Below are 144,179 nucleotides of genomic sequence, written 5' to 3'. Positions count from 1 at the left end.
GTTGAGTCAGCTATAATTAAAGAAAGAAAGGTTTGGTTAAAATCACAAGATATTCTTGAAATACTGGTTTGCTCTTAAGGAAACCGCACAAGTGTTTTGAAGCTAGATCTACTGAGCTGAAAAGGAGGGACCTGCATCTTCCTTCAGGAGGAATGCTGCTCCCAGATGTCTCCTTCCCTACTCGTAACATTGAGCGTAAAGGAAGTTTCGGCAGTACCAGAACTAAAGTTTTTTGGGAGACTCTTATTCAAGATTCTCGACCTGTTCTCTCTCTCACTATTGGTGGTCGTACTTTTGAGGGCTTAGTGGAGACGGGGGCTGATGTTTCTATCATTTGTCTTGCTCAGTGGCCCCCTGACTGGCCCAAAGTTGCAGTTCCTACTGTGTTGTCTGGATTGGGACAGGCTCAATGCGTGTTCCGCAGTAAAGATGTTTATGATTGTTTAGGACCTGAAGGCCAACAAGCTTCTTTGCAGTTTTATATTACTGATATTGCTGTGAATTTATGGGGTCAAGATCTGTTAGATCAGTTTGGGGCATTTGTGACTATCCCTCACTTATCACCTAATGTTAAAAATATGATGCTAAAGATGGGTTACAACCCCGTCCAACATCCTGATGCACAGGATTCTTTAAACTAATTGCCACTGCTCAAGAAATTCCTCGAGCCCTCCCCCTGCGGTGGAATACAGATAAGCCTGTATGGGTTGAGCAGTGGCCTCTTGGCGTTGAAGTCTTTAGTACCTGAGCAGCTTGCTGCCGGTCATATTGAGCCCTCCACCTCTTCTTGGAATTCTCCTGTTTTTGTTATCAAAAAGAAATCTAGAAAATGGCAATTTCTCACAGATCTCCACGAAATTAACAAATGTATCCAACCTATGGTTCATTTACAGCCTGGTTTGCCTTTGCCCTCTATGATTCCCACCGGCTGATCTTTGATAGTCATTGATCTTAAAGATTGTTTTTTTTTTTGTTTTGTTTTTTTTTTTACCATTCCTTTGCAGTCTTCAGATTGTGAGTGTTTTACTTTTACCATCCCAGAATATAATAATGGCGGCCCCACTGAGCGTTATCAGTGGAGGGTGCTTCCTCAGGGGATGTTAAACAGTCCTACACCGTGTCGGGAATTTGTTGATCATGCTGTTAATCCCGTTCGTGCGCGGCATCCACAAATAGTACTCTATCATTATATAGATGATATTCTTGCAGCACCTTCTCGAGAGGTGCGAGATGCAGCCTTTGTAGATCTTAAGGAGAGTCTCAAACTTTATAATTTAATAATTGCTCCTGAGAAGGTTCAAGATACTCCACCTTTCAACTACTTAGGGTATTGTCTCCCAGAATTACAAATAAGACCACAAAAGTTGCAAATTCGGAGAGATAATTTAAAAACGCTAAATGCCTTTCAAAAACTGTTAGGAAATATTAATTGGCTTCGGCCCTCACTTGGTATATCCACTTATGCTTTACAACATTTGTTTGCTATTTTAGAAGGCGATTCTGCTCTCAACAGCCCTCATTGTCTCAACCCTCAGGCTGAAGCTGAGTTGCAGTTTGTGGTGCAACTCTTGAGCTCTGGTTTCCTTACATTTCTTAAACCATCTCTTCCCATAACTCTTTTTCTTTTCCATACGTTTCACTCCCCTTCAGGTTGTTTGGGGCAGTCGCATGGAATTCTTGAGTGGATATTTCTCCCTAACCAACAAAACAAAAGACTTTTGATTTATGTAGCTAAACTAGCATAATTAATTACTCAAGGCCGTCGGCGCTGTCGCCAACTCTCAGGAATGGACCCCTGCCAAATTGTTACTAATTTAAGTTCTAAAGATATTCAAACTAACTTTGAGTTTTCCACTGCTTGGCAGGTGGTGGGACTTTTGATTATCATTACCCCCCACATAAGTTATATTCCTTTCTGCAAACTCAGTTCTTCCTGTTTCTCCGATTGTTTCTAGCCCGCTACAAGGAACCACCTTTTTTACTGATGCTTCGAGTTCTCATAAGGCTGGTTATTGGAGCACAATAGGCCAAAAGGTTGTTATCTCACCTTTTTCATCAGTGCAACAGAGTGAGCTTTATGCTATCTGCCTTGTTCTACAAGATTTTTCTACTAAACCCATTAACATTGTTAGTGACTCACAGTATGCTGTTTGTTACTTCTCATCTTCCTACTGCCCCATTGCCTCTTAATCCCTAAACTACATTACAACGTTTGTTTACCCATTTACAGGCACTCCTTTGTATGTGTTATCATCCTGTTTTTCTTGTCCACATTCAATCACATTCCGGACTCCCTGGGCCATTGTCCAAGGGCAACGACAACATTGACTCTTTACTGGTAGCCTCTATTCAACAATCCTTACGGGAACATGACCTCCATCACACTAAGGCAAAACATCGTTTTTCTCTTACACGTTTTTCTCTTATGCGTAAACAAGCTCCTGCTATTGTACATTCTTGTGCTTCTTGTGCGCCCTTAACCCTTCCTTCTTTACCGCCAGGTTGTAATCCACGAGGCTTAAAAAATAATCATATTTGGCAGATGGATGTTACTTATGTTACATTTTTTGGCCGTCTTGGTTATGTTCACCATACTATTGATACTCACTCTCACTTTCAGTGGGCTACTGCTCAAAGCTCTGAAAAAGCTGATGCTGTTATTACTCATCTATATTCTTGTTTTGCAGTGATGGGCCTTCTGGCTATACTTAAAATGGACAATGCCCCCGTCTACACTTCTAATAAACTTGCTTCCTTCCTTCAGCTATATTCCATATGCCATGTTACTGGAATTCCCTTTAACAGTCAGGGTCAAGCCATCATTGAACAGGCCAATCTCACCCTAAAGCTTAAATTACAAAAACAAAAAGGGGGAGTCCCTGAGTCTCCTCATCGTCATCTATTAAGAGCACTGTTTACTCTTAATTTTTTAAATCATTGGCAGTCTTTGAATTCCTCTGCAGTAGAATGTCATTTCACGACCTCGTCCTCTCCCCGCCTAACGTTTGTGATCGTGTGTATGTGTCCACACCCAAGGGAGAATGGAAGGAGGGAGAGGTTCTACAATGGGGTCGGGACTATGCCTATGTCTCCACAGGACAGGGCTGTGAGTGAGTCCGCACTCGTCGTCTTAAGTGGCGGTATGGCAAAGAGGATCAGGCCCAAGGACTTCCTCAAGGAATTCAAGAATCTGACTGTTCATCCCCCGTTCTGTAATTGGGCCCGTTCTGTAATTGGGCCGCAACACACACCAGGGAAAAGCACAGATCACAAAGTGTCTGTTTTTGACTGAGCTCTCCATAGAAGAGGCTGAGAACTTTGCAGTTAAAGGAAAAAGAGGGTGCACAGGAAAAAGGGAGGGGTGAAAGAGGTGAGCAGTGAGGAAGCTGATGGTATTCTAGTGAGGTTCTATTTGGTGCTCATTAAATCTACATAAAGTCAGATGAACATTCAAACATAGAGGTAGAAGAAATAGGCAATGTGATATTCTCAGGATGGGTAGAAGATCGATCATACGTCTTCCCTGCTTTGCATCTGTAGAGAAAATCTTGTAATTGGCATTTAAGAGTTTTTTTAGGCTACAGTCCTAGGGTTATAATTGACATACACTTATTTTATAGGGGCTGTATAACTCGAAAGTTTTCTTTTTTCTTTTCTTTTCTTTTTTTTTTTTTTTTTTTTTTTAGGGATGAAGGAAATAAAAAATATTTTACCCCAAAATATATTTCTTTGATATATTTTGAAATGGCTGAGGGAAAACAGGAATAATGCTGTAAGGCTAGGGAGAGAAATTTCCATCTGTAGAGAATCTCTGTTAAATTCAGGCAGGCTGTGCTTACTTGATGGCGAGTCCATGTGGTGCTTGTTTTTGCATTCTTGGGATATTTCACTTAGTAGAATGTGCTCCAGCTCTATCCAGGATAATACAAGAGGTGCTAGATCACCATTGTTTTGTGTGGCTGAGGAGTAGAACTCCATGGTATACATACACATTTTATTAATCCACTCATGCATTGATGGGCACTTGGGTTGTTTCCACATCTTTGCAATTGTGAATTGTGCTGCTATAAACATTCTAGTGCAGATGTCTTTTTTATAAATGTCTTGTGTTCCTTTGGGTAGATGCCAAGTATCGGGATTGCTGGATCACATGGTAGTTCTACTTGTAGCTCTTTGAGGTCATAAAACTACTACTTCTGTAATATTTTTAATATTTGCTGGATTTGACTGTGAGCTTCTATTTTTTGTTTTGAGCTTCTGGATTCTGAGGTCTGGATAGATGGCCATGGTGAGGCCTAGAGACATGTTCTCAATGCCTACACTAGCAGGCTACAATGCACAATCTAGCCCAAAATGGCCCCTTCTTCCCTGCCTCAGCTTTGCCTCCTGGCTATTCTGGGAAAAATTGAATCCTCCAGACATCCTGTTTTCTGTCTTGAACTCTATACTTGTTATATCAGTTGAGGACACAGATAGGCCCAGTCCTTCATAGCCATCTTTAATGCCACATGGCTCTGTGGGACTAGGGAGGACAGGAAAAGAGATTAGGGCTAACATTCATAGTTTCAAAATTCTGTTCAGTAATTTAAAATCTTAAAGGCATGTTATTCTAAGTTAAAAAAGATGGTCATAAAATGCCTGAGTCATTTATTAATATAAGATAAAATACTAAAATATTAATTGTTAAACATAAGTTTAAGTTTCTATACCTTGACATCTTATTTTTATATGATATAAAGAACTAAATATATTTGGTGTGCTAATAAAATTTGGGGACTGATGAGAGTTCAAAGTTACTTTAACTTCCGAAATTTTTCTAAGAGATGACAGACATTACGATTAATTTATATAATTAAAACTAGTAGATAAAAAATAATTATATATAAGAAATAAGATACATTTTTATAAAAAAGTTATAAGATATAAAAATATAGTTTTTGTTTAAAAAATTTTGTCTAATTTATAGGTTTTAAAAATTTTTAAATTAAATTAATATATGACAATTAAAACTAAATGGAGATAAAAATTTTAAAAAGGTTACAAAAAGTTTATAAAAATCTTAACTTATGGTTAAATTTATTACAGTTGGATAGATTTATCTATAAAAGTTCATTAAAATTAATATCATTAATACACTAGTACAAAAGTAAAATTCATTTTTTTCTTTTAAACAAGATGTTCATACAGTATTACTAAAAATAACAAAAGATTTTTATTCATCTTTTAAATAAACTATAAAAAAAAGAGGGTAGAGAAGAGAGGAAGAAAAACAGATTCAGTTTGGCTCCTTATTCACCTGAATATCAGTTTATCTGTATCAGGTTTTATGATTATTTAGGAAACTGAATCTCCTCTCTACCAAACAATAAGATTTTTACTTTTTAAAATCTTTAATTATCAGTTTGGCTAAGTGAATAATACAATTTTATAGTCACCTGTAATCCTGTTTTGAGAGAACAAATGTTTTTTTTTAATGACAGACAATTCATGATTTCCTGCTTAAGTTTTCACTAAAATTTAAAATTACTAATAAGAATTCTGGTCAATACATGTGATTCTATAAAGTGTACCAAAAAATGTTTTAATTAGATAATTATAAAAGGAGTGTAAAACGTGTTGCTTTTAAAATATATATGTAATTTGTCTAATTCAGAGGTTATTTAATGGTTGATGCAAAATATGGATTTTAAAAAATAAAAACAAAATAGAAAGCAGTAAAGTTAGAGAAAGATGTAAAAAGGCAGTTGATATAGAAATATTAATATATTTTTGCTTCAAAAAAGGTTAAACAGAAAGGAGAATAACATTGTATGAAAAATGATCTTGTATGAAAACTTTTCTGTCCTAAAATAACTGGTTGTTTAAGAAAAGGGAAATTTGGGACAAAAACAGAAAGCTTAAATATGTTAGAGATGATAGTCTGTGCAAATCGGGATAAGGTTCATAATAGAAAATTTATGAAGATATTTTGTATGTGATCAAGTTGGCTATACTTAAAAATATTTGATTAAAGAAAACAAAATTTTCTTAAAATATAAATTTGCTCTTAATAAAATTACATGACATTAATTTTAATTCTATAACCTATTTCCTTTTTAATTAAAAAAATAACACTACAGGTTTGTCTTTACCTTTTCAGTAACTGTCCTAAAAGAAACAAAGATTTTATGCTTTATAAGGATAATCCCTGTGTTGTTGTTTTTTTTTAGGTTTCTGACTAACTGGAAAAACTAAACTGTAAAAAGGTTACCGTTGCTCTTACGCGTCGCTGTTCCTGCCGCGTGACAAGGGTGATGGTCTCTGGGTCTCTGCCCTCACCCGGGGCTGATCCAACCGGCGACATGAATTCCTGTGATGAGCTTCCAACGCCCCGGCCAGGGGCACCTTGCCTGCACATGGATCGCGGAGAATTCAGCAGTGGCGACCCCAACAGCAGAGTCCCCCAAGGTCCGGGAAACTCGCAGACCGCAGCCTTGAGCCAGGGAGGCGTCATGCCCAGAGGCCCTGCACCCTCCAGTGACGGGGAGCCACCTGTCCATGCCTCAATACCGGAAAGGCAGCAGCAACCACGGGGAACACAGGGCTGTCCTCGGTGTGCCATGTTGCAGAAGCAGATAGACGACCTTAAAGAGCAGCTAGCGGCCATGCAGTCCATCTTGGCTGAAAAGTTACAGAAACTTTCAAGTTGAACTCAGCAACTTCCTCTAAGACCAGCTGATACCTTCGGAGCCCAGGAGCTGCGGCCAAGCTGGCTCCTTCCGTTTCTTCTTCAGCCAGAGCTTCCTTTCGTCCCCTGCTTTTGCCCTCACCTAACCACAGTTTACAGCAAATTATCAAATTAAAGTAGCTCTCATATTCTCAAAAAAATAAAAAAAATAAATAAATGAAAATGTTAAGGTTTACATTCATATAACTTCGTGTGTCACCTTTAGAGTCTTTTGATGACTACTCTTGGTTAAATGAAAGACCATCATTTTATAGTGACTTGTGATTCTATCTGAACAAATATTTTAAGCCTTGATATTTGATAAACTTTTCCAAAATGCAAATTCCAAATCCGGTCTTTTTGACCTCAAACTAGTTTTTTAAATTATCAGGGGCTACTGAAAGTCTAAGACAGACATAGTAGGCTTATTTGATATGTTAAAACCATATAGGAGCCGTTGTCAAATATAAAATGGTGTTTAACTTTCTTTGGATTATATTTATATAAACAAGTTATTAATATATGTTCCAATATTGAAAAATATTGATACGTTTTGGTGCATGTTATCAGTAATAGTTATGGTTATTGTGTAAGATCATTATATGCCACAAAAATAACCAACTTTCTTTGTCAATGTCTCTTTAACTGTGGTTATTCTATATGACTTTAGTCATCTATAGACAATTACTATTTTTACTTTGACTCTTCCCAAAAAGTGGTTTTTAGCTGGCTACTGTCCAAAGTTTGCTTCTTCAAGAGAAGTCATGGAAAGAACTGACAAGTTCTCCTAAATACAGGTTTCTGATAACTTTGGCGGTTATATATAGTTAGACTAAAACAAAACAAACTTCCAGGACTTTTATTAAAAAGCTGATGAGTCCATGAATATTGCTAACTCAACCTCAAACAGAACAGAAATTAATTACGTAGGACTGAACTAAATTTTTATGACTCTTTGTTTGAAACATTGCTAATTTTTTTTGTTTTGTTTTCCAGAAGTCAAGAAAGACTTTTTTCTTCTTTTAAACTATTTCTAACTTACAAGAAATTATATATTTATAAGCAAAATTTGAAACATTTATTTTTCTGTCTACATTTCTCCAGAATTTGAAAACTATTTGCAAGTATTCTTAATTTATGACAATATTTTTATTTATATAAGTTCAATAAAAAATTGTTTTTTTCTATAGTAGGACACAATGAAAGGCACTGGTTATTCTGCCAAGGCTTTGACTGGAAGGGCTTATTTTCAGAGGTGCCCAGACTGTGTTAAGGAATTAAGGTTGACTTTATGAGGCTGAGAAAAAGCCTTTTGGAAAAACTGGCCAGATACTTCACCAATAACAGTTCTTGATCTTTGGTGAGTAAAAAAATATAATTTTCTGACAAGTCTAACCTTTCAAGTCTAACCTGAAATTGCTTGTAAAAAATTTCCAATACAGCCAATTTTTTAAAAAAGATCCTATATCTTAATGAGCCATACAATATTAAAATCAATGTCTATCTCTGCTCTCCTCAGCTCAGGGTGGATTATAGTACACATAGTAAGTGTGAAAAAAAAGCAGAGAATAATAACAAGAGTGGTATTTGAAGTATTACATATAAGGATATTTTATTTTCATTAATATCAGAAATCATTACTGAGGAGTAGAATATTATAGAGGATATCACCAGGCTCCACTAATGACTTGCGTAAGACTTTGAATTATTTACAAACTCTTCCTTTATTCAGAGGGTGATTAATTATAAATGTTGTTAATAAGGGGAAAACATTCAGGAGAAGTTTTTCAGGTATTATTCAGGTATTATTCATCTTGCCCAATATTGTCATTCAGTTTGTGACATTCATAGTTCATGGATTCAGCAAGAAACATCACTCAAGATGTTACCTGTTGATAGTATATCAGAACTGTGAATCCCTTAGCTTTAATTCCATCATTATTGTGGAGTCTGGAAAAAGACAGTCTTAACCAGGAGAACATTTGCATAGTCACAGTTGCTTTTACTCATTATACTCAAGTATATCTCTACCAAGTCTAAAATTTTCTCTAACACAAGAAATTCTACGATTAAAGATTTCTCATCTGAATCTACTCTAGTGATGGAAGGGCATAATAAAGATAACTGCCAGGAATAGTCTCAAGGTATAGAAGTCTAGAATTAAACCAGATCAATGATTTATATCTTCCACTATTCTCTACCTAAGCTCAATCATCTCCATCCATCTGGTTTTCAATTGTGAAACTAGATGGAGTTTAACTTCACACCTCTCTCTGACACAGAACTATTATCCAATCCTTCATGATGTTAATCCATTTTACATGAGAAATATCCTTCAAATTGGATCACTTATCTTTATGTGCAATGTTTCCACTATATCAGTCAGGATAATATACACTGAGTAACAATGATTGTAAAATATAAGTAGCTTAAAAAGGTTAACTCTCTCCTGTGCTATGTGATAATTTCAGGTTGTCATCAGCCTTACTTTACATTGTCTTAATTCAAGGACACAGGCTGATGGAGTAACATCTACCTGGAACATCACTGGTCTCCCTGTGATGGGAAAACGAATGCTCTGGCCCTTGTAGCTTCTGCTATTAAGTGACACTTTTGCACATAATTCAGTGGTTAAAATGTATCACGGGATTAAGCTTGCTTATGGAAAGAAATGTAATCCTCCAAAATTAACAGCAAATATTGGTCAACAATAATGCATTCAATCATAATACCTTAAGACATCAGTATTTTTCTCTAAAATATTTCTCTGAACTTCTAAAAGATCTACTACTATTCATTCTTGTGGTACTTTCCCCTGCATAATCAGTTCTTAAAATTGCAGAACACTTTCTAATATGCAAATCTGAGCATCTCATCCCCTTCCAAAAATTACTTACATTGTTCTGAAAGATCTGGAAACTAGCAAATTCTCTCTCTCTCTCTCTGTCTGTCTGTCACTGTTTTATCCATTGATTTTTTTTTCCATTCTAATCACATTGGCCTTTTTTCCTCACTCTCTTATATTTATCTTTATCCTTCTATTAGTGTGATTTTTCATATTAATGGATTGCTCTATATTCTCTTCATGTGGTTCATTCTTTCCCATCCTTCACATATCAGAACAATCATTCCTTTCTCAAGAAATCAATCTCTAACTCCTATGTAATATTTTTTCCTTGCAGGGGGAGTCTCCTAATTTAGTGCACCTCTTCATCTTTGAACAGGCCATGTTTCAATTGTACATTTTACTAAAGTCTATCCTTTCATTAACATAAGACTGAAAGACTTAAAAGGCTAAAATATATAAAATGGACTATGCTTATTTGATCAGCTATAGTTTCAAAGATGAATAGGAAAAAAACTGTTCACACTGAAATTGTTTTATCTTTCCTTGAAGCCATCAGAACTTAAATCATATATTTTTCATAATTTTATCTTCTATCATCTTTGGCATTTCCTTTGAGAATTATTTAGCAGAGGAAAAAATACCTTAAAATTTCCAATTAATAAACCTTTTTGACAAGTTCCTATATGTTATTTTATGTAATCATCAAACCAACTCAATAACATAAGTGTTATTTCTATTTAACTGATGATGCAATTGAAGCCAAGTATTACACAACCAGCACTATTGAGTTTATGGTTTATACACAGATTTGTCTCACCCTAATGTTGCCATTCCCTTGACAAATCAAAGAAATTAAGAATCTTTCTTACTCCTTTGTGGCATTAGAGATTATTTAGTACACCTTCATGAGATATTTACTCTCTTATTTCCTGAGGCAATTCAGTGTTCTGCTTTTTATTTCCTACCAACTACATACTATTTCTATTTTAGTATTTTGTTTCATTTCATAGATCCAAAAAATTTTATTCTTTCAAAATTCTGCATTCATTAATTCATATTTCACAACTTTATACACTATATTTTATTGGGTACGGATATTTTATCAAGAAAACCATAAGCTCCTTTTGACCAGAATTGTGGGTTTATTGTGTTTTACATATAGCATGACCTCAAATATATATTAAATAAATGAATATGTAAATTAAATTGTTTGGAAGTTTAGCAATACATATTTAATTCAGGAAAATATTGAAAATAAGCACTTTTTAGTAAGCAAAACTTCCAGTCGTCAAGAATAGTATTTAGCAAAATTCCTTTCAAATTAGTAGTTTCAAGTAATTTTCTACTGATAATATATTTTCTTCATGCTGCTATTGACTTACTACCTATTATAGAAAGTAATAAATATTCTTTCTTGATAAAAGCCAATTTTATTATTATGGTTATTATTCATGTATTATTGTTACTTGTATTTTATTGTATAAGAATTTTCTTTCTTTTCAGTCTCACATACAACATACAACCCAGCAATGCCCCAACAAGTTTAAATTTATCCAGTATTTCTCACCTTTACTCATTCCTCTAAGTTCAAATAATCACAATAAATTTTGCATGTTATTAGGATGAATTTCCCACTATAATTTTATGAAAAATAAGTAATTAAATAACTTCATATTTAAGATTAAATATATTCTAATATAAGACCTATACAATATAAAGGGTCAATAAAACTTTCAGTCTTATTATAAGACTAAAGAATGATAACTGGTGTTCAGTTATAAACCAAAGGCATGAGAAGACCATGAAAGAATGTGTTTTTTTTTTTTTTTAAAATAAGCAAATCCTGAAATGCTGAACGTTTATCCTTATACTAAATAACACACGATAGGAAAAGAGACTTTGTTTGGGTCTGTGTCTTCTACTTGACAAGAATGGAGTCACTAGACGTGCCTGAAATCCATTTTCTTTAACTATGAAATACAATAAAGATGAGTACAATATAATAAAATATAACGATGTTAAATTCAAAAGATTGGGTGAATATAAAATAATACTAACTTGCTATTACTACTATTATCACCCGTGAAAACAAACATTTTAGATCATTTATTAATTATTCTCCTTTACTGCTTCATTTGCTGTATACACACCCTATTAGGCATTTTTGCTTTTTATAAGGGCTAGAGAATCTGAATCCTGTAAAGATCAAGTAAGTTGCCCTTGAACACATGATTCTACTTTTTTAGTAAGATTTGAGTGCAAGCAGTTTGAAACCTTTGTTCTTAACAATATGTAATGTATGTGAATAATCTTCATTGGTAGTCTGCTAGAATCTTTCTCACTTATTCCAGATAAAATGAAGCTGTATCATATTTATAAATATATAAATACAAAACAGAGTCAGTAAGCACTTGTGTAGCTACTGAAGCCTGGTGAGGTTCAGCCGCAATAATACAAAACAATTTGGAGTACCACTCTCATGGCACTCTGGCAACAAAGATCTCCAAGTGAATGGGAAATTACAAGGGTTGGATTTATTCCATTTACTAAATGAAAACTGCAGTCTTGTCTTCTTCTTAGTATAGAAAGATCCAATAAAAATACTTCAATCTACAACTGCCAAGCGCTGCTTTTTGGACAATTACAGTACAGACTTTTCCTTTCCTAACTGTACATTTGTGGGTTTTATGTACCGACCAATCAAGACTATTTACTTCACTTAGAACTTCTCTTGCCAAAAAGGTAATTTTATGTATAAATGGCTCCAATCTGGGAAACTATCCAAAAGAAGCTATTCAGGTGAATAACGGAGTGATTTACATGCCAGGTGCAAAACATAAACTTAGAAATAGTTTGAAAATGCTAACTAAAGATATGGAGTAGAATTGGGTTAACTAGACAGGTATATTACTTTCCTCTGGTATTTTGAACATCCTAGAAATGTTCTACTTTTTTATTTTTTATTATTATTTTTATATTTGCAAGAAAGCATCTTCCTTTGAGGTTTGTTTATGCATTGGTTTTTAGGGAAATATAAATTAGTGTAATGGCTCATGGCCACCCAAAATCTAATGGTTAAAAATACTACTGGAGTGGAAAAGAAATCTTTTCTGCTTGGCTAAAAAGAGAATCACTCCAAGGGGATATCTAAAGATATAATGCACTTTTCTCTACTTTCATCTTCTCAACCCTTCACATAAATATGGTATCATTTATCTTTTACCTTTAAATGTTACATTAAATAAAGCAACCATGTAAATGATCTACAAATAAAAAGTGGAAAAAACCCATGGATTGCACAAGAAATTCAATATGTATTTATCTACAAGCTCACATATCATTTTAGAAGTTAAAGGAAAATTCATAAAACTCGTAAATAAAGGATTGAATCACATGTGAGTGGTAGAAATTTTACGTATCTCTTTCCTTTGTCTTGGGTAGTTTGTTTTAAGTTTTCGGTACGTAATTGGCTAATGGCCGTAGATGAGATTCAAGGGAAACACACAAATGGTAAGAAAGCTGATAGAGCATCCAATAGCTGGTATTTATTTTAGTGCCAGACCCACCAGATACTGAAAATGGAAACTTAAAAGCTCCGAATCTTAATTTCCTTCTTAGAAACTAATTCCTGCTTTGACTACACTTCAAATTTTTTATAACGGTCAAATTATATGATAGTTATGGAATTTTTCTATTATAAAACGGATTTGTAAATGAGTTTTATAGGAAAGAAAGAAAAAAACACTTTAAAATTACTTAGTGAACAAATGTAATGATTTATAAATCATTACCAGCAAGGATCTTAGATACTCCAAACACTGCAACTTTTAAGATTGGTGTGCAAGTGATTTAACAACAATGGTTCTAACATGTTAAACAAAATGTGATGTAATCTTTCCTAAATATGAGAACTAAAAATATATTAAATATATGTATGTTGTCATTGTATGTGTACACTGCTAAATTACAGGTATTTTAAACAAACACTAAGTATAAATATTTTGTATATCTGCATACTTCAGGAAAAAGATCACTTCACTATTTCTCTAATAAGTAGATGAATATTGACCAGAATCAGGTCTTCCTAGTATATCACCTAGATTGCTGGTTTTATACTTAGCCATGCTTAAATTTACATTTTGTTTGTAGCACATTTTAAAGTTTGTGATCTTGGAAAAGGCTATAACTGCTTGAGTCTCCTTTTCTTTATTTATAATAGTCTCTATAAAAGGACTTAAGAGATAGACATAGGAGAAAAGAGAATGGAGAGAGGGAAAAGGAGGGTTTTTCAGAAATAAATAAGGTAGCTAGAAATTAAACCCATATAAATCCTTAAGCCGTGGTTTATAAAAACTTATTTATTTGATATCTCTTTGCCCTAGTTTATGAACAGAATCAAGGAAACATTCTATGATGGAAACTACCATGTAAATTAATTTTTGTCCTCTTCTATAAAGCTTAATTCTTAAGCTAATATTATTACATATCTATTTATATTCATATTGTTAAAGATTTTGTGCACGTCACAAATAAACAGTTATTGTCAAATTCCCCTTCAGGCATGTGTTAACAGTTATAAATCTCATCATCTGTTAGAGAATGTTTTTCCCCAAAATAGCAATTTTTGATATTTAACATTATATTTTTTACTAGTTTCTAAAATGATAGTCAAACATTAAAGTGAACGCATTGATTTTGATGTCTCTATTTTTCATCAGATCTCACCTCTTTATCCGTATTTATTTCTCCTCTTTTTCTTCTGTAAATTGTCTTTTCATATTCTTTGCATATGCATATATGCATATCTATAGCATTATCCTATTATCTTTTAGGATTCATTTGTTGGCTGTGGATATTGTTTTATTTTTAATATGTATAGCAAATACTATTTTAAATTTGACATGTAGCTTTTTTTTTTAATAGAAACTATTCTCTAATGGGAGTTTGTAATCTGACAATTTTTACTTGGTTTCATATCAATAAAAACTTCCCCAAGACTATATTCTTCTTTTTCTTTTCTTTTTTTTTTTTTTTTTTTTTTTGAGACAGAGTCTCACTCTGTTGCCCAGGCTAGAGTGAGTGCCGTGGCGTCAGCCTAGCTCACAGCAACCTCAAACTCCTGGGCTCAAGCGATCCTACTGCCTCAGCCTCCCGAGTAGCTGGGACTACAGGCATGCGCCACCATGCCCGGCTAATTTTTTCTATATATATTTTTAGCTGTCCATATAATTTCTTTCTATTTTTAGTAGAGGTGGGGTCTCGCTCTTGCTCAGGCTGGTCTCAAACTCCTGAGCTCAAACGATCCGCCCACCTCGGCCTCCCAGAGTGCTAGGATTACAGGCGTGAGCCACCGCGCCCGGCCCTTCTTTTTCATGTTGCTGTTTTCTTTTCAAGTTTTTAATCTCTAAGTAAGTTACTGTTTCATATAAAGTAAAATTAACTAAACTTATTTAAATCGTTTAGGCAATTCATTAAATATAAAGGACTATATATTACCACCTCTCCACCAGTAATCAAAATGCTAAACTTTTCATATATTAAACTTACATATCTCCTAAAATTTATATTTATTTATTTGATTTTCATGTCTTATTTTATAGTATTTTATTAACTGTTCTGAGTTATTTCCCTGTGACACTATATTATCAACTTGTTAAATTGTAATGACATTTTCACTGAAATTGATAGAGGCCAGTTCCTTGCCAAACGGGATGCTTAAATATGGGAATTTGCTTCACCAGAACCAGAATTAAAGAGAGTTTGGTAGTATAATATGGTGGATGCCATAATCTTTTGTATCCTAATAACAAATGTGATATCCTTCAATGATGCTCTATTTTATTAGTCAGCAGCAAGTTCAAACAGAAGAAAATATCACATTTAGAAGTCAGACATAGTTCTTCTCATCTGTAGTAATAATTAGCATGGGCAGAAGAAAGAATTAAAATGTTGATATTGTATATCTTGATTAAGATTTGGTGTCAAAGGTGAGTTCATTTTGGAAAAATTCATGGAGCCGTACATTTAACATAGTTCAAATTCATTTTTTTAAATTAAAGAAAGTGTACCCAAGTTTGCAGTGCTTACCTTCTTATAGTGATAAATGCTAGTGCTCCCTTTTAGTTTTTAAATTTTTTCCCCTTTTGATAATCTTTGGAATTTTGGAAATTTTCAACTACAATGATAAATTGCTATTAAACTGAAACTAAAAGTCTACATTGTAAAAAAGTAAACTAGGACAGTAGAAACAAAGGAGAGGGAGGAAGAAGAAAGTAATTTACGTTGTTAAAGGGACATTCACTTCTATGACCATATCTTGATAAATGGATATTTCCACATATGAAATAAAGCTGAATGTATCCCAAAAAATAGTGTTAAACATACACATATGCAGTCTCTTTTAAAGCTAGCATTTCTTCCTTTCTCTTTGACCTAAACAATGTATAACCTACTATTATTTATTACATTGTCAACAGCAAAATATGCATTTTTTTCATTGAGTTACTAGTTAATTGGTGAATTCAATCTATACATAACTAAAATATTAGATATGTCATGTAAAATTCTATGATTTGAAGGTTGTTTTGTTTGGTTGGGTGGTTGAATAAAAATAAAAACATTTTAAAGCAATATGAGTAAGATGGGCTGGGGATGAATGTGGCTAGTTATACACATAAATGAACAGAACATATAAAAGCTTTATAACATTTTCCCTCAAGCCAAAAATTAAAAATATAATACAATATCAAATAATTTTAATATTATTTCCTGACTCTAGTAGATTTCAGAGAAGGAAAATTTTCAAAGAACAACTCTGGAAGACAAAAACAGGCATAAAGGGCCATAATTCAGCCTAAGCCTCTGCCTTAAATAAAATACTTTTAGGCAATTAAAAGACTTTAATTCTCATGTTATTCATCTAAATGTTTTGTTACAGTCTTTGCAAACATTGAATGTACATGAGAAAAATTAATAAAAACGTTTCATGCCAATTACAAGACATATGAATTGTGTTCCATAACTCTGACTATACTTTTTCTAGATACCAATGTCCCCCATCTGCCCTTTAGCTGTTACTGTGTGGAACATTTATTTTTGTTTCCATAAACCCTTTAAATAAAAAGCCATTTAACCCAGTCATCTGAATCATAACATATGCATTTTCAGGGTTATCAAAATATCTTACTCTTCTTTTAAAGGCTTTTAACTATGCAATTTCAGTTTTGGGCTTTCTTCCAAACAGGACTAAAATAGAATTGCAGTTGCACAATAAACAAGAGTTGCTAATTGCCAATTTTGTAGAATTTCTTACAAAAAGAGTAATAGCACTTCAAAATGTGTTTTGGTGGAACTTTTTTCCTTCTCTATTCATCTTGTTTCTGATAACTCAGGACTATTTCTTTTCACTTGTGCATTTGAATTTTGCCTATGTTTTGAAAGAGAAGTTTCTTTTGTTTAATTTTCTCTTCGCTAACTACATTTTCTGCCTTTCTATTCTAGAGTTAGAACTGTAGCAATTTTCAAACTTTGTAATTTCTCTTCTCAACATTATGCTTACATGTTCATCTTCAAGTAGAAATTGAGTAAAATTCTTAAAAGTTATAATTAAATAAATGACACTAACACTGCAGACAATATAGTTTATGCTTCCAGTTGTTTACCAGTATGTTGATGTTGTCTTCTGATTTATTCACATTAACTCCTCTGGGCTCCAGTGTACTTAGTTTTGAGATACGGAGTTAGCTTTAAGAATGACTGTTAGTGATTAAAATAAATATATACATGCTCTCCCATTATTAACTAGGTTTTTATATTAGAGATATGTTTCCCCCATGGTCCATAAAAGAGTTAGGAGAAATAAGAATACACTTAAAGTTAATTATATATTAAGAGCATGGAGATAAATGATTATAAGATCACTTGAAGATAACTTTGATATCTACTTCTATTTTTTCTTAAGAATATTATGAAATAAGTTTATCCTGTATATGTGTTAGGTGTTTAATATAAAAATAAACCAAATGAATTTCTACACTATCTGTCCCAGAATACCGAAGTATTTATAGGTTGTTGAATTACCAAGCTCTCAGTTAACTCAGAAAGTTTTTGCATGTTGTTCTTTGCTTGGAACCACTTCCTTTCAATCCCTGATCTTTCTCTCACTTATATTTCACATCTAAGTTTATAAGTCACTTTTAAAACCCCCGATTCTTTAAACTAAGTGAAATTCCTATGCTATATATTTCCATAAATCCCTTTACTATCTTATTAGCAAGTAGAATATATCACAGCTAAAATAATGCTTTAATTTCAGGCTCTGCACAATGGACTACAGTCTTCTTTAGGCAGAATATTTATCCACATTTCCAGAAGCTAGAAACTTTGCTGTTATATCTACTATCTATCTTTCATTTAGGATCTATTATTAATATGTAGATAGATAAATAACAGATAAGTATAAATATAGATAAATTTAATGAATGATGGGCTAGTATTTCCTGTGAGCTGTTGAATGTTAAAAGGGTTCTGGATTGCAAAACTAAAGGGAGAAGGATTAAAATCAGGAGTTTTTAACTCACATCAGAGTATAAATATCTAAAAGAACTTTAAGAGGAAAAAACAAAATTCTAAGGTAACTCAGGTCAAAAGTGGTTTGAGACATGTTTGGACAAACCAAGTTTGGATCAAAAGATGGATCTCCATATACAGGCCAGAAAAATGCCCCAGTGCTAGTGCTACAGAAGCCAAAGTCAGCTTCATCAGCTCCAAAACCGTGACTTTAGCTAGCTTAGTAAGCATTACCTGACTAGAACTTATTTCTGTGCCAAGCCATTGAGACAAAGCCAGATATTGGTTTATAATTTTAGTTGAGAAGAGTACATGTTGGAGGTTGGTATTGTGGGGGCTGCCAATACCTTTTGTTGCCTTTAAGCAAAGTCTATGGCATAGCTCCTGGTTATGATAAACTGAGCCAATATTTATCCCAACTCCAGGGGCTATTTTCCTGGTATATACATGCCATTGTGCTAATACAAAACCATGAAGTGAAGCAACAAAATGCAGGTGGACATAAATATAAATAATTGTTATAAAGTATAAAGAGCTAGGATTTTTAAACAGAATAGTGAGAAATTGTTTGGAAGCTATGATTGGAAGACAGGAAGCATTTGCTGCTCTTTAACATAGCCCTTAACACAGGTGACATGTGAGAGAATATAAACAGCTTCCAACCGGGAAACCTTCCAAGATCTTGTCTTCAGGAACCTGTCAGATGTCAGTTAGGGGAGTAGTATGGGGACTGTTCACAGGACAGTTGAGGATATATGGAGGGACATTGCTAATGGCAGCTCCTCAGTTAGAGACACTGCATGACACATGGTATTGGAGTGTGGGGAAAAGTAGAGAATTAAGATGGATTAGTGACTGTTTACAATAGAATCTAAATGGATAAACGACGTGGGGTATTGGAAATTCTAGTGCTATCTGTGGTGAATAGATTCCTTTTCACAGTAGCCTATTCCCTAGATGTTTTAGAGGAATTCTTTTGAAACTAGAGAAATAACTCCAGGTTTATGCAAAAAGTATTCAAGGACAACCTGGATGTGGATAATCTTAATAACCTCACCTTTGTGTATCTATTCTTCTCTTAAAATCAAAATGCATGAGATTGTTCTTTTAGCAAGGTACAGTTTTCAATTTTACACTTTTCCTTGCAAAATTGCCATATTTCTGTTTTAAAAAAGAAAAGCAGGCCACTGACCAATCCTTAATTTTATCATTATCCTGTGTTCTAGGGTTAAAATAAACATACAGCAACAACAAAATTAGAACTAACCAAAGGACACTTCAAAGAGGTTCAAGCGGTTCTTTCCCCAGTGCATGTTTTTGTTGGTTATAATTATGTGGTTTTGGGACACAAAAATTAATTCAAGATGGATTAAAGACTTAAATGTAAGACTTGAAATCATAAAAATTCTAAAAAATAACATAGGAAAAACTCTTCAACACATTCACATAGGCAAAGAATTTATGACTAAGACCCCAAAAGCAAAGATAGCAGCAATAAAATAAATAAATGGGACTTAATTAAACTACAAGTTTCTGTACAGCGTAAATAATAAATAGCCAACAGAGCACATGGACAACCTACAAAATGGGAGAAAATGTTCATAAAATCTACACAACTGACAAAAGACTAATATCCAAAATCTATAAAAACTCATACAAATCAGCAAGAAAAAAAAGTGAGCAAAAGACATGAACAGATTCTTTTCAAAAGAAGATAGACAAATGGCTAAGAAACATATAAAAAAAAGTTTAGCATCACTAATCACCAGGGAAATGCACATTAAACCACATGAGATACCACTTTACCCCTGTCAAAATGGCCATTACTAAAGAGTTCAAAAAAAACAATAGATATTGGTACATATGCGGTGAAAAGGGACAGCTCATGCACAGTTAGTGGGAATGTAAACTAGTACAATTACTATGGAAAACAGTACGGAGATTCCACAAAGAACTAAAAGTACACCTACCATTCAATCCAACAATCCTTTTACCAGGCATCTACCCAAAGAAAAGAAGTCATTTGATAAAAAAGACACTTGTACCCAAATGTTTATCACAGCACAATTTACAATTGCAAGGATATAGAATCAACTAAAGTGCCCATCAACTGATGAATGGATGAAGAAAACGTGGTGTATATATGTGTGTGTGATATATATATACACACACTACAGAGTACTACTCATAAAATGAATGAAATAATGTATTTTGCAGCAACTTGGATGGAACTGGGTGACATTATCCTAAGTGAAGTATCTCAGGAATGGAAATGCAAATACCACGTGTTCTCATTTATAAGTGGGAGCTAAAGGAGGGATACATATGGTCATAAAGTGGTGTAATGGACATTGAGAACTGAGAAGGAGTGATGGTGGGCGTAGAATGAGAGATAAAAATCTACCTATTGAGTACAATGTACATTTATTCTGCTGATGGGTACACTGAAAGCCTTGACTTCAGCATTATACAACCCATGCATGTAACAACAACCAAAAAAAAACCTTGTACCCCCTATTTTTTTTTGAAATAGAAAAAGAACACTTTGAGATTAATATATCGTGTTTAGATAGTAAGTAATTCTTCAAACTCAATAACACTTTGTCTTATGTCTTCAGGGTGCTATAACAAAATACACTAAACTAGGTTGTTGCGGCCCGATTACAGAATGGGAGATGAACACATAAACATACATACAGACACACAAAAAAACACGCAGACACAGGAAGACGGTAAAGACTGCCGTACCCAAAGCACCAGTCGCTTTATTTTTATACTCCTTTTGTCCAGCAGCTACTTCCTGGTACGTGACTATCTTTAGAGCCCTGAGGGGACATGTTCCATTTCTTATGGAAATTGCTCAAGGGAAGGCAAACGTTTGCATCTTAACCTTTGGACCTCATGAGACACACCTTGGCTATTTGCCCTAGGAAACAGTTTGTCTATTTCAATAGGCCATTGACCTCTAGCTCTAGAAAGCATTCAGCAGTCAATGGGCCGTGTCTGGACCCATTGACTTCTGGCCTCAAGGAGCTTTCTGGATCCATTGACCTTTGGACCCAAGAAGCACGTCCAGCTTCGCTGACTCTGAGCTCAAGCCAATTCTTGCCCAGGGACGATCCCTACACTAGGTAGCTTTTAAACAGCAGAAATTTATTTCTCACTTTTCTGGAACCTGTTAGTCCAAGATCAGGGTGCCAGCATAGTCAGGTTTTGGGGAGGTCCCTCTTCCAGTTGGAAACTATTGACTTCCCCCTGTGTCCTCACATAGTGGAAGAATGAAACAAGCTCCCTTGGGCTTCTTTTATGAGGGCACTAATCCCATTTATGAGGGCTCTACCCTCAGGAGCTAATTAGCTCCTGAAGACCCCCACCTCCTAATACTATCACTTTGGGGGTTAGAATTTTAACATATGAAATTTGGAAGGACACAAACATTCAGACTATAGCAGAAGTCCACTTTTAAGTCAGGTAGTTTTCAATTCTTTGTTTTCCACAAATTTAAAGAAAGCATCAAATCCACTGTCAGTTAATGGATAATTAAAAATAGTTGTAGATAAAAGAAACTTGTGTGATTGTCTTTTTTGCTTACAACTCACAGATTGTTCAAGGGATTGAATGATATTCTTCATGTTCTTATTTATATGAACAAAATTACTAAGATTTATAGAAAAAGAAAAGAGTAAAAAGGGAATAGATGGTAAATATTGTCTCATTTAGCAACACATGAAATTTATTTTCATTATATGTGTATTAATTTTCAACAATACAGTCAACTTTTAGCTCATTAAGGGACAGATTTTAAAAGCTTTTTATGTTTAATAGCTATTTTCCAATTTTGAAGTTTATTCATATTGTTTCAATAAATCATATAATGAAAGAAATCTAGAAGAAAGTTTTTAGTAGTTTGAATTGTATGTCACTGGAACCAAAAAAAATCAACTTGTTCAGAGAAGCATGATTATTTAGAGAATTTAAAGTATTTAGAAGATCCTTGTGGTATATAATTTTAAGAGAAAAACATTAAAAATAGATTTTGGTGGCTGGATGCAGTGGCTCACACCTGTAATCCTGGCATTTAGGGAGGCTAAGGTGGGAGGGTAGCTTGAGGCCAGGAGTTCCTGGCTAGTCTAGGAAACAGGGAGATACCATCTGTACAAAAAAAAAAAAAAAAAAATAGCTAGGCATGGTGGCACACACTTGTAGTCACAGCTACTTGGGAGGCTGAGGCAGGAGGATTGTTTGAACTCAGGCATTGGAGGTTGCAGTGAGCTATGATTAAGCCACTGGACTCCAGCCCAGGCAACAGAGTGAGACTTTGTCTCAATTAAAAGAAAAAAAAAAGGATCTGGGTAAACAAGAAGTCAGTTAAATAGTCTTACCATTAAAAACAATTTGATCACACATAAATTTCAATTTTCATTAAAAATATTTGAAGGCATACACAAAGGTAGAAATAATAATATAATGAACCTACATAGGCCCATACGTCATTTTAAACAATTGTCAATGTTCTATAACTCCACTTCTCCTTCCTGTTCATAGCCTATTGAAAATAACAGATATCATATTCTTTCACACGTGAATACTGCCATATGTGTCTCTAATGTGCACTTTTTTATATGAACACAATAAATTATCAGCAAAGATAGCAATAATTCTCTGATGGCATTAAATACCCAGCTTTCCAAAATGCCTTGAAATTGTTTTAAAAATTTTTTGAGTTGTTTGAATCAGGACCCAAACAAAACTCATAAAACTTATATCTTATATTTGGTTGTTATACCTCAAGTTTCATTTAATCTATACCATTTATTTATTCTTTTTTTATTTGGTAGAATTCTTCATATGCTGCCTATGGTTGAATGCATTTTCCTTTGCTTTTATAAAGGATATACTCAACTGTATAATTGCCTACTATATTTGAATATCCAAAAATTATCTCAAAGTTAGTATGGCTAATAAAGAACTCATGCTGTATTGGGACCCCAATTCTATTCCTACCATTACATTTTCTCCCTCTTTTAATGATGCAATCCACTCCTCTGCTCATAGGAAAAAAAAAAACTGTAAAATTATCATGGGTGCTCACTTTTCTTTATCTTCACTATTCTAAATCTAGAAGATATACTATTTGTACCTTCAGAATGTATCCCAAATCTATCCTCTTCTCCACCTCTCTGATGCTAAAACTCAAATTTTATGAACATCTATTTATAGCCTGCATTTGTTTACACTAACCTCCTTTTATCATTATTTTTCTTATAAAATATATTCTCTACAATATATAGCATTATCATAGAAATTCACATCTTCTGATAGGTTGTTTTCTTTGTTTGTTTGTTTGTGACAGGGTCTCACTCTGTTGCCCCAGTTAGAGTGCAGTGGTGTGATCATAGCCCATTGCAACCTCCAGTGCCTGGGCTCAAGCAATCCTCCTGCCTCACCTCCTCCTCAGTAGCTTGGACTATAGGCAGGTTCTGATGCATCCAGACAGATTCTTATTTTGCTTAGAGTTAATGTCATCTAAAATTATTTCCCCAATGATAACCAATATTAAAACTGCTATCCACCTCACTTTTTGACATTTTCTATCACATCCATTTCATCTTCCCACCTTGATTGTAAAAGTAGATTATGGATATAATCACTTACATGAATGTCATTCCCAAAACATAGCATAATGCACATGAGAGCCAAAGCCTTCACACTTTTGTTAAAAATTGTATTTTAAGTTGCTTTAAGAGTACTTAGCACAAAATAAGAATTTAGTAAGTGGTAGTTGAATGATGAATTTAGTAATAACTTCTGCATTTTATTAATTATATTCTTAACAGTTTTATTGAGACATAAGTCACATAACATAACATTTACCTTTTTAAATTGTACAACTTAGTGTTTCTTTGTATATTCAGAGTAACTATCACCACTATCTAATTTTAGAACATTTCATCACAACAAAAAGAACTCTCACAGAGATTATCATTGCCTCCTATTATCCTCTACTCCAAGTGGAAACCACTAATTTACTTTCTTTCTCTATGATTTTGCCCATTTCATTCACATCCAGTAGCACAATATGTAACCCTTCATGACTGACTTTTTTCCCTTTACATAATTTCAAGGTTCATCCACGTAATAGCATGTATCCATATTTTATATTTAATTGGCAAACAATATTCTATTTTATGAATATACATTATATTTATCCATTCATCAGTTGATGGACTACTTCCAATTTTGTGCCATCATGAATAATGCTGCTATGAACATTGTGTATGAAATTTGTGTAGATATGTTTTCAGTTCTCTTGGGTATATAATTAGGAGTAGAATTGCTTAATCATATGGTAACTCTAAAATTTTAGGAATTGCTGAATTGTTTTTGAAAGTAGCTGTGCCATTTTACATTCTCAGCAGCAATGTAAGAAAGTTTCAATTTCTCTATACCCTTGCCAACTCTAGTTTGTCTCTGTCTCTTTGATTATGGTCATTGTAATGGTTGCAAAATAATATCTTATTGTGATTTTGATTTGTATTTTACTAATAAGTAATGATATTGAGGATCTTTTTATGTTCTTCTTGGTCATTTGTATTTCTTCTTCAGAAAAATGACAATTCAAATTATTTTCCCATTTTTAATTGAGCTATATGTGTATGTATTTTAATTTCTGAGTTATAAAAGTTTTTATATATTTTGGACATCAGACTGTTATCAGATAAATTATTTACAAATATTTTTCTCATTCTGATCTTGCCTTTTTATTTTCAAGTAATATTGTCTGAAATACAAAACTTAAAAAATTTTTTTTTTCTTAAGTCCAATGTGCATATTTTTTTTTCTTTCGACCTTTGTGCTTTGGGTTTCATATCTAAGAAACCATGGCTTTATTCAAGGTTAAAAAATTTACTCTTATGTTTCTTCTTAAAGTTTTTTAGCTTCAGCCTACATTTATGCCTATGATTTATTTTGAGTTAATTTTGTATGAAAAAGAGATCCAATTTAAGTCTTTTGCATTTGGATACCCAATTGTTTAAGCACAATTTTTTGAAAAGACTATGATTTCTCCATTGAATTGTTTTAGTATCATTAAAAATTAAGATAAATATAAGAGTTTATTTCTGGACTTCCAATTATATTCTGTTGATCTGCGTGTCTGTCTTTACAACAGTGCCACACTGTCTTGGTTGCTTTACTTTGTATTATAGTAGCTTTTAAAGTTGGAAACTGTTAGTCTTTTGATTTTGTTTTTTGTTATAAAGATTGTTTTGAATATTCTGAGTCTGGTGCAATATCATGTGAATTTTAGAATTGGTATGTCTATTTTTCAATATAAAGCCATCTGGCTTTTGGTAGGGATATTGTCCAGTCTGTAGGCCAATCCCTAAAGCATTGCCATGTTAACAATTTAAGTCTTTCAATTCACAAACATAGAATGTGTTTCCAATTATTTAGATATTTTTAATATAAATATCTTTCAACAATGTTTTGTTCTTTCAGTGTGTAAGTCTTGAACTTCGGTAAATTTACTCCTAATTATTTTATTCTTTTTGGTAGTATTGTAAATGGAAATTCCTTCTTAATTACATTTCCAGATGTTTATCGCTAGTGTATAGAAATACATTTGATTTTTGTATGCTGAGTTATATTCTGCAAATTCTGAAATAATTTAGTAATTATTATAGTTATTATTATTAAGATTTTCTTTATGAAAGATTATATAATATGAATAGAGATACTTTTACTTCTTCCATTCCAATCTGTATGTTTATTTATTTTTCTTGCCTAATTGTCCTGCCTAGAATATCCAATACAATGTTGAGTAAAGAAGGTGAGAGATGACATACCTGGTGTCTTCTCATTCTAAGGGGGAAACTATTCAATCTTTTGCCATAAGTTGTTAGCTGTGGGTTTTTAGTAGATGGCCTATCACATGTTGAGGAAATTCCTTTCTTTTTTTTTTTTTTTTTTGGTTGAGTGTTTTGATGATTAAAGATGGTGCATTTTGTGAATTGATATTTCTGTACCAATAAAACGATCACATTGTTTTATCCTTTATTCTATTAATATGATGTTTTACATTGACTTTTTAAAATTAAGCCAAACTTGCATTGCTGATATAAATCTCACTTGATTATGGTGTATGATCCTTTTAAAAATAATTTGTTAGATTCAATTTGCTACAATTTTTTCTAATAAATTTTCATCTAAATTTATAAGAGATGATCTGTAGTAGGCTTATAGTGTTTTTCAAATCTTGGACTTCTGTATAATGCACACTGATATGGAAAATTTACTAGAGTGGATTAACAGCAGATTTTATTTGTCAGAAAAAATAATAAGCAAACTCAAAGGTAGTTTATACGAGAACATCTAGTCTGAGAATCAGAAATAAAAAAGAATGAAGAAAAATAAACAGAGACTCAGAGACACATGGGATATCATCAAACATAGCAAGGGGGGATGGTTTATGCAATGGGAGTCCCAGAAGGAAATGGAAAAAAGATGCATAAAGAATATTTGAAGAAATAATGACGAAAACCTACCCAGATTTTTGAAAACATACCCAGATTTTTGAAAACATTAAGGTACACATGCAAGCAGGAGCTTCTTGAAAAGTCCCACATTTGATCTTCCTCTTCCAGTGAATGGGCCTTCCAGAGACCTGGGACCAGGTTGCTGAATTCGACAGTTACTGTGGTTGTGATTCTTTTGGTTTTAAAGATGACTACAGAGCTGGGGAAAGATTATAATAGGGCAAGTTAAAATACCACACAACTTGCTGTTCTCACCAAAATTTAGCCATTTTTCTTGAGTAAATTCTCCTTGGATTATTGCAAAGAATCAGAAAGAATCTCAGGACTTTTAAAAATGTTGACTTTGACTTTTTTTTTTTTTTGGCACGTGTTATCACTTTTGTGAAAAAGCAGGTTTTCACAAATTATTACCCTGTCCTTCCAGAATTGTTTCCCCTTATAGTGATTACATTTTGTTCTCTGTTTTTAAAGGCAAGAATATAATTTATTAGCAATATGTCACCTACACTAGCATAAGACATTTAAGAAGTTCTGTAGTTGTTACAGAATTATTAGAAATTTAACTAGCATATTAACCTTAAGTAAAAAAAAAAATTTCTCAAGAATGAAATCATATTGTAACACATTTGTGCGCCTCCATACACAGAGAGACATACACATACTCTAATACATGAATTTATCTTTTAAAGATGAAGTTACTCCATGTAATTGTTCCCTACTATAAAGTCAAATTATGTTTAATCAAATAAGGCTTCCCAGACAGTGATATGTGTTTTATTTCCAGAAATTAAAATGACGAGTTTCTAACTGAAATAGTTCAACTTAGCTATAATGTATTTTGTGTATTTTGTTCAACTCTGGAAAATTTTTTTCATTTTTCTTTCTCTAGTTTTCTGCTTATGTTTTCAGAATACTCAACAGTTAATTCTACTCATATTTTTGGAAAAATTTATCTTCAATAGATTTCTTATAAGTGGGGCTGAAAACTAATTCCATGACTTACACAAATTGCATATCAATGTATTAAGAAATATTTTTGAAATTTATATCAATGTTACAAATTTTATAAACTGTACTATAGCCTATTTGGAAAAAAAAATGTAATTTTTAATTCAACAAATTGCTGCTGTAGGTTAAACACTATTCTAGGCATTGAAGTTACGGTGAGAAAAAACGGCCCGGTAATCACTGAGTGTTATTCTCTGGGAAAATAAATATATGTAAGATTATGTCAAACAATGATAAATTCCACAACTGCCCCCAAAATGTTAGGGTGTTAGGTAGACAGTGAGGGACCTTCAGCCCTGCTGGGGACAAAGGTGGGTGCCCTGAGCAATTACCACACCTGGGGGAGAGGAGAATGCCCTATGAATCTGCCAATCGGAACTTAGCATGCCAACTGCAAGAAAATGCAGAGGATTCCCCAGTCCACAGGCACAATAAGGTCTGGAAGGTGGCCTAGAACAACCTAAGGCTAATTATCATGTCATTAGCTTACATCTGCATTGTGGTGCACACCACCCCACCACCACCCAGTGGGATTTCAGAGAGGCTCATGGGATCACATGCTAGCAAGAATCAGGTTATATAACTCCCAACTGTCCATCAAAGTGGTTCCATGATGATGTTTGAACCATGAGGAGGGCCCAGTGTAGGCAATATAAAACAGGACCCCAGACCAAAATCAGGCCCTCTTGTTATGAGAGGGGGCCCATTCACTTTCTGTGGTGAAGGTATCTTACTTTACTCAATGAACTTCACCTCCGCTTGCCTTACTTTGATGTGTCTGGCTATTCTTTGGCCAAGAGCACACTAAGACCCGAGGACAGACAGCTACAACCCGACAAGCGCATAGAAAATGAAGGGGATTCTATCATAGAAAGAGTGGATTTTATTGTGTAGAGGGCACATTTGAGTAGACATCAGAATTTTTCTGAACCTTGGTAGAGAGGGCTGTGCTGGGAAGGGGTTTTTGCTGGGTGTGTAGGGAGGAGACACATGCAGACCCCACACAAGGACCTTGCCATGACATCCAGTCCTGACAGCACTGCCTTCACCTGGGTTTCAAAGCAAGCCAATACTCCAACAGAAGGGTTCAGTAAAATGGAATGTTTTAATTAAAATGCAGCTATTTCAGTTTCTTTTTCTCCCTCAGTTTCCATCACCTGTGTCTTTCATTCCCTGATCCTAGGTGATAAATATAACATAGATGCAGTTTGGCTGGTAGATATGAGTGAAATGTTTTATTTTGATTATGTCTTAGATTTTTAAAATTAAAGATACAGACAAACTATCAATGAGGAGTGAAGAAATACAGAAGATTTGACCAAGGGAAAAAGTCTGAATATGGTTTGAATATCATTTTCAGTGTGTAAGATGGTGATTAGTCCAGGTTCTCCAGAAAAATAAAACCAATAGGATATGTGTGTGTGTGTGTACACACAAACATAGAGGTGGGGAAAGATTTACTATGAAGAATTGGCTCAGGTGATTATGGAGGCTGACAAGGCCCAGTATTCTGCAGTGTAAGTCAACACGCTGAACACCCAAAAGAGTGGATGCTGATGGCACAGCTCCTGTCAGAGACCAAGCAGGCTCAAGACTCTGGAAAAGTCAATGTTTCAGTTCAAGTCTGGAGGCAGGAATAAAGCGAGTGTCCCAGTTTGAAGGCTACTAAGCAGGAAAATTTCTTTGTTATTGGGGGAGGGTGTGCCTTTTTGTTCTCCAGTGGGTTGGACGAGGTGCTCCCACATTAGGGGAAAAAATCTGCTTTACTAGCTCTCTCAATTTAAATGTTAATCTCACACAACAAAAGTCTTTGCAGAAACATTCAGAATAGTGCTATTCACCTTGGTAAACTAGTCAAGATGACATAGAAGGTAATCACCACAGATGGCAAATTTTTACCAAAATTTTAAGTTTTCTAGGCATGACAGTCCTATTTAATGTCTGCAGTCACAAATTTAAAGTAAAGTGAGATTATTATGCAGCACAATTCTGTTTCCATCCAGCCAATAAGCCAGAGATTGTGACTCAAACAGGCTTGGGGTTTTCCTACATAAAGTAATGCCAGGATTGGCAAAGTTTTTTTCTGCAAAAAGCTACATAGTAAATATTTTATGTTTTTGAGCCATACTGTCTCTGTAGCAACTGCTCAATCTGCCATTGTAGCATGAAAGAACACAGACAATAACTAAGCAGATGAGTGTGGCTGTGTTCCAATAAAATTGTATTTATGAAGACTTGTGAGCCAATTTGGTCCCATAGGTGTAGCTACCCCGAATTCTGATGAAATGGTTGAAGAGAAAGGCAGGTGTTACGGTTGTCGGGTGGATGCATAAAGAGTTACACATGCCTTGAAAAATGCTGGAAACAGCATTAATTTGAATCTCATACATGAATGAATTGTATTTTTGACAATTTGAATGTATTTTAACCTAAAATCAGTTTATGTTCAGTAATATTAAAGTTAAAGAGCATTTCCAATAGGTAAAAGACCAATATAAACTTTTTCTGTTAAGAGAGAATATATTCCTCCCTCACACTGATGATTGATATTCCTTCTACTAGGTTTCCATGTGTATCTGGAAGGGTTCTCCAGAGAAAAAGAACCAGTAGGATATGTATACATATATGTATATACATACATACATTCATACATGTAGTATCAGCTATGCGGTTTCTATCTTCAGAAACAAAATATCCACTTTTCTATCCAACATTAAAACCGAATGTCTACTGTATATGAAATTTAATTCTAATACATGCCTAAACTATATACATCTACACTGTATTCAACTGTTAACAAGAAGGTGAAAGTATTTGTATATACAGAGACCATTACAATAATTGCTTTAAATAATTTTTGCTAAGGATGAAAATGCATTTCTTCCTTACTAAGAATCCAGAATGATTTTCTGAAATATAATAAACATTGACTTTGGGTTTTTTTATTTAAAATTATGAGTTTGCATACGTTTGATAATAAGAATTCAAATCCTAGATCCTTGATTACTCTCTCTAATTTCTAGACAATTTGACAACTTCAAGAACATTAAGATAAATGTTAATGTAGGAACAAAGAGTGAAATAATCAAGACAACTAATTTAAAATAGCAGGAGGTTGGAAAAATATTTGCTGAATCCAACCACATTTAATCATTCGGAAAGACAAGCTGACAATTTCAAGTTATACGGAAGTCTGAGACATAAAATAAGATTTATTTTTGAATTCCAGACAATACTATTTATCACATAAGTAAGATATATGGAGGACGAGGGGCAGAGAGGAGAAGAGGCAGAGTAGGAGGGAGAAGAGGAGGAGAAGGAGATAAAAAGGAGAAAGGAAAAGAAGAAGAGAGTGAAAAGAGAAAAAGGCAGACGGGCAACGTGAAGGAGAAGAAACTAAAACAGCATAGCCAAAGAAGGTACAGCAGAAGTAATGAAAGGAGAAAGAGCAGAGGAGAGTCAGGATAAAGAGAAAAATAAAGAAAAAGGAAAAAGAGCTGGAACAGTGTGAATAACACCTGATGGGTTTTCAGACTTCATCTGTTATCTTACATGTAAATTAGAACAAGGAATAAAAGTCATTAGCATTATATTTTCATAATCATATCAAAAATACTGATAATTCTTATAATAGATATAAATCATATATTTCTTTTACAAAATAAGAAATAGGAGCTTTGTGGAAAAAGCAACATAATTTTTAAAAAATATTATCAATAAAATTCTTTATTCATCTCTTTTAAAAATTACATTATGTAGATTGTCAAATACAGAAAAGCAATGACTTCCAAACAATTGCATCCATATCTGAATGTATATTTATCTAACTATAATATATATATATATGTAGATATCAGGTGGTATATGTGTATTTGCCTCTTACATATACATTCATACAAAAATTATTTGAAATAAAGTGTTTTCTTTAGTACAAAATTAATTTCTTTCAAAAATTTGAGGGATCTAAAAAAAATCTCTTTCTTTTTTTGTTTTTATTTTTAAGTGATATCTGAATTTTATAAGTGAGGAAAGTAAAAAAAGTAACAATTGGTCTTTCTCTTGATAGGATTACCACAGTTCAATGTTCATGTTTTAGTTGTTATTTGAGGAGAGTTTAATAAGTCAGCTCCATAGAGTAGTTGTAATGTGATAAGGAAATCACAAAGGAAAATGCAGCCCTATTGGGCTAGACACAACAGGACAATTCTACCAACCTCAGGATTGAAGGATGAAGGAGCTAGAAAGGAAATAGCTACTGACTGGGAGATAATATTCACAAAAGACATATCTAATAAAGGACTATTACCTGAAATATACAAAGAATCCTTAAACATCAATCATAAGACAAATGACCAATTTTAAAAATGGGCCAAAGACTTCACTAAAGAAAATATACAGATGGCAAATAAGAATATGAAAATAAATGCTCCACAACATGTCATAGGGAAAATGAAAATTAAGACAACAATGAGATACCACTACACACCTATTAGAATAGACAAAATCTGGAACACTGACAAAACCAAATGCTGAGGAGGATGTTGAACAACAGGAGCTCTCACTCATTGCTGACGAGAATGTAAAATGGTATAGCCACTTTGGTCTTACTATGTGACCCACCAATTATGCTTTTTTGTATTCACTCAAAGAAACTGAAAATTTGTGTCTACACAAAAACCTGCACAAAGGTATTTATAGCAGCTTTATTCATAATTTCCAAAACTTAAAAACAACCAAGATGCCCTTCAGTAGGTGAATGTGTAAATAAACTATGATACATCTAGACAGTGGAATATTATTCAGGACTAAACAGAAACGAGCTATCAAGCCATGAGAAGACATGGCATACACTAAATGCATACCTCTAAGTGAGAGAAGCCAATCTTATTCTGTGTGATTCCAATTATACAACATTTTTGAAAAGACAAAACTAGGAGACTATAAAAAGATCAGTGGTTGCTAAGGTTTGGGAGGGTAATGGAAGAGATGAATAGGCAGAGCACAGGTGGTTTTTCAGGAAGTGAAAATACTTTTTATGACATAATGATGAAGACATAGCATTATACATTTGTCCAAATCTATAGAATGTACAATACCTAGAGTGAACCCTAATGTAAATTACAGACTTTGGGTAATTATTATTTGTCAATGTAGCTCCATCAACTGTAACAAATGTACGTCTCTGGTGGAGAATGTTGATAAGGGCACAAATGGCACAAATGTACCACTCTGGTGGGAGATGTAACAAATGTAATACTCTGATAATCCATCTGTAGGTGCAGGTGAAACCTCTATACCTTCCTGTCAATTTTCCTGTGAATTTATAATTGACCTGAAAAAATAAAAGTTGTTTGTTTGTTTGTTTTTAAATCATGGAGAAATCTAATTAAAAAAGATTCTGACTCAGTGAGTCTGGAGAAATGATGAAGACTTTCCTTTTCACAAGCACAAGGAGAGAAACATTATGAATCTTGACTAAACAAGGGTCTTATTGCAAAATGTCACATTGTACCACACTAAATTCCAAAGAAACATTTTTATATCTTCTATAGACCATTAATATTGCTTCCTTTTGATCAGCTTCTAATTTTGAAAAAGTAAAAATGATTCTTATGCAAATATAAAATAAATAGCATCAAAGATTTTATTTAACTCATTAGTTAATGAGGGGGAAACAAGGTGTTATCACCAATTTAAGTGGTTATTGAGAAATTGTACAAATACACCTCAAACACAGACAGAGATATATAAATACAAACAGAAAGAGACATTTTACAAAGAGTGTTAAGATACAATTATTTGGTTAAATACAAAAATGGATATGTTTTACTTCTTTACAAGAGAATAAACCTTAAAGGTTATCTGTTCCTCCAGACAGAAATTATTTGCATCTCAACCAGATAGAGATTTACAAGTTCGGTTTGCCCCTACAGAGCTCTAAAATAGGTAGAAAGTAGGAAATCAAGCCCGATAATGCACTGAAGGAGCACCTAGTAATTTTTTTTGTCTATTTCCAAGTTTCAGACAATATTTGTGACACTTTTCACATATGGTTGATTTAATAGGGACCATACATTAAAATAACTATTTATTTTATTTTATAATAATCCAGTAATTAGATTTATGTATTTTTTCATTCATTTTCTAATACATGGTTTAAAATAAAATGATACTCAATATATGAAAAGAATGATTAAGTCCAACATTAATATTTTAAAATTTTTATATCAATGAATCTGCACAAGAATCATTATGTAATAATTATTCTTTTAAATAAGATATTTAAAATTAGTTTTGTTTACATTTCACACATTGTCTTAGGATCTTAAGATATACTAGGAGTTCTTCAAATAGATTAGAAAAATATTGATAATACACATAATAAATATATAAATAATATAGTATGTGAGGTGATTGGTGGTTATAGGATGAAAAAAATTAAAATGGTTAGGAAGCTAAAAAATGGGGAAGGAATTGTACTTCTAAATGGTTTTGTCAGGGGGACATTTGGACAGACAGAAGTAAGCAGCATCTAGACATTGCAGGTGAGAAACAAGACAGAGAGAACACCCAGTCCACAAAACCTAAGGCAGGAGTGCCATAGGCTTGCTGTCCAGACCAAATTACTAATCAAACCTGTCCATTAAAAGATCAAGGAAGACTCAAAAATAGAATATCTGATAAATAGCTGAACAGTATTATTTTTATTTGATATTTCTTATAGTATATTATCCAATATGTCTCATATGGCTTATTGTAAACAAGAGCGTGTGATTCTGAAATGCTTAATATACAAGTTGAACATTTTTGAGTGCTTTCTATAGAATTAACATAATTTAAATGTATCCTCTTATTAGTACTAAGCATTTATTAGACTATTTTCCCTTAAAAATATTTTTCTCATTCTTTCAAATTACCTTGATTATATTCCCAAATACAAATAAAAATGAAGAACATTTGAACACATACTTAGCCCTCAAATTTATTAATTAAATAAATGTGCTTCTTTTTATTTCCTTGTTTTTTTATAAGTTTCAAAAGTTGTCTACTATAAAACATTTCTAAGTTTTAGTTTGTCATTGTAGTAATGCATACAAAACCAGGATAAAACAAATGGTATTACTGTACAGCATAAACTAGTTTGACTTCTCTTTGTAAAATTGCAATATTTAATGTCAAAAACACTTTTTGCCTCAAATTCAATCTAGTAAGTCACTTAAAAATATGCAGTTTGGAACAAATTCACATGGTTAAATATTTACTTATTTTAGAAAATGGACATTTACTATTATTATCCCCAAGTTAAGAATAGCAAGATGATATCTTGAGTTTTTCTGGGCTCTTAGTCATTAAAATCATATGTAGTTTTATACTTAAATTATTTTAATAATTTGGTCTTTGGAAATTAAAATCACAAAGAACTTTAAAATATATATTTAAAAGTTATTTGACTTATCCAAGATAAGTGCCTTCTTGAAAAGAAACGAGCTTTATTTTTGAAATACGAAGACTAGAAAAGTCACCTTCAAAGGATATTAATCATGGCATTGATAAATATGTAACAGATGTATTCCCGATACTTGGTTGCTATTTAGCATGAGAATATTTGCTCTCTCTGCATTGGGTCCCTCACATCTAAGTAGGCCCAGGTGCACTACACATGTTCAGTAACTATTGTGAAAATAATAAAGTTTGGGTTAATGTCTAGATGTCTAACAGAGATAATTAAACACGTTTGGTATATTTTCTCTTGACACATCTGGTTAATGCTCATAAGAGCAGTGTTATTAGTAAATATACTTTTAAAAATAAGCCCATTTATTCCATGGAAAGATTAAATTATTTAAAGTGAAATGATCTTTTTTGCTTACAAGTCTGTTGTAACTATATTCTTTCAGTATACTTTCAAACATCTTTACAAAAACATTTTAAAAATAAGATGTGTATGCTTCTTTGTTAAATTTAAGAGTAAAGATTTTTTTTCCTCCTAAACTGGAATACAAGTAAGGGTCATTGATTAGCATGAAATAATGGAGAGTAATAAGTCAAATTTATTTTATATATTGAATTAAAGATGAATATACATTAATACCAGCATTAATTCCACAGATACTTATTAAAATTTAAATATACCAAGTTATTTAAAAATTCTAAATCTCTTTGCATAATGAGAAATATTTATTTTTCTCAAGGAATATAATGGTGACAGAATTAAATCAATAATTATATGTGTAGAATATAAGGGGACACAAATTAAAGGTGGAACCATTTTTACATTGAAGTTAGAAATGGCTTTTGAATAAACATTAGTCGTTAGTTATTTTGTGTACTAAGGTATCCACTCAAATACATAATTTGTTTTTCACATATGGTGCACCTGCATTGTTTCTCGGAAATATATTTTAAACAATGAATTCACAGGTGCAGGCTGAAACAAAAATGTTTCTAGTAACAGTACACAATAGAAAGTGTAATTATTCAGTGTTTAGGTAAACTAATCAATAAAGGCAAGAAAATATTCCATCACTTTTCATCAAAACATTGGGTTCTAGATATAGAAGACTGAAGGGGAAGAAACTGGGATTAATTATAGGTAAAGGGAACCTGAAAGTTCTGATAATATATATTTTTCTCCAGAGAAAAATAAGCAGAAAACAATGTCAACAAAATTGAGCAAACAAAATGATGGAAAAAATAATTCATCACAGAGATACAGACATTTGGAAATGAATTATTACAATAAGTGACACATTGTAAGGAAATCATTAGGTTTTCATCCATAATGGTTAGAATCATGGATTCTATTTAGATGTCCTAGGTTCAATCAGCTCTACAATTCTGCACCGTGCTCTTAGACAAGTTACTATATCTCCTGGTGCCATGTATGAAATAAACCGTGTCCTGATACTTTACAGGTTTCATGTGCAGATTAGATGCAGACTTGCTCAGCATAGTGTCTGCTAAGGGGAAATTTCTAAATAAATGTTCGCCATTATTTTTTATTATGAACAGATTAGAAATGTATCTATAAAACAGAAGGTAAAAATTCAAAGAAGACATATGGCTAAGCTGCTTTTAAAAAGATGAAAGGTAAAGAAATATGAGTGATTTTTTTTTTAAAAAAAGGTTTAAAATAAACTGTAAATAAAAAGGCAGGATTTAAATAGTTTTTAGCATATTAAAAAGTAGAACTGACACTAGGGATAATTGTATTCGTGATGTTTTCCCAATCCAGAAGAAAGGATGGAGATAAAAACAATGAGAAATGTAAGCACTGTGGCTGGTAATGGAGAGGGGAAATTTAGAGTGCCGAATGTGTCTGGGCTATATCTCACAGTGTTTATCTGTGTGATTCCAGTATGTTTTTCTCCCCTTTAGCACGCTAATAAGGGCTATTTTTCCCTTTTCAAACAAACACCAAGCTAGAAAGTGGTTCATGAATCTGCAAGCTCAAGTCCCAGCCTACAGCACAAGTTTTGTTGTACCATAGATGAAATATGCTTCCCGTAGTGTGACTATTTTCTTTTTCTTCTTTAAATAGCTTTATTGAGGTATAGTTGATACACAAAAACTTCACATATTTAATGCGTACAGTTGGAGTTTGGGCATATGCAAACACCCATAATACCAAAGGAAGCTTTGGGAGGTGTCCATTATCATTAGAGTGACTTCTTTTGTTTCCACTATTTTTTCCCTCTACTCATTTGAAAGATGAACTCTTAGAAGAGTTACTGAAAGTCTCTGTATTTCACTTACCTACACTGGAAAAATAGGTTGGGAGTTACTGTGCCCACCTGCAGGTTGTTACAGAATTTAAATTGGTATAATGCATATGCATTTCCACCTATGGAAAACAGTCATTGTCATCATTTTTTTCTTCATTCATAGTTGAATTTGTTTTAAATCTATCATGAATTTATACTTTTAACTAGCAAATGAAAAAATTAGATTTTCTTATATTTGTAATAAGAATGATAGATTTAATATAATGAAAAATGCATATATATTTGTATGCAATAGACTAAACAGGCTTTTAATTCCCAATTCTTTTACCTAATGCATTACCTAGAATTATGGTTTACTGATTGACAATTTTCCACACAGGAAATATATCAATATTGATATCTGTATCTATGTATATGTTTATATCTATCTATATTTTTATATCTAGGAATTTTATATGTATGTATAGATCTATATATCTCCTAAATATAATAGACTGTAATAGCGTGAGATGTAATGGACCTATATTAGTTTAGTGTGTAAACTTATAAGTGAATTTTTTTGAATAGGAAATGATATTGGCACATAGTTTATGTTAACCAAAGGGAGTGGATATAATAGTAATGGCTATTGGATTCACTTCAGTTTCCAAATATATCTTGGCAGTAATTTTTATACTTAGAAAACTACAATGCCTCAATGGGTCACTGAGGTCTTAACAGGCTGCAACAGAAATATGTTAAATAGTACCCTAGAGGCCTAGTGATTAACACCCAACTATAGTCAGTAAAAGTTAGTTCACTTGAAATTCTACCTCTCTCAATTCTCCTAGCCTACTCAAACCCATACATGCTGAATAGTGATAATTCATGTTCATAATGATAACTCTGAGGAACTGTAAGACTCCACTGTGCTTTCTGACTCTTTGAAGAAATAATAATATGTTTGGCAGAGGTTAGCACTGAACTAATTTTAATATGCTCCAAGACTTTTCAAATGGCTAATCCTCATATTCTCCAGGAAATATAATAATTAACCAAGATTTTTCATATTCCTTATAGCATTTTAGGTAATTAAATTTACTGTATGGAGAATTAATTTAAACTGTGGATAGCAGAACCCAATGATCTTTTATTTGAAATAAAAAAAAAATCTCCTTGGGCAGTTTACTTAACTTCTGCTCTGATTTTTCTTTTCATTTATAAAGATGTAATATTGATTTGCAGGTTGCTGGGTTAAGGTGTCTGTCATGCAACAGGAACATGTAAATGAGTTGCTATTATACTTGCCATTCTACAGTATCAGTTCATTTTCTAACACTTACTGTTAAAGAAGACGAAAGCAGTGTGGTCTAGAGGAACAAGTGTCAGATTATTTTTTAGCTAGTCTGTATTCAGATCTTGTTTTCATATTTATTAATCGGGCTCCTGAACCTCAGGGAATTTTTTTCTTCATATCTACAGTAAGGTTACAAAAGTTCTGTGACCTATAAATATGACATATTTTTATATGTTAGGAGTTGGTAATTTATAACTATTTAATATTTATGTGATTTTTGGTATAGCTTAAAACATTTGCCATAAACTAGTCAGAAGCAATTGAACAATTTTTTGAATGTGTATAATAAAGGTACATTATAAAGTTTAAGTTCCATACATTATGCAAATATTAATATCCTCAAAAGTGAATTCAGAAGTTTATAGAACTAAAATGATGAAGTAAGCATATAAAGAAAGAAAGGATCCTCATTTCTTTTGTACAGTCAATTTCATATCTATAATGAAAATCAGAAAGCATTATTTTTGTTGTGGAGGAAAAAAACGTGGTTTATTATCTTTGAAATGCCATTTCTACTCATTATATTTTAAACAATGTAATCATTTTATGAAAAGTTGCTTATATGCTCAACAATTAATATATACACAGTTTTGATGAAGATAGTCATAAACTAGTCTGCAATTACTATTGTTTGATTTTAAGAAAACAAAATGATCTTATTTTGTGATGAGTGTCAAGAAAGCACAAAATTATAGTTTGTTTAGTTGAATATACAATATGCAAAACGTTTCTGTTTTGAATATTGTTGACTTGTGAAAAAATAATAAATTTTCCCGATGCAGATGTTCCTACAATTGGACAATTCTCAGTGAAAGGTAGTGAAGATTAAATCAAAGTGTATGTTAAAAATAATCAAATTGTTTTCTTTATCTTCAGATATACCTTCTTAGTCTTTAAAGGAACTATAATTGTATATAGAATACATATGGCTATTTATAATTATTCTATTAAAATTTAGTGAAGGGAAAGGAGAGTAAAAACTGAATATTAGATACTTGTCTTCTGGTAACAGGTGAAGATATCAGTAAAATTCAAGCAATCATCATTCTACATATTTACTGTCAAAGTATCTTGTGTCCTTTAGCTACATTCTAGGGTCAATAAATGACATGTTTCACAATTCTTTGTACAATGATTTATCCACCTTAAAACTAATGAGTCAGAATCCAAATTTAAATATGGGAAAAATGAGAAGAAAAAGATTTTGAACTCTAACCTCAAAACAAACCTTTCAGTACAAATTGCACAAAGGTTACACAATGGAAGAATATTATGTGGGTTTGTCATTGTATCAACTCTAGACAGGAAAAACAATTTAGCAACAGAATAATGAAATATTTTTGTTTCAAAGATGACTAATTGCTGCAAATCAAGTAACTGCAGTCAGTTTGGTAGTGTGAATTGAAATAGATGGGCTTAATATTGCTTGTTAAAGCCAAAAATCAAGTGTTTTAAGCCATTGCATGCTATTTTGGGACAAAATATTACTGTTACAGTATGTGATAGGTTAAAGATGGAAAAAATCATGATAGTTCTAAAAAAGCATGCTATTGAATTAAAGATGGTAATGAAAAAGACTAAAGACTGACACACAGCAGAGAGTAACATCCATTATGTAATGAGGAATTGAAAGGCAGTAGGTAAGTGTGCCTATCTTAATCAGTTCGGGTTGTTATAACAAATTACCATAGACTGTGTGGCTTAAATGACAAACGTTAATTTATTATAGTTCTGTTGGCCTGAAAGGCCAAGATCAAGGTGGCAGCAGTTTCATTGTCTTTGGAGGTCCTGTTCCTGGTTTGAGGAAGGCCATCATCATTTTGTACCCTTATATGGTAGAAAGCCAAGATAGAGAGCAAACTCTTCTGTCTCTTCTTATGAGGACAGGAATCCCATTTATGAGAGTTCCACTCTCACGAGTTAATTACCTCCCAAAGGCCCTACCTTCTAATGCCATCATGATGAGTATTAGGGTTTCAACATATGAATTTTGGGAGGACACAAACATTCAGTTTATAACATCTGTCTAAAAAAGTACACAAGCTTTTCATTCATTTTATTTTCTCTCTGAGTTTCTCTGTTTCATCTTCTTCATTTCCTTTTCTGATGTGAGAGACTTCAGAAAGAAAAGGAATACACGTATAGAGTCTGCCCTGGCTGAACATCTGGATCACATGGGAAGAGCTGTTGGTGCTTGCTTTGCTTTGTTTTTGGTAGTGGATTACCTCATCACCAGAAAATAAAACCCTAAAGCATTCATTCCCCAAACTGGATGAATTTAGAATAACCTACGAAATAGTAAAAAAGAACATATGGGGAAGAATATATTGCTGAATATTTATTGGATGTTAATAAACTGAGGAAACAACTTCGGGGGAATTGCAGCTGCAGACCATGTTCAGTCAAGGCAGCTTCTCCAGGGAAGCCAAAGTCATCAATAAAATAAATTCTACAATAGCAGGCTATAGAATTTTCCCTCGTGATATTAATGTTAGAAAAATGCCAATAAAAACTTTTGCAATTAGGATAATGATATATTATCGTAGAGATCAGAGTGGAAGACTGGAAACTGAGAATTGCAAGGAAATTAATTGTAGCATGGATAGTTGCTCTTATAAACAGTATATGACCTGTGCAGCAATTAAAGTGAAGCCTCTTTTTAAATATAGAACTCACATTCAATTTAGCAGTAGAATGCTAGTAATATACAAATTTAAGTGGAAATGAAAATGTAAAACTTTCAATATGCAAGAAATAACTAAAGGAGACCTGAAGAAAAATTTTAGGAAAAATCCAGAGTGAAGATGTTCCATTACTTAACATTTCTAATATTTATAAAATATTCTGAATTATTGAAGGGCATTAAATGTTATTCTTTCTGGAAGATGATAAGTACTTTTTTGGTGCACATTTACCAAGTATTTGGAAAACAAATATTCCCATTAATAACTGGCAGGGAATATCTCCAAATTAAGTTTCAATTTTTCCATATGGATTTTAGGAAGTGAAAAAAATCATGGCAAAGTAGAGCCCCCTAAACCTCTGTATTTTAAATTTATTTCAATAGATTTGAAAGGGTACAAATTGAATTCTGTTACATACATATATCATATAGTGATGAAGTCAGAGCTTCTAGGGTACCCATCACCCAGATAATATACATTGTATCTAACAAGTAAATTTTTCATCCTTCACCCCTTTAGAAGATCCAATGTCTGTTATACCACATTGTTTGTCCTTGCATAGCCATAGCTTAGCTCCTGTTTATAAGTGAGAATATGTGGTATTTGCTTTTCCATTCCTGAGATACTTCACTTAGAATACTGTCCTCCAGTTCCATCCATGTTGCTGCAGAAGACATGATTTCATTCTTTCTTATGACTGAGTAGTACTTCACAATATGCATATGCCAAATTTTCTTTATCCGCTCATTGGTTGATGGGCACTTTGGTTGATTCCATATCTTTGCTACTGTGAATTGTGCTGCAGTAAACATATGATAGCAGGTATCTTTTTGATATATTGATTAATTTATTATTTATTAATTTAATTTATTAATTTTTATAAATTAATTTCTTTCCCTTTGCATAGATACCCAGTAGTGGGATTGTGTATAAGCATTCCCTTTTCACCTCATCCAAGCCAATATCTATTGCTTTTTGACTTACTAATCATGACTATTCTGACAGGGTAAGTTAGTATCTCATTGAGATCCCAACTTAATTTGCATTTCCCTGATGACTAGTGATGTTAACCATTTTTTCGTACATTTCTTTGTGAATTTGTATATCTTCTCTTTAAAAATTACCGCTCATGTTCTTTGCTCATTTTTTTAATGGAGTTTTTTAATTGCTGAGTTGTAAGAAGAATTCCTTGTAGATTTTGGATATTAGTCCTTTGTCAGATACATAGACAGTGAATATTGTATCTCATTCTGCAGATTATTTACCCTTTCGATTATTGCTTTTGTTGTGCAGAAGCTTTTTAGTTTAATTAAGTCCAATTTTTCTGTTTTTGTTTTTGTTGCATTTGTTTTGGGGGTCTTATTCATAAATTATTTGCTGAGGCCAATATCCAGAAGAATTTTTTCTACATTTTCTTCTAGAATTTTTATGGTTTCAGGTGTTACATTTAAGTCTTTAATCCATCTTGAGTTAATTTTTGTATTTGGTGAGAGATAAGGATCCAGTTTCATTCTTTTTATACAGCTATCTAATTCTCTCAGTATCATTTATTGAATAGTATATCCTTTCACCAGTGTATGTTTTTGTCTGCTTTGTCAAAGATCAAGTGGCGGTAGGTATATGGTTTTATTTCTGAGTTTTTTTAATTCTGTTCCATTGATCTGTTTGTCTACTTTTATGCCAGTACCATGCTATTTTGGTTACTCTAGCCATGTACTATAATTGGAGGTCAGGTAATGTGGTGCCTCCAGATTTGTTCTTTTTGCTTAGGACTGCTTTGACTATTCAGGCTCTTTTTTGGTTCTATATGAATTTTAGGATTGTTTTCTCTAATTCTCTGATAAATGACACAGTATTTTGATATGAATTATATTGAATCTATAGATTCAATATGGTCATATTAATAATGGGATTCCACCAATCAATGAGCATGGGAAGTTTTTCCATTTTTTTGTGTCATCTATGATTTCTTTCATCAGTGATTTCTAGCTTTCCTTGTAGATCTTTCACCTCCTTGTTTGAATATATTCCTAGCTATTCTATTTATTTTATTTTTGCAGCTATAGTAAATGGAATTGAGTTTTTGTTTTGGTTCTCAGCTTGGTCATTATTGCTGTATAGAAATGCTATTGATTTTTGTACATTAAGTTTATAACCTCACATTTTGCCAAATTCATTTATCAAATCTAGAAGTCGTTTGGAGGACTCTTAAAGGTTTTCTGAGTATAAGATCATATCATCAACAAACAGATAATTTGACTTCCTCTTTTCCAATTTGGATGCTGTTTATTTCTTTCGCTTGCCTGATAGTTCTTGCTAGGACTACCAGTTTTACGTTGAATATGAATAATAAAATTGAGGATCTTTGCCTTGTTCCAGTTCTAGGGATGCTAGATTTTATGGAATGCTTTTTCAGCATCTATTGAGATGATCATATGGTTTTGTTTTTAATTCTGATTATGTGCTGAATCATATTATTGACTTGTATATGTGGAACCATCCTTGCATTCCTGGGATTAACCCCACTTGATACTGATGAATTATTCTTTTGATGTGCTGTTAGATTTGGTTTGCTGGTATTTTGTTGAGGATTTTGCATCTATCTGTCATTACAGATATTGGCCTGTAGTTTGTAGTTTTCTTTCTTTTTTTTTTTTCTTTCTTTTTGCATCCTTTCCTGGCTTTTATATCAGAGTGATACTGCCTTCATAGAATGAGCTAGGAAAGAGTCTCTCCTCAATCTTTGGGAACAGATTCAATAAGATTGGCATTGCTTCGTCTTTGTACATCTGATAAAATTCAGCTGGAATCTGTCTGGTGCTGAGCTTTTTTGGTTGTGGTGGTTGGGAGATAATTTATTACGGATTCAATCCCACTGCTCACTATTGGTTGTTCAGGGTTTTTATTTCTTCCTGGTTCAGACATGGGAAGTTGTATTTTTCCAGGAATTTATCCATTTTCTCTAGATTTTCTAGTTTGTGGATATAGTGATGTTCATAGTATTCTTAAATGATCTTTTGTGTTTCTGTGGTATCAGTGGTAAGATTTCCTTTTTTATTTCAGATTGAGTTTATTTAAATTCTCTCCATCTTTTTCTTAATCACTCTAGCTAGTGGTCTGTCAATTTTGTTTATTTTTTCAAAGGACCAAATTTTTGTTTCATTGATCCTTTATATTGTTTTCTTGGTTTAAATTTCATTTAGTTCTGCTCTGATCTTTTTAAATTCTTTTCTTCTGCTAGTTTTGGGTTTGGTTTGCTCTTATGTTTCTAGTTCCTTAAAGCGTATATTAGACTGTTAGTTTTTTATCTTACTTACTTGAAAGATATTGAATTAGGCATATAGTGCTGTAGACTTCCTTTTTAGTACTTCTTTTACTGTATCACAGAGGTTTTGGTAAGATGTGTCAATAGTATCATTTAATTTGAAAAAAAAAAAATCTCTATGTGTATTTCTTTGTTGTTCCAAAGATCATTGAGGTTGTCTAATTTCCATATGCTTTTATAATTTGAGGGTTCCTCTTTCTGTTGATTTGTAGTTTTATTCCATTGTTTTCTGAGAAGTTACTTGATATAATTTCTATTATTTTTAATTTCTTTATACTTTTTTTGTGATCTAACATATGGTTTATCTTGGAAAAGGTTCCATGTGCTCATGAGAAGAATGTATATTCTGCAGTTTGTGGGTAGGATGTTCTGTAAATATCTGGTATTTCTATTTGCTCCAGAGTCCAATTTGAGTCCATAGTCTCTGTTGAATTTTGGTCTTGATGATCTGTATAGTGCTGTGGAAGTCCCCTACTCCTATTGTCTTCTTGTCTATCTCTTTTCTTAAGTCAAGTAGTACTTGTTTTATGAACGTGGGAGCTCTGGTGTTAGGTGCATTGGCATGTAGAATTGTTATGTCTTCTTTATCATTATGTAGTGATGTTTTTGTCTTTTTTTATTGTTCTTGATTTAAAGGCTGTTTTATCTCATATCCGCTTGCTTTTGGTTTTCATTTGCTTGGAGCACTTTTTCCACTGCTTTACCTTGAATCTATAAAAATCTTTAAGAGTTAAGTGAGTCTCTTGAAGGCAGCAGATATTTAGTTTTTTTTTTTAATCCCTTCTGCCAATCTATATTTTTTAAGTGGTGCATTTAAACCAATTACATTCAAAGTTAATATTAATATGTGAGATACTATTCCAGTCATCATGTCGATTGTTACTTACTTGCTTTGCATGCTCAATCACATTAGTGTTTTATAAGCCCTGTGAGTTTTATACTTCTGAGTGTTTTTATACTGTCATACATAGATCTTTTGTTTTGATGTTTAGCACTCCTTTGAGCATTTCTTATAGGGCTGGTCTAGTGATGATGAATTTCTTACCATTCGCTTGTCTGGGAAAGATTTTATTTCTTTTTTATTTAAGCACTTAGTTTTGCAGGATACAAAATCTTGACTGACAATTATTCTGTTTAAGAAGACTAGAAATAGGACCCCAATCTCTTCTGGTTTATAAAGTTTCTGCTCAAAATTCTGCTCTTAGTCTGATGGGATTTCCTGTTTTAGTTATTTGATGCTTTTTTTCTCACTGCTCTTAGGATTTGTTCCTTCATGCTGACTTTAGATATTCTGATGACCATGTGCCTCAGTGATGTCCTTTTTGCAATGAATCTCCCAGGAGTTCATTAAACTTCTTGTATCTGGGCATCTAAGTCCCTGGTAAGGCCAGAGAAGTTTTCTTCAATTATTCCCTCAAATAGGTTTTTGAATTTTTTTGCTTTTTCTTCTTCTCCTTCCAGAATACTTTTGATTCTTAGGTTTATACATTTTACATAGTCCTACATTTCGTGGAGACTTTCTTCATTTCTTTTAATTCTTTTTTTCTTTATTTTTGTCTGACTGAGTTAGAGTCTTAAAACTCTGAAATTCTTTCCTCTGCTTTGTCTAGTATATTGTTCAAACTTTCCATTATATTTTGTAATTCTCTGAATGAGTCTTTCATTTACAGAAGTTCTGTTATTTTTTTAAAAATTTATCTCTTTAGTGATTTTTTTATTCATGTCCTGAATAATTTTTCTATTTTCTTCTTTTGTTGATTTTCAACTGTCTCAGATGTCATTGAGTTCATTTCTAGTCCATATTTTGAATTCTTTATCTGTATTTCAAAATTTTATTCTTTGATTGGGATCCATTGTTGGAGAGCTAGCATGAATCTTTGTGAGTGTGAAAACAGCCTGTTTTTCCACACTGCTGGAGTTCTTATGCTAATACCTTCTCATCCGGAGGAATTATAACTTCTTATTTTTGAATTTACTTTCATTTGGATAAAACTTTGTTTTTGTTTGTTATTTTATTTTATTTTCTCCCCCTTGAGGGTGTGAGCATATTGTATGTTGTGTTTGGTAAGGGTCTGTATGAGTTCCTTGGTTGTGTAGAGCCTTTGTGCAGTGGCTTTCCCAAATGCTGATTGCAGTAGAGACGTACTGGGTATATGAATAGGCTCACTATCTTTTTTCAGTACTCGAATTACAGAGGTCTGAGGACACATCTCATTCTCCAGGCCTTCCAACACTTGCCCTTCTGACAACAGGTGTTAAGTTGGGTTGTGCATATTAACTTCCAGGGCCAGTAGGTGACACTTAGGCTTAATAGTCAGCTGTAACAGAAGCTGGTGGGTAGATGTTTGAACTTTTTTTTACTGTGAGGGGTTCTCTGTTGTCTCAAGCAAGGGACGATTCTTCCCTATCACACCCCTGTCCTAAGGCTGGTGACTCTCAGTTGAGTTAAACCCTGTCATCTATCTCCAGGCCACAGTGTCACAGATATCCACAGAAAATGCCTTTTGAACAGCTCTCTGCCCAAATACCTTTAGAGAAGAACCACTTCTCTCAGCTCTGAACAGATAGATTTGCAGCTCACCTGTTCTCCCTTGTGGATAACACTACTGCTCTGTGTAGAGAGGGAGAGGTGCACTGCCTCTTGGCTCATGCAGGCGAGTACCCACTGTGGTGTTGCTGTCATTTGGGTCAGCTAGACCTCAACCCCCTGGGAGTGTATTCAGGTGCCAGAGTGCTGGACTAGGTTAGATAATGCCTAGTCCCCAGGTCCCTGGATGGTGTGCTCGAGTCTTAGGGGAACCAGACTGAGACCGTGCTGGCAAACTTGGCCTCAGGCCTCCCTGGGTTCTGGTACTGGCTCCCATGCGGAGAGGCAGGGTGATCTCCTGGTCTGACAGATGCTCAGGCAGGAGAAGGGTAGGTGCACTGCAAGGCTGCTACCAGGCAGAGTGCCTGCTCCTTTCTGAAGGATAAGCAGAAGCAGGCAGCTGTGGGGCATGCAGGCCACTCATATCTCCCTCCCTCAGGAGTGGCGGTGGTCTCGGTCCTTCCGGGGCACGGAAGTGCCAAGTTCCCTAGCTCCTTCCTTGGTCCTGCAGCAGCAATGGTGGTGGAAGCAGCTCATTTGCCTCCCAGAAAGTCTATGGGCTGCAGCTGGAATGGAGGAGGAGCTGTTGTGCCACAGACTTGCCTCCAGGGAGGGAAGCTTCCCTTCAGGAGAGGCAGGTAGCTGAGGGCTCAGACTGCTCGTTCTCCCCTCCCTCAGTGGCAGCAGTAGTTTTTGTCCTTGAGGCACACCCAAGCACCTGGATTCCCTCCCTGGCCGGGTAGTAGCAGAGGTGGTGGAGATAGTTTAAACCTCAGCAGGCTGGGCTCTCAGAATGTTTGCCAGCTGCTGTTGAAATGCTCAGGTGGGAAAGGGACAGTTGTGCCACAGACTTGCTTCCAGGGTGGGCAGGCTGTCCCTAGACTGCAGGCAGGGAGCTGGAGACAAGGACTGCTCACCTCACCTTTCCTTGGCTATGGCAGCAGTTTCTGTCTTTGGGGTACATCAATGTGCCCGTTCCTCCTTCCCACTCCCTCGGTGGCCCTGTGGCTGTGGCAGCAGCAGTGTAGGTGGAGGCCCTGGAGCACGACGGAGATGTCTGGTGGTTGCGCTCTCTGAATAGCTCAGGGTTCAAGACCCTGTGTGGCTTCACTAGAGTTTAGGCAATACTTTTGCGTTCCTGTATGGGTAGCTCCTTGCCTCAGTCTTGGGTCCCACAGGAGCCTAGTGATTCTTCTGTAGCTGCAATTTTAAAAGTATCTGGTGAGAGAATGTAAACCTGGGAATTTTTTCGCTTGCTTTCCCCATGTCAGTGAGCTTCTCCCATCTTCCTGCCAATCATGGCCAAGCGGGGTGTCTGTCTTCACTCTTCTCTGCTTTCCCAGTTCCTGTCACTTCTCTGTTGGGTTTCAGTATTCTCTCTTAGACTATCTGTTTGAAGGATGAATATCTACTCACTAATTTTAATTCCTTTCTGTTGAATCTAGTCAGCCATATAGACCCGGAACATCCTAAATATGCATATTCTGCTTTTTAAATTTTTAATCACAAACATTAATTTCTAGCCTAGTCTCTTACACAGTAAATATTTATATTATCTTATGATCTGTAGTCTAGTAAGAAAACTTAGCTCTAGATTGCAATATAAATACACTGTTTAATGCTACTGGGTTTTTTAGCTGATGCTACATAGCCTTATCAAACCTGTTGAACATTTGAAACTTTGAAGAATTGGGTTCACAAGAATACGGACTCAATGGAAGAATAAATACATTTTGCCAAGCTTGAAGATGCTCTACCACTAACACTGGATATCTTCATAAGATGTATCTGCTGAAGATAGGAATAAAACTTCACTCGGGTAGCTTTTAGGACTGTTCTGGCATGCAGAGAAGAACCAGAAAAAAAGTGGAGGGAGGTGCCTATCTCACATGATATGTAGGTTAAGGTGACTTTAGTAGTTAGCTCTCACATTAAGTCAAGATTTCTCCTTCATTTCTACAGAGTCAACATAGTGTGACAAATTCTGAGACTCTTTTTCCACATACTTTTGAAAAATATATGAAATAACAATCTTGAAGGACAAATGGCATGCAAGACCTTTATCATTAAGGAGAACTAGCTTCTCAATCACTTAAAAATGTCTATTTTACTTTTAATGGAACTGTGCCTGATTTACTATCTTTACGTATTGGCTTCATCACATACGTGTGCGCACGCGTGCACACACACACACACACACAAGTGTACATGGAAGAAGGGAAGAAAGCATTATTAGGAGCTAATAAGAAAATGAAGATAAAGATATACTATAAAACTTGCCTAAATCACCTCTATTATTTCCATAATGAAGATTAAACCAAAATCTTTTAGCTCTAACTTCTAACTATCTCTCCCTCTAAAAGGGATATTTATGATACACACAAGCTGTAAGCACTTAAATTCTATTTATCTTGACAATCTTTTTGCAAATGTTAGTGGATCTTAACATTTCTTTACATAGTACACTGATTGCATTGCAGTTTTTCTGACTTATGTTGCTCTACATTATCCAGAATAATTTTCTAAAGCTGCCTGTACACTCTAAATATCATTTAACCATATTCATAAACATGTATTGCCATTGTTTGAATAAAACCAAGGGCATAACTAAGCATAGGCAATTACTTGCTGTTAAAGCTAGAGAAAAATATAGATGTATAAAATGGAATACATTGCAATATAAGACACTGTAAATTCAGTTAAACAAATTTTAATGGGTTTTATTATGTTCAAAGGAGTATGTAGAATACAAAAAAATAGCATAGCAAAGTCTTTGACCTCAAATAATTCATGATTAGTAGAAAATCCTATTGGACTATGTATCTGTCAAGTATTGCTAGAATACAAAACAAAACAAAACACATCTATGCATTGGTGGAAGTTTGTATGATACTGATTGCTCTGTGCTGATTCTAGCTGGGCTTGCTCAAGGGTCTTTGGGCTGCTAAGCTCACACATGTCTGCTCATTGATTGGGGCTATATTCTAGGATAGGCTTATCTGTTGAAGCTTAGTTAGACCATTTGGCAATATGTATTCCTCTCCACCTTGCTGAAAACAGTGGACTAACCCAGGAATATCCTTCTAATAGTGATGACAGATGAACAAGAAAACAAGCATCAACGTGAAATTACTTGTCAAACATCTTGTGTTATGTCTGCTAACAACCCATTAATCAGAAAACTCAAATGGAGTCAAACTGAGATAGTATCATATTTCAATTCCCACTGCTACATAACAAATTGGTCCCAATAATAATTGCTTAAAACAACAAACATTTTATTATATATTATGGATTTTGAATATCTATACTATAGATCAGACTGGCGGGATGATTATTCTGCTCTTCATGGTATTGAATGAGGTCACTGAGTGGAGGTTAGCTAGTGGATTGCCTGATATGGACAGTCCAAGTGGGCTGCATTAGCCTGTCAGGCATTTGCACTGAGATGGCTGCAAGTTTGTTTACAGCTAGCACTATTAATATTACCCAGAATGACGACCCCTGCATGATGCTTCCAGAGTAGTCAGATTTCTACTTCCAAAGTGATTTCTTCTTCCAAAGAAATCATCCACTGAGACCCATGCAGAAGCTGCATGGACTTCTCTGACCTAGTCCTGGAAGTCATGCAGTGTATAATCTGCCACATTCTATTGATTAAAAGAGAGTCATAAAGCCATACCTGATTCAATACGATAAAAATTAGAATTCACCTTTTGATGAAAGGTAGCAAGATCACATCAAACCAAACCATGGAAGATGTAACATATTGTGGAAAGACATCTGTGAAAAATAAAATATGCCACATAGATCAAAGGTATATGACAAATGTGATGGATACATTAATAGAGAGGAATAATGAACTAGGAACATTAAGGTAATCCACTAGAAATATATATACTGATAATTATGCAAATAATTTTAATATTTGTGAAAAATGTCTAAATAATGTTAGCACAATTTATTTGTTCTAATAAATATTTATTTGATATGTTTTTATATGGCTTGTCTTTTTGGTATTCTGTATCACTTAAACTTGCAAAATATTAATTTACATATGAAATATCCATAATGAAATAAAAAATAAAAACATTTGCAGATTTTAAGATAAAGAATTAATATCATTGTCATATAAATAGTATTTAAAAATAAACCATGACTTACCAACAAACAAAAATGTAATGAAACATCAATTCACAAGAGAAAAATTAAATTGAACAATGAGGGGCAAAAAAAAAAATCAGAATAAATCAATTAAATAAGATCAATAGTAATTAACTAAAGATAAAAATAAGATCAATAATTTTCCCCAGTCAAGTGATCAAATGTGAAATTTTAGAAATTTTTCTATGTAGTTTCAATGAGATTATAATCAAAGAACACCGTTGCTTTAATAGTAAGAATATAATTTATCAAAATGTAAAATATAAATCTGTACACCGCAATGCTTAACAATATCAAATAAAAAAAACTTTATCCTAAACAATTTTATAAATGTCTTTAAAGTTTTATTTACAGGGATATTCACTGCAGAATTTTTAGGCTAATAAACCCAGAAGCAACATAAGCAACCAAAAGTGGAAATAAAATAATTCTGAACTTTTTGAAATAATAAAACATTATCAAAAATTAAAAGTAATGTAAATATATTTATTTGTGAACATGGAGAGACACTAATAATGTATCATTAAAGTAAATAATATGGTTTAAGTCAATATATGCAAATGAAGTTGAAACTACTAACAGTTAAACAATATTCACCTCTACTCCCTCTTTTATGCACATAGCTAATGCACGTTCTCTGAGACCTGTATTTTGATTATAATGATCCACTAATAGTTGCAGAGATATGTGCTTTCACTGGTGCATAAAAATCTCATATTCACACAGATACACTTCTCCCTGGGACTACTCCCAATCTAGGTTACTGGAGAGGCAACAAAATGGGTAATCTTAAAATCAATATCACCTGCCCTGAACAGTTATATAGGAAAGAAATAATGCTTTGTTTCTTGAATCACTTTATTTTGTTATCTTTTTTGTTCCGTGAGGTTAACCTAACTTCACTTATTTAATAATGTTGTCTTATTACTGTAAAATTATATTAGCATCACATGGTTATTTTGGGAAATACCCCTGGAGTCACACTGTCTGGGTTCAAACCATGCCTTGACCTTTATTAAATATGTGATCTCAGACAATTTACTCAGTCTTTCTATTCCTCAGTTTCCACAACCTTAAAATGTGCATTAAAAGAATATTCATTGTTAAGAAATATTTCAATAACTTGAAAATAGGGCAAAAGGTTAGTTGAGTGGCACTTCAAGTGTCATACTGGATCTTTGTATATAACTGGTGAAGCCAAGGATTACTTAATTCTTTAAAGGGAGGTGCTTCCATCTACTATTTACTCTGTGAAGGTACGTTGAGATTTGTTTATTAGAGCTGCAAGCTATACAGTTAAAAAATAAACCTTAAATAATTTGAATGTTATTATTGTTCTGTAGTATATTCAGTGTCTTTGTATCTATCTGACCTTGTGATTTCATATCAACATTATTTCTTTAATTCCTATAAATACTTAATTTTTCAAATGCTATTTGAATAACTTTTATAATTCTAATGGTTTCCTTCTCAATGAGTGAAATAAATCTTTGATACCTTTAGTACCCAGAAAATATGGAATATGTGCACAATAGGTGCATAATAAGTGTTTAAAGAGAGCATAATATAAAAAGAGCTCAAAATGTTATGTATGTACTCACTCAGAATATATTTTTTTATGTGTTCTTACTATGTTCATGGAAGAACAATGAGGCTAATATAGCTGAAGTGCAGCCAGCAAATTGGAGAGTACTAGGTTTTAATATTACTGGAGAAGAGGGTAGTAATTTGTATGTATCCTTGTTGATCATTTTTAAAGAAGTTAGAGACACAGGGAACCATTTGAAGCTTTATAGAAGAGGGATGGTATGAACTATGGTTAAACTTGACTTATCTGGATATTTGGTGGAGAATACATTTTAGGAGAACAATGACATAATCTATTTATATCAGGAAAGATATAAAAGACAATGGAAGTCTCAGAAGATATGTTTTGAATATATATTACAGGTAGTTCCAACCAGAATTGCAGATTAGTTGGATGTTGAGGTGTGAAGAAGAGAACTTTAAGGTCCCTGGAATTAATGACTTGAAGAACAGAATTTCCCATAATATAGGTGGAGAAGACTGGGGTGTAGTTGATTTTGAGAGATCTATCATGAATTCAGTTTTGTAGTTATATGTTTGGAAGGTTTGTTAGCCTCCAAAAAATTTCTGGACATACAAGTTCAGGGGAGAGAGGTCAGGCATGGAGATATACTATCCAAAGTGATCTACAAATTCAATGCAATCCCTATTAAAATACCAAAATCATTTTTGCATATCTAAAAAATAATTCTATACTTTGTATGGAACCAGAGAAGACCCTGTATAGCTAAAAAAACTTTAAGCAAAAAGAACAAATTGGGAGGCATCAATTTACCAGACTTCAATCTATACTGCAAGACCATAATAACTAAAACAGCATGGTAGTGGCATAAGAACAGAGACATAGACCAATAGAACAGAACTGAGAACCCAGATTTAAAACCATTCTCATATCGCCATCTGATCTTTGACAAAGCAGGCAAAAACACTCACTGGGGGAAAGAATCCCTATTCAATAAATGGTACTGGGAAAAATGAATAGCCACATGTACAAGAATGAGATAGGATCTATACCTCTCACCTCTCATAAAAACCAAACTATGATGGATAACAGACTTAAACCTAAGGCATAAAACTATAAGAATTCTAGAAGAAAATGTTGAAAACACTCTTATAGACATTGGCCTAGGTAAAGAATTTATGAAGAAGATCTCAAAAGTAATCACTTCATCAATAAAAGTAAATAAATGAGACTTGATCAAATTTAAAAGGCTTCTGCACAGCCAAGGAAACTATCACTAAACTGGATAGACAACCTACAGAATGAGAGAAAATATTTGCATGCAATACATCCAATAAAGGTCTGATAACTAGAATCTATATAGAACTCAGAAAAATCAGCAAGAAAAAAATCAAACAAACCCATTAAAAAGTGGGCAAAGGACCTGAACAGAAACTTTTCAGAAGAAGATAGATTAATGGCCAAGAAACATATGAAAAATTCTCAAGATCTCTAATAATCATGAAAATGCAAATCAAAACCAAAAGAGGATATTACTTATCTCCACTGAGAATGGCTTTTATCAAAAAGTTCCAAAACAGTAAATGTTGGCATGAATGTAGAGAGATAGGAACACTCATACACAGCTGGTGGGACTGCATACTAGTACAACCTCTATGGAAAGTAATATGGAGATACTTCAAGAAGCTACAAGTAGAACTACCGTTTGATCCAGCAATGGCATTACTGGGCATCTACCCAAAGGAACAAAAGACATTCTATAAAAAAGACATTTGCACTAGAATGTTTATAGCAGCACAATTCACAATTGCACAGATGTGGAAACAACACAAGTGTCCATCAATGCATGAGTGGATCAATAAAATGTGGCATATGTATACCACGGTGTTCCAGTCAGCCACAAAAACAATGGTGATCTAGCACCTCTTGTATTATCCTGGATAGAGCTGGAACCCATTCTACTAAGTGAAGTATCCCAAGAATGGGAAAACAAGCACCACATGTACTCACCATCAAACTGGTATTAACTAATGAACACTTAAATGCACATATAATAATAAAATTCATCTGGTGTCAGGAGGTGTCAGGGGGAAGGGGGGATGGGTATATACACACCTAATGGGTCCGGTGTGCACCATCTAGGGGATGGACACCCTTGAAGTTCTGACTTGGGTGGTGCAAGGGCAATACATGTAACCTAAACATTTATGCCCCCATAATATGCTATTTCAGCATAGAAGAAAATTAAAAAAATTAAAAAGTAAAAATATTCACTGAGAACCTACTATATACCATGCAGTCTTATAGCTGAAGAAGCAGGTCAGACTGTCCTCTTGGAGCATATGTCCCTCCTCCCAGGGCCTGCAATGGTATCAAATGCTGATTTCATATTATGAAAGAAAGAATCAATGTCACATTTTTATAAGCAGATATTTTCATCTTACCCTGATGACAAAGGTACACATTTCTTGATTCATGCGACTTCTGGAAAAAAACAATCACCAAATAAAGAAATATTTGGGGAATAAAAGACACATTTCCAATGTCTGAAATTCTGAAGATGTTGCTACTATTATAAGGAAGACTGCTTTAACTGATGATATAGCTGACAAATTTAATGTAAAGAAAAATACTACAGTATAGTAGAACATAAAATGTATTTTCCTAGGAAATAAATAATCTTAAAGTAAATTATTTCAATGAAGCAATTCATTACAGGATATTGCTAATTAGAATAAACAATTAAAAATAAATAGAATTTCTATTCTATGAATATCCTTTCTTGAAATTTCCACTATGAAAAGCATAATATATTGTATATACCTATTAAAATATGTAATATAAATAGTCAATGTGTATGTGTGAGGCCAGGCACGGTGGCTCACACCTGTAGTCCTAGCACTCGGGGAGACTGGGAGGATTGCTTGAGCTCAGGAGTTTGAGACCAACCTGAGCAAAAGCGAGACCCCCATCTCTACTAAAAACAGAAAAATTAGCCAGGCATGGTGGTGTGGGCATGTAGTCCCAGCTACTTGAGAGGCTGAGGCAAGAGGATATCCTCAGCCAGGATTTTGAGGTTGCAGTGAGCTATGATGACACCACTGCACTCTACCCAGGACAATAGTGTCAGACTCTGACTCAAAAAAAAATTGTGTATGTGCGTTTGTATATATACACACCAACATTTCTGTAAAGTGCTTGTAATTTTTAAGATATCTATATTTACTGACATTTATTCCTATATCTTATGATTAATCAAGTTTTTGTCCTTTAGTTCTCCTTTCATGAAAGGGTATACCTTTAGTAAAAAGGTCACTGATAAGAAAGATAGTAGATTACTAATGATTACGCATCTTTGGACATTATTGTGTAATATTGATGTAGACCTTTACCTCATTTTTAAATAAAGGTTTTGGCATGGATACCCTCTAAGAAACCTACCCATCTGAAAGTATATAATGCAAATAATTTGAATTTTTGATTATTAGTTATTTGATTCCTTTTTCTCTTTTTCATCAATAGGCAAAATTTTATTTTATTTTATTTTATTTATTTTTTGAGATGGGGTTTTGTTCTTTCACCCAGGCTAGAGTGCAGCAGTGTCATCATGGCTCACTGCAACCTCAAACTCCTGGGCTCAAGTGATCCTCTCACCTCACCCTCCCAAGGAGCTGAGGCTACAGGCATGCACTATCACACCCAGTTAATTTTTCTATCTTTTTTTTTTGTGTGTGTGTGTGTGTGTGTGTGTGTGTAGAAAAGGGGTCTCACTTTTGCTCGGGCTGAATAGTCATCATATTATTAATAGCACTTACTATGTCTAATAGAAAGTCCATGTCATCATGAGAAACTTTATTTTAACTTGTAGTTATTTCACTCCCATTAATCTGAAAGGACTACTAAGGCATTTATAAACTGGTAGCCATTGGGATGCTTTGAGGCTAAAGATATGTTTTCTCTGGCCTCCATACAATTAAAAATAAAGCAAAATTAAAGAATCAATGTTTAAAAAGCAGGACATTTTATAATCAAAATATTTCATTTTCAGAGTCACAATGAAAAATCAGAATATCTGACAACAGAGTCTCATTTTCAACGATAAAGACTACCTGAAACATAGGACCAACAGCCTCCATTTATAAAGGTCAATCACACCCTAATTAATGACTATTACTTCAGTTGACTTTCACATGTGGGCTCTGGAGTTGCCACCCTTGAAGTCATTTTGGCCTAACTGTAGCCCTATTGCTCCATCAAGTGGTAAATCCAGTGAAACACGAAAAGGCATCTGGTATTTGGGAAACTAAATTACCATTGACTGATGATTAGAGAAAGATAGGCCCTGGCAGGAGGGACAAAGGGAGCCAGAGCACTACATATAATATATGGCAGCATGAGCATCATTTTGGAGGCAGTAAAGCAGAGGACTGTAATATTATTGTATTTATCAATTATATAGCTAATTCTGTCAGCAGTGTGGAAGTGGGATGTGAGAGGCTCAAGCTTTTAGTCACAGGAATGAGCTAAATTATGGCTCTAATCCAGGTGAGAGAAAATGATGCTTGAAAAAAGACAATTGTATTATAGGAGGAAATGAAGTTTTAAATATATAGAAGATGAAGTTGTCAGGACTTGGTGACTGATAAATGTGGTGAGTAAAAATCATGGAGGAGTCTAGAGTGATTCTCGGATACTGAGTTTAGGCGAGTAAAAAACAGCATCACAAAGGAGAAGCAGATCTGGAGTAGATGATTTCAGCTGTTGAAGTTTGAGCATTCTGTAAAATACCAAAAAAATAAATATATTCACCATTAAATTGAAGGGAAATAACAGAAATTCAAAAGAAATACTATTAAAAAAACAAATTTATGTAAACATTGAAAAAATATTTTTGTGGAAAGAAAATATTCCGATAGGACCTCCGCAGGAAAAAGCAGCATAAGGAAGCACAATAATTGAGGAGAATTTAATTTGGCAAGTTATAGGGAACATTTAAAAAGATGATAGAGTGATCCAAACCCAGAAAGGGAAGGGAGCCTTTACAATCTCCAAGTTTTCAGGAAAGGGAACGTTGCTGAATGGAGAAAGCCTCCTTCATTTTATACCTTCTATATATCATCTCAGATCTTTACAGCTCATGTGGCTCTAGGCATTTGCCCATTTATTTAGCAATTTCTGGGGCAGAACGAATAGTCAAGTGTTGACCAAGTGGTCAAGTTATTAGAGACACATGAGGCTGTAGGTCTATTACTGAGTCTGACTCACTCCGTCCCTTTTAGACTGAAAGCCTCTTGTTAAGATGTGAGATGGGCTTTCCCCAGCTGTTTCCAAGAGAGCAGGTAATGCAAACTGGAAGTTTGGAAGTTGATTGGTGTGAATTGAACTTTGACTATTAGGCAAAGGTCAAAAAGGGAACAACGGATACATTTCCTTTCCATCTCCTCTCTTGGTTGGATGTTCCATACAGCTTGTCTGAAGATTTCTGCAGAGATGGAGTAAGTGGCCAGTTTTGCTAGAGCTGTGTCTTGCGAGTTAATGTATGTTCTTATTCGTCAATCCTGCCTACCTTATTCAGGCCTGTTTGAACAGAATTAAATACCTCTGATGAAGTATACAAAATATTTTTACCTCAAGTTCTGCTTTCGTGAGAACCTTAGCTAAAACACTACTTTGACTAGAGTCGTGATTGACTTTGAGATAACTGAATCAGCCAGTATGTGGGGCCATCACAAGGATACAGGGAGGAATAAATACCCTAATCTCATTATTGTCCTCTCCTTATCACCTGGTCATGCTTCCTAATGAAAACAATCAGAAAGCAAGGTTTTAAACCTAGGGGCTTCCTTCCTAGGCCGCAGAGCCGGGTAGAGAAAAGTGACACATGGATCCCAAGGGTCAGGTTGGAAACATCAAGCCATAATGTCTGGAGAGGGCTTCTTAACCATTCTTAACCATTCTGTGCATTGGTTTCTTCATATTTCAAATGGCAAAAATCATTATTATTTATATCAGGTTTGTTGTGAGAATTAAGAGTCATTGAGTCAAGAAATAGTCAATACAGAAGAGTATCTGGCACATGATAGGTACTCACTAAATGCTAGTCAATATTATCATTACTAACCACCATTATCTTTTAATTAAAAGGAGACTTTGCATTCTGAAGAGGTGCCAGAGGTATTAGGGTTATTTAAATTTATTTTCGGTTTTTAGGAAAACATTTTGTTAGAGCAATAAAAATTAAGCAAGTTGTATTTCTGCTTCTATTTTTAATGTTAGCTCCTACATTCAAATGTTGAATTGTTCAATGTATTTAAACACATTTTTTTAGCATATATGTTGGAACATTTACCAGCTTTTTCAAGATCTCTATATTAAACATTTGCGAACAAGGTTGTAATGCACCAATTGTTTTTATTTATTTGTACATATTTTCATAGTTAGATGGTTATGCAAGAAGAACACAATTAAGTAGTTTGATGCTGAGAAATTGTGTGCAGATGTAGTTTGAGATCCTTTGACATATTTTCCTATCTAAATATTGATTTTATAAAGTATACAGTACATGTTTATTTGTAATCGAAGGAAAGCTATTTTAATAACTTAAAAGGAGCAAAAAGTATATTTGTAAATAAAGGAAAGCTATTTTAATAACTTAAAGGGGGCAAAAATATAATAATTCTTGATCGAAAAGTTCATATATTCTGAAGCAATAAAAAGTAGAAAATATTTATTGGTAAAAATTAATTATTTGATAATAAATACTTAACCATGTCTCATGGGTGTCTAGCAACAAAACCCTACAATCTGAATTGTGGTTGTTGTGTGTTAAATTTTTCCTTAAGTGTTCTGCAGTCAAGAAGAAAAGCAAGACTAAAGAAGTTATTTGGTTAAGGGAAATAATAGTTATGTTCAAACAGAACTATTGAAGAAAAAAATGTTTTTCAAGAGGATCAAATGGAGAAGTAATTGAGAAAGCAGTGGACTCTCTGAAACTCCTTGAAATATTGCTGGCTTTCTATTATACTATTTAGAAAAGAATCTTTCTCATTAATGACTTTCATGTAAGGAATTTTATTCTGAGGTAAATGTCATCCTAAATAAATAATCATTTATATTTCAATGAAGTTACTTTTATGTAGTTATTTTTAGGAAAATTTTAAAATTATATTTTATGTCTTCAATGGAATAAGAATTAAAATAACAAAAACATTTTTAAAGTTTATGTTTAATTAACTACTTACAATTTATTCTCATTACCTAAATATAAACAATAAAATTTTTTTAAAAAATTCACTCCTCTCTAATCCACTTTGTCAACCCAAGATAATTTTTATCATCAGTTTGGTGGATAACTTTTAATTTCTATTTTTTCTATGAAGTTTTAAAAATATTTGTTTATTGATTTTTATTTCAAAATGTTAAAGGAGGATAGATATTTTTAAGTTATCTTTTTATTTTAGAATAGTTTTATATTCTATATGCAAAGATGGTACAAAGAATTGTCATACACTCCCCTTACCCGGTTTCTCCTACTATTAATATCTTACATTAGTAAGGTACATTTTTCATAATTAATGAACCAATATTGATATTTTATTAACTGAATCTATACTTTATTCATATTTGCTTAGTTTTTGCCTAATGTTCTTTTCTTTTGCAGGATTCCATCCAGGATGCCACATTACTTTGAGTAGTCACATAAGAAAGCCAAGGCTTCTCTTGGCTTGGACAGTTTCTTAGCTTTTCCTTGTTTTTCATAACCTTGACAGTTCTGAAGAGGACTCATCAGATATTTTGTAAAATGTCTCTGTATTAATATTTGTCTGTTTTTCTCATGATTACACTGAGGTTATGAGTCTTGGGGAGGAAGTCCATAGAGGTAAAGTGCTATTCTCATCATCTCATGCTCACGGTACATACTATCAGTGTAATTTATCACGGTTGATCTTAATGGTGATCACCTGGCTGAGGTGGTATGAATTTTTTTATATAAAATAAAAGTAATCACAATAACATAAGAGATAGGACAAGATAAGCAGAGGCATATCAGGCAAATTGGGATTTGATTTTATGGTTTCTAACTTTAAAGACATTACTTCTCATCAGCAGGAGAGAAACTTTTAGTACACTGACCACTGTTCCTGGATGTTCTAGGAATATTGAGATATTCTAGGTAAAAGTTAATGAATATCTATAAGATTTACAATTATCTTTGTTGGTTTCTCCAAAATCATATTAGTCAAGTCCATTGAAGATTATCTACTTACAGCAAAAAAAAAACCATATTACGAATTCATGGAATTGTTGATATTTGATCCAAGTGGTAGATGATACAAGTGAAGCTAATTAAAATTAAATTCTGTGTGAAAAGAATTTATCTTTTCATGAATTTACACAAGAGTAATAACAGTTTTAGATTTTAGCCATTTAAGGTCAATTAAATGAAATCTTGATAATTGATGTTTTTTTCTTTTTTTCACAATTTTTTGTAACAAAGCATTTAAAAAAAATTAACTAGTAATTACCGTTTATGGTATCAAACCACAGAAAACAAGTTGGGAATGTTCTGAAGTTATTTTTCAGGCAAAAGGTGTAAAATATAAGGTATAAAGACTTAGTCCAAATTACGATAAGGCTGTACAAATGAGGTGTGTACAGCATGCAGTTTGCTAGTACTGAAGTTTCCCACATGAAAGACTAAATGATGATAGGCGTAATTTACACAGAGTCAGGCAAAACCACAGGTACATTTTAAAGTTTTCCCACATTAAGGGTTAAAATAAAAATGGTTTGCCAGTTCTCAGGAAAAAAAAATTCAATGAAACATACAATACCCTATTTTTAAAACTATGACAAACTGAGGTTTTAGTGGAAAATATTTTATTTTACACCAAATAAAATAAAGTTTAGTGTAAAATACTTGTTTTCCACTAAAACCTCAATTTGTCTCAGATGGTTTTGATACATGGCTTGAGCCAAGCCTGTAAATGTACCCGTCACCGGAATAGTGTTCATTGTACTCTTTAGGTAGGTTTTTGCTACCTTCTCCTCCCCCCTCCTTCCTCCTTCTTGATTTCCAATGATTTTTACTTTTCTCTGTGTCCTTGTGTGCCCATTGGTTAATTACAATTTAACAGAGAGTACACTCTATGAAGTTTTAAAACCACAAATTCATGGATAGTGATGTGTGTTTTATTTGTGTTTTTTCTGTCAGTGAATACAGTCATCAAAAAAAGCTACTGGTGTCTGTTTGGGGGTCCAGTGCTGGCATTATCCACTGCGGCTTCATGAACCCTGGTCAGTCGATCACAGCAGATGTCTACGGCAACCACGTGGACAAAACGATGAGGGGGCTTGCGATTAAGCAGCCAAGATTGGTCAATAGAGACAGGCCAATCCTCCAAGACAACACTAGACCACATATTGCACAACCAACACTATTCATGCTATGGAGGCTGGACTTGGAAACTCTCTGTCATCGACCAGATTCACCAGACCTTGTGCCAACTGACTACCACTTCTTTCAGGCTTTGGACCACTTCTTGCAGGGAAAATTGTTCAATTCTCAACAAACTGTGGAAAACCCCTTTCGCGATTTCTTTGCCATTCGCTCTGCAGGCTTCTTCGCTGCTGGCGTAAACAAGCCACTGTTAAGATGGCAAAACTGTGTCGATAATTTAGGCACATACTTTGATTAATTGTACTGCTTCTTGTTTGAAATATAATAAACTACACTTTTGATTTGAAATTGAACATTTCATATTTAATGAACTATTCATAATGTTATCATTTATTGAATCAAATTTATTAGTATGTTGTTATTTTTCATAACTTACTACATTTTGAAGTCATTTCATTAGTACTTATGGATCCACATTAGTGATTTCATCTCCTGAAAACAGGCAAATATTTTAACAGTAGGATCATATGGCATATATAAATCCAACCTGTGAATAGTAACAATGTTATTTTTTAAATAACAAGTAGCAGAACACTCTTAGACATGCCCAGAAATCAAAACATTCCATTCAACATAGAGAAAGGACATTTTCTCTATTGCATATTTAATGTGGTGTCATCCATGATTTTAAATAAATTATTGAGATAGAGCTTCCCACTACTATGTTGACACTAAATACATAAATATCATAAGCACTTCACATCAGTGGATTATTTAACACTATTATCTTAACTAATGTTATATGATTACTTGAAGAACAGTCATGATTTAGAGAACTGTAAATAGTAAGTAAATACTTTTTAAAGGGGCTTTTCTTAATGTCTTTTGCTTATAAATTATCAGTGGTTCTTACCAATTATTTGATAATCTTACAAAGTTTATCTACCATTATAATACCCTGAAACTGCATTTTGTGTGGACTAGAAATTGAAATAATTTAATATAAAACATGACATTATATTTTTTGTCTTTATGACAACACCTGAATTGCAATTTCTCTAAATTTAAAAAATGACCAAGAAATGTAATGGACTAAAAAAATAGTAATTGAACTATATACAAATAGCAGTGCCTGTCAAGGTTTTTAACACTATCATCTTAAACAGTATCACAATTTTTTATGAACTATAATTTTTTGAAACATCAAATCATACAAAGAAATTATCTGTATATGATTTCTTATCCCCAAATTCATTGTTAAATAAAATATGCTAATACCTAATGAATATCATGCTAGCTTCTATTTAACAGTGAGTTAGTACTATTTTTAAAACACACATACACACAAAACCACAAACAGCCTCATCCACACAAAAAAATCCCCTAAGAAAATGTAGAAAATAAAGTTAGATTTGGTAAAACATTATGATTAAGGGCAAAAGAAAAATAACTGCCGTATTTTATATTTGACATATAGTTAATTTTGGAAAAAGCAGTGTGAAAAAATATTGAAAATACTATTTTAGAGAAAATTAAAAGCAATATTTAAGGCAAAACTATGACATGGTATTTGTAGATTTTTCCTAGCTACATTAGTTCTTGTTGGACAGCTTGTCTCGTTTAAAATTTTTCTCTCCTATAATCATTGAGCTATATTTAGGATATATCTTTTATTTATAGTTGGGAATTTATTTTGTAGGTATAAAATGTGGTTTTTCAGACATATCGGTTTAAGTATTGAATGACTGCCCTGCTTTGAAAGGTTTTATGTGAAAAGCATTTGCGTCTTTGATAAAAGAAGTCAGTGTGGTGTAACAAAGAACTGAGATTGAATTTGACAGGAAATAGAGGAAAAGGCGCAGCTTGAGAGGCCAGTCCTAGTAAATGGCAAACCAAATATAGCAAGCTAGATATCAGTCTAAGGTGTAATTCATGAATCTATTCAGAACCGGGAACACGATTTGATTTCATGGGGAAATGTCTCAGAATGTTCAGGTGACAAGCACTGGAGGCAAACTAGAAACAGATACAAGTTTGGGAGATATAAAGGTGTATGAAAATCAGTGGGATGTTTCAAGTCTTCAGGAAAGAGACCTGATGATATCTACTGGGAGTTTTAAAAATCCAGTCAGTGATCAAAACTTGAGGTTTTACAGTATCAGGAAGAAAAATTTGTAAAATAATAATATTAAGTAAATCATTGCAAAGAATCCAAGCAGAAGCCCCATCCTGTGATTGAACTAATGAAAGAGTGCAGGTTTCAGATCCAATTTACAATGATGGAGAAATCAGAGGGCAAACAGTGGTTTAGCAATTCTGTATAGGATTAGGTTTAAAGAACTTGACTTAACATTAAAACCCATTAAATTATCAGCTAATTTTGCTAACTTCTAACCTTAACTACATATTTCTCAGTATGTGGAGAATAACTTGACATATGAGTTATGGTCAGTTTGGAAAGTTTTACAAGTACTCAGATGACCTCCTTGTCCCTAATATCTTCTTTTTCTTCCAGCCAACCACCAACCACCTCCATGTTCACTCTGGTCCATACCCTACGAAACATAATTTAATACTCCCAAAACAAATGTGATAAACTTTGTCACCTTGTAATTTTTCTTTTACAGTAGCCCAAGAAATATATATGAATATATGTGTGCGTGTGTGTGTGTAAAATTTGCATTAATTTCCAATCCTTTCTCTACATAATTCTAAATGAATGTTTTTACATATTTATACCATGCTACTAAGCAGTGATAGGAAATCCAACCCAATTATAAAGACAAGTGTCCCTACCTATACATTTTAGGTAGGGGATATTACCTGCCCTGACACTGTTCCCTGGGTTAGTTCTTTCATTCCCTACCACAGTTACCCTAAACCTTTAAGTTGCTTGATTGTGGTAGTTAATAGTGTTGTTAGTTAAATATTCTTGATTCTACCCCTGCTCTTGTCACAGGGTAGGATTTACTCTAGGGTGGAGGTATATACCATTTTTTTTCTGTAAATCATGAATGGAAGTGTTATTTCTGGGCCAGCAGGTTTTACTAGTAGTTTGAGACCCTCCAGATCTCTCTCCCTGTGCACAGGAATGAACAGTACTCTCAATGGTGGCAGCTGTGTCACCCTTGGTCCCTGAGTGTGTACAATGAACAGGCTTCCCACCTGGCTACCAAACAGCAAAGAGCACATAACATGAAAGACAAATAAATATAACTGCTGTTTACAGACAATGGGATTTGTGCTTTGTTGCTTGCTAATAAGTAAACTAGTCCAGCCTGTCAGATCCACCCCTCCTCACACCTAGTTTACTACAGAATTTAGAAACCATCAAGTAAGAAAACCATCAATCCCTTATTCATCCCTAGACCATCTTTCATTCCATGAAAATATATCTTTCATTCTGTGTGGATTTAATTCCACTGTACTCCAGATTTTATTTAGTCAATTCTTATGGCAACCTTACTCTTCTATCTTATCTGTCTATCCCATCCCTTCCACTGTATTGAGGTGACCAAGAGTTTCTTTCTGGAACTCCATTTTATTGGTCTTCTGGTCTATCCTTATACCAAGTCCATATTGTTTCAATTATCCTAGATTTATGGCAGGTCTTTCAGTATAATGATATAGTTAAGTAAATCTTTAAGTTTAAGATTCTCTTTCAAGATACGTGTGTGTATTTATATATTTGGCCCTGGGTATTTTCATATAAATTTTAGAGGCAGCTTGTTGCTTTTGACAAATATGATTGTGAACATTATCTATAGTTTAATTAAAAATGAACATCTTTATATCATTGAGCTTCTCATTTTATAAATATATATTCCTGTATTTACTTTGATCATATACAATTTCTCTCATCAGTGTTGTATTATTTTCAACTAGTGGTATTTCAATTTATTTTGGTTAAGTTTGTTATTAAGCTTGGATGGCTTTTGTTGTGATTGTCAATGGCAGTTTTGATTTTTTCAGGCAGAATCTCACTGTGTCATCCAGGATAGAGTGCAGTGGCATCACCATAGCTCACTGCACCCTCAAACTCCTGGGCTCGAGTGATTCTCCTGTTTCAGCCTCCTGCATAGCTGGGAATACAGATAGGCCACCATGCCGGGCTAATTTTTTTTCAATTTTTTGTAGAGACCTCGTCTCACCATGTTGCTCAGGCTCCTCTCCACCTCCTGGCTTCAGGCAATCCTCCCACCTCAACCCCCCCGAAGTGCTAGGATTACAAGCATGAGCCACCATGCCCAGCGATAAATAGTATTATTTTAAAATATGTTTTAAAATATTTGTTTGTTAAGACAATATACCTAAATAATATTTGTGGTTTTGAGTATAGTGGTAGAGGTTTTTAAAATCTTGTGTGAGATTTATTATTATGTCTTTTGCTTATTTGTGTGTATGGCTTTTTCTTTATGCTACTATAACAGAATTCTTTTTAGATTTAGATTTCTGATAACCACTGGTATAAAATAATACGATAACCACTGGTATAAAATAATACAACTGAACTTTGTATATTGGCCTTTTGTATAGCAAATTGCCAAATTTACATAACTTAAACAGCTATTTTGTAGATTTAAAAAAAAGTTATGTACTTAATCATTTTGTCTAATTATATTGAAAATTTTATTTATTCCTCATCTTTATGTGACTTACTTTTTCAATTGACTTAGTGATCTCCAGTACAACGTTTAAAAGCAGTGGTGGATGTGGGCATCCATGCCACATATACAAGCTTTTGTGGAGTTTCCAGTAACATCATCTGTGGCTTTTTCAGATACTATACATCAGATTAAGGTTATTTCTTTTTTTTTTAGCTAAAAAAAATTGTTTTGAATCATGAATGACTATTGAATTCTATCATTCTTTTTTTCTATCATATCTTTTATTGAAATGATCACATTTCAGAAAAGGAAAATAATTACATAATTACATAATTACATTAACCTCTCCTCCTTGAGGTCTAGGATTCTCAAGATTAGACTTATTTGGCAGCTCTTCAATGGGATAAACATATCACAATTATATACTTACATATACATAATTACATAAATTGATATACAAATAAACATATGTATTTTTAATTACTACACTGAGAAATGAGGTATATTGGTCTGGTGTAAAAAATTCCATCATAATCAAAAATAGCTAATTTCTCCACTCTTTAAAATATGTTCAAAATTATCTGATAGCTTATTTCTATCACATCACTATGTCATCTATTATGCACCACCCACTAGATAACATATTCCTATCAAAGTCTTGGAATCTGACCCAATTGAATTAGCTTTTCCATCGTGAGAAGAAAGGGTAAGTAGGAGCAAATGTGGAAAGTGGCAGGAGCTTTTAAACCTCTCGTAAATGATCATATTTAGAGAGAAGTGAAAGTTGAATGATTTATACTTTACAAATGGGTTCTAATCTGAAGTGACAGAGGACAACAATATATTATACTTGTTAAAATCATTTTAGTTTATATGAATGGATTTTTTTTTCAGGCATGCCAGATAATATTTTATTTCTCTATACTAGAAAGTTAAACTCAATCACTCACTGAAGCTGAATATTTTCAGAAAAGGAAACTATTTGCATTCAAAAGGGACGAATTATCTGGAGAAAACGAAACTATAGAAACGTGTACAGTATATTTAATCAATGTGAGGTGTTAAAAAAATAAGACAATTCATTTGACATTGATTTACTATAGTGCACAGAAAATGAGTAGCTCAAATTTCTCATCAGAATTAATTTGGATTTTTTTTAATTCTCTTACTTTTGACATTTTAATTTTTTCAATAATATTTTATTTTAAATTTTAATTATTATGGATACATAATTTTTGCACATATTTATGAGGCACATGTGATGTTTTGATATAGGCATACAATGTATAATCTTTTCTTCAGCTTTATTGTAATATAATTGACAGTTAAATATTGTGTATAATTAAGGTATATAATGTGATATAATATACATATACATTTTTTAAATAATTACCATAATAAAGACAATTAAAATATCCATAAACTCACATAGTAACCTTTTTTGGTTGTTGTGTGAACACTTAAGATTTATTCTTCTAGCAAACTTCAAGCATACACTATAGCATCATTAGCTATAGTCCCCATTCCCTACATTAGATCTACAGAAATTATTCATCTTATCCCTGCAAGTTCAAACCCTTTAACCAATATATCCCCATTTCTCACCAACCCCAACCCCTGGTAACCACCATAAAACTCTGTTTCTGAGAGTTCAACTTTTTTAGATTCTGTAGGTAATTGAGATCATGCAGAATTTGTCTTTTTGTGTCTAGCTTATTTCACTTAGCATAATGTCCTCCAGTTCCATCAGTGTTACTGCAAATGGCAAGATTTATTTCTTTTTTTAAGTCTGAATAATACTACATTGTGCATATCTGTATCTATCTCTCTCTCTATCAATAGATCTATTTATCTCTCACATTTTCTTTATCCATTCACCATTGATGGACAATTAGATTGTTTTCATATCTTGGCTATTGTGAATAAAACAGCAATGAACATGGGATATGGAATGCAGGTATGTCTTCGAGATCCTGATTTCATTTTCTTTGAATATATACCAAGAAGTGGAATCACTGGATCACATGGTAGTTCTATTTTTAAATTTTAAAGAAGTGTCATGCTATTTTCCATAATAGTTGCACCAACTTACATACTGACCAACAGTGTAAAAGGGTTCCCTTTACCCCACATCCTGACCAACACATATCTTTTGAGTTTTTAATAAGAATCTTTCTAACAGGTTTGATCAGGGTGGTATCTCATTGTGGGTTTGATTTACATTTCCCTGAAGGTTACTAATGTGGTCCTCCTTTTCATATAACTTTTGACCATTTGTATGTTTTCCTTGGAAAAATGACTACTAACACATTTGCCCATTTTTTAAGTGAATTATTTGAATTGTTTTGCTATTAACTTATATGAGTTCCTTATATATTTTTGATATTGATACCTTATTAAATATTTTCTCACATTTCATAGATTGCCTTTTAATTTGGTTGATTGTATTTTGGGCAGGAACTTTTTAGTTTGATATAGTCCCATTTGTTTATTTTTGCTTTTAAAGCCTGTACTTTTGGGGGCTCTTACCTAGAAAATTATTCCTAAGGTCAATGTCATAAAAATTTGTCCCTAAGTTTTCTAGAAGAATATTTATGGTTTCAGGTTGTGCAATTAAGTCTTTACTCTATTTGAGTTAATTTGTGTGTGTGGTGTAAGCCAAGGGTCCAGTTTCACTATTTTCTATATGGATATCCCATTACTCAACATTTATTGAAGATACTATCCTTTGACTCATGTGTGTTCTTGGTGTCATTGTTGAAGATTAATAGGCTGTGTGGTTTATTTCTGAGCTCTCTATTATGATCTACTGGTTTATGTGTCTGTTTTTATGCTCAGACCATGCTATTTTGATTACTATATCTTTATAAAATAATTTAAAATTAAGAAACATGATGCATTCAAATTTGTTCGTCTCAAGATTGCTGTAGCTATTCTAGTTTTTTGTGGTTATATACAAATTTTAGAATTTTTTTTCTATTCTGTGAAAAATGCCTTTGGGATTTTGAAAGGATTTACATTGAGTCCATAAATAGATTTGGATAGTATGAACATTTTAACATATTTTTTTCAATCCATGAACATGGAATATCTTTTCATTTATTTGTGTCTTCAATTTCTTTCATCAATTGTTTAATAATTTTTAGTACATATCTCTTTTACCTTCATGGTTAATTTTATTTCTAAGTATTTTATTCCCTTTGATACTATTGTAAATGGGATTATATTCATAATTTCTTTTTTTTATTGTTTTGAGATACTTCATTGTTAATGTACAGAAACACTAGTGAATTTGGTTGGTTGCTTTTTTTATCCTGAAACTTTACTGAATTTGTTTATTAGTTGTAATAGGTTTTAGTGGACTCTTTAGGGCTTGCTATTTATGAGATCAAGTTGTCAGAAAACATAAACAATTTCTTCCTTTCCTATTTGGATGCCTTTTATGTCTTTCTTTTGTCTAATTTTTCTGGCTAGGACTTTCAGCACTATATTGAATAGAAGTGTTGAGAGTAAGTATCATTGTCTTAGTTTTTATCTTAGAAAAATGTTTCACTTTTTTGCCATTAAGTATGATGTTAGCTGGGGTCTGGTCATAAATAGCCTTTATTGTATTGAGGTAGATTCCTTCTATACCTTTGCATTATTTACCCTTTTTTCCAAAGTCCATTGAGGCTGGAATTATTTTCCCACTTATTTGTTTTTCTTCTATGAACAGAACCAAGGTATAAATTATTTTTCTGATACTGAGTTGAGAAGAAGGAAGAAAATCTAATATAAATATTTTTCATAGCAGTCTTACTGTATTTAAAAGATTTTAAGAATAGGTTAACCTGTTATTTTTACTGTGGTTACATATAGCCAGTCTATCACAATCTTTCCAAATAGAACTTGGTGCTGTTCATTTAATGATAACATTTTTAACTTTTATTTCCACAGAAAAATTAAAAGCATAAATCCCATGTTATATTTCTGTAATAGTGAGAATTAGTTTTTAATTTTCCAACATGGAACTATTTATTAATGTAAAAGTTTAGTAATGTGTCATAATTGTGCATGCTCTTTCTCTCTCTCTCTCTTTCTAGTCATGCATCATTTAATGATAGAGATACAGTCTTAGAAATGCATTTTTAAGTGCTTACACATTGTGTGGACATCATGGAGTGGATTCACACAAACATAGATGGTACGGCCTACTATATACCTAGGCTATATCATACAGTTCATTGCTCCTAGGCTATAAACTTGTACAGCACGTTACTGTTACAGTACTGAATTCTGTAGTCAATTATGACACAATAGTAAGTATTTTTGTATCTAAACATATCTCAACATAGAAGAGGTACAGTAAAAATATCATACAAAAGATAAATAGCACACCTGTATAGGAACTTATCATGAATGGAGCTAGCAGAACTAGCAGTTGCTGTAAATGAGTCAGTGAGTGAGTGGTGAGTGACAGTGAAGGCCTAGGATATTATTGCACACCACTGCACACTTTACAAAATTATACACTTAGGCTACACTGAATTTATACAAATTGTTTTCTTCAATAATAAATTAATCTTCACTTACTGTGGAATTTCACTTGATAAACTTTTTAATTTTTTAAAATTTTTGTCTCATAATAAAATAGCTTTAAACACAAACACATTGTATATCTGTACAAAAATATTTCCCTCCTTTATATCCTTATTATGTATGCTATTTTCTATTCTTAGAATGTTTTGTACTTTTACTTTTTAAACTTTTGTGTTAGAAACTGAGACACAGACACATATTAGCCTAGGCCAACACGGGGCCAAGATCATCAATATTACTGTCTTCCATCTCCACATCTTGTCCCACTGGAAAATCTTCGGGGTCTAAAAACACACAAGGATCTGTCCTCTCCTACAATAATGATGCCTTCTTCTGGAATACCTCCTGAAGGACCTGCCTAAGGCTGTTTTATAGTTAACTAATTTTTTTATAAGTAGAAGGGCTACACTGTAAAATATCTATAAAAGTATAGTTTAGTAAATATATAAATCAGTAACATCATTTATCATTACTATTATATATTATACATAATTGTATGTGCTAAACATTTATACAACTGGCAGTACAGTAGGTTTATTTGTACCAGCATCACCACAAACACGTGCATAATGTACTGTGCTACATTATGATAGCAACAACGTCACTAGGTAATAGAGACTTTTTCAGCTTCCTTACAATTTTATAGGATCACTGTCTCATTTATGTAGTCCATCACTGACCATACCATTGTTATTTTTGTATATATGTGATAGTCTCTTACATGGCAACAATATTAGCTTTTCTAAGAAAATTAACTATCAGCCCCAAATATAATCTAATATATACTCATATTCAAATGTCTCCAAAATATTTTATAGCTATTTTGTTTTTCAAACTGTGACCCAATCAAGCTTTTCTTATTTTATTTTGGCTGTGTTTTTAAAGACAATTTTAGTCACTTAAAGCCATTGAATGATACACACAGTTGACAATGTTTCAAACTATTGATTTTTGAAGAGATCATGTCAGTTTTCATGTAGAATGTAATAGGTTCTGGATTTGTCTGATTGTGTTCTCATGTTGTCGTTTAATGTGTTCTTCTGTCCCTGTTAAATCTAAATTAAGTCAAGAGACTTGGCTACATTCTGGATAAATTTGTTGTCAAGAACTCTTCATAAGCAAAGATTTCTACTTCATACCATTTTGTGTGAGGAGGTATTAAATGCTAGTATAGCTTACCCTTAGAGATAATTTTCATCACTTGGTTAATTTAGTGACTGCTAGGTCTACCCATTGTAAATATCCAGTATTCATTTTTAATTGGAAATTAATACCTGAGATCATAATTTGACAACATAATATAGCATATTATTCAACACCTTTCTACCGATAATTTTTAGCTTTTAGATAAGCCTAACCTGAATTTATGCTCATACAAAAAACTGTCTTTTCTTCCAGTTATATTTATTAGAAGCTAATACTCTGTAAATCATATCACTGTGGATTCATAAACTTTTGTATTCTGATGTGTTGAAGTTAATCACATAATTATTCTTTTGACGCTAAAAATATCCCAAATGTGTACTGTGAGAACCTCTTTAAACTTGCCCTAGTGTCCTTTAAACATTACTGTATTACTTTTTGTTTGCTTGTTTTGCTTTGTTTTGTCGGTTTGCATTCTGAAAGAATTAAGAGTTCCAGATTAATCTCATACTTTTTTCTGCTCAGATTTGGCATCAACCATTTCTTCAGGGATATGTGATTCTTATTAATAGGTTATGGTATTTAAACACAAATGTTATTTAAAGACATGATATTACATATTTAAGACAATGACATCTAAATACATTGGGTTCTAGCTCTATGATTATTTCCGGAGTGTCATTGCTTTTAGACCCGAGACTATGAGTTTATGCTAATTTGAAATTCAATTTACAGAAGTTTGTCCTAAGTACTTTTATTTTATATTTTTCCCTATATAGCACTACAACAAATAAACCTAACAAGTAAAGTAAAAGAGATTTCTGTATTAAAATTATCATTGGTATATGAAGAAAAGGAAGAAAATATTATATGAAGGATGTGAAGAAGTTACAACACTATGTTCCAAATTACTTGAAATAATCTTTTCCTCTATGTGGTTATATTTTTTAAATTTGATATATATTTTAGTTTATTTTGTTTCCTCTTTAATTCAATTTTAATTTTTCTCTTGAATGAAATTTTATATTTGACTATGTAAAATATCTGTTTTATCTGTATTTTCATATAAGAACAAAATATTTAGAGAATTTTTTAATACCCTCACTATCTCTTCACTCTGAACCTATTCAATCACGCTACAAATAGGCTGTGTCCAAGCATTACCTATAGTGTTGTAATAAATAACTTTGCATTTGTGTTGTCCCTATTTGTGAAGATATTTCTCTACAGAGTTTTGTTTCACAGGATAAACGCATATATAATATTTTCAGATGTTTTTAATTTTCCCTCCACAGGATTTATACTATTTTGAACTCTGACTGACAATGAGTGAGAGTTCGTTTTCCCCAGATTTATCCACAGAGTGTGTTATGGGTTTTCAATTGTTGCCAAACCGACAGGTCAGAAATAAGATCTTAGAGTGGTTTAATCAATGTCCAATGCAGTGAAATAGTATTTGATGCTTCAGATATTAAGTTGTAGATTCAGAAACAAGACACATATATCCCTTCCTATTTTTATTCTGTAACATTTCCTCTGATTAACTTTTTAAATGAAATTTTTCTTACCCAACTAAAACAATATTGAAATGGGACAGAACTATCAAGTCATTGTTAACAGTTACAAGAGAGTCATAAAATTACTGAGCTGTTACATTTTATAAAGTATCTCTTCTGTGCAACTGCCAGATAAACTTGTGCACCTAAAGTTGCTAAGTTATGACAAGACATTGATGGGAGCAGGCAGCCATTGTTGTCATATACTTAGACCTTGTGTCCACTGCTTGTGGCGTATATTTAAGTTGAAGATTAAGGTAAAGAAAACTTCCTATTAATGTTTATTTATTTGGTAAGAATGACAACTCTAAATAATCACACTGTAACTACATTATGTTCAAAATAAAATTGTCATGTAGAATTAAATACAAGTAAAATATGGGTCTCTGCTAGGTACATAATCTGCAGAGGGTCAAGTAATGAAGCTGAGATTGGCTCTCAAATCTGTTTATAATTCCAACATTCTTTCTCAAAATTACCCAGTAGTGGCCAAATATGATACTGGTGAATTCAGAATAAAGGAAAAAAGAATTTTTTCGTTTTAACTTTTAATGGAATAAAAAAATAGATACATTAAAAATGACTACAAAGTTTGGCCTTTTAGTACAAGAAGTTTTTAAAAAATCACCAAATAAACCCAATGATAATAAATTATATAATTAAATAATTCTTAATGGCTATAAAATCTGATTGAGCAGCAAGTCACCTTCTATCCCAAGACATTGGCATCATCAGTTTCCAATCAGGCACTTGGGGGCAGTAGTGTTCCTCTCATCCTGCGTTGTCAAGGGTTTCACTGTGTTTTGATGTGTTTTTTCAGAGTTTTTCTACACTGATAGTTAGACTATATATATTATAATAAGGACGCTCTTTTATGTTTTTCCCTGCTGTAGATAATTTTTAGATACTTATGGTATAATGAAATAAGATAACCTAGACATTCAATAGTTTTACCAAAATAATTTTACTCATAGCACATATACAGAATTAGCTCTTTGTAAGTAATTTAGAAGTGAACAACAAAAATTTTCCATGTATATCTGAGAAAAAAAAGAAACTCTGAAAAATGTATAATAAAACATACGGCGTCAGACTATAAACAAAGAAGAAATTTAATCATAAAAACATGAGGATATTAGAACTTACAATTTTAATTATATAACAAGGATTATGGTATTAGTTAAAATTTAGAAACAAATCATTGAAATTCAGAAACAGTATTCATTTGAATTCTGTCTAGCAAATAATGCTAAACACATTTTTTTCAATTTTAAATAATTTTAAAAGTAATATTGTATAAATTATTTTAAAGTTATTGTTTTATTTAATATTCATGCTAACTATTCTTAAGTAAAAAAGAATTATTAACAATTATTTCATGTAGGTTTGATCCAATATAATTTGTATGTTTGTAACTCAAAATCTTTCTTGTGCATTTCCACTTTGAATTTTTAATTTCACTACCGCTATTCAATTATTGATGAATAAAAATAGAACATTAATTTTTGAAAGAAAAATAAATGTGTAATAGAATAGTACAGTGGATACATCTATATCTACAACAAACTCCAACTGATAGAAACAGTAATGTGTTTTGGCTACCTCAAAGATACTCTGTCATTATATTTACAATTATATTTTCCTTTATATATTGGCTTCTGGTCTACAAATTTAGAAGGAAACAGACTTTTTTCTCCTGGTATTTTGTTCTGATGTTGTTAGTAGTACAAGTAATCTTGGCATAGAAATATACATACTGTTATCATTAAAAATAAAAAATGTTGAGTGGCTAAAGTAGTGTACGACAAAACATTCTGTAAAAGTCTTGAGAGTCTCATCTTCTGCCAGTGTATTATATTTCTGACAACTCCAGCTTCATACTATTTTCAGGTGTTTCCTGGGTACAATTTGTTCTCTGACTTTCTTTAGCTCTAAAAAACTGAAAATGTCTTATGAAAGTACAGAAGAAATATATGATAGTAGCGGTTTCAATTGCTTCAAATGGATGCCATACAAGCAGATCAAACAATAGTTTAACAGGTATCCAGACATCCAGAAGAGCACATCTACTCCACCCTGTGTAAAAGGGGGAAGAGCTCTTGCTGTCAGGCCACAGAAAACTTGGGAAATATCTCAGCAAAGATAAAATTAGTCATCCCATATAATCTGTTGTCTGATTCTCCAAGCACAAATTTTCCACAAACTTTTCTTACTGAAATGCAAGCAATGTTAACCTTCATTTGATTGTGAGTTTCTGCAGAAAAAAATATTGACTGAAGTAAACAAAAGGAGGTCAACTAAATATGAATCTCTAGTTGCACTCTTAATCAGAGTACTGGTCTCTGAAATTTCTTGCCCTGGTAACATTACAGAAATCAATGTTAGACTACCCAATTATGATCATGCATGATAAGTGAAGGACAGGAATTAAATAATAGGTATAATAAGTAAGCACCCAGATTTAGAGAGATATTCCTGCTGTTTTAGATAATATTCCTTTTTTCTCTATCTTTCCTTTATCAAAAATATTAGACTTTACTTTTGACACATAATAATTGTACACAATTATAGGGTTCATTGTGATGTTTCAGTTCATGTATACATTATGTAATAATCAAATTGGAGTATTTGGCATATACATAACCTCATATATTTATTATTTATTTGTGGTGGGAAGATTCAAAATTATCTTTTCTAGATATTTTGAAATATATAGTGCAATATTAGCCAGAGTTATCCTCCTGTGCAATAGAATATGAGCACTTGTTCCCCTTAATTGTCATTTTATGCCTATTGATTTTTTTTTTTCCTATCATCCAATACCCCCTGTTATCCATAGCTTCTGGTAGCCATTATTGCAACTCTGTACTTCTATGAGATCAACTTCTTTAGATTCCACATATGAGTGAGATTATGCAGTGTTTGTCTTTCTAAGCCTGGCTGTTTCATTTAACGTAATGTCCCTCGGGTTCATCCATGTTGCTGTGAATGACAAGATTGCATTCTTTTTTGTGGCTGACTAGTATTCTCTTGTGTGTATATACTACATTTTCTTTATTAATGCTTCTGCTGATGGACGCTTATGTTTACTCTACATCTTGGCTATTGTGAATAGTGTGGCAATAAACATGGAAGTACAGATATCTCTTTGGCATAATGATTTCATTTCTTTTGAATATATACCCAATAGTGGTATTTTTATATTACATGGTAGTTCTATTTTTAATTTTTTGAAGAACTTTTCTACTGTTTTCCATAATGGCTATACTAATTTACATTCCTACCAAAAGTGTATGAGATCCTCTCTCTCCACATCAACACCAGCCTTGGTTATTTTTTGTCTTTTTTGAAAATAGTCATTCTAATTGGACTGAGAAAATATCTTGCTGTGGTTTTGATTTGCATTTCTGTGCTAATTAGGGATGTTGAGAATTTTTCCATATACTTGTTGGTCATTTATATGTCCTCTTTTGGGAAATGTCTGTTTATACCTCTTGCCTATTTTTCAATTATATTATTTTGGTTTTGCAATTGAGTTGTTTTTTTCTATTGAGTTGTTTGTTCCTTATATATTCTGAAAATTAGCCTGTTGTATGATGCATAGTTTGAAAATATATTCTCCCATTCTTTAAGTTGTCTGTTCACTTTGTTGATTGTTTCTTTTGTTGGTAGGAGCTTGATAGTTTGATGTAATCTCATTTGTCTATTTTTGTTTTTAGTGCCTGTGCTTTTGAGGGCTTATCTAAAACATTTTTGCCCAGACCAATATTATGGAGTTTTCCCTATGTTTTTTCCCTAGCAGTTTTATTGTTTAAGGTCTTACATTTAAGTCTTTACTCCATTTTGAGTTGATTCTTGTGTATGTTGAAAGATGGGGTCTTGCTTCATTTTTCTGTATGTGGATATGTACCTTTCCCAATACCATCTATTAAAAAAGTATGCCCTTATCCTAATGTGTGCTTTTGGCACCTTTGTCAAAAATCAGTTGGTTTTAAGCGTGTGGATTTATCTCTGTGTTCTCTATTCTGTTCCATTGGTCTATTATGTCTATTGGTATGCCATTACTATGCTGTTTTGATTACTATAGCTTTTTAGTATATTTTGAAGTCAAGTAGTGTGATGTCTCCAGTCTTTTTGCTCAGAAAAAGGGTCTTCTGTGATCCCATAAGAATTTTAGAATTTTTTTTTTTTTCCATTTCTGTGAAGAATATTATTGGGATTTTGATAAGGATTGCATTATGTCTGTAGATCACTTTGGGAAGTATGAATATCTTAACAAAGTTAATTTTTCCAGCCCATGAACATGGGGCATTTTTCATTTATTTATGTCCTCTTCAATTTTTTTAAGCATTTTTATGGTTTTTATTATAGAGATCTTTCACCTCTGTGGTTACATATAATCCTAGGTATCACATTTTTTGCAGCTTATTGTAAATGAAATTGCTGTCTTGATTTCTTTTTTAGATAGTTAGTTATTAGTATATAGAAATGCTACTGATTTTTGTATGTTGACTTTGTATCCTGCAAATATACTGATTAGTTTATTAGTTCTAAAAGTTATTAACTGGAATCTTTAGGGTTTTCTATATATAAGATCACACCATCTCCTAAGAGGGACAATTTGACGTCATCCTTTTTGATTTGGATGGCCTTTATTTCTTCCTCTTGTCTTATTGCTCTGGCTTGGATTTCCAGTACTATGTTAAATAAAAGTGGTGAAAGTAGGTATCCTTGTCTTGTTTCAAATCTTAGAGAAAAAGCTTTCAACTTTTCCCCATTCAATATGAAGTTAGTTAATAAGGAGAAGAGATTTAAGGATTACAGAACACAGAAATATTAAATTGCATCTAATATATAATTCAACCAAAGATACTTCTTAAAACTTTAAAAAAAAAAACCTTTTGAAAAATTCTTCACATTTTTTATGTATTAGTTTTCTGTTATGGCTATAACAAATTACTAGAAATTTTGTGGCTTACAACAACACAGATATATTATTTTAGAATTTTATGGGATAGAAATCAGACCAGGTGTCTTGCTGGGTTTGCTCTAGTGAAAAATCCATTCCTTTGCCTTTTCCAGCATCTAGAGGCTGCTCACATTCATCAGTTTATGGTTCCCCTCCCCTGTGTTCAAAGCCAACAGTATTGCATCTCTCGGACCATTCTTCAGTCATCGTGTCTACCTCTTGCCACAGCTGAATAAGGTTCTCTGGTTTTATGTCTCATATAATTAGACTGGGCTCACACAGATAATAATAATCCCGGATAATCTCCTTATCTCAAGGTCCTTAGTGTAATGACATCTGCAAAATCCCTTTTTGCCATGTAAGGTAATATATTCACAGTTTCTAAAGATTAGGATGTGGACATCTTTGGTGGGGGAATTATTCTGCCTACCCCACTTTACTCTTGCCATGAACAATTGCTGGGAGAAGTGCTCAATTGTTTACAAAACATATTTGTAGCTATGCTTGCTAAATTTGGAAAGCTAGTGGGAGAGGATAAAATGAAAATTTAGTCCACAGTTCTAAAAGCCATGGGAGAAGCCTAGAGTTATCAAAAATAGTTGCTAGCAGAAACCATGAAAATCAAAGTATCATGGCCATTGTGAAAGGCAGAAGAGAAAAATAGAGCATTCAGGACTCAGAGAGCGGTCTGACACGGCGGAAACCTGACTGAAAATGTATGACTTTCATCAATGAAATCAACAGGCAGCTAAGTAACTAAACAACAGGCAACTGAGTAACTAGTAAAGCTAGGATTTCGTAATTGAAAACATCTGGGCCACCACATGAACAACAATGCTCTGAGAATATTGGCCCTGTCCCATTTTCAAACCTATATGCAACAAATCCAAGCACTTTTGAAAAAAACGTGATGAGTCTCCTGAGGAATTTTGCTATTGTATCATATATATTGACAGGAAACATTGATCTGATCTTTCCCCAAAGGAAATTGCCACTCACAGTCCAACCAAGTAACTGACTCCAAATTAATCACAGTTCTAGCAAGTAACTTTAGTTCACCAGACTGAATGCAGCCTTTGCAGATGATAAATGGAGTCATCACTGGAGACCTCCTTGTTGTAACCCAGAGGTGCCCTAAATTAACCTGTGTATATTTACTCATTCCCTGAGAGCAGCAGAATGGCAATTTTTTTCGTGTTATGATATCCACAGAAAAATAAGGGTTCCGTTAGCTCTAAGTAACAAACCAGGGATTCTGGCTTCCAAAGACAATGCCCTAATGCTCCATGGACTAAGGGGATCAATATCGTAGGACATTATAATCCAGTTACAGCAAACCACTGTTTTGCTGCATGCCAGCTGGAAGAGTCTGCTACAGGAAATAGCTGGAATTAACACACTCAGCAGCCAGCTGAATCTCACATTGGCAGTTTTAAACCATTGTAAAAACTTCATGGTAGAAATGTCTAAACACCTGTCTTCATACATCATACTGGTGACACACATCCACATCTATGTAGATGCAATGTCACTAACAGAATTGATATTTACTTAGTATAGGTCATTCATTGATTTTTGTCAGCCTCAATTGGATTGTTTAGTGCCCTTGCTTAACCTGGTGGTTGAATATTTTAAATATCACTCTAGCCACAATAAAAAATGTGGAATATGCAGGTGTTTTGATTCCTTACACATCTGTTTTAATTTTTATTTTTGTCTAAATTAATAAGTAAATAATTTTTTTTTAAATGACAGGACTTGAGAATGACACAACTAGTGTTATTAATCAAGTCCTGTCTTCTATTGGAGATGAAGTTTGAATACATTCTCTTTTCTAGAGCACAGGAATAGCCCTTGGAAGTTGGAATAATACCATTCATCTGGTAAACTTATGTTTCTTTTTATCAGGGATCTGCAAACTAAAGCAGGGGAGGTGGGAGGAGGACATCTTGGCGGCTGTCTGTTTTTGCAAATAAAAATCCATAGCAACCCAGTGAGGACATCCGTTCTTTTACATATTGTCTATGACTGCTCTTGCATTATTATGACAAACTTGACCGTCATCAACAGTGTTTCCAGGGTCCACAAAGCTTAAGACACTTATTCTCTGGTCCTTTATAAAAATAATATGTTAATCTCTGGTTTATAGCTACAAGCAAAGAAGCATGGGAGAAGATTGCTTTCACCTGAAACAAATTGAAATGGCCTTTTACTTTCTTTTTTCAGAAAAACCTATTTGTTTTGTCTTGCCCAAGTCATCTACAGAGATCTTTATCATTATACCCTTGTAGATGATATCACATTCATTTCTCCTATTGATGACATCATGCTGATTTGACAGAAAAGAAGAAAGTAGCCGGCACGTTAAACATTTTTATAGTTCACATGTGTGGCAAAGGGCACAAAAAATAGCAGAAGTACAGAGATCTGTCATTTCAGTGAGGAATCTTTTTGGCATCCAGAAAAAGAGCAAATTCTCCAGTTGGTCCAGGATATAAAATGCCTATAAATCAACAGATTAATCAAAGCTATTTGAGAGACTGAGAAGCTATATAAGTTTTCCGCAATCTGTCATTTTGATTATTTTGCTAATCAGCCTAATGTCAAATATTGGATTACCCTGGCTTAGAGAATACTAGAGTACATATAAGAGTAAATTAACAATTACATAGAAGATATTGTGGAGGACTTAGAAGGGAATTAAAAACTTCTAATGCCACGGAATTTTATATAAGCAATGTTTTTTCCATAAAATAATACATTGGGAAATTGTTGTTAAAACCTTATGATTAATACAGATGCTCAGCACTCATGCTAATTACTACTAACACATAAAAGCCCAACCTTTGTCTATTAGTCTACTGTGTTTAACTGTGTTCAGCAAGGGATACTACAGATAGCAACCCTAAATTTAGATCTGTTGGATATTCATCCACTGAAATAAGTAGAAAAATTGCTAAGTAAACCATAATTTGGAAACCACATATTAATGTAAACATATCTTAAAAGTCAGCAGCTATATGAACCAATTGTGCCCAGTAGGAAGCTATTGTGCCAGATGACAATCAATGACCAAATATTTTATTCCCTTCCAAGTACCAATTTCAGTATCTTGATGTGTACTGCACATCCCAGAACTGAATGCAAATTTAAGCAGACGTAAAATATAAACCCTTAACTGACTGGTTTTAGCCTCATTTGGTTAAAATTCCTTTTTATCCACTAAATTTAGCTTCATATTGAACTTAAAATTTGCTAATAAAGAATATGGAAAATAATCTTTTCTGTACAATTAAAATTATGGCCCATAAAATGTCTAGCTAGAAAATATTCATTTGAATATTAGACCAGAGATATTTTGAAAAAAATAATGAAATGTAACTCTGGTTCTTTTATTAACAAAATACATCTGTTGATTTTTATTTACTTCAATATATTAATAACACTCAGAATTAGGACATTAACATCTTATATTGCAATATATGTTTGATCTGAAAAATTTAATATCTATGACTTTTACTACTGGTCATTGACCATAGGCATCTATAATATAATATGAAATACTTCAATTGTGCAAAATCAAACCAGTTTCCTGGAGAAGGAGGTCAACCAAACCTCAAGTATTGACTTTTTATCTTAATGTGGTATTTATTCCCTTGACTCACCAACTATATCCATTTATTAAGGAACTGTAGGATACTACATGATAGTCACTAAATTCACTAACCCACACTATAGTTTTGTTTTTAAGCATCTTAATTATTAAAACTTTCCAATAAATTTGACAGAAAGTAATCAGAACTTTCAGTATGAACTGTTAAAATTTTCAGTATGTTTCCTTTTTTTAATCTACATTTATTTGGGTGGTACGAATAGATGGTACAAGTTACGTGGACATATTGCATAGTGCTGACACCTGGGCTTTTAGTGTACCCATCACCAAGGTAGTGTACATTGTACCCAATGGTTTTTCTTTTTCTTAATTCATATAATTTATTTTTGACCACTTTATAAGAAACGTACTTTTGAGAAGCTTATTCTCTGCTGTTTTGAAGCAGTCCCAGTCCAGTTGGTAAATCCACATAAATAATACTTCTCTGGAAGATATTCAGTTAAAGCCACATACTCAGGAATGAGCTGGCCAGATTCTTATTTAGATTTGTCACTCAATCTCTTTTTCTATAATGGTCTAGAGCAATTCTACTTTAAATCAAAGATTTATTATTTTTTGTCTCTGGTTTGAGTTCTAAATCTCATTTCTTTTCCTAAGCTTTACACTTGTGGATGTCACTAAGGCCAATATCTGAAGGCAGTCCTTCATCATCATTTAAATTTGTTCCTATCTGAGATCTAGCAATTCCCTGTCACAGTTGACTCTGACGAAATCATGGAAACTGAAGCTGTGAAATGTAAGTTAAATCAACAAAAAGGTTTAAAAAGTGAAATCAATATATCATGTATGCATCATTTTGTAATTGATAATGTTGGAAACAAGTGTTTATTTCTCTTAGCTTAGTTAACTTTACAAAACATAAATTTTAAGACTTATAGCAGCTTACAAAAACACAATTATTATCTCAACAGTTCTCGTGGGTGAGAAATTCGGATTGTGTATCTGAATTCGTTGCTTAAGATTTCACTAGGCTGCCACCAAGGGGTCAACCAGTCTCCATTCTTATCTGTAAGTTTGTTTATAAAATATTCTGCCTCCAAGCTCACTCAGGTTGTTAGAAGCTTTCATTCCCCCCGCCCCAAATCTGTAGCTCAGGGTCCTGGTTCCTTTCTGGTCATTGGCTGGAGGCTGCTTAGTTATTAGAGGCTGACATGCTTTGCAACAAGGCGGTCTCCGAAGCCCTCTGAAACCTTATCACACAGCAGCTCACGTCTTCAAAACAAGCAGGAAAATCTCTCTCTCTTTAGGAGGACACAGTCCTTTTTTTAAAAAGCTTTATTTGCTTGTTGTCCTTTATATCAGTTGTTATAAATCAACTGATTTGGGATTTTAACTACATCTGTAAAATCACTTCACCTTTATCACGTAAAGTAACCTTGTCACTGGAATAACATCTCAATGTATTTATGGGTCTGCCCATACTCCAGGGACAAGTATATATCCTGGGGTCATCTTAAAATTCTGCCCACCATAGGTGATTTAAAATATTTAAACAAATGAACATTATGTTGAATGAAAACTTAAAACTATAAGACCTAGGTTTTACTACTTTTGCAAAAATATTCACGTAGACTTGCAGGCAGGACAGTAAACCTCTCTGAAACTCAGTTGCCTAATTTCAAATATGAGAAGTTTTAATCAAATGAACACTAAGGTCACTGTACTTATATGGCATAATTTGACAATTACAAATATAACTTTAGTAACTTGTAACAACTAATTTCTCAATTACACTGCATAAAGGAGATGTTACAATATTTAGCTTCTAAAAAAATTTTGGTCATTCAGCAGTCATACTGCATATCACTAATGGAAAACAGCTTTTTAAAGCAAGGTGGCGGTGTCACTTAATGACAATGTTTCCCACGCTTAAATATCAAATTATTTTTGAAATCATCTTTCATTTCTTAAATTTAAAAAAGTCTCAATTTCAAATGACAAATGTTAAGATATGAACAATGGAGTAATGGTTTGCAAGTTTTGGAAATCACAGCAGTTAAATTTTTCTCATCTGTTATTGACTTAGTAATTATGAGTCAATCATATTTATATAATGCTTAAGGTTTTCTGTATGTTATTATAATTACTCTTATAATCCAATGTATGATTAGATTTTATGACATTTGAAAAGACAAGCTGCATTTTCCTTCATTTTGTAGGACATTTTATTTTTCTTAATTATTTTCAGTTTCAATTATGCAGATATTACCTATATCAGCATACCTTTAACTATTACTATAACTCTCTCTCTATATATATGTTATATTGGAAGCATTTAAAATAATGAACCTACTATCAAAATCTAAAGGACTGTTTTCAGCAATTGCAGAATTAATATATTTTATAGTTAAAGCAGTATATCTATGTGATGAGGCACAGTAATCACTATAGCTCTGTGAGCCACAGTGAAGCCATCTTGTGTACAGGCTCACTGCTGCTGTGTGATTCATGGGCCCATGACCTATGAGCTGAGAGAAAAATACATGAATAACAGAAAAAAAAAATAAAGTGATTAACTTGTAAGTGATTGTTTAAAATCACTAGGTGTATATAGTTACATTGTACTGTTCCTTGGAAAAATGTTCCTTGGATGTTCCTCAAAGAAATGTTCCTTGATTTAACGGTTGCTATTTGCTTCTGTAAGTTTGCTTGCTTATGATTTATTGTAATCAATGTTCTGAGCTGTATGTGTATTGTTAGTATTGTTAATGGTAAAGGTATATAACCCCTGCCCACTTTAAGATTGGGACCATTCTCTGTCTCTGGACTTTCCCAGAACAGGGGTGGTCGCTGGCCAGCTAATAAAGACTCCTAATTTGGCTCAATTCAGTCTTTAGGTGGTCATTTCTCACATCTTAGGCTATAACAATCTAGATTGTGTGCATGTATGTATCTTTACAAGTATTTCTGCTAACAATTTATATTTCACCATATCAAAATGATAAAAAAAATAAATGAAAAGGAAGTTGAAGTGACCACTGCTAACTAGGCCTTCCCATGGCTTCTGCCCCTGAGTCAAAGGAAGGGCCCTCTCATAACTCAAGACCATTACTTCAGCAATGATCCCTTTTACTCCTGCAGTAACTTTTCTCAGTTTACAAGCTCATTCTTATCAGCATACAAACATCGTCTTATCTTTCCCATATTTAAGACATCATTCTCTAACTTCTTTTCCACCGTCAGTTACGTACATACTAGCTACTAGCTTTTTTTTAATAGCAAAATGCTTTGAATGACTGTTGATTTCCAAGCTTTTAATCCTTCTCATCCCTTCTCTACTCAAACCAGTTCAGTCTGGTCTTCTACACTGCTCTTCAAGTCACTCAATGTAATGGAGAATTTTCTGTCCCTATGTTACTTGACCCATTGATAGTGCTTGGTGTAAATGGGTATTCTCCTTCTTATACTTTTTTCTCTTTATTTCCAGAAAAATATGCTCTCCCAGTTTTTCTTTCATTTGAATGGATCTCCTTTCTCTGTCTCATATGCCAAACATCTACATGTTGGCATACCAAGGAATCAAATCTTGGGCCTCTTCACTGCTGAAACAAAAGGTAACCCATTGGTTTTATGGATGTAAGTATCCTATATTATTACAACTACTAAATTTATTGCTTCATCTTAGATCTTTCTAACTCCAATGGCCTATTACACACAAACCATGGCTGATTATCATTTCAAATTTATTTTCAGAACTGACCCTATAGCTTCACTCCTACTGTGTGTGGCAATATCTGAGTTGAGTTTTTTGAGGGGTGTTGTCCCAGTTCTCTTTCTCCTTGCTTGGAAAAATTGCAAGCAGGGCTGGTGCAACATAGTGATGACAGACACTTAGCACTTTCACACAAGTAACTTTCATTGCAGAATTTTAAGTATAGAAAGCAAAAGCACATTTCCTGAGGGAGAATGGATCTATCTCAGAGAGTGGAGAAGCCCCTAGGGTTTAACCACACTTCTACTTTTATGTCTACACCTTATGATATGCTAAATGGTAGGCAGAGTACTTATCATTTTTCTGAGGAAAAGGTGGAGATTTCTTAGAAGTAAAGGCCTTCCCCAATTTTATCCTTATAAAGTAACTTCCAAGGGTTGCCATGAAGTTTGTAAACTGTCATTGCTCTGGGAGGTGTGATTTTTACTATGCTAATGTATGTTACTGGGGAAAAAGTTACCTTTGAACATGAGCTCCTAGTTTCTGTGCATGCTTCTGGCCAGGAAAAGTCCCTAACCTCAAATTTCTGCTGTTTGTACATTTGGTTCTAAATGCTTATTGGCCTCCTCATTTTTGTCCTGCTCCTCTTTTCCAGTGGTTAGCACTGCCAACCTACACCTGTCCCTAACACCTCCTACTCTTTTTATTTGTCGTAGATTGAATAACCATGAAAGCATATCTCAAGAAAGACACCTGCATCAGGTAACTTATTTAGATTTGTGATGCTATAGAGCATGAATGCAGAGCATGGGAGTTGCAATGGGTGGGCTGCATTTTCAGCAGAGGCAATACCTAGAGCAGTATTGGGAAAGAAACCCCACTGTACTGTTGGGCCCATGCAGACAGAGCCTCTGTCTTTCACCATGTTCCCAGGGGGAGAGAATTTAGGCTAAAGACTGGCTGCTTTCCATAGGTTAAATCATCTTTTTACTTGGTTTTGGAATACCTCTTCTGTGATGAATATTCTCTGATAGGTAATAACCTGCCACATAAAAATGTACATATTTTATACTCACTCACATGATCTTACCTGCATGTTTCTCTTCCAGATTTCCTTGTCTCAGATCATCCAGTCATACTCCTTCTGTATTTGCCATTCCTAAGTTCTTTGTGCCTAGTTTTACCATAGGCAATTTCTCATTCCATAAAAATGGGATATTTCATTCCATTGCTCAGAGTATGAGTTTTATGTCACACCTTAAAGATATTTTAATATAATGATAGTTTATTTAATGTTAACCTCAATGCATTATTTCACTACACAGGAGTACACTTTTTTCTCCTCCTTCAGCTGTTCTTGCAGAGCCCCCATGAAGCTATAGATTTGAGTAGGAGAAGTGTCCATACAGCAGAGAGAAATGCCACAGGAGTCTGGGATGCCTGATCACATAATTTACTGGAGTCATCTGATCTGGCTAGGTCTGATCTTGAGTGTACCATTTCATAAGATGGATTGCTGCTGTGCTTTCCTGACTTCATAACTCAGTGGATCCGATAACACCTTGCTCATGATGGGCAGCTTCAGATATGCTGTGGTCAAGCATTGAGTTTCTGTTAGGACCCAGAATAAACCAGGGCATATTTTTGAAATGGAGTTTGCTTCTCTGCCAAAATAAAAACATGATCTGTCTTCCATGAAACTCTTCTATTGTGTTATACTGGAGACTTTGGCACAGCATTTTTATTCAATGTAGATATGCCTGGCACTAATGGCTCAGTGACTTCACGTGCCTGAGTGGTAGGGCAGGTTACATCTAGTTGGTACTTGCAATAGAGCCCTTTTCACTTCGAGATTCACTCAAAATTGGCAGCTTTCCATATGAAAAATACTGTAGTAAGTATTCTCAAAAATAGTATATACTTATTCATCAATGCTAAGCCACTTTCTTAGTGATGGTATGTGTAAGGCACACAACTCAAACTTTGTCTTAGAGGAAATATTATAGAATTCCTCAAATCCTTGGTACTTAAAATTTTTACCGGTTAAGCAGCGAGAGTTTATCTTCCACCCTTGATGAGAATATGTCTTCCTAGAAATTGTTTACACTTGCCACATTCTGTTTGCTATATGATGGCAATGTTATAGAGAATAGGGTAGATATTGTGCAGAACTTCAAGATTTCAAGACCCATCTATTTTATGTAGTGACAGAGAGCAGGAGGCATGATCATAAATGTATACTGCTGTTCTTTGCACATAAAACAGAACTACTTTTAATCCTCATGATTGATAGGGATTTAAAAGAATGCATTTGTCAGATCAATAACCACATACCAAGTAGGTTTGTTCCAGTAAAATACCACATCCAGAACAGGATGCCCAATGAAGCTATCACCTGGCTACATGTCATTCAGTCCTCATCTATCACAGTCCTCCTTGTGAGAGCAGAGGCTCCACACATGAATGGAATGAGACATCATAAGGTTGGCCACCCTGAAACTTTAATGTTTATGACTGTCATGCTGCTATGATTTATAAGATCCTATTTTGAAATGAAAATAAAATCTTAAAATAAAATAAAATCTCTCTTAAAAATATCTACATTTCCAAGTGCACTGAATCATTATTCACAATAGCCAAGATATGCAGACAACTCAGGTGTCCATCAATGGATGGATGGGTTAAAAAAACAGTGATGTATATATATGTGTGAGTGTGTACATATATATATATTTACATGTAAATATTGGCTATTTCATACTTAAAACAGGAGGAAATGCAGCCATTTGTCACAACATGTATAGACCTGGAAGACATTATGCTAAGTGAAATAAACCAGACACAGAAAGATAAATACTACGTGATCTCACTTATATGTGGAATCTAAAAAATAAAAGTCAAATATATAGAGATAGAGAATAATGCAATTGTTACCAGGGTTGGGGTGGAGGAACAGGAAATGAAGAAATAGACTTCAAAGGACACCATGTAGCAAATACATAGTATGAACAAGTTGAAAGATCTAATGTACAACATAAGGTTTATAATTAATAATAGTTTATTGTATTTAGTATTTTTGCTAAATGCGTAAATTATAGCTCTTCATGCCATAAGGGGAATAAAAATGGATAATTGAGATGGTGAGTATATTAATTTGTTTTACCACCATAACCATGGTAAAGTTACTATGTATATGTACTTTGGTATTTGGTACTTTCCTTTTTGTGTAAACTCTGTGGATATTGCACATATACTAATGTGAACACATAAACAGTAATAACTTTCTACTACTATATGTCTACTTTGTCCTAGTTAGTCTCCTATTCAAACCTCATGGCTCTCACAAGCTAAGCTGTCTTACCCTAAAATTATGCTTTCTTCAAGTGGCTTTTCTGCCTACATGTCATTCAGTTCTTTCTGTAGAAAACCACCCACAAATGTTCAAAATAAGAACATAGAATTCTATGCAATTAAATCATATAGAAAAGTTTAATTCTCTTTTTCCCTCCCTACCCACCAAGATCTGTTTGCTTCTGTATGTTTAAAAGCAAAACATTACAGGGAAATAAATAGTTGTTCAATGTGATTTCTGAAAAACATTAACAAGATTTATTTCAAATAGTGAATTATTTTAAAGCATTAGTTGTAGTAAGAAAAATACTAGAACTATTCTCATATGCATTTTTAAAATAACCTGAAAAGACATAATGGGTAGGATAGATTTATTATATTCTCTTGCATATCTATTTCTAAGCCAATAATATCTAATCACAGCTAGAAATGTATACTCCAAAAAACAATACTTCTTTAAGACCACAAGAATATCAGGATGATAGCATATACCTTCAAAAACCTACTTTGGCATCATAGTGTAGAATGCTGTCTATTACTTAGCGCCTATGTGACCTTGAATAAGTTAGTTGACCTCTGTAAACCCTAGTTTCATCAGTTGTAAAATGAGGTTAATGATGCTGAACTTTCTTGAATGCAGTTAGGTTAAATAATGTAAATTCTCTAAAATGCCTGGAACAGAGTAAACATTTAATCATTTTTTTAAACAGATAAAATATTTCATACAATGTTGAATTAAAATAGACAAACTTTGATTGCCTCCTACTTCTTTGAGTTAGAAGGTCCCTTTATATCATGGTCAGGAATGACAAGTTAGTAATAACTGAGTATCTCAAATCATATAACTACTATAAGAAGATATGTGAATATGCAATATTTTGTCAAACAACGCAATCCAAAGCTTTGTCTCATTCTGATAAAAGTTACTTCCAACAGGAAATGCAACTTTTAAAGCAATTCATTGGAGAACACATGGTTTTAAAGACATAGTCTCTGGCTTTGTCTCCATTAAGAGAGAATGGCAAATATAAAAGTGTTATTTTCCTCTGAGTTTCCAAAGGTTATCTTTCAGGTTGATTTTAGGCTCTGTAAAATGTTGATAACAGCCTGTCAGAGTTGATGTGCTTACATTGATTTTCCATTGGGTAAGCCACATACACATTGTGCAAAGTGAGGGTCCTTAGAGTACCTTACTGCATTTCTAAACAAATTGCTGTTATTTTGTTCAAAATGTTATTTTGAAAAAAGGAGAAAAAAAGAGAGCCATTAAATTTGCATCACCAATATTCTAAAAATGTTAACACTTTTGAAAATTCTTGCTTTGATCAGGTAATTTCACAATAAACATCGGGAAATGTTGGATTTGAATCAAGAAATATATTTAGATTCTTTCACATATTTAGATATGCAGATTCTGCAATGGAAGAAGGAAAATGTTCTACAAACATGAAGAAATATTAAAGATCATATTACCCTTTAAAAATGAATGAAAAATTTGAATTCAAAACATTACTCACTATTAGAACATATCCTTTCAACCATGATGGCAAAATATATTCTTATATATTTGGTATATACAGTTATAGTATTACTGATGATTTTCCACTAAAATTAACTGAGGAAGAGGAGAGTTATCAACATCTATATAGAACAACAAGAAAATAAACTATAAACCCTGGTCACAAGGTGCAGTTACCATTGTCTAACAATCAAGAAAACTGAGAGAAAATAGTAGGGATAAAATGCCAACACCATTGAGACCAATAATTTGGAGCACGTAAGAACCGGTTTCTCAGAGCACACAAAGAGACAAAGCTTTTGTTCAAAAAGAGCTAAAGCTCTCAATCTTATCCTGTAGCCAGCACTTTTCTTTGTGTGGTGTAGGAGTACATAATGTTTTAGAATCATTAAAGCAATAGAAATGTAAAAATGTCCTTTTGGAGTTCCAGGAAAGTATTCTTCCTGATATGCACTGTAAAATTACCTTATTCACTCTCATTCAATGACTATATATAGATCTCTCACACAAAATCCTTCTGAGTATGTTAAACTGAAAATAATTTTGATAATATCACATGTCCATTAACATTAGGGAAAACTGTACTTATATAGTTTATCTTATTTTATTTTCCTTTATCTATCTACATAGATAGATATGAAAGAGTAATTTTCTCTCTCATATGAATTGCTTCAAACTAGATCTGGGTTTTGTTATTATCTTTTTGCAATTCTCTGATATATCTATAAAACTCAGAGATTATCAGTACCACAATAGTGATTTTTGAAATAATCTCTGCACTGTTTCCATGGACTCTAAAATAACATTTCCAACTGAAAGAGGATTTACTCTAGGTTAACATATAACTCATATTTTGTTTTCACTGATTTTCTTAAACCTTTTTTTTTTTTTTTTTTTTAAGACAGAGTTTCGCTGTGTTGTCCAGGCTAGAGTGAGTGCCGTGGGGTCAGCCTAGCTCACAGCAACCTCAAACTCCTGGGCTTAAGCGATCCTACTGCCTCAGCCTCCCGAGTAGCTGGGACTACAGGCATGCGCCACCATGCCTGGCTAATTTTTTTTTTTATATATATATTTTAGTTGGCCAGATAATTTCTTTCTATTTTTAGTAGAGATGGGGGGTCTCGCTCTTGCTCAGGCTGGTCTCGAACTCCTGACCTTGAGCGATCCACCCTCCTGGGCCTCCCAGAGTGCTAGGATTACAGGCGTGAGCCACCGCGCCTGGCCTTTTCTTAAATTTTTCATTTATTTTAGTTGGGTGAGCTAGTACTATTCAGCTATAAGAAACAATGGTGATATAGCACCTCTTGTATTTTCCTGGATAGAGCTGGAACCCATTCTACTAAGTGAAGTATCCCAAGAATGGCAAAATAAGCACCACATATACTCACCATCAAATTGATTTTAACTGATCAACACCTATGTGCACATATAGGAATAACATTCATCGGGTGTCGGGCAGATGGGAGGGGGAAGGAGGAGATGGGTGTATACACACATAATGAGTGCTGTACGCACTGCCTGGGGGATGGACATGCTTGAAACTCTGACTGGGGGCGGGGGGAAAAGGGGGACAAGGGCAATATACGTAATGTAAACATTTGTACACCCATAATATGCTGAAATAAAAAAAATTATCTTCCTTTGAATTCTGTCTATGTCGTTCTTTAAAGTACTAAGCATAGTTTTCAGTATTTTTTTGTTAAAAATTTAAAAAGAGGTAAACAGTCAAGTGAAGCAATTTTAGAAAAAAATAAAGTACTGACAGAAAGCTTCCTAAGTGAAGCTTAGTATTTCTTTCATTTTATTAATATTTTTATAGTCTGCATCTTCTCTAGCATATGGAAAATATGTTTGAATATTTAAGATGGTTTCATAGTTAATATAGAACTATAGAGTTTCCACATTTTTAATTAATCCTAATTCTTTAACAATTTATTTTACAAAGTGCCATTTTAATCTAATGCTAAAAAAATTTCTCCCCAAATTAGCTTATTTCTATAATTAATGATTTTCTGACATATTATAAAATACTGGTGTGAAAGTAAAAAAACAAAAAATAAACCTTTGACCTTCAACATGTCCAATGTCCATCAAAAACACATACTTTAAAAGTATCATCTTTGCAGATAAAAAGAAAAACAAATCTAGACAATCAAAAAAAAATCAAAAGAATAAACCGTAACAGTTTATTCTGAGCAAAATAAAACACAGAAAGTAAAACAAAAACATGTTTACCTTATATAATGACTTGTTCTCCTTTGGGATACCCAGTAGTGGGATAGCTCTGATCAAAGGGTATGTCTACTTTGAGTTCTTCAGTGTAACCATAGAGGTTACACTAAAATAGGTAAATTGTTAAACATCTAGTGTATCAGACATAGCTCTGAATAATTAGGTTATTTCTTTAAATTTTACTGAGTGTCTATATTAGACATTACGTCATGTGTTAAACATAAAACTAAACAAAACAGACATGATTTCCAACTTGGCACTAATGAAGAAGTATAGGCAAATACATATATACATGCACACATAATCTATTGGGATAAATTACAATATAAAATATTCAAGCTGCTATCTGAGCATGTAAGTGGGCTTCTAGTCCATGCATGAGTGGTCAGATAAAGTCTGAAATGTAAATATCAGGCAAAGTGATGGCATGGGGATGTCAGTGATGGAGACAAGGAAAGAAAATGCTCTGGAAGGAGGAAAATGCATAGAAAAGAAGGAAAGTCCTATGAAAGTTCTAAGATTTTACTCTGTTTGCAAGCTAACCAGTTAGCAGACTGAGATTTCACGAGCTCTTTAAAAAAAGACACAAAATTACTGTTTCAGAGGAAAAAAGGACATTATTATTGCACAGTGAGAAGCATGTTCACATTCATGTTCTTTCACCTTACCTCCTACAGTCCACAGGGGAGGGGAAGGGGTCCCATGGATGTTGCACATGCAGTGAGTTTGCATGACAGCTAAGGAACACCAGGCTTAAGAAACCTGTCTTTTCTCTCATCCAAGTACTAACCAGGCCACACCCTGCTTAGCTTCTGAGATCAGACGAGACCGGGTGGGTTCAGGGTGTTATGGTCGTAGATAAAACCTCTTTTCTAAAGGGCTATTAATACTCTGCCTAACCTTTGCTTTAGAGAGAGACATTATCTTTATTATATTGAACAGCAAATAGAACTACCCTCTACTCTGGATGTAGACACTGTTATCTTCCAAAGCTGTTCACTATGAAAACAATCTTGAAAAGTTATTCTAACATTAAGATAGCGAATGTCTCTGTTCACAACATATTCAGAAACAGGGAGAACAAGCTTTGGCACAATTTATATAATATCAGAATATTTTTGCTAAGCAAGATTGAAATAATTCATCCACAAATATATCTGAAAGTATCCCTTTGGGCTAGGGCCTGGAGAATTGTACTTTCTTGAATGCCCCAAATTCGTCCACTGGTAGGATCTGTTGAGGTTTGCAATTCCTCCTGAGATACATTTTTATAATTTACATTTTCCTCAGGAAATTGTCTCTTTCAATGAGATATTAAATTCACTTGCATAAGATTTTGTAAAGTGCTTTTATAGTACTTTTAATTTCCTCTTTCAGGGAGTATTATTCCCTTTTCATTTCTAATTTTGAGTGTTTATTCCTACTTTTTTTCTTAGTTAGGTTTTGATTATTTTATTTTTATAAAGAACTTTCACAGTTTTAGAACAATCCTAATCTCCCTTATTATTTATTTTTCAAGTAATATTTTTCTGATTTTATTTTTATTTCAACGTGTTCCTTGTTTTAATTGTGAGATTTAGATACTTAAATAATTTATTTAATCACTGATAATTCTTTCTAATTCTTATGTCTGTAAATGCTTATTACATTGTGGGGTTTTGTTTTATTTAGGCTATATCTAATCCATAATCTTCTAATTGGAATTACTGTATTTCTTTCCTTAACTTTCTATTCTCATTGAAATATGGGTCTATCTTCCGTTTTCCAAATTTTAGCTAAGTTATTTTTTTAAAATATGCAGCTTATCAATGATAGATCTTCAATGAGTATAAACATTTTATGAAGAAAGGAACCATGAGTGTTTCACACAGTTTTAAGTGAATTGAGTTTATATTGAAAACTTCTCACAAAGAAAATTAACAATTTGGTGGTTTTACCAGTAAATTCTTCTATACATGTTTAAAAAAATTATAGAAATTCTTACAGATATTAGAAAATGCGGGAACACTCTGTCTCACATTATAAGATCTCTTGACATGAATGTTAACAGGCCAATTTCACTCTCAATTTTTTTATGTAAAAATATTAAACAGAATATTAGCAAAGACAATCACCAATATGTTTAATTATAACACAGAATTGTGTAGATGCATGCATTTCAGGAATTCATATCAATTAGTCAATTAAAACTTACCATACTAACAAAAGAAAGGCGATAAACCACATGAGCATTTCAAGAGATGAACAAAGTTTAATGGACAGAAATCCATAACTATTTAATATAATTTTTCTAAGCCAGTTAGAAATTCAGAGGAAATTTTTATTCTGATAATCTATGGCAAAAGTTATATTAATATTTAATTTTGAAATGATGAGAGGACAAGGATACTCTCTATCATGATTTCTGTTCAACACTGTGCTGGAAATTCTACCTGGTTCAATACAGTAAAAAAAGCAATTAAAGCCTTCAATATTTCAAAGAAAAAATAAAATTTTCTTTCACATATGATAATACTGAGTACTTAGAAAATATTCTTATCAATTTTAGTAAATGTTCAGTTATATAGCCAGGTAAAAAGTTTATAGGAAAAAGCCAAGTGTGTGAATGTTTACATATTATATAAAACATTTATATATACATATATTATATAGGACATAGTATATGTATTATACATAATAAAGTTATATAATTACTTTATCTAATTAAGAAAAATTATAAGCCATGTGTAACTATGTTTTTTTATCACTTTGAAGTTATATCCAGTTATTTTTAAATGAATTGTAAAAAGCATTATTTTTCCTTAACCCTCAAAATATCACAATACATAAGTCATCACCTTCTTGGCAAAAGTATAACTCCATCATAATAGGTTGCAGGTAACATGAAGAAGATTAATGTTAAGAGGAGCTATGCCTGAGAGCTAGGCCACTGGGAAAAGGCAGCTATTTATAGTATAGATAAGGGATTAAAAGTTAAGTAGTTTAAATAGAGTACCAACTCACTTATGTCAAAATACTATTACATATAAATTCTAATATGGTTAAAAGTCATATCAATAGGTATGATAGGTGTCAATAGGCCCTGTATTTTACAAAAGAGAAAATTGAATTTAGTCATCAAATACTGAGGTCACCTAAGCTTTAAGTAGCAAGCTTGACCAAGACCAACAGTGTCTTTAAATTGTTAGCTCTGTCAGTTAGTCCAGAAAACACAAAACAGTGTGTCAAAGCATGGCTGTATTCTGGAATTTCAAACCAAACTAGAATTGATAGGCAAAATATGACATGTGAATTAATTTGTCAAGAATGGTTTAGGAAAAACTATGTTATGTGGCAAAGGCAAGTCCAAGAATATAGACAGATTTTGGATCAAAAGTTTAAGTTGAACATGAAAGATCCAAAATTTCTTTGAATATTTATAAAGCAAATCATCAAAGATAGATTTTTATACTTTGATATTTTGCCAAAGGCAAAAGAATAATGACATACAGAATATTTTAATATCAGCTTAAATAAATATAATATTATGAGTATATCTAAAAGTTCTTTGAATTTATTTTTTTAAAAAATGGATGTATAGTGGAAACATCTCTTACACATTAGCATACAATAATGTCCAAATACAGTTGTAAAATCATCAAGTCTAGAATAATTCTCTCTGATCTCAATTCCCAACTGCTCCATTTATTAATTATATCACCTGTGACTTAGTTACACATTTGCAAAATGGAGATTGGAATAGTTTTATCTCCTAGAATGATTGTTGAGAATAAAGGATTTAATAAATGAAAACGATAAAAACAGTGCCTTGAACAAAAACACTCCCAAGTGTCAGCTGGATCTTCCCAATTTAGAAAGAAATTGAAGTGAATGCTTTTTTTTTTTTTTTTTTTCCCTGTACTGGAAAGCTTAAAACTGTTTTATAATCTAAATCAAATAGAAGATATATTATTTAATCAATTTGGATTCAAAGTAATGCAGGCAATACAAGGTAGTACAAAAAGTTCACATTCAAAAACAATCTAAACAGTCCAGAGAATAAACAGACCACCTACAGAATGGGAAAAAATTTTTGCATACTACACATCAGATAAAGGACTGATAACAAGAATCTATTTAGAACTCAGGAAAATCAGCAAGAAAAAATCAAGCAACCCTATCAAAAAGTGGGCAAAGGACATGAATAGAAATTTTTCAAAAGAAGATATAAAAATGGCTAACAAACATATGAAAAAGTGTTCAACATCTCTAATCATCAGGGAAATGCAAATCAAAACCACAATGAGATATCACTTAACCCCAGTGAGAATGGCCTTTATCAAAAAAACCCAAAACAACACATGTTGGCGTGGGTGTGGAGAGACAGGAACACTAATACACTGCTGGTGGGACTGCAAACTAGTGCAGCCCCTGTGGAAAGCATTATGGAGGTATCTTAAACAGATTCAAGTAGACCTGCCATTTGACCCAGCAATCCCATTACTGGGCATATACCCAAAGGAAAAAAGGTCATTCTGTAACAAAGGCACATGTACCCAAATGTTTATAGCAGCACAATTCACAATAGCAAAGATGTGGGAACAACCCAAATGCCCATCAATACATGATTGGATTAGTAAACTGTGGTATATGTATACCATGGAATATTACTCAGCTATAAGGAATGATGAAGATACGACATCTCTATGGTTCTCCTGGAGAGAGTTGGAACCCATTATATTAAGTGAAGTATCCCAAGAATGGAAAAACATGCATCACATGTACTCACCAGAAAATTGGTTTCCCTGATCATCACCTAAATACAAATCTGGGAACGACACCAATTGGATGTCAGACTGAGGTGGGGGGTGGGGGAGGGGATGGGGGTATGCCTACACAATGAGTGCATTGTGCACTGTTTGGGGAGTGGTAACACTTGAAGGTGCTGACTCGGGAAAGGGGGGGTGGGGAAAAAATATGAAACTATTGTTTTTAACTTGCACTGTTCACTTAATAATTTATCATGAATAAAAAAAAAAAAGAAAAAAAAAAAACAATCTATATGTCCTTAGTAATATTAAATTTTTCTAAATAGTTCAATTCTGTATGTTACAATACAGTGTGTGCCTTATATTCAACTTAATCCATTTTGTGTGTGTTTGTTTGCCTGTGCTCTAATAAAAATGTTTACATGAATGTGAAAATATTCTTAATCCATATATTTTTTGAATTTGAATTTATTAGTTGAAACTTAGATTTTGTTCCACTATAATAAAAGAACGGTTAGATTCAAATAAAAGTTCTTATCATATATCATTCTAATAGTAATAAAGACAAATACCTAAGTATTATGTATAGAGATATATATAAAGACATATAAACACATCTATAATTCTTGAAATATCTAATTATGACAGTAATATATGGTCAACAACAATATTAACCTTGAGAAAAAAATGAAAGTCCTAAAGGAAAAAAAAAGTTGTAATCCTACTACCCAAAGATTACCGCTAATGAAATTTTATTTATCCTATCTTTTTAAAAATATATGCAACATTTATCAGTCTTTCAATTGTTGCTGTCCAACCATGTTGCCCGCTGCACAGAGAAGAGCCAGTGTACTGAGACAGTTGAGATTGCAATGGAGAAAGACTCTGTCTTTATTTGCATAGCGCTAAACAGGGTGACAAAAGACATTTCTTAAATCTGCCTCCCTGAGAATTTAGGAGCCAGGGTTTTTAAGCATAGTTTAGCAGGCAAAGGATTAGGTAATTAGGTTCATTAATTTGGGCAGAATTATAGGGGTGTGGAAATCATCTTCCTGTGTTTTTCCAGTCCCTGGGGTCACAATTCCAGTTGAGTCAGTTTCTTGGTAGGGGCTGCTGGTCTGGGTGGGCCAATCTATCCACTGGAATGCGGGACCTAGAAGATATCTTGAAAACTACTTTTACGTTCCATAAAGGTGATGTTATCCACAGGGAAAGTTAAGAACCTTTAAGGACACCAGCTGCGTGGCACCAGAGTGGCAATTATAGGGGGACAGTTACAAATTATTATCATTATTTTTAGCTAGGCCCTTACCACAGTTCTATCCTTGCACTCCCTTATTGAAGGGTGGTTTCATTATCTATCTTTCTATACATAGTTACTCAAACCCCAATATGAAGAGTGCTGAGACTGAGAAAGCATGTTTGTGTGTGTTTGTATACCTTTTTTTAACCTTAATCAAAGTGAGTGGGAGCCCTAGGAGGTATTCTTACAAGGTAAAGGGAGTCCTCCCCACACCCCTTCATCTTTCCTGATCCTTGGAATAAGGCACTAATCATTGGTTCTGTCAGCCATCTTGGACAGTAAGAATGAAGGCCACATCTGGTATTCAAGTCCTGGGACTGTTTGAACTCATTTTCCTGCTTCATGCTTTTTTTTTTCCTGCTCAAAACGTAAGGGAATTATTCTTGGTTGGGGAAGCCCTCTAAGGTTTTCATGTCAGTACTATTATCAATAATATTAAAATTATAATGTACATGCATAATATAAAAATATATGTTATATATATTTTTCACATAATTTGCATAGATTATATAGAACTTGTCTCCTAGTCTCTCTTTATATTGGTACATTCTCTAATGTTAAACATATAATTGTGATATATTACTGGCAAAAAAAAAATTTATTTAACCATAATGGAATGTTTATTTCCCTAACATGATTTTTTTATATGATCCCAAATATGAATGCACGGGCTCCTTATTTTTAAGCTACATTTTTTTTCAAAATATTGCTAGCTCATCCTTTAAGGTATTTGTGTAATAACTTTGATCTCATTCAACTTCAATTCTTAATCATTTTGACTTTAGCCATGTAAATTGGTATAGCTTTCATCAATTAGATGAAAATATAATTATAACTGCGGAGTAATCATTATTTTAATGTTATTTTTGCAGCTGTGTTAATATGCATTTATGGATTGTTGAGTTTGTTTGCTGTTTTCTCCTATGGAGAAAGGCACACAGGCTTTATAAATAAGAACAGAAAACATCTCAATTCTCTAAACATACACACATACACAAGATTTTTTGAAAGCCTTTGGCTTCTGGAGGACTTGCACCAAAAAAGAATGTACTTCCTCAGTCAAATATCATGAAATCCATAACCTATTATACAGCCTCACTTGATTTCCTTCCCTCAAAATACAATTAAAAACTCTCCTCATATAGAAACTCTAAAGGATTCTCTATTACATTGTTAAAGAGATTTCTAAGGAATTTAATATCTCTGAAAATAGAAAAATCCATTAAAGAAACTAACTGCACTTAGATTTTAATAATTATAATTCAAAGAATCATATTCGATTAAGTGATACTAGACATATCATTGATCATTGAATTCACTGTGGATTTTGAGATTTATTAAATTGTTTGAATTGTTAACAGTTATCAACGTTGTAAATAACACAAACCCAAGTGACTATTTCATCATTTAAATCCCCATAATAAACAAAATCATTCCTACTCAAATGCTAGGATACTTTAATGGAGATAAATAAATCTCTGAAAAATCTTAGTGAGTACATTTCTTTTCTAATTATAATTATCATTATGTATTTTTAATTGTGATTTATTTTTCACTATCTCAATGATGTCATCACCCTATAATTTGGATTACAGATAAAACCTTTTTATTATCATAAAGGACTCCATGAACTCTTACTTCCCATTCAATTATTGCAAACAATCTCAAAACCATGTAGAAGCTAATTATAAGACAGCGTGAATAGCCAGAATGAATATAAATAATATCAATAGTTCATGTTCTCGCAGTAGGATTCTGTTAAACACTTACTATAAATAACCACATAATTTTTTTTAAGTGTTAACTAGAAAAATGTGCTAATACAATGATTTCCTGTGTTATAAAATTACAAACAAACCATTCTACCTTTTTATTCCATTCTGCAACAACTGAATTAAAGCTCATTTTCTCTAACTAAGTGGGTATTAGGGATTGGAGTATATAAAAATTGCATTTTAGGATGAAGAAATTTTAACAACTAAAATGATTTTATGATAATCACAAAATTAAAATTCTCAATTATATTTGAAACAGGTAGTATGATACAGTAGGAAAAGGATCACTTTGAGCCAAAAAGGGAAAATTCATCTATGCTCCAGTTTGTGTGATAAAGGGCAAGCCATTTTAATACTTGCATTTTCAGTTTTTATTTTTTGTAAAATAAGAGCTGTGCAATGTCAATATTGAAAACTGTGCAAATGGAAGGGATTTTACATACCAATTAACAAAATAAAATAAAACAAATGAAGGAAAATAGCAAAATAAAATGAAAGCCACAATAAATTTGAAGGTCAGGGTTTTCCAGAGAGATTTTCTTTTTTTGCTAGGTAGTGTTTTAAAGCTTCAAAGAAATTCTAACATTGAACTTAGGGAAATGAATACGTGAAAAAAGGATTTCTTTTGAAAACAATATTTGAAGGTTAAATCATACTCCTTGTCAACGGATAGAGTAAAAGATGTTTAGATATTCAAGAGTTGTAGGAATCTTCATATTCCATCACCTTCCTATTGTTACTGTATATTTAGCATGATATCTAGGGTGCTGGGGTGCTTTTTGCAGTCTCCCTACTGTAACATTAGCTCTCATGCTTCCCTGAGACACCTGTTGCAGAGAGGCTCTTTCTCCTGCTCTCGCCCTCATCCCTCTTTTTTGGTAGGCTTTTAAGGCTGATTGGTCAGTGCTAGTCTCATGTGGGGCACTTGGGGTGTCTTGGTTCTTCTGGTTCAACCTTATATTAGTTTTCTAGTGGTACTTTAACAAGTTATCACAAATGTAGTGACTTAAAACAACACTGGTTACCGTACAGGTCTGGATTTTCAAAGTCCATGATTAGTCTGGCTGAGGCTAAACTCATGGTGTCAGCTAGGTTTAGATTCTTTTGAAGCCACTATGGGGGAATCCATTTCCTTGCCTCTCCAGCTTCTTGAGGCCACCTGAATTCCTTGGCTGTGGCTAATTCCTCCATTTTCAAAGCCTCTAGTATAGCATTGTCACATTTCCTTCACTGTCTTTGCTTCCACGGTCGGTCACATTGCCGTCTCTGGTTTTGATCTTCCTACCTTCCTCTTATGAGGACTATTGTGATTACATCGGGCTCTATAAGCAGATAATAAGGGTTAAGTGAGGTCGTAGGGTGAGGCCTAATCTCGTAAGTCTGTTTTTCGCATACAAGGAAGAGACACCAAAAAATCCTATCTTTCCACACAAGTACAGAAAAGAGGCCATATGAAAACACAGCCAGAATGTAGCCATCTACAAGCCAGGAAGAGAGCTCTCATCAGAAACCAACTCTGACAGCACCTTGATCTTGGCTCTAGCCTCCAGAAATGTGAGAAAATAAATTTCTGTTGTTTAAGCCACCTAACCTAAAGTACTTTGCTATGGCATCCTGAGCAGACTAACAAATACTGAATGTAAAAAGCTAAATAATTTTTATTATAAATAATATCTGTTTATGAATACTGACATCTCTCAGCATATATACATTTTTTTCATTTCTTTGAAAAAGCAGAGAATTTTAATATTTTTCAAGCAGGTGAACATTTCCAATAACAATTTCTTTTTAGATCAAGTCCTGTATTTATCAATTTACATAAGTGTGTGTCCTTTACTAAGTTTTCTAGATATTTTTAGCTATTAGAGATGTCTGTGCATATTAGAAAACTTATACTTTAAAAGCACATTGAAACAATTCAGAAATAAAAAGATCCAAAGGTATGTCATGTTATTCATATTATCACGTCGAATACACTACCTAAAATATACTAGAGTGAATCTTATAAAAATGACTTTTTTGTAAATCAAAAAAGTAAAATATTATTCAACCTAACAGAAGAAAAAATGGTTTTATTTTTCAGTCATAATATTCGTATTATTCTAAAAGTATATTTGAACAGTTGAAATTATTTGGAGCAGACAGTATTATGTTATAAATGTAAAAAAATCTCTCATAATTTTCCTACACCAACTCACTGTTTTCTGAAATATTAATCTAATGTAGTTTATTTTATTTCTTTTTAAACATATTTAAAAAAAACATTTTTTTCTTATATATTGTTTGGAGCCTGTGTCTGCAATCACAAATCTGGGCAATGTTAGTAACAGAGAAATATGGAATAGAAACACAAGCATGAGATTTCAATATGACACAAATGAATGACAGAGTACCATGATAATAATTAGTGGATCTTTGTTTCCTTCTTTTAAGAATACAAAACTTCTTATTTCATTGATCTTTATTATTTTGTTATAATTCCTGCAATTCTTTTTTGTGCCCTTGATTCACTTCTTTCTGCCTTTTATTTATAGTAATCAATAACTGTTATATCAAAATCCATTGTATTACCTGAGAAGCTCCAACTTATAGTATTAGCTGTTGAGTGTAAGCATGATAGAATATAATTTTTTCCCTTTCTTTGTTTCTCTCTTTATCACTATCCTCTTTCTTTCCTTGGAGCTGGAACTATAAAGCCCATTTGTTATTGTCTCTCCTAGGCAACAACTTTCAGTTTCAAGCTGATGTTATCTGTACAACTGCCTTTTTCACCATAATGTATTGAATTAGTTTCAAATTGGCTGAAAACCTCTTGTTGTCTGTTCCTATAATTGAACTTCCCAGAACCTATCACAAATTTTTTATTCTTCTTAGTGAGAACTAACCCTTGGGATTTGTTCTCCTTGAGCCTGTAAATTTATTTTGTAAAGGCTTTTCCCTGTAGTGGTTTAAACCTTGGGTGACCCAGATTTATGGAAGAGTTAACATTGTTTTCAGTTTTCCTTATGGTGTTTGTTTCTTATTGTACTGAGAATCCAATAATAGAAAACATTATTATTTTTATTTATATGAGTATTTATAGACTCCAAATAAGAAAATCAAAAATAAGTAATTTTAAAGTTGCCCCAATTCAGAATATTAACCCTAACTATTAATGAAAGTATTTTCATCTTTTTGTTATACTTTTTAGCATACTTATCATCTTCTTTACTAAAAAATTACTTAAAATCTTTTGAATTCTATCGTTAATGATAACTTTTGCTGTCTATTAAGCAATAGCTTAGGTTTTACCTTACTGCATAGATTTCTTGGTACCTTTTTATTAAATAAAGATTTCTTCTTATATTCTACTAAAATGTAATTTTTAGAGAATTTTGGTTTTTTTATGACATCATCTTTGATGAGTTGATAAAAATAACTAAATGATATCCTGAGGAAGGAAGAGTACACAATGGGCAAGTGCTTTTGCTTTGGTGTTGGTGAGTCAGATGAACCACTGGATATATGGACATGTTGAGAACATTTGCATTTAAAAATGATGACTAATCAGAAATAGTGGCTATTTTATGAGATTCATTCTTCCATTCAAGGAGAAAAGATATTTGATCTTGGTGACTGTACTGAGCTTCTGCAACAATGTCTGGTATCCAAGGATTTAAACAAACAAACAAAAAAAAAAAAAAAACCATAAAACAAAACTAAACTAACCTGTTGCCATGATTGAAGAAGCTCAGTTTTTACAGTTCTTGAACTCTTGGTTGACACATTGCAGTGATTTTCCACAGATTATTTTAGTATGAGTACTTCAGAACCAACTTTGAGGAATGCTTAGGATAAGAGAATGTGTCAAAAACAACTTTTAGCTTTCAATGAATGAAAAGTTTTTTTGCATTCACATTATGGTAAATGATCTTACAGCAGAGAGTACTGGCAGTGCCTGAGCCAGGCATGTATTTGTCTAGGAAAGTAACAAATCAATAATCTTCTCAGCTTCAGGCTTGACCTCACTTAGCATAATCTATTTTCAACTTCTCCCAAACACTCAGAAAGATAAAAGAGGAAGAGAAAGGGAAGTTAAAAGTGAAAGCAGTCCTCAACAGGCAAATGAGTTCCCTACTGAATTCAGTGTGCAATCATAGGCTTTTTACTTATCAAGGAATACCAAGGGTTCTGTGCATGTCAAGGTGAAAGAATATACCTTAATCTGCAGTTAATTAACGACTTAAGAAAAGCTTGAGTTTAATGCCTAAGATTATATGTCTATCTCTAAATCATTCTCCATATAAAGTATTTCTGCCTCTATGAATTTGAAGCCAAGATATCCCCAGAAATACTCAAGCTCCAAATATCATTGTATTAACACACATCTATAACAATATATCTAGATCAGGAGAGTATAGTAATGATCAGAGATAAGGCCCTGATTTAGTGAAAGTGCCTTGTTAATTGTATAGTAAGCTTCCTGTATTGATAAGAATTCTGTCTGATAGCAATTACAAGAGGTACAAACTCTAAGTAGAACATTTTCATCAAATATATTTGATATTTGTAGTTTCACTTTTGCGCAACCTATTGCATTCTTTCAAGCAATGGAAGCATCTTTTTCCCCCAATACAGTTTCTACAAATTTCCACCTATAGCAGGCTCTATCCTTCTATTCCAAGTGTTTCCTTAGCTGTGTTATGCTGTGTGGGGTGGGTGGGATGAAAGCTTTTTATTTTTTATAAGAAATTACAAAAAAGAAAACAGCTTAAAGTAGCATGTGCACAATAAAAACTGAAGAGCCACATGCAGAAAAATAAAACTGGATCCCTACCTCTTACTACACAAAAGAATTAACTTAAGATGGATTAAAGACTTAAATGTAAGATCTGACACCATAAAAATCCTACAAGAAAACTTAGGAAAAAATCTTCTGGACATTGGTCTAGACAAAGAATTTATGACTAAGACCCTGAAAGCAAATATTGCAAAACAACAATAAGCAAATGGTACTTAATTAAACTCAAATATTTCTACCCGGAAAACAAAAACAAAAACAAACAAACAAAAAAAAGAACAGTAAATAGGTAATCTACGCAATGGGAGAAAATATTCACAAACTATACATCAAAATTCTAATATCCAGAATCTACAAATAACTCAAATCAGCAAGGGGAAAAAAACCAAAAACAAATAACCCCATTAAAAGTGGGCAAACAAACAGGAACAGAAAATTTTCAAAAGAAGATATAAAGATGTTCAAAAAGCATATGAAAAAATTCCACTACTGGGTATCTATTCAAATGAACATAAGTCATTATATCAAAAAGACACATGCATTCATATGTTTATCACAGTACAATTCACAATTGCAAAGAAATAGAATCAACCTATACACACACACACACACACACACACACACATCCCTCATGAAATAGTACTGAGCCATAAAAAAGAATGAATGAATGTCCTTCACAGCAACTTGGATGCAACTGGAAGCCATATTCCTAAGTGAAGTATCTCAGGAATGGAAAAATACATACTGCATGTACTCACAAGTGGGAGCTTAGCAATGGGTATACATGGTCATACAGAATGCTATTGTCAGGTTTCAGTGTGAAAATGTCAGTTCTTGATGTGCTCATGGCCAGAGAATGACCAGACACACCAAAGTAAGACAAACACGGAAATGAGGTTTATTGAGGAGAGAAAGATAGGATCATAGAGCAAGAGCAAGATATAGGTTTACAGAGCATGAAACATACACCATGGATGACCACGGGACCCATTCTTGCAGCAAAGGAGGAGCAAAAGGAAGGGCACAAAAGGTGCTGGTTATAGTCTGCATCTTGTTTTATAGTGCCCAGATTGGGACCTCCCTTGTGATTCAGAGGTCACCATGCAACCACTTTGATTGGAAGGTTGGGATTTGCATGAGCTTAGTCTTCCTGTACAAACAGATATCCCATGAGCCTCTCTGAAAGCCCATTGAGGGAGGTTGAATCGCAACAGCACTCACTTTTGTCCCTAGGAGACCCGGAATTTGTCACTATCTACCTAACAGTATAATGGACTTTGGAGACTCAGAAGAGGGCAAGGTGGGCGGGAGGTGAGAGATCAAAAATTATCTATCAGATGCAATGTATACTATGCAGGTGAGGGGTATACTAAAAGCCCTGACTTCCTAGTATAAAATTCATCCATGTATCAAAAAACCAGATGTACCCCTTAATTTATTGAAATGAAAACAAAAGTTCATTTAACCTAAAGTAAGTGAGAAACAAATATTACTGGAGATTTTATTTATTTTAATCATCACAAAAATCTTTGTTTAAAATGCTCTTATTAATAAATTTAGTAGGTTAACCTCAACTGGACAATGGAAAACTCAGGAAGAGTTTAAACCCATAGTTGTAGTAAAGTATCAGAGTCTGCTCCCTTTGTCTGCAAAACTGTATAATGGACCAATCAGTTTTTTCCAAAAAAGTTTAAGAATTAGAAATTAAATTTTAAAAGTTTTCAGCAATTCTTACCAAGAAAGAATTTTGAGGCATAGCAAAGATCATGACAAGAGCGAGATGGGAAGAAGGGTTTCAAAGAGAGGGTCAGTGACTGAAATGTTCCCATAGGAGAAGTAGGATCAAATAGAAGCGGCAGGAGGGAGACAACAAAAAGGACTAATTAGATTAGTTTATTATTCTCCTGAGAGGGGCTCCTTATAATAAAGAAACAATCCTCATATAAAAGTAGACAATTTCTTTTCCAACCACCTGGCTGTTTGCATAAAGGCAGACATCTTTGGGCACAGAATCCTTTAGTTTGGGACCTTTTGCTTTTGATTTAAAATCTGTACAAGGAAATCATCTTGGTCCCTTTAGTTGCAGCTGTAAAGACATACCCCTGTTTGCTTTTTATACAGAGGCAATTTTTGATTCATTTAATCTTTTGAACGTCTTTGCCTACCAATTATTAATAAAACAATACATCTCATTGTTCTTGTGGGATTTTTGATACTTCACGTTCTAATGTACCTCACAGTTAAGCAATTTCATACAAATTAAAATTTCCCCACTGTGGCTACTGTAACTCCATATTATTAATAATTTTGGTATAGTCCATCCAGTTCTCTAGAAAAGCACGGGTTCTGGGTTTATAGTTCTTATACATAAAATTGACTGCAGTTTCAGGTGGAGGAGTTCTAGGCTCCTTAGATCAAGATGAACCCATGTTTCCCTATCCTCTAGTAACTTTACCTGTCTACTGAGCCCAGTCCACTTCTGTCTGACCCAGTCTGACTAAGCCCTTTTTGCAGGACCCAGTCCTGCTTCAGTCATGACCTTCAAAGGTGATATACTCTCTCACAGAACAAAATCCTGGGCTGAAAAGCCAAAAAGATTAAAATAAAACAAACAAAAGACAGACAACAACAACAAAAAAAAACCTATCCAAGGCTTTTAACTGGATCCAATCCATTTATTTGTTGAATCCAAATTGACTCTGAACCCAATTCAGCTTTCTTCTAACCCAGTACACCCAATACCTCTTAACGGAATTCATTTCAGTAAACTAAGGAAAAGAAAAGATAAAGAGAAGAGAGAGAGAAAGAGAAAAAACATTGCTCAAATAAACTTGGATAGCTCAGAACACAAAATAAGCGGGTCTCAGGCTGAGAGAGAGCATTTAGCTAGCTCTGGAGAGACCACTAGGCCCAAAGGGCCCTGGTGAGTATCTGGAATGGTTGCTAGTTGCTCCTGAAAGTCATTGAAATTTCTACTTTGGATTCTGTGAACTATGCCAACCTATTAAAAACAAAATCAAGGCCAATTAAATTTAATGAAGTTTATTTCAGCAAGAAAAAATGTTCTACAACTAGGCAGCATTCTAGACCAAAGGTGGGTTAGAATGCCCCCACTTACAATATGGTGAGCTGCATTTATAACAGGAAAAAATGGGAAATGACATACGGAGATTACTTGATTGGTGCAGTTCAGCCTTTTTATTCTTCGGGAATAATCTGGCAGAATTCAACCTGGGATCAGTTTAGGGTTCAGATACTATAACTGGCTGAGACTCGGTTGCTTGGTTACAAGGGTATACTTTCAAAGCGCGGTTACAACTTGCTTGCCCATCATGCTAGGTTGTAGTTTACTATGTAAGGAGGCTGCTTTGGGTCAAATTTTATTGCCCAAGTACAGAGGCTACTTTGAGCCAAACTTAATTCACTATAACACATGCTATTGATTATCGTTGCAGCTAATATTCTAGATAATGTAATATAATATGTTGTTCATGTTTATGTATATTCTAAACATCCCCTTTATCCCTCTCAGATGGAAAATGCCTAATTGTTGAGTCAGCCCTCATGCGACTATTCCAGGCATTTAAAATTTTGCATTATAATTCCATAATTTTGACCTTAAATTATTCCTGTGAGCTAAATATTAGTAACTCCATTTTACCACTCAGCAATTTTCTGAGATTACACTGTAATAAATACCCAAAGCTGGAATTAGATTCAAATGAACTTTCTAGAAAAACATGTGTCTGACTTCAATAGTTTCATTAATTTGCTTTTGTAATTTTATTCATTCTCAAATTTTAAATTAACACATTGTAGTAAAGGAAACAACTTTGTTTTGCCCCCTCATTTACATTTCTTAATAATGCTATGTATTAATTAGTGTTTGAAGACTGTGAAAAATACACTGATCGGCAGTACATGGGATCTTGTATCACTGAGCCTATAAATCATATCTGGAAATTAAAAAACACTTTCTAGTACAAATATGTGGTATTATTTTAATAAAAAATTAAAGTATAGATATAAAATTCAGTCAACATGTAGAATAAAACTTGTTTTATAACCACACTATTTAAAGATAAGTTTCTATTTTAATATATTTTGATTATGTATTAAGTACTCTTGAATTTGCACTGCTCAAGTTGCAGCTTATTTTCCACTTCAGTAATTATGGTGATGTGATAATACATCTCTTAGTCCCCCTCATTAGAAAAGAATGCATTACTCTTAAAGGATAATTTTAGAAAGGGAAGAGAAGTTATAGGAAATCAATATTAATAAATTATTTTAAAAGAAATAACATATGTGAACTAAAATAAAATCTTAAGCCCCCAGACGACTAAATGGACCCCCTCTTGGCGAAGGGAACCCCAGATAAACCTTAAAGCTGAGCTGGAGGCCATGAAAAGAAAGGAGGTCAGATACGCCAAGTTATGCTCTGTCCATTTGCAGTTATTATTTGTAACAATAAAATTCAAAATCATTAACAGCCAAAAGGCCATGTAAAACAATGGTTAAACCACACCAGTAGGTCATCAATTAACTTAAACGATTACTTGAGTCTTGGTATATAGCTTCTCTCCGATTAACAGTCTTCCTTATCTTAATTTAAAACATTCTAAGCCTTTAGAAAAAGCTTCATTTCTTTAATCAATTACAAATCAGAGAATCTTTAAACCCAGCTATAACCTATAAGCCCCTGCTACCAGATGACCTGCCTTTTGGGGCCAAACCAATGTAGGCCTTCCATGTATTAATGTATGACGTTACATGTAATGTCTGTCTCCCTAAAATTTATAAAACCAGACTGTAACTCAACCACAGCATGACCACTTGCTCAAGACTTCTTGGGTGCGGCTATATCCTGGCCATGGTCACACATATTCGGCTCAGAATAAACCTTTTTAAAATTATTTTATAAAGTTTGCTTTTTTTTTCCATTGACACATAAATCTTCCGATTAGCATATTATTTTTTCACGTGCATTCCTTTATTTCTGCAGACACCATTAGATGACTTTTAACTTAAAGTTATATATGTAGGGTCTTCTCAAATGTTACTTTTCATCATGGAGCCTATTATCTTACTTCACTGAATAGTTTACTGTTTTCAGTAATCATACTAACTTGTTATTAACCTCTAGTCTGAGTTTTTCTAACATTTTATAAAATATTAGGGGGATTTGAGAAAATGATTTTTTTTTTTTTTTTTTTTGTTTTTGAGGCAGGGTCTTTTTCTGTCACCCAGGCTAGAGTGCAGTGGCATGATCATAGCTCACAGCAACCTCAAATTCTTGGGCTCAAGCAATCCTCCTACCTCAGCCTCCCAAATAGCTGGGACTACAGGCATGTGCCAACATGCCCGGCTAAATTTTTCTATATATATTTTTAATTGTCCAGATAATTTCTTTCTATGTTTAGTAGAAATAGGGTCTTGCTCTTGCGTAGGCTGGTCTTGAACTCCTGACCTTGAGTGATCCTCCCGCCTTGGCCTCCCAGAGTGCTAGGATTACAGGCATGAGCCACCATGCCTGGCCCATTCTTTTCTGTTGAATTACTTTGAGATGTATATCTATGCTTTTCATTCTATCCTCCATACCTCTTAACATCTTATATTTTCAATAGATCTCTTTTTCTCCCTATGTCTTATTATGACTAATTTCTTCCTTTTCAGTACTTGTATTCTCTAATTCTCCCATCAAATGTGTCTAATCTACTTTTTATATCTTCTTTTGAGGTTTTTGTCAATACATATATATTTTTAAGATTTCTGCTTTGTATGAGTTTGTAACAATTGTTTATGTTTCATAATTACTTCTGGTTGTTTCATTTTCTTGTTTCTGATCAGTAAACTTTTCTCTATTTATTAGAGAGCCACTCATACAATTGCAATTTTTAAAGGTCCTTTGGAGTGAATAATCCATTTTTATTAGGTTTGCTTGCTTTCCTGTGTTTGTTTGTTTGTTTATGTGCTCGTTGGGAATGAGAGAATTTATTGTTTTACTTTTTCTCTTAATAAGCTCTCCATTCCCTGAATGATGATAGCTTTACAGTAGTAACTCAACCCACCAGTTGACTCAGAGTTCACAGATTAGTACTGACACTTATATTAGTGCTTCTGAAAACTTGGCCTTTGACTATTTTATAATTCTCCTTTCTGGGTCAAAATATGACAGTCTATTTACTGGCTAATGGAGAACTGACTGTTTTTTCCCCCCTATACTACAGACAAGCAGCTCATTTTCTGCAATTATCCATTCGGTATGATGCAGATTTATTATTCAAGTGTTTAAAGTAAAAGCAAGTTTAGTGGCATCACTACAAGAAAGATATCTTTGGTTTTCTCTCATATTTTGCTTGCTAACCTAAAATTTCTTCTTGGTTTTAAAGAAGATTTCTGTTCTCCCTTTAGTTAACATTTTATTATTATCTAAGTTCCATTTTGTATATCTTAAAAAATGCCCCTCATATCACTGGCATGTGTTTAAATTACATAAATGGAAAATTTCCCACATATATTGTGTTTTATACCATAAAAAAGTTTTTAACTTTTATTAGTGTATGCCAGGTTTACCACATGGTTAGATTTTTGCTAAGCTATATTCATATACTTTACACACTTTCCATTACAATTATTATCAATTTAAGCATTCAAAAATATAATTTCATATAAATTTATGTTATCCAATCTGCTTGTGTCTGCACAGCTTCTACTCTATCATTTAGCACTTCCTTCTGACTGTATATACCTTAAGAAATAGCAAGAAAAATACTTAAGTTGATCGCAGACAAGTGGTATTCTTACTTCAATTCTTGGGATCAGTTTGTTTTACTATAAGACTATACAATTGTACCATATTTTTTAGCCATGTGGAACACTGATTTGCTCTGGTGAATTTCAATGTTCTGTCCACAGATATTCTGAAAAAGTTGCTGCTAAATCATCCCAAGTTAAACTAATATGAGATTATATCTGACTTTTTTTCTTTTTTTTTTTTTTTTGAGACAGAGTCTCACTCTGTTGCCCAGGCTAGAGTGAGTGCCGTGGCGTCAGCCTAGCTCACAGCAACCTCAAACTCCTGAGCTCAAGCGATCCTCCTGTCTCAGCCTCCCGAGTAGCTGGGACTACAGGCATGCACCACCATGCCCGGCTAATTTTTTCTATATATATTTTTAGCTGTCCATATAATTTCTTTCTATTTTTAGTAGAGATGGGGTCTCGCTCTTGCTCAGGCTGGTCTCGAACTCCTGAGCTCAAACGATCCGCCCACCTCGGCCTCCCAGAGTGCTAGGATTACAGGCGTGAGCCACCACGCCCGGCCGTGACTTTTTTTTCAATACCAAAATATGGAGGACATTGCCCAAATATCATTTGTTTAGTCCTTTACATAGAAACCTCAGCAATTTCTTTCTTTTTCTAAGAATTTGGGTTTTAAAAATGATGCACTGTCTAGAGTAATTAGTATGGTCTCACATTTTCAATAGAGACATGTAAACTTATTTCCTTTAAACTTTCTGCTAGGAAACCTAGAGCATAATGAAATGTACTTTTAAAAACCTAATATTCTTTTTTTTGTTTTTTTGTTTTTTTTTTTTTTGAGACAGAGTCTCACTTTGTTGCCCAGGCTAGAGTGAGTGCCGTGGCATCAGCTTAGCTCACAGCAACCTCAGACTCCTCGGCTTAAGTGATCCTACTGCCTCAGCCTCCCGAGTAGCTGGGACTACAGGCATGCGCCACTATGCCCGGCTAATTTTTCTATATATATTTTTAGTTGTCCATATAATTTCTTTCTATTTTTTTTTAGTAGAGACGGGGTCTCGCTCTTGCTCAGGCTGGTCTCGAACTCCTGACCTTGAGCGATCCACCCGCCTCGGCCTCCCAGAGTGCTAGGATTACAGGCGTGAGCCACCGCGCCCGGCCTAAAAACCTAATATTCTTTATAGAAGAAGTACCATTGACATTTATGTTTTGCATGTATTTAAAATATTCTGAATTTATGGTCATTTCTGAATATCCTTTTTCTTTTATGCATGCTAAGTTTTAAATATCTTGCAAATAGAAAATATATGCTGAATATTTCTATAAATCCAGATTGATCCACACAGTTGGGTATTTGTAATAGGACTAGAATAAAAAAAAAAAAAAGCAGTTGAAAGAATTGAAGTTCATATGCAACACAACTATTTAAAAAACTAGTATATACATATATATATTTCATTCTACACAGATTGAATTTAAGAAGTAAATATTATGATTTCACTTTTTAAACATGTAGTGAAAATGAAGTTGTGAGAGATAAAAAGATTTGTACAACATATAGAGCAAATAATTTAATAAGTCATTAATAGAAATCAAATCTTTTGAGAAAATTCAATTATCTCTCTTTTCTGTGACTGCCTGGTATCTCCTAATAAAGAATGCAATCCCATCAGAGACATTATTCATTTTACTTGTTCAAGTTTATTCAAGATTATATCTATCCCATAGTTCATGATTGAATATTGACTCATCTGATTTATGATATAGGACATAGATTGTGATAACTAGTGACTTTTTGATTTTGAAATTGCTAGCATTCAGAGAGTTTCATTTTTGAATTCTTAGTGAAAAATGAAATGTCTGCTAATCTTTCTGTCCTTGGAAGACATTTTGTAGAAGAATGTTCAGTCATTCATCATTCATTCAACAAACATTTCTGAATGCCTTATAACTGCCAGGTAGTATCCTAAATGGCTGACAATATTAGAAAGAATCCCTGCATCAAAGCAAATAATTTCTAGAGTCTATATAACTACATAAATATGTGTGTGATTATGTTACTAAATAATACCAGTAAATATAGAAGTGGCAGTAGAAAAATCTATAGGGTATGATGGGATAACAGGAAAATAGATATGGAAGAATGGCCACAAACGTCAGAGAAAGTTCTACAAAATTGAATTGAGACCAGCAGGAAAAATATAAATGTATCTCACAAAGAAAAGAAGTTCAGGAATTCCACTTGATGCAAGCAGTATATACATACTATATTGTGAAGGGGTACTACTTATTTCGAAAACACCAGATGGTTTTTCACCTTCATTTACTAATCTTTTTCAGGACAGAGTATTTGAAGATAATATTTTCCAGCTAGTGGATATAATATCCTACACATATACATATGTTTACAAATGTGCGTCCCTCCCCTGTTCAGTAGGATGACAATAGGTACTACGTGAACACAATAGGTACTACATGAACATTATAAAATTAGGAATAAAACTTTATACAAATTTATTTGATAAACCCTCTTATATCAACATAGCTTATAGATCTCTAAAAGGAAGTGTTTTCCAAACTTAGTCACAGATTTAAGTTTACAGAAGGACAGTAGAGTGAATCACATATGCACAAGCACAGCTCAGCCACAAGCCACATTCTAACACTTGTATCCACAGACCTTCATGTTCTTTCATGCTCCTATTTACACTCTTTGGACGTGACTCGTGGACCAAACCCCTAAACACAGATTCTTCCCCTCTTTTAACAAAAATCACAGAAATACTCAATATTTACATCATTTATAAACTTTCTAACTCCTCCCACATATCTGACAAATAATTTTGTATTTTTTATATATTAATATATTTTATTAATATTTCATTTCAAAATATTAATTAATGGGGTACAAGTGTTGTTGTTACATGAACACCTTGTACAATGCTTAAGTCAAAACTCTGGGTGTGCCGGTCACCAGAAAAGTGTTCTTTGTACCCAATAGGTAAGATTGTATCCCACACCTCCCACGCGCCCTCTGCCTTTCTAGGTTTCCAATGTCCTTTTTGTCTTGTCCAATGTCCTTGTCTTTCCAATGTCCTTGTGCCTGTGAGCACCCATGGTTTTATGGTGTTAGGTTTGCCATGCCTGAGAGAGTTCGCTTAGGATAATGGTTCCATATTCATATAATTATTTTCAGAATTAGATTGGATATAATTGATGCGTGAACTGGCCATATCATCTGTTAACCTAGAGGAATTTTCTCTAGTGGTATTTGTTTAATATGACTTCAAATTTATTCCTATTGTTAACAATTGTCTCATGAGAATTTTAGAAAACATCTATGAAATTATCTGATGCTACTAGACATCTCTAGGTATTTTCCTCATAAATTTTACAACCTAATGATTCCCAGTGTTTCATTTTAGAATTAAGAATGGATTCCATGCATCATTGTTGAGATCTTTAAATTTCTCTATGATATGTTTTGCTGCTTTATGATGCACTTTCAGAAAAATTTTAGTCAAATTAGCCTCTTTAGCATGACAGCCTGCTCAAGGAGAAAAATTTCAGATTTTTCATCTAATAAGAATTGATGTGGTATCATTATATCTAAGGTGTTCTGTAAGATCTGAAGATGTTTTGCTTAATTTATCCTAGGAAGTAATTTTGCTGAGGCAAGTAGAGATCAAGAGAAAGGCTATAATAAACAATGCATCTTTGATATATGCCATATTGAATTATTGTCCATAAAGTATGACCTAAATGTTCATCTATATAAAATAAAACTATATTATTAGTAGGGAAGACTTATTCTGAAGTATTATAGCTCCAAATGTTGTATCTATAATCATGAAGTCTTTGCTAATGTCTATTCTGCAATCATCTTTAAGTATTGTTTTATTTCTTGAGATTATTCATTGTGTGTGTATACTAATGTCAAGATCAATTCTAATTTAATTGTGGGGACCAAAAAAAAAAAAATCCCTGAACTTCTATTTGTAGCCCTTCTGAAGGACATTTTGTATGGCAGTCCCATTTATACACTAAATTGCCATTAAACTTACAGGGGTTGTGTCACAGAGAATAAAGGAGTATTTTACTAGCAATGGTTCCAATTGACTAGAGTTTATGAAAGACCTTAGTACTGGTAAACATTAGTACTTCTCAAGTGGTTGTAGCACTGTGATCTGGTATTTGTCAGATATAACAGCACCCATGTCAACAAGAAAGCTTCATTTTAAACATTTATATTTATGGAAAAAATATTTGGGGGGTGGAGAGGAAGAATAGAAAATTGTTAGAAGCTAAATTTTCTCACCAAGTAGCAGGATTTAATAATTTTTCAACATCTGTCCTCCTATTTCTTAATTAATAGTGAATGTTAGTTTTTTCAAAGACCTTTCTGCTTACAATCTCTCTTGATGTACGTAGTTAGAAGTTTCCCATTCTTGAAAAATAGTGGACAAATTGATCTTATTTTCCTTTTAGGGAACAGTAATTTTATCTGAAGGGTCATAAGTTTGTTTTGGTTTTCATAATTTTTTATCTTCTAGCTCTCATTGAAAATGTTTAGTTAATTGATGAAGATCTTCTCACTTAGCAATTACCAATTCTAATTTAAAATTTTAACCGAGTCTCCTTTTCAGATCTGAGTTCGTTTACAAAAGTAGAGAAGAATATTATCTTTACTTTGATATTGAGTCTACTTAAGAACATTGTTTGAAACATTCCTGGATTCGATGTTTGATATCGCCTATTAACTAATCCTTTTCCCCTAAATTTTGAATCTTTTTACAATGTACTCTTAATGAAAAGACTCCTGAAATAGTCTATATATTTAATTTACTACATTTTTGCTGTCTCTCAAGGCCAACCACTGTTTGTTTAAAACCCCTAAAATAATAATAAAAAATCAATAAAGACAGTTCAATGAAATAATTCAGAACTGAGATTGCTTTAGAAACAAATTTAATGTCATTAAGAACAACTGAGTTTGGCCAAGGTGCCTAGTAATCATGCTTATATGTCCAAAGTTCCCATAAAATGTTTCCAAGTAATAGTCTTCAGAACCATCTTGATGGAAACTCCAGTTATCAAAGAAAGAGGACACCATTCACTAGCAGAAACAAAACCAATGTTTATTGCTTGCTAAAGAAGGAAGCCTTGTATTATAGGACACCATCTGAACAAAAGCACACTCTTGGTCTTATATAGGGTTGTAAGAAGTGTGGAGTTCAAGTATTGGCAGCCCATCAGGAGATGGAGTGCCACTGATTGGTAGATATCTTGTGTCACAGTTACTTATAGACAGTTGTCATAGATTACAAAGTGTTTAAAACTAGCCTCAGTGGTTACAAATTGCTATGATTAAAGAATAATGTATCTTATTTCTAAGAAGAGCAAAAAATATCTGTGAATTCTAAGACTGCAGAGTGAACCAGACATAACACTATATTGGTCAACATAATTGTATAATTATTTTGATTACTGGTACTAATTATGATTTGCCTTTTATAATGAGTTTAATCAGCCATAACAATAGTGGTTAAATCCTTCATTTCTTTGCATGACTCTTTGGGAATAAATGACCAAGATTTTTCACAGAGGGTCCAATAAAAGTTTGACTTGATATTATAGGAAAAAACTAAGGATTAATGGTAGTGTGTGTGTGTGTGTGTGTGTGTATGTGTGTAATTTTTATATGTAGTCATGTTCTGAACATTGTAAAAAACTAATGTGATTTACATTATATAATGTAAGGCCAGAAACTGTCTTGATTATCTTTGCCCAGGAATTTGCAGGACATCTACCTTAGTAATATTATACCTACGAGGAGGCAATTAAAACCCTAGCCCTGTTCAATACATTCCTATCTAAGAAACCTAAGCTGGTAATTCACTCTACCATTAAAACACACACCTCCCCATTTGTTCTCCATCTCAACAACATGCACCATCCTTCACATAGATGCTCAGGCCAAAAAAAAACTTGACACAAAAACTCCATTTGTTTATATCCCCAAACATATGCAAGTCCTGATGGCTCTGCTTTCAAATTATGCTCATAACTTCTATCACTGCCATCCTCCCTTGCCTGGTAATTGGAATAGTTTCCTGTTTCTCACTTCCTACATATTTCCTATCTCCCATTCTGTTCTCATTCAGCATTCAGATTGATTTTTTAAACATATACTCCCTTTCTCAAATCCCCAGTGGTTTCCTAGATATTCTACTTAGAATAACATTGAAAGGCATTTGGCTACTGGCAACTTTTCCACCTTCATCTTCTCCTACTCCCTCATGCTGTGATTCATCCCAATCATGTAAACTATGAACACATACCCTTTACATTGCTGTTTTCTTAGGAATATCCATTTCAATTTCTGTGGCTTATTCTTGTTTTATTCATGTCTTTTTTAAAACCTTTTAACATAAAAGAGTCATCCTTATCATACTCTTATTCCCTCATCTTGCTTTCTTTTTTACCACATTACTATCTTACATATTTTATCTATATGTTTGCTTATTACTTATGTGCCTCATTGAAGAAAGAGGGTTTATCTTCTCCTTTGACATTGCCAAATCGCCAGCACCAATGAAAACTTTTGGCATGTAGAACTTTAGTAATGCATTACATGAACTAAAATAAGCAATGATCACAAAATAGCATGTTCTAGAACGTGCAGTGAGAGAGTGGGAGTTCAAATTACATATGTCTGGTCCCTTAATTCTGCCACAACACCTCTTTAATAGAACTCTAGCTTTCTATTTCACCTGGCTGGTATTGAATGTGCAAATCAAACTGAGTTATGATAAACCAGGGAGGGCCTTTATGAACTGATGTAAAATCCCTTCTGAAATAACACTCTTCTAATTGGGATTTTTCCAACCTTATCAGTCATGTCACTCTCTTCTCTGGTTGAAAAAAAAAAAAAAGAAACAACAAACAAATGAACAAACAAACAGAACATGGTCTGAAATCTCTGAATATTCTCCTAATAAAGAATTTTCCAAACTCAGGAGAAATGCTGACTACTGATAATGATGAACTCTGGTGATCATGGCAAACTTCTCTTTCAACTATGTGAAAATACGTAAATCCACAGTAACCACTTAAATTATTGTTTCTCAACTAAGGAATTACATACAAATGAAGAATAAATGAAGATATCAGGGCCGGGCGCGGTGGCTCACGCCTGTAATCCTAGCACTCTGGGAGGCCGAGGTGGGCGGATCGTTTGAGCTCAGGAGTTCGAGACCAGCCTGAGCAAGAGCGAGACCCCACCTCTACTAAAAATAGAAAGAAATTATATGGACAGCTAAAAATATATATAGAAAAAATTAGCCGGGCATGGTGGCGCATGCCTGTAGTCCCAGCTACTCGGGAGGCTGAGACAGGAGGATCGCTTGAGCTCAGGAGTTTGAGGTTGCTGTGAGCTAGGCTGAAGCCACGGCACTCACTCTAGCCTGGGCAACAGAGTGAGACTCTGTCTCAAAAAAAAAAAAAATAAATAAAAAGATATCAGGAGAAAATTTGGCATTTTTGTTTAGTTTTAGTTTATATTAAATGTAATTTATACATTTAATTTATAATTTATGTTATTTGTTAATAAAATATATTTTATTTTAATTACAATTTAATTTAATTTATAATAATCTTATGTCTTTACTATTCAAATATTCATGGGAAACCATAATATGCTAAGATTGTATTGTTAATGAAAAGTGACAGGGATTCTTTTTGTATTCAAAATGTATCGTTCAGCATTACTCTTTTCAAAGAGAAATAATAAAAGCAAGTGATTTTTAGTGTGTAGAGATTTCATCCTGTGCTCTCAAATTCATTAATCATGTTCACTTACCACTAGATAATTGTGATTTCTGTTCTCACTATTATCAATATAATATCTACCAGTCTGAAACTCAGACCAACCTCACAACCAAATTCCTTTGAAACTAAAAATTAAAAAGTGAGTAAAAATTCAGTTGATTCTAGTATACAGGATTTTGCAGGGTGAGAAACCTACAGCCTTAAGGCAAAATGTGACCTTCTCTGGTCCTTTAGTGCTACCTTTTGACTGAATCTGAATCTTGTAGAAGAAATTCTTTTGTTAAAAGGGGTCCAACAGAGAAAGATAAAGCTTTTCTTATCCCCTTTGCTGCTTAAAAAAGAAGAATCTTGAAATCAGAAGGCTGCAGGTTCCCCCCAGGCACTCTACAATTTCAAAGGTAATTTAGTAAAATACATTATCTGAAGGCATTCATGTCCAGAACTGTTGACCACATTAAGGGTATTTGTGTGTGTATAAAGAATTAGATGAAATTAATCTCCAGTTACATAACCATGATAATTAATGTAAAGATTATTAACAATATAAGTGTTAAGTAGCAGTTACAATGCCCTTTCCAGAAACTAGAACATTTTTCTGGTCTCCTTGTGGGCAGAGGCCATGAAGGTTTTATGCCCTCCATTGTGTCTAACATAACCGCGTGAGCACCATCAGTGGTGTGTTGGAGATGGAACAAAAAGGGTTTTGAGAGAGCTGATTCTGTGCATCTCTTCACATTTCCTCTTTCAGGAATGTTTCATGTCAATAGCTTGAAATCCACCATGATGCGATTACGCAATGAAAATCGGCAAAAATTACAAATCAGAGCTTTATTTCTGTGTGTGGAAAGATGAATTTTCCCATTGCACCAAGAACAGTGGTAAATTAACAAAAACATTATATTAAACCAATGTCTGAATGAATTTGTTTATTGTATAATGTCTATTATTAAAACAATTTATTTTCAAAGCCTTTTGGTCTTTAAAACAGTACATGAAAGATGGTGTTGGAAATAATTTGATGTGAATAACATATTTCATGAATTGTAAGTGACAACTGTTCTGATGCTGAAAAATAATCTAAACTTCATATTTCTATATATGTAAGAGCTTGGTGTATTTACAATTCCAAAGCTTCATGAATAAATAAAATATATAAGCCATTTATTCTTCAGTATTCTTCAAAAATGAATTTTAAATGCCTGAAAATCCATTCTTGGTTCATGGAATGCTCATTTTGCATCTCAGAAATGTACTTTTTATGAAGTGCAAGTCTAGGATAAAAATAAAATATTTTCAATGTAATTTTTTACATTTAGCAGTTTATATTTTAAAATGTGACATGAAACTCATGCAACATATTTCATTGTTTTATGGTTATTTTTGAAATAGAATTTTTTTATCCTTAGAAAATTTTCCTACCTAGGTACATTTTAATGCTTTTGATATTAATGTATTAATGGATCTTTGAAATTCTACTGCAGGCAACTTTTATTAAAGGGTCTCAATTACATTATTTTGTATTCCAACCAGAACCAAAGAAATTAATCCTCTTTTGGTTGAATATTCTTGAGCATCTAGTAGCTGTAATGTAATAACACCATTTTTAGAGTATGAGGACAAATTATAAATTATGACATCCTAATATAATATGAAAAAGAAAAAGTTTATATCTTCAGTTGTGTGAGTATGTGAAGTAGATTTTTTAAATGTTTTGATAAAAGTATTTTTAGATTCTGTCAGAGAAGAGGAACAGACTGTCATTTTTTTTAATTGCAACTTGAATGTCCACAGTCCTTAATGATAATCTATCATTGAATAATTACCAAACATGTGAACTTTGGCTCTGCTGCTTACTACATTAGATATGCTGAAGGAGTTATTTAAGCTCTCAGTTCCACATTTTCCTCAACAGTTACAGGAAAATAATAATAGCATCAACTTCATAAGGTTTCCATGATGACTAAATGAGAAAATATGTGTATTATATATAGAATTATATCTGGCACATTAACTAGTGGGTACTAAATAAATGTTAGCTTTTAACCATTTTCTCTTCTCACTATTTCCTTCCTCACTTATTTATTCTGTTGACACACATTGGGAAATGTGATAATCTTTATCATGAAAATTTGTACTGATGATGTAAAATGTAATAAAGATTTAGAAGTATTTTCATTGTTAGAACAGAGAAATCCTACTAAGTATTAAGCAGCAATATTGTATTCACACATATTATTAATTGCAAGTAGTTTCCACTCAGTTATTTATACTTTGTATCTACCTAATCTTTTCTTTCCATTTTGAAGCACTTACCCAGCCACAGTGTTTGGCACTGGCTCTTCTATGTCTCCCATCAATAGGTTTATAAAGTGATAATCCAGAAAGATATGTTGCTACAATTTAAATTAGTAATGATAAAGTATTCTGTAAGAAGAATAACTGCAGAGAAGTTGTTACAAACATGCTTCAGGTTTTTTTCTTTTTTTCCCCGAGAACCAGTATAAATAAAATATGATTTGTTTATGTTTTATTGTCTTTTTTTCTCTACACTAAATTTGTAAGAATAAATGTTAAATAATGGCAGCTTTTAAATGAGGAAAAGCTTACTTATATTGCAAATTAGTACAACCTCTGTGGAAAGCAATATGGAAATACCTCAAAGAGCTACAAGTAGAACTACCATTTGATCCAGCAATCCCATTACTGGGCACCTACCCAAGAGAACAAAAGACATTCTATTAAAAAAGACATCTGCACTAGAATGTTTATAGCATTCACAATTGCATAGATGTGGAAACAACTCAAGTGTCCCTCAATACAAGAGTGGATTAATAAAATGTGGTATACGTATACCGTGCGGTTCTACTCAGCCACAAAAATCAGTGGTGATATAACACCTCTTGTATTATCCTGGATAGAGCTGGAGCCCATTCTACTAAGTGAAGTATCACGAAAATGGAAAAACAAGCACTAAATGTATTCACCTATCAAATTAGTATTAACTGATCAACACTTAAGTGAGCATATAGTAATAATATTCATAGGTGTCAGGCAGGCAAGAGAGGGGAGGAGGGAGGAGGGGGTGGATATATACGGACCTAATGGGTGCGGTGAGCACCGTCTGGAGGATGAACATGCTTGAAACTCTGACAAGGGTGGGGCAAGGGCAATATATGTAACTTAAACATTTATACCCCCGTGATATGCTGAAATTAAAAAAAAAATTAAATAATAAATAAAGTGACATAAACAGAAAAAAAATACACTACTAAGTTAAAATAAAAAAAAAAAATATTTGAACCACTTAAGGAATGAATAAAATCAGTAGCTTTGTATCACTTTAAATTGCTCATAATTTCAATTCCATTTTCTCATTCCCTTTGACAGGGAAAACTGTGTGACTAAGACACTGCACTGACAAATGGAAGGGTGTAAACACAGGAGAACAGGAAGTAAAAGTTAGAATCATGAAAATAAAATTGATGAGAGTAATCAGTTCACTGAAAATTATCTAAAGAAACAAATTTCACCCTCCATTAGCTTTATTACACACAGACAGAGGTGATGCAAGATGCTGACTTCTTTCTCTTTTCCATGCTGTATTCCAGGAGCATTGTTTGTTAGTTTACAATGTTTTCGTGCACTGGCAAATTTTACCTGCTAACTTTTATAAGGAATTTAACCACAAGAAACTCAGAATATACATTTAAAATAATAAACATGATTAGTAAGATCAGAAAAATAACGAAGAGGAGTCAAATATGATTGCCTCTGCTCTTCCAAACCATCTTGTTGATTGAGCATTAAGAGAAATTTATGATGTTTAAATTGAAAGCATGAACAAATACATTTGATTAATTCTGTGTTGTTTAATAATTTAGCTGTAAAGTATTACATCCATTTGAGTTTGGATATTTAAGATTAGTGTATTGCAAGGAAATTAGTGGACATTATGGTCTTTTAATATTTTATTATTAGAGTACTCATAAGCTTGCAGTCATTACAGCATTTGCGTTTACATAGAGTAGTTGACATATAAACATTATTGCTATCTCACATCGTTAAGGGAAGATATAAGGAGTCTTTCAATAAATAAATTAGTCTAAAATAATATTTAAGTATTAAAAACAAGAAACATTTTTATTGTAAGAAGCAATAATTTTTCACTGCTATGTAAGTGGAATAACTCAAGCAAAATCCCATTTACTCCCATCAAATATGTATTTTATAGCAATAAATAATGCAGTATTAAATTAATCCAGACCAGCAAATGAAGAGTCTGTTTGCTCTTTGATGGCTATTTTCATATTACTGAGAATGTTCTGGCTGTTCGGTGAACATAGACATTTTCGGGTGAATTAAGAGAAGGAAATCAGAAATATATGACCAGAATTATTTGATACTGAAGTACTAATTTTCCCCTGAAAATAAAATCTGTAGAACATAGACTATAAATATTTCTTGGAAATTCTAGGACAAGAAACGTTGACTATGCACTTGTACCCCAAAACAATATCGATTCAAGGAAAAATAACACATTTCATGTGATTTTCAATAAAGAAAAACAAGTTTCACAAGGTTTACAATAATATTGTTCAATATGAGATAAATCTTACCTTATCTGAAAGAAAACATCTGGATATCAAGTGTTAGATTTATTTTATTTTTTAATTTTTTAAAGGATATTTGAAGTTTTGAAATTTCTTGCTATGTGAATATTTTCCGCTTACTGGCCTTCCTATATAGGAAAGTCAACTCATACTGACAACCAAAATCTGACCAGTGATGGAAGAAATGTCTCTGTTATATCTTCACAGATATTTTATTGAGATCATGATAGATTTATGCCCATTAGTATAACTTATAAATGCTTGAAACATAATTCTAATGTTTTCCAGAAACTGACTTTTCAGAAACTGTTTACCAACAGTTTTTTTGTGTACCTATTTTAATGGGTATGTTTCTTCATGAAAGCTTTTAAAGTCTAATAGATAATGTTGTACTAAATCTATAGCCAATAGACTCTGATAATATATTGCTTGATTGATTTTATATTTGTTTTATATACATAACATTTTGAATCTATTACATATATTGATATCTTTACAAATATAAGAGATAAGCTATGAATTACAATCGGCATACAGATTGTTATGAGTGTGATGGTTATGTCATTGTATTACAGTTTTATAAGGAATATATTTAAAACTAAATATGGATGTCTTCATGTTACTTGTGATTATAAGAAGCTTAGTGGAATTCTTTAATGTCACCTAACTTCTCTGAAGCCTGCCTTCTGACTTTCTCACTATAAATTGGGGATGACAATGTTGATTTGTTATTCTCAAATGCAATTGTAAGAATAAAATCAGAGAATTTGTCTATGTGTAACCCTTGTACAAATGTAAGGAAGTATGATTTTCATCATCTCTATTTTAAGTGGTCAGAAGAAATAACATTTACAAAGCCTAGTAATTTTTTGAGATACTCATTATTAGGCTGATTTTAGGAGATTAATTTTTATATTTTTATAGTACCCTAATTCTTACTTTGTATTTAACAGTTCTATTTTTAGCTTCATTAACTGCTTCAAATATTTTCCTTGAGTTTCTGCTCTCTATATTTTTAACTTCTTTGATGAAGTTAAAAATGAAATATTTTATTTAGATCAAATGAAATATTTTAACCTATTTGTTTTATCTGATTTTGGCTTTTGCAATATTGCATATATTTTAATAGGTTGAAATTTCATTGATGTAAATTTCTGATTATTTTTCTCTAATCCAATCACTTCGATTGAAATTCAGTTGCTCAGGATATGCACACAAGTAGACACCCATACAAGCTCATAGGCATATACAGTAAATTTGAAGTAAATTTGGAGAAAATTTGATGAAAATATGCATATTTTCCGAGATACACATATATACTTTCCATGGGACCACCATGAGCCAGAGACAATTGTCCACACTAAAGACATTCTATTTAATTAAGTACATGGATGTTGCAGGTAAATAAAGCATCCTTAGGGAGTCAAGCAAAGTGATCTATTTGCTTTTAAGTGGGAAAAAATCATAATATCAAACTTTATATAGAAATAATGAAATCAAAGGAAAATTTAGCAAAAAACCTTCAGGATATTCCATGGAAAAAGCAAAAAGCAAGAATTTTTACTGAAACAAGTAATTATTCAAATATAAATTCAACACTTCCAAAAAACTATACCAAGGAACATTGTTTCCATGAATCATTCTTTAGGAAAACATTTGAAAGATTAGTTATCTACAAATAAGGGAAACCTGTGAAGCTTCAACTAAAGATCAGAGATAAATATTGGTACATGTGGTACATGTGATTGCACAGTTAAGATGAACACCAATGTGGTACCAGTTTGACAGAATAGAATTGGGGGGAGGGCTGAGCACATACACATATATACACGTGTGTGTGTGTGTGTGTGTGAGAGAGAGAGATGTTTCTCAGCCAATGTGAAAATGATACATGAAAAAGTAGAGCACAACAGAAATAAAAGATGAACCATAAAATAAGCTTGCTTATTGGTTCTTTTTTAATAGTTGGAAGCTACACGGAATAATGAAAATATGACAAGTGAAATAAAAAGTTATACACATATTTAAAAGTATGAAGCAAACACAAAGAACAATTCTTTTTTTTTTTTTTTTGTTGAGACAGAGTCTCACTTTGTTGCCCAGGCTAGAGTGAGTGCCGTGGCGTCAGCTTAGCTCACAGCAACCTCAAACTCCTGGGCTTAAGCGATCCTACTGCCTCAGCCTCCCAAGTAGCTGGGACTACAGGCATGCGCCACTATGCCCGGCTAATTTTTTCTATATAGATTTTTAGGTGTCCATATAATGTCTTTCTATTTTTAGTAGAGACGGGGTCTCGCTCAGGCTGGTCTCGAACTCCTGACCTTGAGCAATCCACCCGCCTCGGCCTCCCAGAGTGCTAGGATTACAGGCGTGAGCCACCGCGCCCGGCCAAGAACAATTCTTTTGATTAAAATTGAGTGATGGAAATTTGCCAATTAAGGGAAAAGAAAGAGAAAAAGCTAATAGAAACATGAGAAAAATACATACTGAAGATCATCATATGTTGTGTCAGAGGTTCCCAAAATCAAATGCAGATTCAGTGTTTATCTAAAATGAGCCACAGAACTAAGAAAAGTTGTTATATTAATGATTATAGTTTTTTACAGTAAATGGATACAAATTAAAGTCAACCAAAACAAAAGGGGCAGAGGTTACAGAGATAAATCTGGCATGAGCTTCCAGTTGTCTCATCCCTATGCAGACAAACAAACAGCACTGAGTGCTGAGAGGTGCAGATCCTGTTGCAGTCCTCTACATGTGCCTATACGATTTTCCCAGCACTATTTATTGAATAGAGATTGTTTTCCCCAGTGTATTTTATTGCCTGCTTTGTCAAAGATCAGACCTAACTCTAAGGCATGAAACTATAAGAATTCTAGAAGAAAATGTTGAAAAACTCTTACAGATATGGGCCTAGGCAAAGAATTCATGAAGAATACCACAAAGGCAATCACAGCAACAACAAAAATCAACAAATGAGACTTGATTAAATTTAAAGGCTTCGCCACAGCCAAGGAGACCATCAATAGAGCAAATAACCTGTAAAATGGGAGTAAATATTTGTATGATATTCACCCAATAAAGGTCTGATAACCAGAATCTATAAGAAACTCAAGCAAATCAGCAAGAAAAAATCAAACAACCCCACAAAAACGTGGGCAAAATATATGAACAGAAGCTTTTCATATGAAGATAGACTAATAGCTGACAAACACAAGAATAAAACGCTTAACGTCTCTAATCATCAGGGAAAAGCAAATGAAAACCACAATGATACATCACTTAACTCCATTGAGAATGGATTTTATGAAAAAGTCTCAAACCAACAGATATTTGCATAAATGTGGAGAAAAAGGAACACTTAAACACTGTTGGTGGACTGCAAACCAGTACATCCTCTATGGAAAGTAGTATGGAGATACCTCAAAGAACTAAAAGTAGACCTACTATTTGATCCAGCAATCCCACTACTGGGTAATTACTCAAATGAAAAAAGGTCATTTTATCAAAAAGACATGTGCACTCAAATGTTTATTGCAGCACAATTCACAATTGCAAAGATGTGGAATGAACCCAAGTGTCCATCAATAAATGAGCGGATTAATAAAATGTGGTATATGTATACCATGGAGTAAGACTCAGCAATAAAAAAAAAAAAAGGTGAAATTATAACTTTTGTAACAACTTGGATAGAACTGGAGACCATTCTTCTAAGTGAAGTATCCCAAGAATAGAAAAGCAAACACAACATGTACTCACTATTAAATTGGTAGTAATCAATCAATATCCATGTGCACATATGGTAGTAAATCTCAGAAGAAAGCAAACAGGTTGGAGGAGGAAGGAGGGAAGGGTAAATTCACATCTAATGGGTATAATGCACACTATCTGGGTGATGGGCAGACTTATAACTTTTACTCAAACAGTGCAAAAGCAATTCACATAACCAAAACATTTGTACTCCTATAATATTCTGAAAAAAAAAAAAAAAAGAAAGCAGCACTTAATACTTTCAGCAATGATGTAGCATTACCTCCCTGGTTGCCGATCTGAGCCTTGAGTCCAGTGTTTTTATTGAGGGTCACTCAGGCAGCATGGAACACATGCATGACTGACCTTAGCTACTCAGTAAATAGCTCTTCTCCTTCCCACTGCCCAGAGCTCTGATATAGTATGTCCCATGACCCCAGATGAACACAAGCAAGCATTGACTATAAATCACATTGTTACAATAAAACCCCTGGTATGCTCCAAGCTCTCAGGTATTAAAACAATTTTCAAAGACAGTCTTATCAGGCAGGGTTTACAGACTATCTCCCTGAAGTCTGTCAAAAGAGTCCTTTCTTTGGCATGTGCAGTACTTGAGTACCCCAAACCCTATTGAGTTAACCTTTCACTGTAATATTTATACACACACACACACTAACACACACATACATATATAACTATATATAGATCAATATATATGAATATATATGTGTATTTCTTTCTATAGTATGCTTATATAAAGAAAACAACATAAATCACTATAGATCAATATGAAAGTAATTAACACCTCAATAATTATATATGGGTTAAAATTAGTTATAGAGAAAATCAACATTTATTTTAGTATTAAATATTATTTAAGAAAATAAGAAAATTATCACTAATAAAAATTAAAATCTAATTTGAAAGGAATTAAGTAAAGTGATGGAAAATATCATGGCTATTAATAAAAATTTTTTAAAGATAAAAATGACCACCAAAAAAAAGAACAAAAGACATCCTATGGGGAGGAGGGAGGAAGGGATGGGTATATACACACCTAATGGATGTGGTATACATTGTCTGGGGGATGGACATGCTTGAAGCTCTAACTTAGGTGGGGCAAAGGCAATACATGTAACCTAGACATTTGTACCCCTGAAAAATGCTGAAATAAAAAAATAAAAAAAGCAAAATCAATGGCATTAATTTATTTAGCTCTATGCAAATACATTTTAAAAATTGGATAAAATGGAGAATTTTTAAAAAAAATTACCAAAAACAACTTACAATAGGCTTCCTTACAATGAAAAAATAGAGAATTTTTCAAATAATTAACCTTCCCAAACCCCCAGGACTAGAAGCTTTCCTGGTAGAATTCAACTAAACATTTAAAGTGTTATAATAACACTTTCAAAACAGAGAAAGAAAGAAAACTTTAATATTACTTGTAAGTCAGATATTGCCTAATGTAAAACCCAATGAAGATTGCCCTCCACATGAAGTAACTGCCAGCACACCTCAAATATTGATATCAATACGAAATTATTTAAACTATTACAAAGAGAATTTAGCAGACTCTTCAAATATGACCCAGTTAGTTTGTCCCAGAAACTCAAAAAGTGTTCAATAATGGAAAATGTATGATGATCACAGCAATAAATCTGATGAAAATAAGCTGTATGATCACTTTCACAAATAACGAAAAGACACTTCACAAAATTCAGCTCATGTTAGACAAAAACATTAAGAAACATGGGAACTTTCTTAATGAGATGACATATCTCAGCCCCAAAGCCATCACCATACACAGCAGGGAAATGATGAAATATCTGAAACACATCCACTAAAGCCAGGACCAAAGCAATAATAGGAGCTGGCTATTGTGCTTACTGCTTACCATCCTACTGGAAATACTAGCTCTATTAGACAAGAGAAAGAAATTCGAGATGTAACAATTGGAAAAGAATAGGTTAAATTTTGCTATTTACCATATACACGACTATGTAATGAAGCAATTTTCAGAATCAAGTGAAAAGGCAAATAAAGAAAAAGAGGATACAGTGAGGTAGTAGAGTATAAAATTAATTTATGGAACACTACTCCTTTTCTATGTGTGCTTGTGCAGTGTGTTTATCTATTTACCTATATATTATAATGATATGTGTATATATATATATACATATATAGGCATATATTCATGGTAAGATACATGGTACAATTAAAGAAAAAATAAAATACCTAGGAAAATACCAAAACCCATGTACTCTTTTTATAAGGAAAAATTTAAACGCTACTGAAAGTATGCAAAAATATTAATTCCATTAAAATTATATTTAATTAGAGAGGTGATTTGAACTAGATTTTAATAATTTGCCCCATTTTCTTGACTTGGGAATCTAATTAAAAAGTCAAGGATCTTTGAGTTACTGATGCAATATAGCTGCAGTGTCTGTCTCTGGGTGAGCAATATTCACTCTAAGAATGTTTTTGGAGTTCTCACCCTCTCTTCCCACTCCCTCATGTGATACATCTGCTTTAGAAATAGTAAAAAGGAGCAAAGCTTGTATTTAAAAAAGCAGCAGGAAGAGAGGTTCATTTATTGTTGCACAAAGATTTATGTCAAGCAAACAAAAAAGATGCTAACCTCCTCTGGTGGACAGTAACGCCTACATCTAAATGCTACTATGGTTGGTCGTATGCTTTGAAAACTCTCACAGTCAGAATATTCAACACCAAATGGGAATATGACAACTGGGTGTGTTTAATATCATTTATCTTCCCAAAAAGCTAAAAATTGCCTCAAGCAGTTCTGATAAACAGTATCTCTTTCTATTCATACTTCTATTTTATCTTTTTTTTTTTTTGCTCAATCAAAATATTTTTTCAGGGAGTAATGCTATTTGCATATCATTTGCATTCAGAAATATCTATAAAAAGTATAATTTCTTTAGTGATTATGCAGAAAATACTTCATGTATCCTATCAATCACCTTAATTTAAAGGTAGTACTAATTTTATTTTCATAGCTTTCTACAGGCATATAATACTGAAACCTGATCCTGAAGGCTAAGTCATTTGAGTCTCAGAATAAGGAATGTGGCTTACTTCTTTCAATGTATGCAATAAAACAACATTATTATTAATATGATTTAATACTAAAATAAATTACAGCATAGAGGATAAGATCATAAATTTTGAATCTTAGATACATAACAGATGACTGTGTGACCTGAAGCAAGTTGGTGAACTTTCTGTGCTCAGTTTCTTCATCTGTTACATGGAGACAATGGAAGTAACTGCTCAAATGATGGTTGCAAGATTTAAAGGAGATAATAAACGTGAAGCAATCAGAGAGCATGTAGTACTTAATTGGCACTCTGTTAGTTTTTTATTCTTGATGCTATTATTATTTTTGTCAAGTTGCAACACATAATAAATTGATTAGCTAGAGTACTAAAAAACATAATCAGATTGCCATGTTCTTTTAAAATACTGTTTAATTTCTTGCCAGTAAATCAACACTTTACAACAGTCAATAACTTTAAGATATATTTTGTAATTTCTTGAATTTCCATCCTAAATGTGCTTTTATTTTGCTAGGCATAGGCCATATCAATCCTTAACATGCCTAATCTTCTAGTCTTAAGAAAAGGAAAAGCATTGGAGCTATGAACTTTTAGGTCAGGAGAGTACATTTACCTCCCCACATTCTCCCCTTTCTCCTCCTGGTAACCACCATTCTACTATCTGTTTCTATGTATTTGAATTTTTTTTAAAGATTCCACGTATAAGTGAGACTATGCAGTTTTTAAAATTCATTTTCTGGTTATTTCACTTAGCATCATGACCTGCAGTTTCATCCATGTTGTCACAAATGGCAGTATGTCCTTTTTTAAGGTTGAATAATATCCCACGATTTTATTTCACAATTTTATTCCACTATATATATATGAATATATGTATATGTAATATGTATATAGTAATACATACACACATATGTATATGTTAATATATATACACACATACACCACAATTTTTTTCATCTATATATTGATGGACTTAAGTTGTTTCCATATCTAGGTTATCATGAATAAAGCCACAATAAACAAAGGAGCACAGATTTCTGTATGAGGTGCTGATTTCATTTTCTTTGGGTATAGCAGAAAGATTGCTGGGAGATTTAGGTCAAAGGGTACAAAATTTGCATTTATATAGGAATAATAAATCTAAATATCTAATGTACATCAGGAAAACTATAGCCAATAATATTGCATTGTACATTAAAAATTTACTAAGAGAGTAGTTTTTCGGTGCTCTTACCACTAAAAAGGATAACTAAAGAGGTCAGCTTACCTGTTAATCACTTCACTCTTTGTATATCAAAACATCATGTTGTATACCTTAAATATATATAATAAAAATCAATAAATTAATTGTAGAGAGAAGATTGAGCACATATTTTGACCTACCCACTTCTTACTGTTCCAAACACACTAATGTAGTTGGAATATATGTTAAAACATTTAAAAATATATTTCCAAATGCAAATGGAAATCTCTAGAACCAGAATTGAGATGAAACTTGTAACACTTGTTGTAGGAAAAACAAAGTTTTGTTATGAATGTGGTACAGACCTCAAACACAGACCTTAGGAGCTGTGTTTTCAAAGTCATTGTTAAATAGGAGCTGAAGCCCGACCCCAAAGTACCTGAGAAAGTCCACTCTGGGCTTCTTATTGCAAAGCAAGGAGAGAACATGCACAAATGGGACCAGGGTAACTCTTTCAACCTTAGTCTTGGTTTCAGAAAAAAATGAATTTCCCATTGCTCATCATAGACATGAACTGTATGCCTGATGCAGTGGAAAAACAGATTCAAGGCAGGAGAATATTTGAAGATCAGGAGAAGTTAAAAAACACAAACACTATGTAAAAATTAAATATAAACCACCACTACCCATGAGACATGCTAGATTCACTTCCTGGGGAAGATATTATCCAGGGAAGGTAAACTCACAGCAAAAAAACACATACGCATACACAAGTAAGAAAGTTGAAAATCATGAAAAATATTGTAGTCACCCCCAAAACAAGAGAATTCATACCCAATATATGTGACATTATAAAGCATTCTGGAAAAAAATCAATTTAAATATATTTAAATTTTTAAAAGATATAAAATCAATTCATATTATCCATAGAACACAAATAAGAATTTATTATATCATGAAAAACGTTTAAAATAATCAAGTAGAAATATGTTAACAATGATATTAAAAATGTCTACAGTATATTATTGAATTCTTCTATTCCTTTTACCTTGAAGTCTTTCTATGCTGTATCTCATTTAGTCCCTACAAAACCATTATTAGCAGCCTCATTTTTACACATGATGAAACTGAGTTCAAAAGTGAGACAATGGGAAATATAACTGGCAGAGTCTTTGAGAGCATATATAAATGTAGAATTTTTAATATCCATTTTTATAATCATCTACAATAGCTTAAATCAAGGCATATTGTGTTCGGGGAAGCTGCTTTTACAGTCAGCCAACCTAATAAAATTCAAGTGACCTGCCTTGATGCTGGATTAATGCACAGAGTAGAAAACGGGCAGCCCATCCCTTATACTTCCCAAATATTCGTGTTTCAGCCTAGTATCTGACATGAATTGTGATTAGCCCTCATTGTTCTGAAAAAAAACCACCAAAAATTGTAATATTGACAAAAATGTCCTAAGAATGAATAATATAGGCAATTGTTTTCAGATCAATTCTTTAGAGAAAATTCATAAACTGTGGTAGAACACTCTGTGCCCCAAACATACATATGTTATATAAATTATATAGATATATATTCATTCCCACTTTGTTTTATCAATTTAAAATTGCTGGAAATACATCCAGAATAATTCAGGATATAAATCTCAGCACAAACATTTTAGTGACAGAGAAGCACTCAGATTTTAAATAAATGCATTTTTTTTTCTTTTGTGGCTTCTTGTTGGTAAGGTAAGGTAATTGCTTTTGCCATTCAGGATTCAGATTTATGCCTCACAGAAGACCTTAAGCCAAGCTGGTCAATTGGGTTACCCTAGAATGTCACAATCACCTCAAGTGTCCTAGTAGGAGACATTCTTTTTTCTTCACTACAAATGACATATTAAAGCCATTTTTGTATTCCTCAAATCAAAAAATCAATACAATTTTAGAAAATGCAAAACTATAATCTCTGATCTATTTGCTTTCTATTTCCACCTTTCCATTTTTTCCAAATGTAAGCATATGCTAGTTGTAGCAATGACTAGATATAGTTTGTTTTCAGCATTTACCCTCCACCTCAAACAATGATTCTTTTTTTTTTTTTGAGACAGAGTCTCACTCTGTTGCCCGGGCTAGAGTGAGTGCCGTGGCGTCAGCCTAGCTCACAGCAACCTCAAACTCCTGGGCTTAAGCGATCCTACTGCCTCAGCCTCCCGAGTGGCTGGGACTACAGACATGCACCACCATGCCCGGCTAATTTTTTCTCTATATATTTTTAGTTGGCCATATAATTTTTTTCTATTTTTAGTAGAGACGGGGTCTCGCTCTTGCTCAGGCTGGTCTCGAACTCCTGACCTCGAGCGATCCACCCGCCTCGGCCTCCCAGAGTGCTAGGATTACAGGCGTGAGCCACCGCACCCGGCCATAAACAATGATTCTTTATTTTCCTCATTTTGGCCTTCAAATTTCAGGTGTCCAGTGTTCTCTGTCCATTTCCCGTTCTCACTACCGTTTTTCCTACTTCTTCTGTCCCATTATTTTCCCAAAAAGTATTACTCTGGCTCAGTGATAACGTATTCAGTATGAATACACCTTTTGCTGACATGTTTGTCATTATATTAATATGCAAATAAATTCATGGTCACATATTAATGGCTATAAACAACTGATCAATCCTTCTTCCAGTTAATATGTGAGTTTAGCAAGAATTTCCTAGCTATCTCTTTCAACTATACGTGCTTAGCCATGACAATCCTCTCTCATGAGGCAGGTGGTGTTTGACCCAACGACACCTATTGAGAGAGCACATTCAAGGGCTGTGTCTAGTTACTTAGCTAGCTACTTTGGTGTAAGTAAGCTTTAGGGCAATGATCAAACATATACTCAAGTCAGCTATTTGTTTTTATAACTGAGTGGTTTTTCACTGCTCCACTCTCTAGAGAAAAATTAGAGTCATAATGTTCACCTTTCCTCGTGGCCCGTTAAAAGACAGTGGCTAGAAAATGTCTTTATGGTATGGAAAGCTGCATATCATTCAGAGGAAAGAGATGTATCTTGTCTATGTACATATTCCAAATATCAGTTTAACATTTTTTTTTCTGAAAATCTACTCTATTAAAAGTAGATTAGGAACCTTAATATTTATTGGAGTTAATATACTGTCCTTCTCTAATCAAAGGCCTTTATTTTTATGCTATTTTAATTGTTTTTTTATCTATTTCCTTGTAAGTTCTATGAAGAAAAGCTGATCCTTCATTTTGTCCACTGCAGCGCTAGGCACAGAGTTTGAAACATAGGAGGTGGTTAGTAAATACAAATGGAGAAGGACTGCTTTGAAATATCTCTCTGTATTTCCCCTGCAGCCCTAAACTCAACAATCATTACAGGTTCAAGTAATTTAGAATGCTTATAAATTACACACTGATTTCAAGCCTTCTGGTAACAACCACATTGTTTTTTCCACTTTGCTTTATTTGCAAATCTAAAACTTGCCAAAACTGCAAAGCCAACTAGAAGGAAATATCCCTGAACTAATGCTATTGTGTCAGTGATATGTGACATTCATAAACAGGATTGTCAGGACTAAGCTGTCCTTAAACCAGCCATGGTGTCAATGTTTTCATTGTAATAAAACATATTTTCTTTGACATCCCATTCAGAATTATCTATACGTTTATGGGGTAGAGTGATCAAGTTATTGGGCAGTAGAAGCTATATGTCTAGTTAAAACAAAGTTAGGGATTTACTTGGCAGTGAGTCACTTCTGTTAACTCAGAAAATCCTCATTCAGTTGAAAAATAGCAAACTTGGGGGAAAAATAATATATTTAAAATAGAGAAAATTTCCTTGAAGTAAGGTCACAGGTGAAATACAAGGAAAAATGTCCTTAAAAAAGAAAAATTAAGTTTAAGTGAAATGATTTGCAAAAACGTATTATGAATAGGAAAGCTGTGTCCTGTAACAGCACATATTTAAATTATTAAATAGATTTTTAAATGAGATAATTTAAAGGTATTTGATGTATTACAAATTTGTATGTAGTTTGATGAATTTAACTTTAGACATAAATAAAGATGAATTGAAATGTGCTTTGATAAAAATGAGCATCTTGTTGATTAAAAATATTAGTTCTATGTACATTTTCTATCTGATATTATTTCATATAAATTCTTCATTGGGTGCAGCGTTGGAGGCATTTGAAATAACAAGTAATCATATAGTGAAAATATAAATCATGTAAACACATTTGAACGATATATACAGCTTTATTCTGCCTCTTATAGGCAAGAAATAACTGTCTAATCTGGACATGAGAATCTTCTTCCAAAAGTGTCTTATAATAAAAATATGCAGAATTTTATCCAAGAAAATATAATATCAAATAAGACCTACTGAATAAAAATAGTTACATTCTTAGAAAAACAAATGAAATAATACTAAAGACAAAAATAAATAAAAGAAGTTATAAAGCAAAGTTTAATTTGTGTCACAAAGAAAAATATATTCCTAAATTACGAAGTTTGTCATAAATTATTTCCACAAACATGGCTCCTTTTGTAATGTACGCCTTTAAAATGTTCTTTTTCAACAAAAAGACATTAAGGGCAGTATAGACACCTTGGAATTTTCATGGGTACTTTATTCTTTTCTCTCCTAAAATATGGTTCAATTGAAAGGAGAAATAAGTTCAACAAAAACTTGGAGCTATTATCCCAAGACTGTTTTGTTCCGAATGTTCACAAATTTACCTTTCATTTGATAATTCAACTACGGCATTGTTGATAAAAGATGAATAGAAATCAACAGAATATGAAATGAATTAAAGATAAGATATATTCATTTTAAATCTTGAAATTTTGTAATATAATCTTTAGTCAAAATTGTATCCAGGATTTGAACATAAAGAAGGTTGATGTGAAATAAGACAATTTTACTGTGATCTTGATGCCATATTCTTGTTACCAACTAATTCATTTCTCATTACGAATTCAAAATTTCCATTATCTAGAAGTGAAAACTGGCCGGGCACAGTGACTCAAACCTGTAATCCTAGCATTCTGGGCGGTCGGGGTGGGAGGATTGCTTGAGGTCAGGAATTAGAGACCAGGAGTTGAACCCTGAGCAAGAGCGAGACCCCAGGCTCTACTAAAAATAGAAAAATTAGCTGGACGTCGTGGCATGCATTTGTAGTCCCAGCTACTTGGGAGACTGAGGCAGGAGAATTGCTAGAGCCCAGGAGTTTGAGGTTGCTGTGAGCAAGGCTGATGCCACGGCACCCTAGTCCAGGCAACAGAGTCAGACAGTCTCAAAAAAAAAAAAAAAAAAAAAAGAAGAAGCAAAAACTTTTAAAGTATTATTAATCACCAATATTCCAACTGAAGGACCAAAGTAATCCATTTATTTGAGAACTATTGGCTTTTTGTCTTGTTTGAATAGAACATTTAAATCTTATGCTAGCAGTTAACAGTGAGAATAGACAAATGTCCAAATATTATAATCTGTTGTGCCCTTTTTAAAGGCCTCTATCACTTAGTGTATATTTATCACAGGTTGTTATATTCATTATCTCATACAATCTTCAAATTAGTTGATATAGAGGTAATATCATTTTTTACAAACAAGGGAATTTAGGCTCAGAGGAGTATATTACTTTCCCCTGATTCATACTGCTGTATTTAGATCCTGAGAGAATTTTGAGAAGATGAGGGATTAGAAAGCCTATCTCCCTACCTTGACAAGAATTGCACAGGCAGAAGCCGTCCGATGTTGCTATTTTGGAACTCTGGAGTATACTGAAGGCTTGCAACCTTCAGGGGAAGTCTTGGATAATAAATTGTGATAATTTTAGTTCTTATCACAGTAGCAACCACCTGTGTCCCACCCTTCAGCCCCATGGAAAGCAGCTGTTCAGATGTTTCTGGAGCAGCTTGCTTCCAGAAACCAGGATGAACAAAAAGGACCCTGTTTTATAAATATTGGGCGTCTGTGCTCTGATTATTGATTGCTGCTCCTGATCTCAAAGTACAGACAAAGAAGCAGGAACTATTATTTTTGTATCTCCTCTGTATTAATGCAAACCATTCTTCCTCTTGCTAAGATTATTTCCAGGATTATAGGACCAGTGCTTTCCTCCACCCTTCATTTTTTCCTTTTTCCCCTTTTTGGTGTAAAATATTGAAGTCTAGAATTTATCAAAGCAACCACATACAGGAGAAATGAGATACTCACAATTCCTGCCCAGTGCAAGTTGTAGCCTCAGGAAAATACCTGAGAAAATTTTAAGTTTACACCTGTGGTTGAATTCAGTACAGAGACAGCCTACAATGATCCAAAAAGCAAAACCAAAATAAAACAAAACAGCAAACCTTCAGGAAGGAGGAGAATTTGATTTCCAGAGTTACCACAATAAATTATAATGTTCAATTTTCCACAAAAAATCACAAAGAATATAGAGAAATGAAAAAAATATGGCCCATTCAAAGAGGGGAAAAACCCAAAAGAAACTCTCCCTGAAAAATACCTGATGGCTGATTTACTAGACAAAGGCGTTAAACAACCGTCTTAATGATACTCAAAAACTACTAGAATTTTTTTTAATTTGTTAGATTTTTAAGCATGTAGAAAACAAAAATTGAGGTTAGAATAATACTAGCTTTTATAATAGCCCATATATTTATCTTTCCTAAAATGTTTATTTCTTCATATGGTTTCAAGCTACTGTCTAGTGTAATTTCATTTTATTATTGTAAAATATAATTATAAATAATGACAAGCATGTGAAAAATTAGAACACTTGTGCGTTGTTGGTAGGAGTGTAAAATGGTACAGTCACTGCGGAAAACAGAGGAGCAGTTTCTCAAAAAATTAAAAACAGATGTGTCATATGATCCAGCAATTCTGCTTCTCAGTATGTGCCCAAAAGAATTGAAAACAAGGTGTGTAGGAGATATTTGTACAGATATAGCAGCATTATTCACAATAGCTAAAATGTGGAGTCAAACCAAGTGTCCATCAGAAGATGAATGGATAAGCAAAATGCACATAAAATGAAATGTTATTTATCTTTAAAGAAAATTCTGACAATTCAAAGACATTTAGTTTTGCTAAGGCAATAAACTCAATTAAAGCTGAATGTATTAACATTTCAGCTCACAAAAGAGCTTGTATTTTCCAGAAAATATTTACACTGTATAGCTTCCTTCAACTTTTTTGGGAAAAAAGGCAGGTGATAATGATGGGTGATACTGAAATGGCAAATGGTAAAACTAAGTCAAAATGGCAGAATGAAGATGAGTCATAACTTAGATGCATAAATTTATCTTATCCATTCTTAAACCAATTAATGAGAATGGTTGCCTATTTGATCTAAGCATAATGTCAAGCAATGCCAAATAAAGTTTGAAATTTAATTTAGGTGTTGTTATTGCACATGTATTCTTCTCTGTGAATAAAGTTATTTCATTATTTTTTTCTTAATTAGGTCATAGTCAAACTAAAAAATATGAATGTTATGTTTAGTGAAATAAATTCTGGACTATGTTTCTTTATGTTAATTGTAGGACAGATCACTCTTAGTGCTTTTCAATACCTGTCTCTTAAGCCTCACAATTTAGCTGAGCCTGGGACTTTGCTTAAAACCACACATATTCTTGATTTCTTTCTCTCTGAACCTCCTTCTCTGACTCCTTTAAAAGGGTTTTGTTTGTCTGTTTGCTTGTTTGAGGGCTTTGTTTATTGTTTTTCCAGAAGCACTTTTTAAATAAATCACTTACAAAAGAATCTTTATCTTAAGATTTAATTGTGTAGAACCCAATCTAAAATAATATTATACTTTTACTTTATTTCTCCCAAAGCTCAAGAACAATAATTAATTCAACATGTATTAAGTGTTAACTGGGTGATATATTTCCTAGTATGGAAAGGATGTTAGTGGTACTAGGCCAAGCTTAGGGTGAGAGTGAACCCAAAAACAGTTGATGCAAAAGATCAAAGTTTATATTTGTTGGATGTAAATAAGGGTCCTTCAGGGTTTTCATGATTTTTTTTTTTAAACATTGGGGACAAATGGCCCTTCTATTTTATATTTTGTTGAAAAGAACTTATATCTTCTAATCAAATATCGTTGAGCCCATTTTACAAACTGGTAGAAGCACAAGAGGAAATGGAAGTGAAGCCCTTCAGTTTCGAGACACTTTTCAATAATTTAAAAGACATGTTTAATGTGTGTTTATAATAAGAACAAGCTTTGTGGCAAATGAGGATGGAAAGCTACTCTTTATTTTGGGTGGTAATATGCCTAGCAAATATTTACAGGAAGTTTTTTTTTTTTTTTTTTTTTGCAACTGTTTATTGAAATAAAATTATCCAAACAAAATACATTCATATCATCTATAGGAAATAGTACTGTATTAGATTTTACAGGAAGTTTTAAGTAGAGAATAAGGGAGAATGAATATTGAGGAAGAAAGGGTAGTCTGTGTCACAGCAAGAAAATAAATAGACTTCATCTTCTCAAGCATCTAATTTATCATGTAGGAATATTTTAGGCACTCCAAAAATGTCAATTAAAATATGTCAAAGCATTCTTCTAACCAGTTAACTGCACCATGGCTGTTATTTTAATTCAAGTAATAAATTTAAATTTTATAGAAAATAATTTAAATTGAATCTAAATGACATAAAAATCTGTTAAATACTTATAGATGACTTTTAAAGCACTCAGTATATGCTAGCATCCAACTTATTCCAAAAGTCTGTTCAAATGCAAGATTTCCTCTCCAGCAAAGATTCATTCTTGTTACATGACTTAAAAGAACTGTATAAGTTACTTAAATAGACATATCTGTTGGTCTCTTTTGTGTTGTGATTTTGCAGAAATATTCCCATGAATAAATATTTTGAAACCATCAATCTAACATTCAGCAAGTCTGTTTAGAAATATGTTTATGGAAAATATTTTCATTTTACATAGAAAAAGAATCTGTATCTAGAATGATGTTCCATTGGGATAACAAATGCTCAATTTCATTCTGACTTCAGAGAGAGTTTCAGAAGACCTTAACACTAATTCTCTCATTTAAGTTGGCAAAGAAATTTACTGAAGTAATGCGATCTATTTAATAAAATATGTTTCAAAATTACCAGTTTCACTTGGTTTCTCTATAATAAGAGTAATGGACCTTTCATATTCACATTTTATCACCAGCCCTTAAGATAGTGCCTTCCCTGAAGTAAAAATGCAATACATATTTTTAAATTAAGTATTAATTCATAATGATGCTAATAATAGATACTAGTGATCCTGAATGGCAGGGGTGGGAAGGGGAAGTGAGGTGAATGTCCCATTACATTAGCTAGGGAATTCCACTTGTCATATCCAAATGTGAGCCTAGCTTTACGCCCCCCTGCAAATGTTGCAGTCATTTTCCTTATGACCCCAGTGAAAAACACAACTTGAAAATGAGAGATACATTTTTTAAAAGCCAATGTATTCTTGCTTATAGTGTTATCTGTGTGCCACTCTAAATTATAAAAACCATGGACAGTGACACCCTGACTATGTTATTATAAGAACTAATGTATGCATAAGGCTATAGATAGTCTTTGCATGATATTAATATAATGGAGAATTTAGTAACTAATTTTGAATAAATAGATGAATGAATGAGTAAATAAAAGAAAGGCTGATTGAATGGAATTCATAATAAAAACTAACAGAGCTGGAATTTTTATTGTTGTGTTGCAGAAATAGATGGTTAGTCACTAGAGATTATACTCGCAAAATTATTCTGTATTCAGAGGAATACTTTCTATGAAATAATAGAGAGCATTCCAACTTCCTGGTGAGAGGCTCAACTTGAGTTTTGCAGGCAAAGAACACCTGGATCCACAGATATTATGTGTAGTCTGATCTCAATGGTAGAGTAGTAAAGGGCATAGAATGTTCTACAGATAAAGTCATGAAAATAGAGTTAGAATTCAGAAAGGATTCATTTAGACACATAAGATTCAAAGAACTTGTGATGGAAAACTAGAAAACAGAAATGAATAGAGCCAGTGAGGGGGTCCAAAGTATTGTGTAGAAAAAAAACCTAGGAGAATTAGCCCTCTGATTGCCTGTGAATGAGATGTAATCACTCAAACTCTGCAATATCTTGACATGTTACATATACAATGCTTTATATAATTTCTGATATTACAACATGCACTAGCCGTACAAGTTACTTATAAAGAGCAAGTAGATTTTTTTCACCCTCTCTTACAATTATTTTTTAATCTCTAAACTCAGTATTAAGTGTCTAACAAGCTCTCTGGTCTTATTCCCTGGCAGAATGTCAGTGCTGCTTTAGAGAGAGAGCTCAAAAAACTCATCTTATTAGTAGCAGGACTAACTAAGGACTCAAATTGGAAATGTATTAAATCATGGAATGGAAATACAGTTGTTGTTTCTCTTTCTGTGTAAAAAAATTAACCATGGCATTATGATATGGTTATATACCTAATGAATATTATTTCTGTAAAATAATTGTTACATAATTAATATAATACAAAAGTATCATATGTGTAGTAGCACCTACTATATACCTGGACCATTTCCTTGCCTTTAATGTAGGCAGACTTTCATTTATCAAGTTCCAGGTAATTT

This window comes from Eulemur rufifrons, chromosome 17 (genome assembly GCF_041146395.1).
Source record: "Eulemur rufifrons isolate Redbay chromosome 17, OSU_ERuf_1, whole genome shotgun sequence".
Taxonomy (NCBI): domain Eukaryota; kingdom Metazoa; phylum Chordata; class Mammalia; order Primates; family Lemuridae; genus Eulemur; species Eulemur rufifrons.
The sequence above is the reverse complement of the archived record's forward strand: the minus strand, read 5'-3'. Positions refer to the sequence as shown.